The sequence below is a fragment of the Haliotis asinina genome, chromosome 9 (genome assembly GCF_037392515.1).
Source record: "Haliotis asinina isolate JCU_RB_2024 chromosome 9, JCU_Hal_asi_v2, whole genome shotgun sequence".
In the NCBI taxonomy this organism is placed as follows: domain Eukaryota; kingdom Metazoa; phylum Mollusca; class Gastropoda; order Lepetellida; family Haliotidae; genus Haliotis; species Haliotis asinina.
Genome location: NC_090288.1, coordinates 15,452,095 through 15,563,845, shown reverse-complemented (window position 1 = coordinate 15,563,845; position 111,751 = coordinate 15,452,095). Strand labels below are relative to the sequence as shown.

At 40.4% G+C, this 111,751-nt stretch overlaps 2 protein-coding genes across 3 annotated transcripts; one reads left to right on the top strand and one right to left on the bottom strand.

Annotated features, from left to right (window-relative positions):
* The first annotated feature begins 35,207 nt into the window (after positions 1 to 35,207).
* On the top strand, positions 35,208 to 100,693 carry LOC137296727 (uncharacterized). 2 transcript variants are annotated; one of them, XM_067828560.1, is made up of 6 exons: positions 35,223 to 35,547; positions 91,422 to 91,433; positions 93,493 to 93,672; positions 95,117 to 95,224; positions 96,086 to 96,181; positions 96,826 to 100,693. In XM_067828560.1, exons 1-6 carry the CDS (start codon positions 35,271 to 35,273, stop codon positions 96,960 to 96,962), a joined length of 810 nt encoding a protein of 269 aa, XP_067684661.1. In that variant the 5' UTR covers positions 35,223 to 35,270; the 3' UTR covers positions 96,963 to 100,693. The 2 variants fall into 2 exon arrangements, with proteins under 2 accessions (XP_067684662.1, XP_067684661.1); XM_067828561.1 differs by lacking the exon at positions 91,422 to 91,433 and having other exon boundaries at positions 35,208 to 35,547.
* Positions 100,694 to 104,591: 3,898 nt separating this feature from the next.
* LOC137296344 (protein rolling stone-like) lies at positions 104,592 to 109,512 on the bottom strand. The gene is made up of 3 exons (XM_067828119.1): positions 109,284 to 109,512; positions 107,557 to 107,667; positions 104,592 to 106,211 (listed from the first exon to the last, which is right to left on the bottom strand). The coding sequence occupies exons 1-3, from the start codon at positions 109,456 to 109,458 to the stop codon at positions 105,808 to 105,810; spliced, it is 690 nt and encodes a 229-aa protein (XP_067684220.1). The 5' UTR covers positions 109,459 to 109,512; the 3' UTR covers positions 104,592 to 105,807.
* Positions 109,513 to 111,751: the final 2,239 nt, after the last annotated feature.

The window sequence follows — 111,751 nt, the reverse complement described above, 5'->3', positions numbered from 1 at the left end:
CTTTCAAGATGGGCAGGCAACATTTATGCGCCACCAGCCCGGCTGTCAGTTTGAGTTGAAAAATTATTTCAATCACTGAGTGAAACTTTTACAACCATAGAAACAGGGTTGTGGCAATGACATACTCTGGGCCCAATATTTTATAGGTTAGGTCTGAAAAAAGCAGCGATCTGTGTTTTGTTGGTTCCCCTTCTTCACTTGTTAACTGTACCAGCCGATTTTCAAATAAAATACATCTCTACATACCAGAGGTTGTTTCTGCATAAGGCCAGATGATGATAATATTTGTTTTTCATGACATGTTCAAAACATGCTGCTTTGGTATGGACAAAAGCTGAAAAGCTTTATATGACTCAGCTTATATTGTAACATGTCTATTTTGTGCCTGTGAAGACCGGGATTAGAATTTGTCCTTGGCAACACTTCAGGTTATCAAGCTTGCTGACATGGTTCATGTATGTCATCCCATACCATTTGCGTTGAGTGGTGCTCATGCTGTTGATCACTGGAATGTTTGGTCCAGACTACAGCTGGAATATGTCTGTGTGCAATGTTAAACAACAAACTAACAAAATGTTTGTCTAGCACACAGGACCAATAGAGCTGAAACTTGTTCTAATCAGTGATGTTATCCTCAATCGCTCAAGGGGTTAAAATCCTATTTCTGTTTTGCCCCGTATTGAAAATCTCTGTTTTGCCATTACTAAGACAGTCAGTTTAGTTCAAAATGTCAAGACACTTGGTACTTCCCTACTGGAGGGGATCAAGTTACGTTATGGTTTCTTTGTACTATTTCATATGTTTTGTGTGAGATCACCTTTTGGTCTGAACCACACTGAAAGGGATTTCAGAACAGTCAGTATTCTTTTTTACTACCCAAATGCATAAAATTTGACAGTGTGTAGTAAGCAGCTACTGGGGCCAATGCAGCTTTTTGAGAAAATTGGTGGTGATCAGGGTGCACACTTCATTTTCACCAAAATTTCACAAAATTACAGGACAAAAGGGAGTGGGATGGGATGTGCACCCCTGCACACACACCTTTGGATCCGCCTATGCAGCTATATTGGTGCATGTATTTCTAAACAGTTCCAGTTTTGACCAATATTTTATGTTGTATCTGGGCCATTCTCTAAAAGTTCCAGTAAAACTTCTTACATGAATTTCATCCCAATATTAATTACCTCTTTAACCACCGTGAAAAGAGAGGCAAAATGACATGACGTATCAAATTAGTCAGGGGAACTTATCAACCATTTTCCTGCCCAAAACGAACTGATCCAGACTCGATCATATAAAAGAGTTGCGTCCCTTGGGCACACTAGGAACCCGTGATCGTGTTGGAATTGTGGTTTGCCTCGATTATGGGATTTATCAGCACCACACACTTTATCGCGGATTTCACCAAAGTGGAAAACGCTCATGGCTTACATCAATTCAAACGTTCCTACCGAAGTAGATCTAAGCAGAGTGTTGACTGCGGCGTTAAATAACATTCACCCACGTGACGCAACTGATTGGCTTTTGTTCCAGCTTCTGAATCAACTGTCACGTGATTTATGTCCTACGGGGTCAACATAGAAGCATCTGTTAATGAGGGGCCTGACATTTGTGACAACACGGCTCAATAAGGTCGGGGACACACCAATCAAATTACTCACTACCCTCAAGCTTATTACCCCATCCCCCTCCACGGACATCTCCTCCCCTCAAGACTAACTACCGTCCTCTCTTGTGTTCAGTCAGTACGATAAAACTTCAACTTCCGGTGATTTGGGAAACATTCAGCGGCCCAGAGAGTCGTCTGCTCCCTGAGGTCACGTGTTCAATGGATGTCGAGTTAAGAGCATTGTTTGATATGACAGTGCGTGTCAGCCGAGTGACTGTGATCAACGATGTGACGGTAATACGAACATCTGTGTGACAGAGTCTTTAAAAAATGATATTACAAAAACTGATGCGAGAGAGGGCTTTTCTAAGTTGGATAACTTGTGCCCAATCCTTTTCTTTGAAATATCACATTTCAGAAAGGTGTTCTTTTTATGGTGCACGTTTGATTCTTCTCTGTTGTGTAGTAAAATTTCATTAAATAGGTCTAACCATGATGTGTCATTGTTTCGAGAAATACGTTTTTTCTCGGACTGGAGCGAACGAAATATTGTTTCGCTTATTGTCTCATCCAGCATGACTAACGTGTAATATCAAAGGGCAAAATATCTTTTTCTTTAATTTTATGGAGCCAAAAGGTCTTATTTTATTTATTTATTTATTTATTTTATATATAAAAATATTAATACTTTGGTTAGTTGGTTATTTAACGCCACACTCAGCAACATTACAACTATATGGAGGCGGTATGTAAATAATAGAGGCCGGACTAAACAATCCAGAGATCTAACGCAGGAGCAGCGGGGTGTTGCTGGATAATCAAAGATTCGAACCACAATGGGTACAATGTGGGAAGACCATTCTCTGAGTCATACGCCATGATATTGCTGGAATATTGCCAAAGCGGCGTAAAAACATATACTTCCTCTACCAATCTGAATTTTGAACTACCACAAAAACTGTTACATGACGGGTACTATTTACCACAACCCTTTCATAAGCGAAACACATTGTATGAGCGCTTCAACGGGTATATAACATCGGAGAGCACAGCTCCAGGCAAAACATACGTCAATTTCTAGAAAAAAAAATATATGGTGGTTGTTACCAGTAGGCCAGGACGTGCTTTCTCTTCTCGCGAACACCAGGTGTCATTACTGATTTTAAGTGGTCCATTTGTATGCTTTTCACAGCAATGTTTTACTTATACCAATCGAAACTTGTTTCATACGATAGTCAATACTAGGACCTGGTATTCTTGTGATAGACAATTCTTCGTCATGGCTGTTACTTACACTATCAACCAATGGTTTATCAGGTCCAGGGGCCCTATTCTCGAAACGTTCAAACCCCTAAGAATTCTTAACTTTTATCGTAGTCAATATGTTAAGAATGGACTTAAGAAGTTCGTAGAGCTACGAACGTTTTGAGAATAGCTCGCCAGATTCGACCATTAGCTGAAATATTGCTGCTTGCATCGGATTAGTCCTTCCTGCGTATACTGAGTTACTGAAATGCAAAGATGTATGTGTTTTTCTCCTTGCCAGAACTGCTGGCGGACAGGAAAACAAGATTTTGAAATCCCTAAAATATTTCATTTTTCAAAAAGATGATGAGCAAATTCTACACATTCTGTCAATTTCGAACATTATCGCGCAGCAAATGACATTTCCAAAATGTTGTTGATAAGTTCTATTACATAAGTAATGATTCCATGAACATGTATGTTAATTACATTTCAGTAATAAGTCCCGGCTACGTCGCTAAAACAGTAGTTTACTTTAAGGACTGAACATAATTTAGTAGTTTACTTTGAAGACTGAACATAATTTAACATTGCATGTTAAGATCAATGCTCATGCTATCGCCCACTTGTGAATTAGGTGAATAATAATATTTTGCACGCCACTGTTAATAAACTTTATATCGTTATGATGCCACATTTATCCACTCACAGGCCAGGTATTCATTTGTATGTCTCACGTAATTCCTGTTTGTAATAGCCAAAGACAGGAGAATACAATTACACAAGGACTCTGTTGATTATGGGATTTGCCTGTTATTCTCTCCCGTTCCGTGTTTCCATATTTGCTCTGTGTTAGTCACGCGGGCGAACCAAACAAAAAATAATTGGCACGTTAATCAATTCATTGCAGTGGTCAGCCCGCCTCACGACTTATAACGGTTTGTAAAGCAGGGGAGGGGGATATGGGAGTGAGGGAGGGGGAGAAAGGACCACAGCAAACAATAGCGTCTGTCTGTGAGATCATGAGAAATGGGTGGAGACAGAATGATATTGTAATCATACTTAATATGTCGCAGGGTCAGTTTACAGTTAATCACAAACAGAATATAGAGATAATTGGTAAATCACCTTTCAGGATATTATTTATATAACAGTGAAATACAATAATTATTCAATCCTATTTCGTGTGGTCATTGTGCATTTGTCTTGCATAAGAAGTGAGTCAATACAAAAAGAAGGAATGCAGGCTTCGAAACGTCTTTGAAGTGTTTTTAGACAAACTGAAGAATGCCGTAATACGTGGTTAGTTATATTCATTTTCAACACTTCAGTTATTATTCAGCAAATACGTATTTTGCTAAACAACGAAGGAAAAATAACGATCAAACGCCTCTTTGTTAGGATATGTCGTCAGAAGAAACCATGTGTCGATATTTCAACACGGCCGCTAGAGACAAAAAAATTATACTTTGACCGTATTTTCGATTCAGCGCTTTTGTATGAAATATTAAGCCCAATATTTCGGGAATATCTGTTAACATATGTATTATTTAGTAATTTAACTGATTATTAACGTTTTTGTCTAAGTTTTTTTCCCATCTGTATTACTCCAGGCTCTCATAGGACGATTATTTCTTTATTCCACATTCGTTATTCCATGTCTCTTACCCTGTGTTAAATCAATATATTTTATGGGCATCATTTCCAGCAACTCCGAATAACTAAAATACGAGCCAGCGCATTATATTAACATGATTCATACTATTATAATGAATCTACGCAAGCGATGATAATAGTAACAGCTATTTTTTGTTTGTTGTGGTACCTGATGCATTAATAATAATTCGTGAAAATTAGAACACTATTAAATTATTATTCGCGTTATAATTTACAGCCTTTCTCCAGAAAATATCATTATCGGAAAGAACCGTATCTTTGAACAGAGGTGAGAAGCAAGGCTGTCGTTTTGGCCCTTTGTTTTGCACACATGGTGCTGGGATTTGACTCAGGCCGCACGGTCGAACCTGTCGAGCATTTGAAACTGCTAACTCTTTGATACATGATGTTGATATCTGATTGATTTGTGTGCTACACGCTCTACAGTGTATGAATACACATTGTGTCTGTTAACGTGAGCAAACGTTGTGTATGATGCATGATGTTCAGGTGATAGAGGGGATGAATACTCAAAATGTAAATCCCTCATATCCATTTTGATTTATTGATTTGTGTACATTTCTGCATGTCTAAAATATTATTATGCTAAGTTGGTTATGGAAGGATTGTTTTAGAAACCGTACATTAAACTAAGCCTTTACTTCTATATATCTTATATGGCTTCTATATATTTCATTCGGCATTTTTAAACATTTCTTAAGTAAAATAGTTAATTAAGATTGATGAATATATTGGAATTGTGCAAAAGCTGACAACTCCAAACCCCAAGCAACAAATCCTTGATTGTGGCGAAATATGCAAGTCGATCCTGCTATATGTGACCATAGAATGATCCCAAAGCGCATCTTCAGAGTTTTATCTGTCTGGTACGAGAGCCTAGGTTGATATAATGAAATTCACCCCTTCACCGTGTGTACATACAATCAGTTACTGAAACTATGGTGTTGTCCATGTCAACACTACCCCCTTTTGTGGTAAACTTAGTGCAGTGACTAATATTTGTTTATGCTTTGAGGATTCACTTGCAATTGTCAATGAGAAAACATGATTTTCATCTTAGTCCCTTAATTGGAAATACCCTTAATGAACAACCGATGGTACCGTATTCAATTAGTGTTTCATGAATAATCATTTGAGTCATGCATTAATTTAGTAATTCTGCTACTGTATGAAATTATTGTGTGCGATAATTAATCTCGTTGAAGTTTGTTGATGGAATTAAAGTATGAAAAACAAATAAGACAGCTGTATTTGAATTGTATTTGTTAAAATGTACCAGAAATTAGCATAGCGCTTATTCTACAATTATATTTGACTGCAACTGCAAAAACATCATCAACATCGTCATCACCATCAACTTGGGTTACCACTCTTATCACCACCATCACCACCACCGCCATCATCATCATCATCATCATCATCATCATCATCATCATCATCATCCAACGTTGGCATTATCGTCGTTGTCTTTGTTGAGTTTTTACAGCATCATCTTGAATATAGGAAAACAAGACATCGTCCCTGTGTGTTCAATATTTATTACCACAGCATTAAGGTGTAAATAAACAAATTGTATTCGTGGGTGAGCTTTTGACAATTACTCGCTTAACACCCAAGTAAATCTTACTCGGGTGATGGTCACGCGCAGTTCCAATTATATCCGAGTTTTGTACACCCGCCCGTGTCGATGATTCATCACAGACAATGGCCGGTTGCTGGACTGGCATCTGTCCTGTAGTGCGGGTGCTCCACCCAACATGCGCAGCGTAAGTGTTCCCGTCGATAATTGGCGTTTCACGTAGAGGGTCGTGTGCTCACTGTTTTATGACGGAGCATTGTTCGTGAAATGTACAGAATGGCTCCAGTTCCTCCGAAAGCAGATTTTTTGTTGAGCAAATGAATAAAATTCTGAAATGCTGGAACAAATTTAGAACGATTTAACTACTTTTTATCACTTTACAGATATATTTCCTAATTAATAGGAATATATATATATATTTACTCACGAACGTGAATTGGTATATTAACAATAATATTTGATAATTCTTCTTTTCTGCCTTTATAAAAGAAACTAAGTTGGAAGAATTATCTTTTAGTTTTAATTTGTGATTTTAAAAAATGCTCAGCCCTTGGTACTGGTCAATGTTTACAATAAGCATGTGTCCATGCATTAGTTCCAAATAATGATCATACTAGGGGGAAATATCTTGACAAACAGAGAGCTTCCGTCACAAACACATGCAAAGACAAGCCAACTGTTCACCTAAAATACTGGGGACGAACATGGATCTGCATCGGACTTCATTTTTGACACTGATGCCTGAATGTTTTCCAGCAGTTGGATACCTAGGATGTATTTTTCGAATTTCTTAATTTAATCCGTTGAACATTTTAATATGGTAGTTGGGAATGAATTGTCTTTTATGCCGCTATTCATTCTATCACGGCGTGCCAACTTAAATGAGTCACTGCCTTAACACAGGTTAAACCTGAAGGGAACAGATTCTCTGCTCACACAAGGAAACGGTCAGGACGAATCTGGATTTCATCCACCATGATAGTAGAGCGCGCACGGCGAAGTTACTCGCCTCAGATGACCTGGCCACCGCCCTAAGGGTCTGAGGCCTCCACTTCAGAATCTGCACGGACTAGAAGCAGTTTTTAATCAGGAGTGATTGCAACTGCATCTTCCACAGATCTTATGTCGGACTGGATGCGTGAGGTTCAGGGTGAGGGTCGAGGTTGCCCTGCATTAACGCGATTACAATTTAACCTCAGCTAACAACGATTGCGTTTTCTTATTATCGGAGGATTCATATTTCTTCTGATTCCGTATTATCGGACTGATTTTCCGGGCCTTTTATTATCTGTAATTCTACCCCAGCAGATGTCCCGTTAGCCAACTGTTCGGGGTGATTCTTTGTCGAGGAAGCAGCGGTCTAGCATCTGTAACGAGGTATAGTCGAATCTCGGTGTCTCCAACTCCTGATGACCAAAGTTTCTTATTGTTTTACGCTTAAACGTGTTTCGTAATGTGATTAAGTTGTGTTCCTTGAAACAATTCTGCTGTACGAAAGGTTCTTTTCTCAGAAATATTTGGAAAACAATCGACTGTGCGTAATGCCACCTCCTTGACATTATCTGACTGAAACTGTTATCATTGTAATATATCAGTTAAGTGATTTCCAAATAACCCAGGGAAATAACATATTTAATATATAGATTATATATGACAACAATCAACGCCACTCGACCTATCATTCTAACACACGTGCTGCACATGTTTGACCTGCGTCTGAGACAGATTATCTTCCTGTCCAAACAACATCTGGAAAAATATATCATATTGACCAAGGCACTAACTGGAGAGAAGGAAGATGCGCACGCATCTGGCGCATGGTTGCAATGACAACACGCTTATCTAAACATTTGTCCGAAAATATGGTCTAGATCCGTCATACAACTATTTACATTTCCTAATGAAAACAATCAGGGTGACTATAACTCTCGCAAAGTTCTTTACTTATTGTTGATGGACAGTATTAAGGGGATGGTCTTGTTATATATACCCAATACCAATTAGCTCGTATAACTTATTTTTAATCCGAATTCAAATGGATCGAAGGAATAATTAACCATTCACACACATAACTCTCATAAGATAAAACGTATCTTAAGGTCGTGATAGGATATATATGAGCTCTAGAGGTAGTCTGTCGCACAGACCCTGAAGTATATATATCCAAGAAAGCCCACGCAAGTCTAGAAAATGTGGCAAGTCTAGATTTCCTTAGCTTCGGGTTCCATTTCATTATATTATTTTTTTTCACTATGGACGTTTTTTTCAGTAATATATGTTCATTTCAGAGACTATCTGTTAGTCTACTCTAGAGGCAAATGGGTATTTATCCATGATATTGAAAAAAATAAAATGGAGACATTATTGTACCGCCTGATAATCATGGGTGTTATCAGTATTAACATATCGCACATAAACTGAATGAAAAAAGAAAAGTACATACTCATATTTGTTGTAGCTAATAACGAAACAAACAAATTAGCCCTGTATCGATGGTGCTGTAACGCAATTAAAGCAATTATGGCTCTTTTGAACCTTCGGTCTGCAGTGTTTCGTTTATGACCTAGTAACTGTTTAATATTTAAAATCAAACTTTCAACGTTCTCCATCCCACCAGAGCGGACGTAAAACTAAATTCACTAAATTTATTTCGTATTTAGATATTGTACAGAATAAGGATTTATTAATCACTATAAAAAATAGAACAACATCAGTGTCTATGTTTTTCGTCCTTAGAAAAGAGTGTTCAGTTTTAGAGAATGCTGGTGAATGGACTAGTGCATATGCTACAATGTTTGAACCTTCTAACACGGATATCCTGATCAAAGATTAAAATATTTGTTTCATCACGAGAGTCAGCAAACGGATAAGAACTGACGGACCTTGCATACCGACCAAAAAGTTCACACCTTTTGCAGTAGACATTTGTCAAAGACTGGCGACTAGTCCGCTTCCTGTCGCGTTCCCCACAATGGAAGTGACGCGTGTTTAAACCAGTCTATTAAAGTTTGTTATCTCATAACAGTGAGATCCCTATAAGAAACAAATGATATAATTGTATCCACAACATATCCTTATAATGGGTCTAAATTGTGCATTTTCAATGATTAAGAAAATAATTATACATAAACGCTGCTTCCGTCCTATTTAATATTTGATTATAAACAATCAGATGCATAATGTGTATCAATATTATACATCCCTGTTGTTCTTTATCGGAATTATCAACACTCAGGCCTCTACACTCGGGTCCTCTAGTTACCTTGAACAACTCCCGACGACTGATTAAATATTGCTTTGTTATAAGACTTGGTCAATGTATTTGTAAACCGGCTGATGTTTTATTTTTTTAATTGGCGATGCAGATTTCAAAGTGGCCTCGATGGAATACTGCCAAATTGTCTGTCTGTCTCTGTCTCAATCCATCTGACCAGTCTGTCTTTAGTTAGTCTGTCTCGCAATCCTTAAACCACATTATTCTCTCTACTGCCCATAGCCCTCTCTGCAATGCTAAAGCAAGTCTAGATCTCCTCACGTTCAAGATCGCTGGTCTCCCTGGGTCTCCTTTTCAATTTAAATGGGTCTATTTGTTACTATCAAAATTATCTATATTCAGAGACTAAGTGTTATTCTAGTCTTTAGGTCTCATCATCTGTCTCTCACAGGTCCACTTAAATACGCTTGTCTCATATATCCATTGTCTATCCGTCCCTGTTTGTACACCTGTGACTGTGCGTCCATCGGTCTCAGTCTGTCTCCCCATATCTGTCTATATGTCTGTATTACTGTCCGTTAATCGCTGCCTTCTGTCTGTCGATCTGTCTACCTCATTATCCGTTTGTCTCCGCCAGCTGCCTGTCTTCTGTCTCACTACCTATCCTACTATTCATTAGTCTTTTGTTTTCTGTTATTCTCACTACCCACAGTCAGTCTCACTGTCTATCTGTCTGCTGTTAGTTTCTCTCCCGGTCTTATGTCCACAGTATCGTTTCCAGTCCGTCTACGTGTCTGTCTTACCTGCTATCCGTTTATGTCTTTTGTTAGTCATACTGTTTATCTTACATATTGTTAACCTTAGTATATACAACAACAACAACAACAAAAAAACAAAAACAAAACCCAAACAATAAAAAACAAAAAGCAAAAAACTATTATTTTGTCAAGTTTATAAATAGAAGACATAAACTTGCGTTTCTTTTGCTGTTTAGTATATGACAATCTGTGACTCCTGTCGGTATCGCTGTCTATCTGTCTCTATTTGTTAGCCCGGGAAAGTGACCTTATCACTTCAAAACGGCAAAACAACACGGATAAGCAAATGCTTATAGTTTCAAATTTTACCCTCAAATAAAAAAATACTAGAAATGGAACAGTTTTTCTGAATCCTATTCTGTACTTTTGAAACTCCCATTACCAGATTACATACAACACATCGTTATCTTGCGTGCTAGCAGTCTCGATGACAATAACCTGACTGAAAGATAGATTGCTCCCTTGACAGGTCTGGAGACCGCGGAGAGTCTATTAAGTTTGTGTTTTAATACAACGCATGATTATTCACGTCACGTTGCCTCTGGGCTATTTATACTTTCAGAACACCTCATTATATATAATGTGTTCTTAAATTATTCATGTTATATATTGAGCAATACGAGAACCCATTTAAAACACAGCTCAACAAGTCTGGTTTTTTCTCGACTACATGATTCTCTCGACAATAATGATTCATGTTTAAACTATGTTAAAAGTATGGTTAAAACTCTGTTGCGAGCCAACCAAAAATAACAAACTAAGAAATACGCGAAAAATGGATACCAGAGTCATTCATGAAATCCGGTATGTAGGTCAACGTGACCTCAGTTACTAATCGTCTCCAGCTGTTGTAATTGTGATGACGACGTTCTGTACCGTTATAGCCACATGGGCGACGGTAGTGTACGACAACGACATCAACACCGTTTTTCTGTATTACGTAATTCTTATTAAATGAGTAATCCCCCGTGGGCGGTGCCCCATATATAGACTAGAGTGCGTTATGCTGTGTAGAACGTCTACAAAGGCGGTGAACGCTGTCGTTCTGAGTTTAATTATGTCCCTTGCGAAAATATCTTCTTGGAGCCTTTCTGTTTTCGTGATTGGTTGTTGGTTGCTTGTAATTTAACTCCGCACTCAGCAATGTTCCAGATCAGGATTCGAACCCCAGTTTTAGGTTTAAACATAAATGTCACCTCGCATTACTTCGTCTTTGAGGACAGGGCCACCTGTTTCTATGGTAGTCGAGGGTGCGATGGGGTAGCCTAGTGGTTAAAGCGTTCACTCGTCAAGGTGAAGACACGGGTTCGAATCCCAACATGGATACAATGTGGGAAGCCCATTTTTAGTGTCCAAGACGCGAATTTGTAGATAAATACTTTAAGTCTCTGAATATATATCATATGACAGAGACAAATAATTCCATTTGACAGGAGACCCAGTGTGTCGGGAGATTCAGAACCTGGGGAAACGGGCTGACAGGGCTAGGCGGGAGGGAAAATCACGCAATTCAGGGGCTGTGAGACAGACAAACCCGATCTGATCATACAGTAATGTGGATGCCAATCCCATATCGACTTGCAACATCATCAGATAGATGAGAACGTAATTTTGGAGATGCAAGTAAAATGTTTCTGCCACTAGACCGGGAGCGGAGATAAAATATAGTTTCCAGCTGCACTACCTAGTCATGCAAAGCTAGCAGTTTACCCATCTCACTTAGTCGATGCTATATGGTGCCCGTGGTGAAAAAAGAAATATTGGTCTTCAGAGACCATGCCTATTGTAAGAGGCGACTAACGGGATTAGGTTTGTCAGACTTGCAGACTTGGTTGACATATGTCATCTTATCCCATTTGCGTACATCGATGCTCATGCTATTGATCACTGGAATGTCTGGTCCAGATTTGATCATATTATTTAGAGACCACCGCTATAAGCCTGGAATATTACGTAAAAAGACAAACTCAAATTTTTATTAAATAAATCTGTAAACACTCTCTACCTTGCATAAAATAGACATTTATCGCACATGCAAGGCACATACGTGCAACTCCCACTTGGTGGTATATCTAATCCTACCACGTGATCAAATGAAGCGGTTTCATTGGACAAGTCGTTAACAAAATGTATACCATACGATATCATAAAAACATCGGACACCAAAAATGTTTGCACACAATTCACATGAATGCAGAATCAACATTGTGTGCATGACGACAAGCACACGTTCCACTTCCTCCCTTCATGAGCGTTCTGTATGACATCAGTTGGACTATTCTATAACCAAAATAGCTCGTATCTATTAAAACTCCCCATTACCAGATGTGCGTATTATATTTACGTTAATACCCTTCAGCACTCACGAAATCTCGTTCACATAGAGAAGGTCACGCATCCGGTGTTACATACGTATCATTCATTATATTTCCATGGTTGCGTATTTTCAAAATATACAAGCAGAGCTAGGTACTCCGCTGTGTTTTCGTATCCAGGGGTGGAATGAAATACCACTCGGTTTCCACATACTGAGGGTACAGGAAGACGAATAAAAACGAATTGTGAATGTGTTGAGATTAGCTTTAGGCTCTGAGGAGAAATACTTCCTCTCGGTATGGAGAACACGTGTTCTTGATTGTCTTGCACCATTTCTCTTCACTTCCTAATAGAAAGCTTACTCGTTACCAAGGTTATGCGCAAATATGTAAAACTCAGCTGTAAGTGTTATCCACCCACCACTGCCTTAATGCCTTATTTTCGTGATAAATATGCGTGAAATTATGAATGCAGAAATTGGTCGTGTGTAGGTGGGTTTTATCAAACGTCATGACATCATCACGTTGAATTATTCGGTGTATTCAGTGTATAAAATATGTTAGGAGGCAGTTTTGTTTTGTGCACGAGTTAGTTCCACGTGACAAAATATGTTCTGTGGTATAAACCGTCCGCTGTGAGATAACAAATGTCTGAAGCATCACGAATGTGTTTGACGAAAATTACACTCGTAAGGACGCCAGGTGATAGTAAAAGCACATTTTACCCCATACCTATCCCCAACTGCTAACCACCCCAACCCCTAACCCCACTATTCTCTCAGTGACTCTTTCACGAACAAACCAGGGCCGCGACCACCCTTTACCACCCTACCCGCTCACACAGCGGCCCTACCCCGCATGCTAGCACGCACGCACGCACGCACGCACGCACGCACGCACGCACGCACGCACGCACGCACGCACGCACGCACGCACGCACGCACGCACACACACACATATACACTCACGTAAACCTACAGTGAACATTGTATAATTTCTTGCCAATGAAATCACGATGCCAGATTCCTAAACTCTTTAACACGATAGACAGGCTTAAAATGTAATTAGATTATCAGAGCAATTAGCTGGGATGTCAGTGTGACCGGGGAAAAACAAATAACGCGAGACTAAATACATTAACACCTGCATTCGATCAGAACATGTCGGTATACAGGAGTATTGTCTAGGTAGGGCAGAATGCCTATTACCGAGTACAAAAAGGTTTAGGTAAGGACGGTAGCGTCAGTTCCACGATGTCCCTTTCCCCATCCTTCTAGTCTGTCTCACAGTCCCTGGACCACATTATTTTCCAAGCCTTCTCTGCAGTGCTAAAGTCTTAAATGAAGGAAGTCTAGATTTCCTCAGGTTCTGAATCTCTGGTCTCCCTGGGGCTCCTTTTCAAATAAAATGGGTTTGTTTGTTACAATCAAAATTATATATACTCATAAACTAAGCCTTAGTGTACCTTCCTTCTTGAAAAAACCGTTTCATTGCCTTCACAACTGGCGCAGAAAAAAGATCAAACTGACTTTTATGGAGTCCGGATGCTTGGTACGTGGAAGCTCAGTAAGAGTATGCCAGCCGAGCAGGGCCACAGCTTCATCGCCTTAATATAGGGGCGAGGGAAAGTGAGATAATTAAGGGTTGGTACGTATGTTCCCTTTATCAAGGAACATTATTTAGATGTACAGAGCTAAGTGACCTTAGACACCCTAGAAAACTGTGATAAAATGTTTGAATCTCATTTCGGGGTGGTTTTGTAGGTTTGTAAGCTACATTTTCATAACATGTTACTGGTGAGTTTAGTTTTACGCCGCTTTTAGCGGTTTTAAACATGCTCGATATCGCTCGTATACGGCCACAAAGTCAGTTTACACGTTTTGATAAGTGTGCTTGGTTTTAAAGGGCGGTGGGGTAGCCTAGTGGTTTGGGAGTTCGCTCGTCACACCGACGACTCGAGTTCGAATCCCCACATGGGTGCAATGTGCGAAACCCATTTCTGGTGTCCCCCGTCGTGAGCTTCACTCACTTGACTGTGAAATTGATTTGTGCGAATTAGACAAAGTGGTATATCTACAACTGAAACTGATGACACGTAAATGATTTGTGTTATGATTGATCATGCACATCAGACTCTCTTTACAAAATTACACTCAAAGTTATTCAAAACAGTATATATGGGTGATAAAAAAGTAAAAGATTAAGATAAACAGAAACAATAAAAAAGGCTTACGTTTCTTTTACTTTCAATATGCATGCAATATCTCTCTGTAGAATTAAAGATTATGAACTAAAAATTAAGTCAGAATGTCTCATATGTTGCGTTTCTTTTACGTTGAGTATAATGTAATTTCTCACTATAGAATTGAAGATTACGAATTATATATTAAATCAAAATGTCTAATGTGTTGCGTTTGTTTTACGTTCAGTATAATGTAATATCTTTCTGTAGAATTGAAGATTATGAATTCAACATTAAATCAGAATGTCCGATATGTCAGTGTGCCTTGTTTAATTCCATAGCGAATTCTACATGTACAGCAAGATTTATTTACCCATTATTTTCAACAGCCTCAGGCTCCTTCGAATTAATAGGACCTCACCACAAATCATCTTACATCAGAAATCAATGAACTGATTGTGTCATCCAGATACCGACATCACTCTGGCTTTGCGTGGAGTTGCCTCATACAGGGTCAGCATTGTACCATGTCTGGAACGTTATTTATATTAATGCACGTTTGACATGTTTGATATAGCCTTCAGATTGCAGTTATGACGCAGGCAGACAGCGCTGAAACAGGGCCCCCTTCACAAAGCGACATTATACGTAGGATGTCGATGTGATGAATGGGGACATGGGTCAGGAAGTTAGAGGGAATTTTGAGTGAATGAATTAGGCTTAATTGTAATACCCTGACGCGTCAGATGAAAGCTTAGAATCCCAGTGTCAGGCCGAAGACATTTTGGCTACATATTTATTTATTTATTTATTTATTTATTTATTTATTTATTTATTTATTTATTTATTTATTTATTTATTTATTTATTTATTTATTTATTTATTTATTTATTTATTTATTTATTTATTTATTTATTTATTTATTTATTTATTTATTTAAAAAATCTTTTGTAAAACTTATACAAAATATATCCAAGATTTGTTTTCAAACTAGAATGGTGAACTGGAGTGGGAAACTTAAATTGAGTCGCATATCAATATATTTTGAGTCTACTAAAACCCGAACCGGCTATACAGAACTAGAAAAGGCTATACCGGCTATACGTAAACATTGGACAGAATCTAAAAAAATACCATGCGGGATGTTGAGTGAACTGCAGTTATAGTCCTTTGTAAGGATTGTATGTAAGCATTATTCGCTTTTACATTTATTGTTTTAGCGGTATGAAAAAGACAAAAACATAATTAACTCCCTCTATTTTTTAACGGAAGTGATGGTGCATGTATTTTTCATGCTTCAGTTTGAGGGTTGCCGTCAACCGGTGTGGAGGGTTTAAATGAAACTTTTAAACTCAACGTGCATTCTCTGTCATTCAAGAATAACAAGCAAGATGTCAACACCTGAAATGAGTGATGGATAAAAGTTGGCCCTGAGCGCAGATTATAAAGCGATGTATCATTGTACGAAAAACAAAAACAAAACATCAACCAACCACACTGTCCCGTGATTCATGGCCAATAGAACTTCCGACAAATTTCCAAATTAAACACTCATACAAATTTGATTATACAACCCTAAAGCCCCACTGCAGCTTGCCATCTTTGGTCAAAATCCAACATTAGAGCGTCACGAGAAGGGCTCGCGTAACCCCCCTCCCAACGCACGCACGCACGCACGCACGCACGCACGCACGCACGCACGCACGCACGCACGCACGCACGCACACACGCACGCACGCACACACACACACACACATGGGTACAATGTGTGAAGCTCATTCTGGTTCCCCCGTCGTGATGTTGCCGGTAATTGTTAAAAGCTGAGTCAAACTATATATAATCCCAAATTCTCCAAACTTTGCAAATTGTCCCAAATTATGAAACATTTGACAGTGTTATGGCTCTATCCAATTTTAGAATAAACCATGATGAATTTTAGAATAAACCATGACATCGAAATTTATTCAAAAAGATATGATAAAAAGATTCATTTACCTGTCCCCAAACCTTGTGTGCGACACGCTCGTGTCATTGTGCTCTTTGGATCTTTTCATCTTTACAACACATGGTTGAGAGCCCCAAAGAACTAAAATTTGTCAACACCTCAGCCCTGCTCAAGGACATATATTCTGTTCTCTTTAGTTAAATCCAATCGTTAATTAGTTTTATAACAGTACATCCCATATCTTTACCACAACATTATGCTTAGTCTTTCCAAGGTTTTAAAGTATTACGGAAATATCTAAACATATTTTTTTGCCAGTTTCTCGCCGTTCTGTCATATGTCACCGCTGTCTAGACGTACAGAACAGAGTAGCTATGAAGACCGTGAAGATCCGGGTTAGAATTGATCTTCATTAACCCATGCTTGTCGTAAGAGGCAACTAACGGGTTCGGGTGGTCAGGATCGCTGATTTGGTTGACACATGTCACTATATCCCAGTTGCGTAGATGGTCTTGATCACTGGATTGTCTGGTCCAGATTCGATTATTTACAGACCGCTGCCGTACAGCTGGAATATTGCCGAGTGCGGCGTAAAACTAAACTCACTCACTCATCAGCTTAGATCGATATTCGTGCTGTTGATTACAGGATTGTCTGGCAGTGCGTCGATTATGTATAAACAGCCGCAATAAAGCTCGATTACTTCTGTGGGTGGAGTACACAACAACCAAACCATCATATTTGTGGATCATATGACACATCGTGATGACCTCGTTGGTGAGGCGTATTCAAAGGCGCAATCATTCATTTGATAGTCAAGATAAAATATAGTTCTGTCGACTTCAAATGCTCACAGTGTAATATGGTAGGATTTCTGTATAATATATCACACAGAACATAATGTAATCAGTAACTAGAATGACAAGCAAATAGTTAATTCGTTATCTTGCTAGATTGTCTAACAAATACATTGATGTCACAGATGTGTTATTTAAAGAATATTCAACAAGAATATTCAACAATGCGCACAAACATCCCAGTTTCTGACACTTTTCATCTCATATCCAATTTCCTGTATATTGTCCAAATATTGACGTCATAATGTAGTAATAAAATCTAACTCCCGAGTTCGCAATGGACACGTCCCTGCACAAAATAGCGATATTTTTGTCCATGGATAAAACCGATATATTATTTCAATGTCGGAACACAAGACTACATACGTCTACGCAGGAGAATGAAAAAGGCTATATGATTTCACAATGGTAGAAAATCTGCTGTCGTTTGATAAGAGAGCCATTTTAACCGATTGAACGAACCGTTGAAGAAACGCCATTGCGACGCCTCTGACGTGTTGGTGCGATTTGATTCCTGGGTCGAGTAGCCCTTCGCAGACAGATCGATATTTCTCTGTGAAAATGTAAGCATTACACAAACAGATGCAACAAGTGATGGGGTAAGCCCGATTGATTTCGCCATCTGAGATAGCGGGACGGTAAAGCTGATGCTCTACCCAGCAACAAGTGAATTGCGTGATATCAATATGTATGTATGAATATTGATGGAGAATTGCGTAATCTGTCTGATACAGTTGTTATTATAGAACGTCTATTTTAATATTTGCTTATTGGAGACTGCTTTCATGTTCAATTTTATACTCATGGTTTATGTTTTAAAGGTCTTCAGCAACCATGCTTGCTACAAAAGTCGACTACGCTTGTCGTGAGAGGCTACTAACGGGATCGGGTGATCAACCTGACTGACGTGGCTGACACATGTCATCGGTTCCCAGTTGCACAGACCGATGCTCATGCTGTTGATCACTCAATTGTCTTGTCCAAACTCGATTATTTACAGACCGCTGCCATATACCTGGGATATTGCTGAGTGCTGTGCAAAACAAATTCCACTCACTCTGTATTGCTATTGTTTGTGAGTGAGTGAGTTTTGTTTTACGTAGTTTTAAGCAATATTCTAGCAATATCACAGCTGTGTATTCCAGAAATGGGGGTCACGCATTTTACCCGTGTGGGGAATCGAAACATGTGGGGAATCGAACTTTTCAACAAGGCTCTTGTAATGATAAATACTACAGATATGAGTGAATTAGAGTGGCCAGATCTCTTAGCAGCTGGAACACACGCACGCACGCACGCACGCACGCACGCACGCACGCACGCACGCACGCACGCACGCACGCACGCACGCACGCACGCACTCACGTGTATAGTTGAACCAAACAATCCAGTGACCAACAACGAATCGACTGGGATACAATGGCATGCGTCAGCAAGCTTAAAATTTACCACCCTATCCCGTTAGTCGCCTCTTACGACAAGCATGGGTTACTACAGACTTATCCTTATTTTCACAGGTAGAGCGAATGTGAAAATAGTCGTGAGAATGGACATGAGAATAGTTGTGAGATTGGATGTGATAATTTTTATGAGAATATTTGTGGTAGTTAATGTAAGAATGCTTTTAAGAATGAACTTAAGAGCCATTAAGGAAGAAACAACATGTAAGGAGGAGAAAATATAATATTACATATTTTCATACTCGTCTTCTCATGCTAAATTTTAAAACTAAATAAAAAATTTACAAAAAAACCCCAAAAAACAAAACAATTAAAACACGTCACTGGGCCTTTAAAATTCATATAACAAACACAAATGAATAACACATTTTAAAAAAAAAATATGATTACTCAGCCAAACACGTATGCAGACGCTTGGTTATCTTATAGTTATTTCATGTGAAAAAGACCTACTGGCAACCGGAACTCGTTAAAAAAGCAGAAATTATCTGCTTCATTTACGTTTAAACATCATTCATTACGTGAAACTGTGAGTGGTAAATGTTGATACGAAAGGCAAGAAATAAATAACCAACAATGGAGAAAATCGATCACGAACATTAAAGTTGATTTATAATTTCTATGTAATGCTGAAACATGCATAAATAAAAATGAAAATGCAAACCATGATCAGGGCCCGTAAATTAATATATATAACCCGAATCAAATCTAATTGTCCATCAGTCACCAAGCCCGTTTTTAGAACAGGAACCTCATTAACAGTGCACCGGTGGATCTGGTGGTAGGTACAACGCTATCAGTGGAATTGCCAAGTGGCAGTACACTGTCAGTATACGCCTGATGAATTATCCCGGTGCTAACCCATCAGAGGATGTGAGTCATTGTCCCTTGCAATGACCTAATTGAGGCCCTGAATGACCTGTTGATCTGACCTGCTTGTAAAACACAAACATTACACGGAAAGGTGGTGTTAGTACCCCTCATACACTAACATAGTTTGGTAGGATGCTCACGGACCGTTTGGACACGTTGTCAAAGTCGTTGACTTGCAGTTGCCAATCAGGTTAATGTTCTAAGGGTTGTACTATAAAGGATTAACCGGCCGAACAGTTTGCCTACAGGATGAAAGAATGGCTGTCAGCGCCATTATCCTTTCGTTATTGCCTATACTTATTAATCACGCCTTTGGGAATCAATGGATTCGGTTCCTGGTATCTAATAAATGACATAAAGTAAAGTGGAGCCTGAACTGAATGGTTGTGAGGATGGCTGTGTGGAAGGTTGTGATTCTGCCAGATGCTTTGGAGAATGGTTGTAAGAGTGACTCCAATCCTTCCTGACACTTTCAGTCACCGGTTTGGATCTATGGAGTTTCAAGTGACACGTTCTTGGTATTCCTAAAACAGTCAAAACATTGTTGTATTACGTACCAAATGACCATATTGAATAAAAAAGACTTATGAACTATTTTTAAGAAGAAATGATAAGTGAAGATCCGATTTAGAATGGACCACCTGAAGATCTAGGTTAGAACTGATCTTCATTAACCCATGGTTGCCGTAAGAGGTGACTAACAGGATCGAGTGGCTCGCTGATCTGGTTGGCACATGTCATCGTATCTAAATCATTGATCGATGCTCATGATGTTGATCACTTGTTGTCTGGTCCTTCATCGATTATTTACAGACCACAGCAATAAAGCTGGAATATTTCTGAGTTGAACATCAGACCAACCAACTAACAACATTTATGTCCTTTTCTTGAAACTGTTGATGACATAGACAAAGAAATAGGCAAGCAAACAATCATGACAAAAGTTTGTATGACACATTTGCATGGTAGTTATTAAAAAACCTGCAATTTTGTATCCTCCGCCTCCACATGAGTTAGTCACGGTCGGTGTTCACACTATCAATCACTAGTTTGCCTGACACAAAATTGCCACAGCTCGACCAGCAGATAACGTTGGATCAGTTTGGTTAACGCCGTTTCAACATAACTTCCCCATTAATCTTCCGACTTATTCACAACATTAAATGACAACACGCTGGGAACAGACATTGTCAGATTAAAAACATTGAGATAAAAACTAAAAGCAGACTTACAGGCAGTGAAAGAGAAGAACACACTGGCATTTGTCCATATGTGTGCATGTGTATAACGGTTGTTGTAAAGTTCTGCGACACAAACAGGCCCGTGAAGTTGTTAAAGCAATTATTCTCCCTTTGATGTACCTCCTCGTGAAGATCCTTGTCAGAATTGATCTGCTGCAACCCATGCCTGTCGTAAAAGGTAACTAACGGTACAGGGTGGTCAGGCTGGCTGACTAGGTCGATGAGTATTTATTTTCTTCTAAAGATGTGGATCGATGCTCATGATGTCGTTCACTGGTATTTCTGACATAGACTCAAGCATTTTACAGGCCGCATTCACTCATATGTAATATGCTCGATACTGTAAAACTGTAAACACATTTGTGTACAGAGATATGAGTGTGTGAATGAGCGAGTCATTATTAATTCCCAGTTCAGTCAAATTCCAAGCTAAGAACTTAGCTTCATGTATTGCACCCATAAGAAGAATTAAACCTTTGTCTGTGACATGATGAGCTTGCAAGCGTTTTAATCAGAAAGTCAGGGCCCTATTTCACAAAACTCTCGTAAGCGTAAGATTTCGTAACTTTTCTCTTAGCATCGTGCCTCTTGTAGGGTCACATAGGAGGTACGAATGCTACGAGAACAGTTACGAGATCTTAGGCTTACGAGAGTTTTGTGAAACGGGCCCTAGGTCCCCTACTAAACAGATAAGTGAGTGACTTAGCTGTGCTCTTGAACTGGGCGTCCTGTCAGTAAGCACTAAGGAGGTCATAAATCACTAAGGTAACCTTAGTGCAATGCTAAAGAATGAGAGTTACGTTTAAGCTTAGTAAAGATTGCCTCGCGAAATGGGCTCCAGGACTTCAGTTGTTGCGTGACCTAAATGTTCTAGATAATACGGAGACATATACCGCTCAGATGACACGTACTAACATTTACGTGCACGTGCTGTCGACACGCCAAAACATGAGCTGTCGTTGGATTCGAACCTAAGATTAATGCGTCGTTACAGCACTGGTGCACACTTCAGCACAAGTTCAGTGCCACATGAACTCTGTTGCTAAGGTAACAAGATTGGTAGGTGATCATATAGACCTGTGTATCAAGCGTCCGTTCGCCACACTGAAAAGTTTGGAAACGGTTGTTTGAAATATATTCTAGGTGCTTCCATCGTGATATTGTTGAAAGTTTGACGAAATCGTTGTAATACTATACCCCCTACCGTTTGCCCACAATTGCCAACATCCTATGCTTGTCGTAAAAGCAGAGTATAACGGGATCGGGTGGTCAGACACTCTGATTTCAATAACACATGTCCTCGTATACCAGTTGTGTAGATAGATGCTCATGCCGCTTACCACTGGGTTGTCAGGTTCAAACTCGATTATTTGTAGACTTCCAACCCTATACCAAACCCAGACCACAACCACAACCCCAGCCACTCTTGAAAATCTTACGTTAGCCTGTAAATAATAACACCACTTCCTACTTGTTGGTTTTCGGAGCGCACACAGACCATCCCTGGAATGCATAGAGCGTAACCGTTCCCCCTTCTCTGACAAGCCCTGCTCTAGTGGTTAAATCGAGGTTCAGATCTGTAAACAGGAACCTTACGTCAGTCACGTCATGACCTTGGCGAGGTTGTCAGTCCTTTTCGGCGCGTTGGGTGGCATAGTGGTCAACGCGCCTGCTTGTCACGTAGGAAGCCTAGATTCGATTTCTTCATAGATACAGTATGAGAAGCCGTGATGTTGCGAGACTATTGCTACAAGCGACCTAAAATTGTACTCACTCACGAAAGCATATACTCAGTATACCCTATTTCCGATGTTGACAGTGCAGGGATATTTTTAGAAATGGCGTAAAACGAAAGTGAGTAAACATGTGATGTTTACTCATACACGCAAACTATTGTCATAACATCATCAGCATTATTGAGTTGTCAACAGTGGTGTTTACATGCAGTGTGCTAAATAGTTTCCAAATTATACGAGCCAGACAGGCTAGCTATCCCCGTAAATTACCAGCCCACAAAAGAATTCACTAGTCCGAAAATTAAATGTAGGCAATGGTTTCAACATTGAGCTGCTGAAAATTGTTATCAGGTCATAACCTTGCATGACTCAAAATGTATTATAACGTGACAAGTGAGATAGAGAGTGATCTGTTTGCAAAATTACCCCATGAAAATTCACTAGCTAGTCGGAGCAGTGACTGTTTCCATTTACTGACTAGTGGGCAAATTTCTATTTCGCACACTGTTTACATGTATATGTTAAAGTTGAAAGTATTTTTACACACACACACACACGCACACACACACACACACACACACACACACACACATATATATATATATAGAGAGAGAGAGAGACATAAATGTATATATCTATATCTATATCTATCTATCTATCTATCTATCTATCATCTATCTATCTATATATATATCTATATATCTATATCTATATCTATATATCTATATATCTATATATCTATATCTATATCTATATCTATATCTATATCTATATCTATCTATCTATCTATCTAGATTCACAAACTAAAATTCACACAGTCACTCACTCCTCTCACTCTCACTCACACTCACTCGAGTGTGTCAGTCTTTTATTGACCATCGCACCGAGGAAACCCGACCCTGCACTGCTTGCCTCTATCCCACATTCATCTCCAAGACGTTGGCCCCACGTGATCTGCACCGAGTACTTCGTGTTATGATCTGTTCATATTGTTATCATGTAGGACAAGACAATGGCGTCCGCCCTCCCAACACGATAGAATCGCGTTCCTCACGGACACGTTACAGCCACTTACTGAGCTTTGTGTTCGTCAGATGTGTATACATTACTGCTGGATCTGTAAATAGCATTGTTGGAGTGATTAGCCGTTATTGTTTATTTCATGTCTAGCGCCCCTGTTATCAAGATGGGCGTGAAGCATCCTGCCACTGTAAGGGTAACCTATCCTGAGTGGTCTCCCCTTGTTGGCCGGCGATATCTGTTTTATCGCTTTGCTTTGTATGTTATGTTTATTGGTTGTCCGTTCTTGGCCTTAGTGGGTGATAAGTGATCTTATGAAGACGTAGGTGAGTTCAGGGTGGTTGGGTTAGTGTGTGAGTACGAGATTAGACGAGATTTAACACCATACTCCTCAACATTCCAACTATATGGTGGTGTCCGTAATTAATAGAGTCTCGACCAGACAATCCAGTTTCTAACAGCATTAGAATCGATCTACTGATTGTATTCTGATATAATGACATATGTCAACCAAGTCAGCGAGTCTGACCACCCGATCCTGCTAGTCGTCTCTAAAGCGTGGGCTACTGAGGACCAATTCTAGCCCTAAGCTAATGTGACAGATCAGATATTGGTCGGACAATCTTGCGAATGAGCAGGATTCCATACTTCATGTCAAATACCTGGTGTCGATTCCACTCATAGATACAATGCATGAAGCACATTTCCGGTGTTCCCCTCCGTGATATTGCTGGAATATTGCTAAAAGCGGCATAAAACCATACTAACTAACTCCCACACCCCTGCACCTTAGGTCCAGGATGTTGAAGACAAACATCACGTTTTGCTTTCCTCTCACATCAGGCTGCCACGCCTTGATCGGAAACACTTGTCAAAGCACAGATAACCCAAATTCCCTCACTCCCTTTTACTTATTCTGTTGCCCCCAGTCTGCTGTCATCCACAACAAACTCCCTCAATTCATCCTTCTCTACCCTTCCCTTGCTCTCAATTCGCCCTTCACTACCCCACACCCCCTTTCACTCTGTCCCCCTCCACCCCCTCACATTATCCCTCAGAACCTGTTGAAGTCCAGTTCAAATACATTGACATGATTACATATGGCACCTGTTCCCATGTTCTAAACACAATGTTTATCCCAAATTATAAATAATGGAAGCTGGTTTCCATTTATGAAGTTACAAAGCAATCTCTCTACAGTTACATGTGCAGTGCTAGAATCAGCGTTCATCGCTGTGCCATAATATCAGCTTCTGCTGGCTTCTTAATCACCACGTACTGAAGGTAATGGCTGCATTCAGACCCCCAAGTGGTTAAAGGTAATCAGTGTTCCCATTACGCTCTATCATCAGTGTTTGCGATTTGGACAACGGAAAAATATACTACTTTCCAGAAACTTTTGCCTCTTACTGATGCTAGTTTGCCGAGATGTTTTTTTCGGTTGGTAAGACATGAATAGCTTTGCATTTATCATTCTATAAGCTGATGCAGCGTGCCAGGCTAAACTGAAATCTTTATTGCTGCAGTTCGTTTTAACAGGAATAGATATTTTGTATGCATACATACATTATATTGTGGGGTAATGTTCTGTAGGGTCAGGCCTGTGGGATAGCCTAGTGGTTAGAGCGTTCGGTCTTCAAGCCAAAGACCCGGGTTCGATCTCCTACATGGGCACAATGTGTGAAGCCCATTTCTGGTGTGTGGTATTGCTGTAAAATTGCTAAACTCGATGTAAAAACATATTCACTCAGTCACTATTATGAAAAACAAAAGAGGTTTACGTCGACTGTGTGTTGACATTTCCTCGTTACATTCTGCTGTAGACGTCGAAGGGACGACAGGCACATTCCTGGGACTGTCTGAATTAAGATGACATAAGAGGTATGCAGCGGCTGTGACATGGCGGTGAGCATCGTCTATAGTGCCTGATGTGGTGGGAGTGGCTGTCGTTCACTGAACATACAGCTGAAGTACTTGTCAGTGACGCGTTCAGACGCATAGCATAATCTGTTTCACCCTGGACTGCACTGACCGGAATGGATGGATAATAATGATGATGGCAACGACAACGACGACGAGTGAGTGAGATTCGTTTTATGCCGCTTTAAGTAATATTCCAGCAATATCACGGATATATCATGGCGAGGGACATAAGTGAGTGAGTGAGTTTAGTTTTACGCCACACTCTGCAATATTCCAGCTATATGGCGGCGGTCTGGAAATAATCGAGTCTGGACCAGACAATCCAGTGATCATCAAAATGAGCATCGATCTGGAAACCGATGACATGTAGTCATCCAAGTCAGTGAGTCTGACTACCCGATGCCCTTAGTCGCCTCTTACGACAAGCACAGTCGCCTTTTATGGCAAGCATGGGTTGCTGATGGCCTATTCTACACGGGGACCTTCACGGGTCTCGAGGGAAATAAGGAATGGGTTTCACACACTGTACTCACGTGGGGAATTGAACCCGAGTGTTCGGAGAGACAGTGGACGCTGTATCTACTAAACCACCCAACGATCCACAGAGCGGTGAAGAAGATAAAGAAGATGAAGAAGAAGAAGAAGATGATGATGACGACGACGACGACGACGATGATGATGGTTGATGATGATGATGATGATGATGATGATGATGATGATGATGATAGAATGGAATTTCTCATTTGCCCAGTGGCTGATGCTGACTGATGATATAATAATGATGATGATGATGATGATGATGATGATGATGATGATGATGAAGTTGCTGCTGATGGTGGTAGTAATGGTGTAATAGTTCAACAGCGATAACAATAATAAAATGATACACATAATGATGATAATAATATACCGCACAAAAACCCTAAAAAACACCACACATGGACAGTTATTACGATTTAAACGCATCAATACTTCTATATGTATAACTAATATGCTATCAAACAAAGCGCTGCCTCAACAATTATATAACCATACATTACATCCAACAAGACATAGTTACGCTTGCCTGTAGCTGAATCAACAGATTTTATACAATTAGCCGACATACCACTGATGAATCAGCTAAGTGTAAATAGACTGTAATCATTCACAAGTATTTCATATCTTCACCAGTATGTCATAATTATCATTCCTTTCAGGTCGAAGATAATATTAGGAACAGTACACAACGCGGTGATGTCTCCGTGTGAGTGAGTGAGTGAGTGAGTATGGTTTTACTCATGTGTGTATACATACACCTCAATGACCCGCTGTGCTGTAAGGCGGTCTTCAGGCAAAGGCCAGTCAGCAATATCGTTCGGTTTAATATTTCTTTTTAATATTTATTTATTTATTTATTTATTTATTTATTTATTTATTTATTTATTTATTTATTTATTTATTTATTTATTTATTTATTTTGCATTATAGTCAGATTTTTCTTTGAATCTGTGATTTTTCAAATGAATCTGTTGTCGATGGGTGAGTGAGCATGGTTTTATGCCTCTTTTATAAATACTCCAGCAACATCACGGCGGACAAATCGGTTTCACACGTCGTACCAATGTTGGGAATCGAACCGGGTCTTCAGTGTCACGAGCGAATGCTTTAACCATTACGCCACCCCACCACCGCTTAAGTGTTAGATAGGTTTAAGTGTTAGAGTTGTGCGCCCTGCAGATTTCCTGGCTTTGATTTACAATCTGAGTGAATGTTGTTTTTTTTCGTCAGTTGTGTCCAGGCGATCCGTAAACACAATCAACAATTTTAGGTATCAGATAAACCAGTCTTCTACTCTCTTTTTTCATCAGTAGGGTGTGCTGAGATGGTCATTGCATGTTTCAGTCGTTGACTATTTGAAGTGATTTCAGAGAGTCTCACAGTTTAGTATTATTTTTGGGGGATAGGTGAAGTACAGGGTGTATTGCTATAGACAACTCAATATCAGGCGGCAGTGCGCACCATTGTACTTCACACATTGCACCCATGTGGGGAATCGAACCCGTGCCTTCGGTGTGACGAGCGAACACTTGAACCACTCGGCTACCCAACCGCTCCAGAGTTGGTACGAACGTATATCTTGATACACTCACATTCACGCCTACAGCATCTTTCGACCTTTGAAGATTCGGGTTACATTTGTTTTTTTTTTCAACATACCGTGCTCGCTGGCTTGATTAAAACATATTATCGTATCCCAGCTGCATGGATAGATTCTTATGATGCTGATCACTTGATTGTCTGGTCCACACGAGATAATTACAGACCCCGGAATATACTCTGAATATTACTGAGTGCTGGGTAAAACTACAAGCAAATTAAGCAAAGCAAACAACATCAGTCACCTCGAGGGCCTCAATGAATCCCTGGATCTTTAGCCAAGTTTTAATTTAAGTTTAGATTTAAAAGCAAAGGAAATATATATTGGTTCAACGGATATAAACACAGGTGTGCCGACTGTTGTCACTGATTCCGCTTGGACAAGATCCAGATGCTTGTGTTAAGGGTTAAAATAAGGTAAGGAATGCGAACAGGCATTGTGCACGCGTAAAACATCGAAAAAATGTGGAAATGTTTATTTGTACGTTCTTGGGACAAATACCAGCAAATTGTTGTCTGTGCAGTTTCACGTTTCACATCGGATTCAACGATTTCGGTTAAATGCATGTGATACGTTGAACTTCTTTATCTCAGAGACGCAGCATTTGCCGCGATCTACGATATAAAGAGCAGGTTTGTTTATAACAAATTAAAGAGTGACTGAGTGAGTTTAGTTTTACGCAGCACTCAGCAATATTTCAGCTATATAGTGGCGGATTGTAAATAATCAAGTCTGGACAAGTGATCGACAACATGAGCATCGATCTACACAACTGGGATATGATGACATGTGTTAACCAAGTCAGCGAGCCTAGCTGCTCGATTCCGTTAGTTACCTCTCAGGACAAATATGGGTTTTAACCTGGAACTTCACCGGTTTCAACGAAGATGTTGCTGTGTCTGTTTCACGAAGATGTTGCTGGGTCTGTTAAGCTTCTTAAAGAATTTCGAATACAATTCTGATGCAAATTGATCCATTGACCGGGACAATATTATTGTAGCTCATTGTGAATTGTGAATTCATTTGTGAATTCCATCGCTTTCTTTTATTATAACATCATCATGTTTATTATCATTACAATTATGATGATGACAATGGCGATGGTGACGACGATGACATCGAAGAAGAAGAAGAAGAAGAAGAAGAAGAAGAAGAAGAAGAAGAAGGAGGAGGAGAGGACGGTGAAGGTGAAGGTGAAGGTGAAGGTGAAGGTGAAGGTGAAGGTTTAACAGAGTTTCCACATTAACAACGGTACCGATACGACACATGCTTATCACATGTCAGGAACATTTGTAGACAAGATACCATGGGCACTGATGCCCCAGTAATTCTCTTCGCTGCACCGGTGCCAATCTGCCACGGGCCCCACTGACAGACGGCCGACTTGCTGTAGGTAATCTGTCAGTTTACATTGAAATATACATGTCAAGTACATACAGGTCAGTACGTACAGTATAAGCCTGTATCTTCACGTGTGTATATACACACCTTACTGACCCGCTGCGATGAAAGGTGGTCTTCTGACAACGACCAGTCAGCAGTATTGTTCGGTGTAATAATTTCTTTTTAAAATTCATTTTGTTTTTTTACATTTTACTGAGATTTTCAAATGAATCTGTTATCGATGGGTGAGTGAGTGAGCATGTTTTATGCCGCTTATAAACATTCCAGTAATATTACGGTGGAGGATACCAGAATTGGGCTATACGCATTGTATCCATGTGGGGAGTCGAACTCGGGTCTTCGGTGTGAGCGAACGCTTGAGCCACTTCGCTATCCCACTGCCCCGAAGTGTCCCAGGTGCCAATATATAATGTCATCATGATTCATATCTGTGTTGACGATTGAGTCACGTACAAACACATATGCAATGTACATGAGATATTTACTCATACGAGGAAACCATTGTCATGACACCATCAGCATAATTGTGCTGATATTGTACATACCAAATTACTTTACATCAAGATATAAATTCACTCTCTCACACTCTCTCTTTTCCCACTCACTCACACTCACATATTTTTCACTCCTTTGGAGCCGTGGGGTAGTCTTATGGTTAAAGCGACCGCTCGTCACACAGAAGATCCGGGTTTATTTCCCACATGGGTGCAATGTGTCAAGCCTGTTTTGGTTTGTTCCGGTCCTGATACTGGTGGAATATTGCTAAATGCGTCGTAAAACTAAAGTCACTCACACTAAACCTGCACCGTCTCCTCTTTCGTAGTTTCACTCTCTCTACCCTCCCCCCACCACCAACACACACACACACCCAAAATCCCTTCGTAACTTTTGCAAGATTAGCTCTTGCTCTGTTGTTTCGTCCGTACTTTTTAAAAGTTACATGGCACTCAATATCAACCCATTATCACAGATGAATAATTAAGACAGAAGCATCCTGCCTCAACTGTTAACCTTGAACGTAGCCAGAAAACATGTTTTATCAATTTAAGGTCAAGGTGCTAATCAAATTGAGCTGTTTTCTATTTTAGAAGTTTGGGTTAGCCGAGTACAACAGGCTAATATGGCTACAAGATCTTCACAGATACAGCTCATGTGGATGACCTAAAACATGGGCTGACATCAAGTCATAGAAATGTAAATCTAGGATTTGTTTCGTCATATATTTGTGGTTAAATTTTAAAATGTGGACTTGTCAAAGTGTAGTAGACTTGCATATGAAATATGTTATATTTTGTGTGCTCTATCTGTCTGTTTAAGAGATCCAATTTGTGCAGTCACTTCTCGAATGGCAGTATTTTTCCTGTTTGGCTAGGATTGTCATCACTTCTTTGTGGTTTTTGCAAAGCGATAAATCTCTGCTGAGATCAAGCTGACCTTTTCGTGTTTTAGCTGGGAAACTGTGGTTTTAAACCTAACTCATTACGTTACACAAAAAATCAAACTGACTACGGCACACGAAAACGCAGCAAGGTGACTCATGCAGTACCTTGTCGATGACAGGCAGGTTTGAAACATACACGACATGACAGGATGGTGTTGATTGCAGTCAGCTGACCGATGTGTCACGAAGTGACAGGCGCGTTCTAGTATACTCAAATCACACCTCATTGTTCCGCTTTGCAGTGACGTAACTGCGACATGCAAAAATGAAAAATTTTTTACAGGTTGAAATCTTTCTCTCATTTTTTCCAGACGGTCTGGGAATCTGGAAATGCCGGACCAGACAATACAGTGATCAACACCTAAACGCATAGTCACACACATAGTCGTATCTGGCGACGTTCTCTCGCTCAGTGTAGTTAACTGAATTATATAGTTTTAAGTAATACTCTCTCTCTCTCTCTTTCTCTCTCTCTCGCTCTCTCTGCGTCTGTGTGTTAATACGAGTAACAGCTGACAAAATATTTGTGGTATAGCGGTCAAAGTTGAGTATTTGATCACATAAATAATACGTCGCGTCAACAACAAGATATACCGAGACGTCGTGGATCAATTGGGTATTTAAACACAGGTCACCACTCGCTCCTTAAACCATGCATGGAGTTCTTCCAAATATCTGTCCAGGGGGATATAATTATAGACCATGTTATCATTAACACCTTGGTTCCACTGCCAAAATTCACCATCACCATCTTCACATCATAATAAACATTCTTACACGTCATCTCCTGTCTGGAGCATCCACCCCTGACGAATTCAGGTTGTGGATAAATAAGAGTTCCAAGGAACGGCGCGTTTACAACAGACTATTATTTTGCAGCGTCCGACAACCTTATCATTCCTGAGATGAAGAAGAGCGCAGTGATTCATCCACCCACACAACTTCAAACACATTCACGTGGAATGATGAATATGTCTTAATGCGAACAGACATACACAACATGTTCACTTAGCACTGGTTGTGCGGTTTATACAGGTGGTCGATTACTGAGAGTAAAGTTTACATAGAGGGTGTCATCAGGTCTTGGGATAGGGTTGGAACATGTTCAATGCCGCATCACATTGACACATCATCATCATCATCATCATCATCATCATTTTGAAATGTTAAGTGTTATTATTATATCATCTGTAGCATAAGTTACTGGGCAAATGACAAATTCCATTATTTAATGGAATAATTACAAATATTTTCAAAACAAGTCGAGACTTTATAAACTCTCATTACGAGTGACAGAGTTGGGGTTTAGCAGCTTTTAGCAATATTCCAGCAATATCACGTCACCAGAAATGGGCTTCACACACTGTACCCATGTGGGAACCTGGGTCTTCGCCGGGTCTGCCTACTATAGGCCCTATAAACAACGGTGACACCTGCCATCGAAATCTCGTTTCTTGTTTGTTTCGGTTTTTAAACGTTCAGGTACTCCACGGGTCAAACCGCTCATTCGGTTCGACTCTCATAAGATGTAAAGGCATGTCCTCAATATCTCGGGGGTGATCCTGACTGGTTTTGATAAACTGGAATGTGGCTGAAAATGGGACCGGTCGGACAAATTATCTGTAGAGAATAATGTATCCGTTGATACATGTGTGCATCCACCATTTCACAGCCGTTACAATTACCAGTTGTACATGCCAACAACCACTATCTCATGACTGGAGTCATCTTCGACTCCAAACAACCCGCAACTAAAGTGCGATGAGACATTGCTCGTCATTACGTTAACAACATTAAAAACAGACAAACATTCTAACACTGTCTCTAGCCCTGACATTGTTTGGCAATATGATTCATGTTTGATGCTGTCAGACACATCTTTAAGTCTGATGGTGTTTGACAATATGCTTTATGTCTGATATTTTCTTCTATAGGCTGCATTTTGACATTGTTTGTCAATATACCTCATGTCTGACATAGTGTGACAGTATGCTTCATGTCTGATGATGTTTGACAGTATGCTTCATGTCTGATGATGTTTGACAATATGCTTCATGTCTGACGTTGTTTGACAATATGCTTTTTATGGAATTTTTTACTGTACGTTCAGAGCCTGATTATAGCGAGAGACCATCTGTTTCCAATACTGTCAGTGAGCGAGGGCCTACATTTTATCATTCAAGTATCTAACAGAGACTAAAGCGTTTCACACTAAGTGCAACCATGCAAGTTATAGATCAGTCCTCTAGACAAACCGAACAGCTTACACCCGAAAACAACTTGCCACTGGAACTTGGGACTATTTGGTGCTTCAAGAAATGTGTTTCGCGCAACAGAGCGAGATGCCTGCCTGATTTCCTCAATGCAGTTATACCACACTTTGACGAGCAACCATATTCGGGCGTTGTTGAGAAGAGGATCTTCATTGAAGTAACATGTTTCGTATACTTCAAATCCTGTTATGCTCGGAATGTTGATTTTTTTCGTCGCTTCTGAAACATTTCCTGAAATGAAATCAACTGTTTTATTATATAACCTTGTGCCAAATGTTAAAGCAGAGACCTCAAATACGTTTTGTGTCTATGTGTTCCTATTAACATATTACATTATAACAGTGATAAGCAATTTGCCTTTTTGTCTCAATCTAGAGACAAAAGAGTCTTTGATGAATCAAGGCGGCGGGTAGCCAAGTGGTTAAAGCCTCCCTTCATCACGCAGACGACCCGAGTTCGATACCCTACATGGGTACAATGTGTGAAGCCCATTTCTGGTGGACCCTGGACTATTCCCGAAAACCATACACAGACTCACTCACTTTGATATATCGAGCGCTGAAAATGTTTTTAGAAATCGCAAACAGCTGCCTCTCTGCAGGAAAGAAGCATTTCTCAATTTACTTCAAAGCGATATTTCTGATTTCAAAGCTTGTCTTTCGACGAAAGTTTTCTGAAGATATATCACTTTTATTAATACGTGGAACGTAAATAGCACAAGGTAAATACCTGTCAATTAACTCAGCTGACAGGTAATTCCATGTGCGTGCAGGTAGAGGGGAACAATGTCAGGTCACCTGCCCCCAGGTGGACTGGCCGTCTGTTAAAGACAGGTAACCGACAGGTAACATAAGGCTTTGTTTGATGTTGGTGATATACAATCAAGATTAAAAGAGGCGATGCGATCATATTAATATACTGACTGGCTCCTTTGTAGAGAGACAGACACACCGTATGTTTACATTGTTAAATAATTACGTGTAATAGTTTATTGTTGTCGTGCAGTGGAGTGAGTGAGTGAGTGAGTGGATTTTGGACGTTTTCACAACTTCATCACAGTGGTTTACCGTTATACTGAATGTTATTTTCCTACTTTCTGAACCCACGTGTTTCCTTTTGGTATATATTCGTAAAAATGCTGTTGAGGCGACGTAGAGTGAGTGAGTGAGTGAGTGAGTGAATTGGGTTTTATATCGTTTTGGCAATATTCCAGCAACATCACGACAGGGGACACCAGAGGAAATTGGCTCCAAGCTCGTGTGTGGAATCGAACCCGGGTCTAGCGATTGACGAGCCAACACTTTGACCGCTAGGCTAACCTACTCTCCCGATGAAAGCGAAAGAAACAGTAGGTCTCGAAGATGAAGTAAACTCGGGACGGCCTTTAAGTGTTACCACGAGAAAATCGAATTAAATAGCTTCCATTGACGTTAACATCTCTGTTTTTGACCTTCATTTTGAATCCTTTGCAGCATTTCTTATTGATTTCGAAAACGTAGTTTAATTTGAAAAATAGCTCTTAACTGTAAAATATATTTCATGGTTTCTTTTGATGTGTGTGTGTGTGTGTGTGTGTGTGTGTGCGCGCACGTACGTGTGTGTGTGTGTTCACACCAAATTGTTATATGCACAGAATTACTGTTAACTGATTGTCTCAACTTAGAAATTTATCTCTCGCATGTTGATTGGACAAATCCACAAGGATCGTGTTTTTGTAAACATTCATTTGAATACTATTAATCAAGATGAATATATTTCATTTTTGTTTGTTACATTTCAATGATGTGTTGTTATGTGTGTGTATACAAATTATTAACTCAACCATCACTCAATGCGACACTGAAGCACCCTTTGAAGCGCCGTACAATCAACATTCACCAATTCCATCTGGAGAACGCTGACGCCAAGCACCAATTAAATACACATAACTCAGCCACGGTTAAAAATCTGTTTACAACAAAACATCTCCTCAAATAAAAAAGAAAACGGTTTCGAAAAAAATACGACGCAAAATGAAAACAATTATGTCATACATGTGACATTTAAGCACATATTTAATGATTATAAACACGATATGGTTTCACACGATCACAGTCATTTTTAACAACTTCGACACAAATCGCAGATCGGCGCGGCCGTCCCAATCTCCGCACAGATGCGCTCGGCTGAAATATGATTCAGGCCGCTGGCCTTCTAAAAATAGACCAAGCGTTCTCTCCTCCAGTGCAGCCGAAGACCGACCGGCCTTCAGATCAAGCAAGTATCTCGACGGCATCGGAGGTGAAAGCGCGCGTTTGTGGAAACCACAGAAAGAAAGCATGGCTAGCCTTTGGAATAACGCACGTTACTGGAGTGTATCTCTACTATTGTTCGCATATGTATATCTGTGTTTAGGGTGTTCGCCCCCGGAAGGGAACTATACCGAAGCTTCTATCGAGGAGAAAATGTATTATTCGGATTCGTTCGTTTATGGAAAAGTTAGAGCAATTTACAAGGGCGGGTACATGTATGATACGTTGTATACTGTCGACGTCGAGGTTTACTGCACGTTTAAAGGGTCACCTCTTCCGCAACGCATCAACATTACCGAAGCAGGTAAGCTCTTTACTTATCCTACACTTCATGTAATTTTTTTCAGAAATATGTATGTTTCAATGGAGTATTTTAATATTGGAAATATTTAGAAATGATACTGTATTATTTATATTTTTCGTATTAGATCAGAGTGAGATTAGTCACCGTAATGAATTAAGTAGTGGTGAAAATTAGGTTTGATAAACGCTGAAACGGGTAATTATTGATTTGTAACGGTTCGCGACTCGCATTGTTTTTTATCCTCCGGTAGTCTCCCTCCACCGGCACCAGACGCCGGTCGACGGTAGCCTTCCTCCCCCTCCCCGACCCCCTTTGATGGTGGCACGAGCCAGCGTTTCATCGATTGGAAACTGAACGGAGAAAACAGCAACTTTCTAGTGCTCTCACAAATTGATTCCTTGGCTGAAAGTTAGGTACACAATTGCAGACATTTGACATATGATTTGAAGAGTGTGTATTGACTGTCGATTATGTTTTCATAGATATCAGCGTTGATTTTTGTACTGTTTAATAAACGAATTAATTTCGCGATATATAACTACAAATTATGCACTTGTAGGCTGTGAGCATTTCCTTGTTCATAAGTGTCTTGTAACTACAATTGAAGGGACGTGAAACACGAAACAGCTCTTAATGACATCAAGTAGATACATTATATTCAATTTTACACATATCATGTAATATATACATTCCGTCCTGCCCAGTGTTAAAATCGCGTGTATAGTAATGTTCATGAATATAGTTCTAAAGTCGGCTTTGTTATAACGGAGTGTGTAAGGTATCACAAAAGAACAAAGGTTCATAAGTTTGTTAATTATTCATAAAATGAAATCTGATTGGAAAAATTTGGTGGACATCTTTGTTCGGTGTTGTGCAACGGAGCTGAACAAAATGGCTGATGCCGGCTATCAAGGATGCTGTTACGAGGAATATGGTATCATCTCAACGTGCTTGCTTGCAGCGGGTTGAAGCAGACGGGCCCATTCAGTGTGCAGGCAGACTCGCCGCTGCTTCCTTGACGCTTCCGCATCCTTTTCACTGTCTGCATCTTTCTATGATCTCTCGCGATAAATTTTTTTCTCGAAGAAAAGTCACGTACACGTAGCTTTATGGTTGGGAGTGAGTGAGTGAGTTTAGTTTTACGCCGCTTATAGCAATATGCCAGCAATATCACGGAGGTGCACATCGGAACATGTCTTCATAGTACTAGTTAATTGTAACTGACGTATAACGTGCGTCACTTGCGATGTGGAATTGTACATTCCCCAGGGAGCTGAGAACGAAATTTAAATGGATTGTGGTCCGTTGACTAGGATAATACTGCCATACACTTTGAAATGGCTATGGGGTAAATGTATGCCCTTTGTGAGATGACCATATCCGTATATGACATGTGCATTGTGCAACTTTTCGCTTTGTCTGTTATCAGGTGATACAATTACTAAATATCATGAGGATTACGATCGATGACCTTGACCTCCCCTAACCTCTCGTCATGTAAACGATGAAAAGTGTGTGCGTTTTCGTTTACAAGAATCCGTGTTAAACTGATGACTTTTGTTTCTCATTACAACATGTGCTCGTTACAAAATCTGCAACATTGCTGATGCGGCGTTCGCAATATTCACTCATTATATCAAATATACGTCCAACGTTACGACAATGAATCGCTGTCCAAAGGAGACAGTTCAATATTCAGCTTTCATTTAAATGTATATTTGCAATAAGTATTTGTATTCATAATTACACTACAAATACAAAGTTACACTTATGTATATCCTAATAAGGAAGCAACATTTCTGAGAATGTGGTAGGCGTTGCGTTAAATGTTGGCAGTAAGTATGTCAGTGGCTCGGTGTTTAGTGTATACATCTGTCAGACTGCTGTAGGCGGCAGGGGACGCCCGGGGGCAATTGCAGTTCTCATTCACCTAAGCATGGCAAAATCAGACAGGAGGTTTACCACGGCAGATGGAGCTGGCTCCATACCATGTTGTACAGTCGGGGATGAAAATTGATGTTCAGAAGACTTTACCTTAAGATGGGAAGATTTGATGACGCTCAGGGAAGTCTCCAAACCTACGTGCCTTTAGACAATGGTGTCATAAAACTTGTTTTATCTGTTCACAACCGTCGTTCAAAGAAATGTTTCACGATTCTTCCACCTGTCCAATACATGTCACCACATGTTACTTTTACGCTTTATGACGATATTGGTAGGATCTGAAGACAACTCGAAACTAGTTGTAAGAATTTAGAGACATCAATTTAAACCGTATTCGATTAATAGAATATTCGAACTGTTTTTTCCAAATATAGTGCCATTTCCTTGTGTAAGTAAATATCACTTATTCACCTGATTTATGTAAATTTGGCAGGAAGAATGAAGGCACTCTTCAAAACGTTCTCGTGAGTTCACACGCATCAACAATCTATTCCCTACCTAGCGTGCAAAGCGGTACAGTAGCATAGTGCTTGACGCGTTCGCTGGTCACACCTAAGATGCATGTTCGATTCTCCACATGGGTGCAATGTGTGAAACCCATTTCTTGTGTTCTTCACGGAATATTGCTATAGAAAAGCGTAAAACACGCCTCACTGACTCACTCACTCACTATACACTATAAGAAATACAGTCGGACAATAAAATTAGGCGTCAGATATTTTCTCACACCACATGATAAAGTAATCAGTTAACAAATTTAGATTTGGTTACGGGTATATTTATTCACTCACAAGTATCATTAACTAGTAACACCGCGTAAGTCCAAATTATATTACCAGTCACTTTGCTGGCTATGTAAACATACGTAATCAATTTAACCTCTTACCCCCTAAGTTGGCGTCATCCACTGACTCCTATTGACCCGTCCTAAGAGTTACTCAATCAACCTCTTATGATATGCTAATCTACAACCTGATAAATCAAGGGATTATAATACATTCTTAACGTACACACATCAAGATAACCACCTGAACAATACCATCTAAAGCCATACAAATATGATAAGCCAGCATCCTCGATCACATCATGCGATGTACATCCTTGTTCTCAAACCATTCCGCTACTAATATTACTGAAATATATATTTTGGGGCGTAGCCTCAAATTGCTACTGTTATTTGATTGTATGGATGTTTCTGACAGTAGAGAACTGTTCTATCTAACGTTAGCCGTCGGCGAACATCATATATACGCTGCGCCCCCTTTATAAATAAGCTCGATGTATAAGGCTTGAGGCAGTTGAAGTTATGGGTGATAATGTCTAACTTGTTGCTCTGTATTGTACTATCTCCCTAAACACAGGCTATATATATGGTCTGTAACCTAAACAGATTTAGTGGCTCTTGGTTTATGTTTGATGTATTTGAATTTTATATCCTGGTGGGCCAGATGTCAAACATGCGTGTTCCTGTTCGACATGTATCGATCATGTAAACATGCACTGGGCATATAATGTGAAACCCTGTCAATCCGGAAACCGCGCAATTCAGACAATTGCTGTTTTCCAACATTAAGGACAATTCTTCTTAACAATAAGAAATCTGACAGTTTGTTAATCTGAACATCTCATTTCGAGCACCACTGTTCGGATAACCGAGGTTGCCCTGTATTATTGTTTCGTCCATTTTAACAAGAATTTGTATTTTTATATGTTTCCATTTAAACCTCCATTAAACCAGGTTTGACTCGGTTAGTGTCACTATCATGGTAAATAAAATCGACCACGTGTTCACGTGCATTAGGCTAATATTTCAACATTAGTCTTAAGTCGATTTAGGGTTGAAGGAAATCATTAGAATGGACCCTACCACGAAGGCACTGTTATCCGAGTCACGAAGAGTCATTTACATTCTTGTAGGGCTAAAGTAAGAAAGATATAAACATGACCTTACTCTCATTAATTACCATGCATGTCAATGTCGGAATCTGACTACAGTGCTAGTCTTCACGAACGATATTGTTAGAGGCTCTTAAATACAGACCAGCACTGTGTCATCTATTGCAAAGCTATAGCCGGAGGGAGCATGCCTCATCGTGACAATAGCGTGTCTCGTGGCAAGAGACTGACAAGTGACATGTGGATGACATGAGAAATATACAATGATTTATGGCCTGCGAAGACAATGAAATGTACGACATATCTATTTTGATGTGCGGAGGTTACGACAATGGTTGAGATTGCTTCTTGGGAAGCAGCTCATAAATGGTACAGTCATAAATGAATTTACAATGATCACATTTTATTTTATTTTTTTGTTTGTTTGTTTGTTTCGGATAACTTTATAACTGACAGACATTGACACACGGGTACTGTCGTGCCCATCTTACTGTGACAGTCGTAGTACTAAGCCGAAGTCTCTGGTTATGCGGAATGGCGCGAAGGCATAAAGCGATCTTAGTACAAAGTCAGCTCTTATGAATAACATATAGCATCGGCTTGCACAAGTCTCTATGGTAAAAATTAATAGGTTAAATGATAATTTCAAATAACATACCAGAGTTGTTAGACTTGCCTCTTAGAAGGATAGAATTACTCTACATCCATGAGCAAGCATTCAGTACAGCCTTGGCGCATGGCAATGTTGAGGTAACCAATTTCCACAAACCGATCTTAGTATTTCGGTTAAGTACTTAAACGGGAATTATTCGAACGAAATTTTAAAATTTGTACTAGTAACGGCATTCACAAAGAAAAATAACTGTTTGAAGGAAAGCCCACTGGATACCTGGTACAAGAAACGACGTAAGATCAAATAATATTTTAAGACCATGTATAGGTTTTTAAGCACACTTTGGATCTTACTTCATTTGATATATAAATGTAGGAATTAAATCTAATCCTGATCTTCTGAATGAAACGAAACATGCATCGCTCCACCCAAGGACGTGACGGCAGATGGCAACGCAGGCGGATCATTCAGAGGACCCCACTACTCATTCATGAAGTCTCCACTTTATGTCCTTTGTATTCGGTATTTCGTAATGACATCCGACTTAAATGTGTCGACTAAACCAACAGCAAGCTGAGCACTTGACCTGAAACATGTTATTACTTGTTTAATGGGGGCTCTCTACTCCCCGCACTGCTTGTTGTGTAAACTTAATGGGTTTGCGTCACAACACTGTTGGGAGCTAGTCACAGATCTCCGACAAAAGAGCAGAACAGAAGAACATGGAGGGCAGCCTGAAAGCCGAACAGAGCCAACCTGCCAGATTGTTACTGAAGACTGGAGAGATTACCCTGTTTGTTTTCTTAGACAATCAGACAGTCTAAATGCCTTAGTTCCAGTATTACATGACTTGTCTCGAGTATAGTTCATACCATATGGCGATGATAGTCTGTATGGACATGACTTGGCTTCAATAGTTCTTCAACCGACATTGCGATATTAACTATATTTGTAATGCAACGGATGAAGCGTTAATGGGTGGTGATGTAGCCTAGTGGTTAAAGTGTTCGCTCGTCACGTCGAAAACCCGGTTCGAATCTCACATTGTGGTGACGCTATCATCAACATCGTTGATAGGTGCTCATGCCATCAACCACTGGTGTTCCTGGCCTACACATGGTTATATACAAACATGAGTGATGATACTGAAACATAGGATATTTCCTAGAGTCCTTAGTTGTGCCAGGATCATCTACTATTATACTTATGATTCGCTTTCAGAAAAGGGTTACCTATTGCTATTTATTCCCTTCTGTTGATCACAGGATTGTCTGGTCCAGTCTCGATTATTTACAAAACCCCGCCAAATGGCTGGAATGTTGCTGAGTGCGGCGTTAAACAACAACCAACCAACCGACCAATCTCCCAAATTAAGCATACAAATCGTTAAAAAGTTAAAATATGGTTCAAAAGCCGCCTAAGAACCAATTCACTCACACTAGTTACCACGCTTCTGGTTCGTTTCCTGGAAATCCACTTCCGTGTACAAAATATACTCAGCTGTCAAACCATGACTGTAAACACCGTTGTTTAATTGACTTATCTGTTTGTTTATTCCAAATACTCACACAATTCCCGAAAACCTAACGCAACAGCCAGCGTGATCCCGACCAGACTGGATGAGTCTATTGGTGTAATTAGACATTGGAACTCGCACCCCCCGCCGAGCGGTAACGGGATTATTGGCTGCATACCGCAGGTGCCATGTGGCAGGCAAGGTGCACCACTCTCTCCCCTTGTTTTCCGACTCTTGCTGGAGTGATAGACTCAATCGGAGCTGAACGTATTGAATCGTGCTGGATGGTATTCTGCGATAACCGTTGGTGCCAATCCATTGGTTGATACCATGCAGAGGAGGGCGCGTCGCCCTTTAGCTTCGGTGTATAAGGTCTTGGGTAGTTTGTGTCTTTTTGGAATGAAGTAATGTTGCTTTGTATCACATGATACAAGGTCAGTGATAAGATATCCCCATAGCACCATTGACATAGTGTCTTGTGTCAAGGTGGGGTTGTCATGGTATCTTGTGTCGAGAGTTCCTGCTCTCGTTGAGTCTTGTAGCCACGTTGTGGATCTTGTCCAAATGGCCATGTACTCTGGTGGTCATGTTAGCATTGTGTCCGGAGGGGCGGTAGGGTAGCCCTGTGGTTGAAGCGTTCTCTCGTCACGCCGAAGACACCGGTTCGATTCTCCACATGGGTAAACTGTGAAGCCCATGTCTGCGGTCCCCTGCCGCGATATTGCTGGAATATTGCTAAAGGCGACCATACTCACTCACTCACTCACTTACACACTCTTATGTCCGGAAGGGCATGTTCCCGGGTTATCTTATGTGTATGGAGTCTTCCTATTCTGTTCAGGAGGTCATGCCATGATAACTGTGTCCAGGGGACTTCTTTATCATGCTATATTGTGCCCAGGAGGACATGCATGATGTCATGGTATCTTTTTTACTGGAGGTCACGCCGCCATTACTTGTGTCATCAGTTACGTTTTCATGCTGACTATTTGCAAAGGATATGCTTTGGCTGTATAACCTTCTGGTAAATAAAATCACCTCCAAACAATGTGTTTATAGATAGTTCAGGACAAAGTCCTACGTGAGCAATTGATTTCCAGAAGAGCAATTCGATTTCCGTATGCAAAGAAATCCGTATGGAATACTTGTAAACCGAATCACACAGTACATTCGCGGTCTTTACCTCTGCTACAAGCATCTGATAACAGGTAACAGGATCACACATCTTCTTCCACCTCCTTGATAAAGCAGCGACCTGAGACCCAGATTGGTCGGATGTCAGGAATAGCGTTCTACTTCATCCGGCAAATGGATGATCTGTTGAACACATTCCGCATCCTCATCCACATGTACACAGGCTGCCGAGGTAGATGGCCCGATATCGGACACCGTCGAACACACCCAGTCAATTCAGTAGGTGGGAATGGCTGCTTCTTCTGAAAACAACTTCATGACAACGGTTCTCGGAAATGATGTTTGAAGTAGCTTCTGAACCAGGTACATGTGTAGTTTCGTCTGGAGGTAGTGAAGGCGTGGCACTGTTTTACAGCATCTGTTCCACGGCAGCATCAAGATGCGGATCCGAGAATGGGTTATCTTTAATGATGACATACAGGAAATGAAAGTAATTCTTTTCTATTCAGTCTTTTAGGGTCTGCGTGTCTGTTCCCCTTCAATGCTTTTCCGGTTTGGGCTGTGCGTGGATTTTCAAATAAACAACACTCCCAAGCACATTTTCCCCCGAGTTTTGTTTTAGTGATAAGTTAAATATACGCAATTTGGAAATCAGTCATGTTGTAAGGTTGGGTTTCGTGAATAATTTGGTGCTGTTTGATGCCTTGAGGTATAAGCAATGATTCATCGATGACCCAATTGCATTCCCAGCATTGATGCCATTAATGAATTTGATATTTTCTGTCAAAATTGTTAAAGACAGCCTCAAAACAAAACTCAGTTATTCTCTCGCTTCTTCGTTCATTCTCTCACTCACTCATGTACGTCTCGGCTCCTCGCGTAATACAGTTCAGAAGGAACCCAGTCACTGCACTGGTCTTTTTGTCTCAACGTACAACCGCTGACATCAAGTCATCCACTATCCACAAATTCACAGCGACCTCTGATGGCATTGGCACCATCTGGCGGCAGTTATTCCCGGGAGCCACAGAAGTTTGCTATCACTTTCCTGATTTATCCTGCAGTTATTTACCACTCTTGACAAAATATACACCTCTTATGTTGTGGATCACGATAGTGCACGTGTTGCGTTTTGCGCATCACGCAAGCTAAACCAACTTAATTGAATGGCATCGCCGCTAGGAGTAGTCTATATATAGATACAGTATTCCTCTAAAAGCTACATGATACATCTACATTTCCGTGGCTTGGAATTTCTCCGCAGTCTATATGTCTTACCTTCTTGCGTGTTTGTAGAAATTAGTGTTCACAGACTCCAGTCCTTCCCCGCAAGTGTTACAAAGATGATCTGATTCACAAAAGATAACATGTCTCTTTCATTTTTTAAAATGTCTGTCCGGAAATTACTCCCCCTTTGTTTGCTCTGTTCATGGTGTCCTCCTCGGAAAGTAACCCAGTATTACATTTAACGATGAATCAATCAAGAGAAGTAGAAGTCATGCTGCACTTTTAAAAGCACTTGTAAATATGCTTGTTATGCTTGCTATGCTTCTTAATCTGTTGATAGGTTTGCAAGGTGCTCATTTGAACGTTGGCCATTGATTCATGTACCGGAGAGAAAGCACGAACAGACACGGACGTGTACTTGTGCTGCAAGAATTTTTATCTCTTTAACATGAGTGCATTGCCATGCAACTGGACACTCATTACAGTGGCTGTAACCAAATGCCGTATATTATGCCCTCAGAATGTTCTTGCTTTGTGCCGAACCTCTTCACGTCTCTGAGGATAGCATTTTGACGGATATTTGAACTAGACACATTGTTATATAATATTTCTTATTACCACGGTTATCCATGATTTCCAAACCCCATTATAACGCTGTTTTAAATGTATACACTCAGTACAGTCTAGGTTATGATAAAAAGACGTTTCGTACACGTTTGGAAGAGCAGCGTTATAACGAGGGGTTCATATATGGCACGGGAATATGCCGGAAAATGAGAACGAGACAGTTGTTTGGAGACATGTCGTTTAGCATCTATTTGTACATAAACGTATGATAAAAAGAATGAAAAATATAGCATGGTGCAGTGCGGTGTTTTGTAGCCGAAATATGTAATACCAATGTTGTACAGATTGAAAAGATTAAGTCGCACCGAAAGATCACGCCAGATAATCTAGCTGGGTTTACGAAACTCACAGTCCAGGGAAAACACAGTGTTCGGGGCTTTATGAGACACACATCTCGCGTGGCGAGGTTGAGAAAATGTTTATAACAGTTACCATACCGTCCTTTAACCCAGCTGCGTACCGTTACCTAGGTCGCAGCGCCCTCTTGCCGCCTCCACAGCAAGAGTACTGTAAATACATTCATGGTAAACTGAAATGCATACTTCAGTTCACCAGCAGAACCTAGCCTCTCGCAAGCGGAATTTCGTTTATCAATGCTAGCAGTCAAGAGCATCTTCTACATAGAGTGATGATGATGATGATGATGATGATGACGATTGCGAGGACGATGGTTATGATGATGCTTGTGAAAATGATGATGATGATGATGATGACAACAGATACGGAAATGAATTCTAAAGACGCGTAAATACCAGTACATACCTCGCCATCCAAGGATTGGTCATTCAGAACTATATCAACGGGGAGAGAACTCCCATTCCGACGGGTAGAAGAAGTGCGTGGTATTTTGTGCGTTCCTGTTACACACTGACAGATGCAGAAGCGCTCCCGTAATGGGAGTACCAGATTCGCGTTCCTTATCAACAAAGAAATGCATAATTATACTAGTACACTGGTACTGTACCATCTCGCCGAACACACGCCAAACATTCTACGCACAGATATGAAATCTCCATTGTCAAATTCCTATCATCATATATTCACCTTTAGCCCATCGGGGAATATTTAGAATTATTACGTTCTAAAACCGCAGCGAATTTGAAAGTATATTTCATCAGTGTGAAACTCCCTGTAGTAAATCAATGATTTGGATAATCTGATTTATTGAATAAAGAACGAAATACATCACATCAAAGCTATTGTGGCGAAACATTTCAATATAATAATGTTGGTAGGGCAGAGCGTTCGCCCAGTAGTTCAGTCATACGTTCGACATAGAGCTGAAATGTGTTGATTGTAATTATGTAAATTATGCTTTCAAAGTATATTGTTTATTGATTTATGGCAATTTGTTAAAGTGAGGACCATTACATGAGAATGCACGCAACTTTGCAATCTATTGAAACCGTTTCTAGGAAGTAAAGTAAAATTGAATAAATATGCATTATATGTCATAATGTACAAAAACAGGTATACATTGTCACCTCCCTTTAACGGATTGTTGTAGAAACCGGAATGGATACATTCCTAGTTCTGACGTTATACGAAGGTTACGGTTTCAGGAGGTTTTGCTCACGTGGCCAGTATTACCAACATTGTTGATCAGGAACAGAGGGTATATTTCTGTGCCTTGTATGACCTGAGACCTGTATCAAGTCTAGGTGTATTTTCAGCGTGTCACAGAGACCGATTCAACCATCTTCTCGTTCCATCTTAAAGTTACTTGTTTATTACGCCTGGAAAAGCAAAGCGCGTTGTGTTACCCTCTTCCATGGCAAAAATACATCAAGATTCCTCGAGCTGAGTCGTAAATGTCACTCCAGACTGAACACCCGTTGTGTATCTTATATGTCAATCATTAACTGTACATTTCCAGTGGGGATATGTCAAGCGTTACGCTTCACATAGAGAAGCACAGAGCTACCGGTAGCGTTAGCTGTCAATCATACTGCTCATTGCTCTTTCTTTGCACTAACATTTGGACATGCTTCCAAACAACAACACGAAACATTTCTGTGACCTTTGTTTTCATGGTTACGGAAACAGGGGACGGTCGAAATGATACATCAGAGCTTTTTAGCATCAATTAGGACAACAGCATACACCGTATCCAAATAGGATTTCCAGTCCAGACTCGATTATACATACAGACGCTATAAAGCTGAAATATTGCTGAGTGCGGCGTAAAACTCACTCATGCGCTCTTGTTTACAGTCTACCGTTCATTTTGTTAATTCAAATGAATTAGGATATATTAACAAAGCGAAATGTTTGGACAGAAAAAGATGATATACAATGAGGTGAGTGAGTTTAGTTTTACGCCGTACTTAACGATATTCCAGTTATATGGCGTTTGACTCTGTATACAGATGATACTGTTCTAGAGTCGACATCGGGTAAGAGGAATAGCACAATGTGTTTGTTACATCCGAAGTTCGATTTATCCGATTTTCGTTTGTTGTTATTCACGTGGATAATGATAAGGATATTAAACGACTGTTCGGTATATCAGAGTTCGTAATATCAAGGGTGTGTTACCGTAAGAATATTTATCGGACAATACTGAGAAAGGTGTTTCTCCTTTCGATGTACAAAAGTACAAAGGTGTTTCAATGTTTTGAATTTCGCGACAAACATTTATCAACTGAAGATCAAAGTAGTTACTCCATCACACAACACATCTAAAGTTACAAGTCATGCATTCAAACCAAGTACCTGCTCTTTGTACCTATTTGTGCAAACACAAATACTCTTCCGTTTGACATCGAGTCAGTTTGTCCAAAACATTTAAAAGTTTGACCCATGACCTTAATGCCATTTGAAGCCGACCCTTGGCTATCAGAGAAGTGACATGAAGCCTTGAAGGGTCAACTTTAGAGATTTATCCCCCGTGTAAAAGAACAGCCATTGTCTGAAGTGAATGATTCTGGAGGCCAGATGCTGTTACCCCTCCCCTCCCCCTCCCCGCAGGACGGCCAATACACGTGTGGGGGTGGGGACAATGAAAGAACAAAGCGGCAATTTCGTCCGCCTGTTGGTGCCCCAGGCGACCGTTTATTGTGGCGATTTCTGGATTTCTAAGTGCGATGACAAATCATTGTCAAGTATGGTGTCCTTGTGCCATTATTAGTATCGTGATCTGAAGCTTTGTTCTGGGGATGATAGCGGACTGGTTACAGGTAGTTTAGTTGAACACCAAAAGCGTGTGTCTTCGTTTTCCTCAAAGATGCGCTAAACGTTTTCTTCATCATTCACGCAAATTTACTAACCATATCACCAACCATTCAACATTATCGTATATTTGAGCTTACAAGACGAAATGCTTTAACAAATATATTTCCCTTTTGAAATTACTGAAATAATCTCATTAAATAAGATGAGAATTCGTTCCAGTGGACGATCTGATTAAGATAAAATATCAAAATAATAGTTGTTAGGATTATAGTCTTAAATACGCGTTATGGCCAGCTGCGGTACTAGTCGTCTCCCGCTTTGTTCCCGATGTGTGAGTCACAGTCGGGCTTATACTGATAAAGAAGGTCTTAACACTTCAGCCAGATTTGTTTTCTCAAATTATCGATGAATCAGCCAGGCTTAATATTAACTCGGGCGATGGTGACGCTCGGGATCTGAGAGAGGACCCTGTTGTTTAGATGATATCGGGTGCACAACTAATCATAGTTTTTCATGCTGAATTGGCTTGGGGATTATTTCATCTCACTGCGGGTTGTGCAACTGATAAAAGTGCCCCCCTGGTGTTGAAATTGCGCGGTATAATGAGGGTCGAGGGTGATTTAGAGCTCATGGGACTGATATTAACCGGCCGAGTGCTCTGGAGTTTAAACCTGTCAAACATACACCACATTCATTCGAAATTACTCAGCTGATTTTAACAAATTTCCAATATTTACATTAAACACTTGATGCTCTCGACATTAAAATATCCTTCACAGAGAATTATTAAATAAAACTAATACTGTATAAATTTAGATATTTCTTACAAATGATGAATGTTTCTCTGTATTTTTTTCGGTAGAATATTGAGTGAATGAGTGAGTACAATTTGAAAATTGTTCCTTTAAAGTTATGATTTTTCACTCAAAACACGGCGCGTCAGCATGAAGTCTGATTGACACCTGAAGTGTAGTCTGTTTCACTGGCCCAGAACTGCATTACTTCGCTGCCGCATAAATCTCACAGGTAATACCTGATAATTTAAATAAAACGTTTCTTTAAAAAGTATACGTAACAGACAGGCATCCATACCGTCCACTTATTTAGACTTGTCTTTAATTTGAAGGACAGAATTACTATACATGCATGAGCTTAGCGTACAGCTTAGTCTTGAAGCAAAAGTTCCACCAGCCCTTTCTGCACTGCCAAGGCCTTAAACGAAGCCCATATATTTCCTGATTCTTAATCTCCCATCTCTTGGTTGCTCCTTATCAATTAAAAGGAATTTCTTTCTCTCAGATTTATATATATTCAGAGATTGGGCGTTTTCGCGAAGTGGCGCATGTCTCAGACGTCACCTCAGTGGAACCGTGGTATCGTGTTGACTTTATTAGATGCACAACCAGGTCGAATATGGGATTTGATTTTTTTTCTGTTAGTTGTTTAAAACACACTCCGCAATATTCCAGTTCTGTGACAATGGTGTGTAAATAATCGAGTCTGGACCATCACTCCAGTGATCAACCGCAATATTGCGATCCAGTTGTTATACGATGACACTCGTCAACCAAGTCAGCGTGTCTGACCCCCCGATCCTTATGACAAGCATGGGTTGCTGAAGACTAGTTCTAGTACGAATCTTCACCCTTATTGCATGCGAACTGACAGACATATACTTGACGCACAAGGTGACGCAAATGAACAGCGCCTGCTACCGCTGACCCACATTGCCTTCCCGACATGCAGTTTATACCTGCGTGTGTGGATGTCATTACATCGACTACGCATCACGTGATCGACTGAGTTCCAATCAACTTAACAGAAACCCTGCCGGCCGTGATACCGTCCACTGGTACATTTACATCAGTTGAAAGGAAAATAGTGTCTACAGAACCGCATCCCCTCGTTAATCAATTGTGATGCATTGTGCACGTAACAGTTTGCGGTATGCATCGCATCAACAATTCCGGCCCTGATCAATACACTCAGTGATCTCTCTGGCAGAACCTCTTTACTCCGCACACCCTGTTTCCCGGACATTTTTTTGAATAAATATTCATTTACATGATTTATAGAAATTTAATTCTTTATATTAATCATAAGATCTCCTTTTTGAACAAAAAAACAAAACAAACAAAAACAAAAAAGACAACCCCCCCCCCCTCCAAAAAAAACAAACAACAACAACAAACCCCCAAAAATCCTCCAAAAAACAAAAAAACCGGAGTCTAGTTAACCCATCAAGCAAATGCTATAGTTAATTTGTTATATCGTCATGCTGTTTTCATAAATACCCGAAACCTATAGATTCGTTTCAGAAGTGTTGCCATTAGTCCGCACAGACTTTTTTTTACGCTCGTGAGAGTAATTTGATTGGACGGGTCCTGAACGAGGCAATTAATATTTAGTTCATTTTTCATACAGTATTAGAGATGTCATACACAGGAGAATCGAGGGTGTCCTTCACCTCAACCGACGTGACTTTTTTTTGGATGCGACGTCCATACACAATGTATACGTTGGGAATGAGTTTTTCCATCAGTTGTCCGAATACTCCACTAACATCACGGTGTGACCCAGGCCATCGAGGGTGATGAGTAATTATAGATAGCTGTGATTGAGTGCATCACGATAGTTAAATATTTGAAACGCCCCGATGAATATCTTCAATAATTATTCATTTCCGGTTTACTTTGAAGATGACGTTGGCAATAATAATGTCGTTGTCTTTGAAGTTTAAAATATACCATCTGAAAATGATTAATATCATTCCGCACTTTCAGTGCAACGAAAACAGATATGTTCGAACGTTACGTCCGGTCAATTGCACAAAGGTACGATATTTAATTCTTTAGACTTATACTAAGGCCATAAACTAGGGTTCGATGGATCGACACCACCAGAAAGCCAAGTGCCTAGCACTTAGTCATTTACTTATTCACTCACAGACATTGAACTGAGTATACGCGAAACTTCAAAGCATATGCACATCTGTTTTTTGTTGGAAAAAAATCATCAAACTCTAAGCATCACTCTTCACTAACATGGTGAAACTTGCATCCTTCGCGCTATGGTTTTCTAATAGGGCGGTGTCTGGTGTCGTCTGTTAGTTCCTGGTTCACATTTAGACATAACCGCCGCTACATGGCGCTGCGAATGCACGTGGCGCGTGCTCACGTGGGACCGGCGGAATTCAGTCTGAGGCAGTAATTTTTTATGCAGTTAGTCTGCCTGCCGCTTCAGATACGATCTAGGAAACAAGTTCTTTCATACTTCTCTTAAGAAAGATCACAGTTGGTTTACAGCAAAGAACAAAATGGACGGATGAGGATTTACTGCTTGTCATTTTGGTCAAGTTTTGGGTCCATCATTCTGACAAAATTGAAGGGTCCCCATTTGTGTATTATTCCCGAGAGTTGCCATTCCTGGGGGGTACCGCTTCCTGGATTTAAACACGCGCCAGATATTCAGAAATATTATGCTATTTTGAAGCCACATGCTTATTTATGCGCCTCTGATCGCCCGGTTCTTGAGACATTGCATAATGGAACATAGAAAGATGCTCAATGGCTACTGAGAACGGCACAGAACTAATCTAGGGAGATGGATGTTTTGAGAAATATCTTCAGTGAATATGCTTGAAGCAGATTTGCTGTTGTATAGAGACCGGAGTTTGAGAGCAGCATTTGGTGCTGGGTCTGTGACTGTTCATTGAGGAAACTCTGAATGGAAATGAAACGTGAGAGATCTCAAGACCTCCAAACTTGTACTTGGCAGATAGATGAACTATTTTCAAAACATACCAGACCTCCGTGCAATTCTGGTGCCGCCCATTACATGGGTAAAAATGAGAAGAGTGTAATTGAATCCCGAACTGAGCCTCCTCGACAGAGCAGTGTTACGGAACCCTGGGAATTTTTGACAAGCCATGCTAGGCCGTGGGACCATTTTAGGGGAAACGGCTTTGCTCTCAACGCGCTGCACGTGCCTTGCCGGGCATGACCTTAAGTGATCTTCCCCTAAAGGACCCCTGTCTGAGACAAGTGGGTCATTGTCACGTCATAGCACAGCGGCAGTCATGGGGTTCCAGATTAGGAGCATAAACCATCTTAGCATGCTATTAAAACCAGATCACTTTCCCTTCATGTTATTTTGGTAATACTCTCTCTCTCTTTCTCTCTTTCTGTTTCTCTATCTCCAGAAGAAGTTTATACACTACTGACACTACGTCAGTGGAATGTGTGAATGAAGGAGTATTGTTTTACACCGCTTTTACAGTAATGTAACCAATATTTAGAGATTTCCATTAATTTGGTTTAGTTATATTGATCCAGGCCTTCGGCAACCCATGCTTGCCATAAAAGACGACTTTGTTTATCGAAAGAGGCGACTAACGGGATCGGGTGGTCAGACTGGCTGACTTTGATGACACATGTCATCGGTTCCCAGTTGTGCAGATCGATGCTCACGCTGTTGATTGCTGGACTGTCTGGTTCTGACGCGATTATTTCAGAGCGCTGCCATATAGCTGGGATAATGCTGTGTGCGGCGTAAAACTAAACTCACTCACGGTATTAATCCACACCAGCACACGCGACTTTTTCACCAGGCCCAGTCTAGTGACCTTGTTCCCAGGGTCCTGTTATAGTATGCCTTTGTGGAATAGGAATACGCTATTCCAAGTGTTTACAGAAAGACTGGCGTTCTCGTCACTGATTCCATTCACACACAGAACCGAGATATGAACAAGGGGTATCTGTGACGATAAGAAAACTTCCCTTCTTCTTTTGAAAGACATTACAACTTATGTGACCTTGGAAGACAGACTCAGAGTTCAGTTTCTAAAAATATACCATTTTGATGAAAACAAATATTTCTTATTTCATTATAAGAATTCTTTATGAATTAGACTCAGAGCCTGAATCCGAGGTACGTACGGAATCTCACATGTCCTTAGCATTGTTCCAAAGCTGTGGAGAAGGCATGGATGTGCAGTACTTGTGTACTTTAAGAGGCAAGTCTTGATAGGCGGGCAGTACATTATCACTCAATTATATTACTTATTACCTTGAAGACTCGGACAAGTCTAACAGTCCCTGAACCACATCATTTCCAATCCGCCCAGCACTTTCCACTAAGACGAACCCAACACGAAGCAAGTCTAGTTTGAATTTAATCTCTCAGCTCACAGGACACCATTTCAAGATAAATCATATAATTTTATCTTTCGATCATATTACCATCAGGCTATCACTTTTCGAATGGCTGTACTGAATGTTAAGCCCATATGTTTAGTAATTCTGTCCTTCTAAAAGAAAAGTCTAGACAGGATCCCAGTCTGTTATTTAATACTTTTAGGAATTATCATTTAAACTATCACTATTTGGAGACTTGTGAAGTCTATCAACAGGTCAACGGTTATCACAGACTAATGCTTAGTCTCTGAATATATAATTTTGATTGTAACAAAATTTTTAAAACTAAAAAGACCCCAAGGCCGACCAGAGATTCAGAACCTGATGAAGTCTGAACTTGCTTTATTTAGAGCCTTAGCACTGCAGTGAGTGCTAGGCTTTTGGGAAAATAATGTGCTTCAGGGACTGTATTGGTACTGCCTTTGATATATGTATAAGTGAGATGTATACACATTTTATAAAATTATGGTGGGATATATATGTTGTTCATATTGCTAATATTCCTGGAAGTTCGGAACTTCAGAACATAAAGACGGAGTGGTGTATTGATCAATCGTGGCCTTACAAAGCAATAACTGTTTGCACAGACACACTTGGGAACATCTGAATGGATATTGACTTACTTATTTATATATGCACACATATGGGGTCACATGCGCTATCAGACATTTTGGATATCTTGTCCGATATCTTAATTAACATATGTCTGGCTTCCAATAAAGTTTCACGAGTACAAGTGATTCTTACACACTTCACGTTCGTTCATGTACTTCAACAAACTCCGTTCATATTGAAAAGCTCAAAATATGAAAAAAATGTGTTATGCATAAATGAGGGTACTTTGGCACGGGCTACTCTGGTTACTTAATGGCTACTGTGGCAGGCAGATATGGGTTTGCCAAGGCTCGATGTTCCATTGTCCACTTTGGAAATTGAGCGTAACAAGTCCCTACCAACTGGGAAATATATCCGCCATAACCGACCTGGACCAAGCAGTGCATGCAATCAATATACTTGTCCCAATCTCCTATTGGTTCGTTTCAGAATCAATAACGCTGATACGTGCTCCCATACTTTTGTCCCATCTACAAGTAAAAGTCCATATTTGGTATGAAATCGCCTCAGGCCGTCATACCCCGCCTACCACTGTTATCTTCGGAGCTTCTCCGTGCAACCTTTGGCACCTCGTAATAATTCTCGTGTATCGTCCATGAGGAAACATTTGTTATTTTCTCAGCTCCACGTCCCAACTTCGCCCTCTTTGCTTCAACACTATCAACCGCACCAGTACTTCACGTCTTCATCTACAGACATAATATCGTTATTGATTTCCTCTTTTGGGGTTCAGCTATATGTATTTATCGGACGCGATGCTCTTTCACAATTGCCGGTGTTTATCCGAGCTTTTCAACTTTACTCCGTTGGTTTCGGTTGTGCATGGCGTCTTCACAGAATGAGCAGATCATGGCGTCTGCCTCTTTAGACCCCTGTTGAAAGCATTTCTGTCAGGCCTTCCGAATTATGACAGATAACGGTCTTTATGTGAATAATGTATACATTCTAGGTGTCATTATATCTTCCACTGCGTTATTCAACAAAACGATAATGGAGGCTATTTACTTCTGCTTGATGTACGGAATTGGTATGACCCTACTATTTAGGTCAGCTTTGATGATGGATTGTATCATACAAATTTTGTTGTTTGTTTGTCTCTTGTTTAACCCTATCCATGTAATGCCACGTCTCTGTGACGCCAGACTGTAAATAATCGAGTCTGGACCAGGCAATCCAGTGATTGCTAGTAACAACCGACGTCGTTGGGGGCACCTTGACATGCTCTCAACACCGTCACCCATCCTAACCCCGAAGTGTTATTCGTACGACAGCAATACGTTTTTTTTGAACAGATCTGATGCCATTCTGATTCTGAATCTCAAGTTCCAACAAGACTACATCATTTCACAGAGAACTGTTTATTTCATTTTTTTAAAAATGTTTAAGGCTAAAGCCTGTTGATATGTCAAGAAATTCAAGGAAGGTTTGATATGATCTTTCCTTGCGTCGCACTATCATCGAATCACAGTTTGCCGTATAAAACGATCGGCAAAAAGGAAGAACGCTGTATAAATGTCTCGTTTGTGGTGCCTCGACATGCCCAGAGAAACTTCTTACTTGTTATCGCCGCTTGCCCTCTTTTCCTCAAATCAGTCCCCAGTAACCCTTAGTGATTACATTATGCGTAGGAAAAATGGGAAAAGGTCACTTCCGTTTATTCAAGATGGCCTTGACCTTATACTGTTATGTCTGCAACAATTTCCTGCCAAACAAGTACGTCATTTATCAGCGAAAAGTAACACATGTTCTGATTGGTTTATTGATAACCGTGAAAGTATTTTCACATGGTGTGTGCTTTCTGGAATTTGATTTGAGGTCGGATCTGCGAGCCATTTGCTTCAGTTTTCCATCAAGGTCGTTTTTACATTGTGGGCGTTTTTTCTACAAAGTCGACTTCTGAATATATGAAGTTTTACTGGCTTTTGTCTGTGAAACCCTACGGCCATTGTGTAAACATGCTCACTGGATTATGACGTTGATATTTCTTAGTTTCAAAGATTTAATGTTTGATCTGCTAACATGTACAAGCACACGAACACAATATTATTACCCGTTAAAAGTTTGGCGTATTAGGGTGAAATGTCAGCTTCGCAACATCTGTGTTTCTTAGAAACTGCGCTGTCTTTTTCAGGAAATGGTTAGGGGCGGTGTTCGTTGAGACAAGATTAGCACGTGTAATTAGAAAAGCGTTGTGCATGTATTCCCCTTCCTTGTAGAGAGGATGGTCTCTATGCAATGAGTTTGAGTCGAAGACTGAATGTTAAACCATTATTCCACCCTACCCCGAGCCTGTACTGTATTCTATCCCTACACCGGTCACCCCCTCATAACAACCCATAACCATGACCCATGCTCATTAACAAAAACATTCCCTACCCACCCCCCACCCCCCCACCCCCACCACCAGTCCTATTCATCACATCACTTCCCTCAAACCGATCACCCCTTCAGTCACCCAGCCGTATCAACACACCCACCATTCCCAACCCACCCTATACAGACCAATTAATCCGGAATAACAGTTAAGTCTGTGAAATGAACATATTTTACAACAAACAAAATTTTTAAATTCAAATAAAATACAGTAAAAGGGAGTCTAGACTAAGGTTTAGTCTCTGAATATATATAATTTTGATAAAAACAAACAAACCCATTTTAATTTGAAAGGAGCCCAAGGGAGACCAGAGACTGAAATCTACACTTGCCTCATTCAAGACTTTATTACTGCAGAGAAAGCTTGACATTAGGCAAAATAATGTGGTTCAGGGACTGTGAGACAGACTAAAGCGAGTCCAGAGATTTTCTTCATTTTCAGAGACTTTGGAAACAAGACTTTCCACATATTCTAGACTTGCATGGGCTACATTGGAAACAATTGTTTCAGGATCGGTACGACAGACTACAACTGATCGTACAATTCAGGTTATCGGAAGAATGTTTAAATGCCCTTCCTAGTTTTCCAAACAAAAGAACTATTACGTTCTCATTAACACTACCTCACGTCGTGTAGGTGGGTGGTATATGTGTACTATTAGCCAAACACCGTCCACATACACATCAGCATTTACTACCCACCTTGAGTACAAAGCCTCGCCGGAAGATGTGAGAGCGGGGCCATTAACCGAGGCGCCCCGTGTTGATGTGTACAGTTCCTTGCATCCAATAATGCTCTGTGAGCTCCATAAAGATAGTGCTGGTCTTGGAGTAAATTAAAATCCAGTACTTGTCCTTTAAGGAGAAATAACGTATCTTATGGTTATCTGGAACCTCTTTCGGCCATATTGTCTCCGGTGGGCTTGCTTTTCATTCAGACTCGGTAAAACAGCTAGTTCTTTGAATGGCATCATTGATAGCATCACGATGAACTAGATGACACCGTTTTCAGGAGATGGCGTTTTAAGGGCACTTAATCTGAGCAAGCAATTCGGTGTTTAAACATTTAAAGTGGAATAAGTCTTGAACATGCTTTTCATCCGCGTTGGGATAGATGGCCCTGTTGATAATTGGGCCTTCATCAGCGTCGTGAAACCTGTTTTGGATATTTATAAGAAATGTACGTCGTTACGTTTTGGCACTTGTGAGATGTCGTTACTGATTACGGTGGTGATGGTGCTACTGATGTTGAAGATGATGATGATTATGATGAAGGAGAGTGATGCATTAACATAACGATGTTTGTCAAAGATTACCCCTAACAATGTACATCATTTGTGTAAAATATGATCAACGAGCGAGTGAATGAATGGGTGAGTGAGTGAGTGAGTGAGTGAGTGAGTGAGTGAGTGAGTGAGTGAGTATGTGATTGAATAGACTCTCGTGTCACATTTAGCAATGTTCAAAGGGACGGACCCTATGATTGGGTTAACCACTCTGCTCCCGTTAACCCAGGTTAACGGGTTAATACTTGAACAATTGTACTGACTCGTCAATATTAGGCATTTGTTCATCAGTGTACGTTTATGATTCTACCACAAAACGTTTGCATTATGTTTAGAAGGATGTTACACTTTAGGGTCTACTTTAGACCGTTAGATTCCTGTCTGAGACTGTATATAATACCCGCGTCAGTAAGTACCCGTCATCAAGCGAGACCCTTGTTCATATTATCGCCCACTAGTTGGTGTTTTCGTGTCATCGAGGTTCTCCGAGGTTACGTAAATAAACAATGTGTTGACTTTTAGTATTGTAGTGCGAACTGTAACAGCCGTTATCCCAACACAACCGAGGTCCCTACGTCCGTCAGTGCACCACCTGTTGTGTTGCCAGCGGCCATCACGTTCTGTTTGACTTGAGACACTGACATGAAATTAACAAGAGAAGAGGTCATCAGCTAATTGTAATAGACGCACTGACCCCTTCGAGGATTGGGGTTAACAGAGGATGCTAGAAAACTGTCTCCGTCGGTCTTAACTAAAGACAGGTGATTTTTAGCAATGAATTAGACCGGCACAACGACTGTGGAAATTCTAGAAGGGAAATAATATGTTTTTAAATCCAGTGTACATGGTATCGAGAGTTTCTTTTGCAGTTCAGTATATATTAATGCGCGTTGGCTTGATGTGGGAGGAAAACCCGAAGTAATGCTGATAAACCTGGAAACATAATCGGGGGGATCCTGGATTCGAAACCACAATCACAAGTTCCTTGCGCCAAAAGGACGCAACTCTACATACGAATGTGAACTTCACGTTAGCTGGACGTCAACCTGTGTGTATTCCGTGAAGATCTTATTATTAAACAAGTTGAGACTGAATCACAAAATCCACCATTACCATCAACTGTCATTTATCCTAAAAAAAATCACGAACCGTTCCACTGAAGAGCTCTACTAGCCACGTACGATAGACGCTCTCGATCTATATGACGTTTGTTTCTAGCGTTCCCTCGAGACTTCGAGCCGATTGCTCCTGTTTAACTGGGTGATTGGTCGTAATTTGATTATTGATGTCACTCAGAAGATAATGCTTGCATTGCAATCACGCATAGGCGACGCAAGAATTTAGATGCCGTGGGTAAATATCACATTATAAGTCACAGTGACTTTTGTTGCTCTATTTGGGAATCTCAGTCATTGCAAGGTTTGGGCATGTATATAGGGGCGGTGGGGTAGCCTAGTGGTTAAAGCGTTCGCTCGTGACGTCGAAGAGCTGCAGCTGGGTTTCCTATCGTGGGTGCATGAGTGAAGGTCAACCCTGGTGTATTACTGCCGTAGTCTGTCTCGCAGTCCCTGAACCACATTATTTTCCCTACAGCTTTGCCTCACTTGCAATGCTAAAGCCATAAATGAAGCAGGTATAGATTTCCCTCTGAATCTCTGGTCTCCCTGGGGCCCCTTTACAACTGAAATGGGTTTATTTGTTACAATCAAAATTATACATATTCAGAGAAGAGTTTGTTTATAATTGCTAGAATGTTGCTAAAACGGTATTAAACCCAACTCACGACCGTGTGTAACTCTCAGTTTATGCATGAATATTTCATTTGGCCGACTTTTATAACGAAAGTAATAACAGTAATTGACGCTATAAGCTACTTCGAGAATCAAAATATTACATTTCGTTGTTTGTATTTTGGTACTTTGTATGTAAACAGATTTGAAACTACTTTTATTTTGAGTTTCAATCTTTAATTTTCAACAATTATGCGAAATGAAAGGAATGGCGAAAATCGTTGGCTGATGCGCAAAGTAACGAACGACATTGACGGTATTGGGCAAGGGTTACATAAAAACTGCAACATCAGAATGGAAAATAACTCCAAAAATGCGGAATCACAACCGAATTTGGCATGCAAACATAGTGAAAAAGATCGAGTCTGTCTTCAAGGTCTGTCTGCAATGAGACATAGTCTTCCATGTGGCCGAACTCTGCCCAGTTCAACCGAATTCACACTGGCATCTTGTGCGTTTTTGTAAACAAACCCAGCGTTCACTGTCAATTCCATAGATTATCGCCGAATCACCGTATAGCCGTCGAAGCGAATCACCGATACTTCCGTTGCCATAGTAACACAAACGTTGCCGAGCACGTTCAGTCCGTGCTGAATCTACAAGGTTCTGTTGACCAGAGCCACAGAGCACTGCCAGTTCTCTGCTGGACACTAGAACGCCGTGCTCCCGTCTCTAATCACGGGTTTACAAACACCGCCATGTTTAGCGTACACATCGCATCTCTCAGCAAGATGCCCCGTGGGTGTATATACTGTTTGTTGTCTGTGACTCGTATGTCAACAGTTTAACACTCGTCAGCAATTGTCAGTGAGGAGATGAATTGAACCAACACAACCTGTTTGTTTAACGCCGAGTAGTTCTGAGATTAACTCTGGTTAAAACGACTAAATGCCTCAAAGTGGGTAGAAACTTTGGACATATGATTTACTCGAATTCCACTGACTTGGTATATCGTTGTACATGAGTTAATGTTCCAGGATGAATTCTTTTGTTTGTATGTTGTTTGTGTCTAACAACGGATACGTCGACGCATAACTATGTTATCAAGCCTTCGAATTAACGAGGTTTTTCTCATTTAGGTTGTCTCGAACAAAGGATAAATCGATGAATTAACGATGTATCGAGACTTCGGATTAAATAGGTTTTCCCCATTTAATTAGTGAATTGTCTCGAACAACGGATAAGTCGACATATAACGATGGTCTCGATGGTGACGCGTAACAAAACATTATTCTTGATGGCCATATTTCCAAGATCTATTCATACAACATTTTATCCACATTTGTAACTAACGCTATTAAAGTGAAGACGGTGTTTTTGTTTTCACCGTACACGATAGTACCGTCAGGCTTTGCTTAATTATCCCTGAGTGTAATTAGGCCCAGCGGGGAAGGTATTGACTTTAGATACTATACACTCGACGCCTGGGAAATCAGTGATGTTGATAGCACGAGATGGGCGTAGGTGGTCATTGGCCGGATAGGTGTGCATGCATGTAGATTTCATCCAGAATGAAATTCATTGAAATTCGTTTCTACATTAACGAGTGTGGGGTTAAACAGAACTCACAGTAAGGTCATCGACATCTGATAATTTACCCACTGAATCTTGGTGTCCCCACTTTAATGACATGATATTGTCATTGAAATAAGCATTCGGAAAGTGACGCATGGGGGTGACATAAAGTCACGTTATTCCAGGACACCCCCCCCCCCCGCCCGCCGCTTTCCGATCCCCCCATAACCCACCCCCTCCCGGGTTAAAGGTTCCTGGAGGATACTTTGAGTTAGCCAAGACGAATGACTGTTCCTGTGCCAATATTCTTGCTTGTACGAATTACCATTATAAATAGTCATACAACTTTACCATTCGTTACGGCTCCTAGTCTCGTTACTTATCTGTCTGTTATCATGGAAGAAATGTACATCACGTCCCGCGCTTCCTTTGTGTCCACTAAACGCTCTTTGATGAATAATTGCATACTAATGATAACAAATCATCGCCACGCATCTGAAAGGTCACTCCGTCTTCGGCACGGCCTTACAATGCCACCACAATACCAACGTCCTCGACTTCTTCACAACGACAGCGCTGAGTGCTTCTTGGATTCTTGAGTTGATATTCATACATGTTTGGTAACTGATACCTTGGAATGCTGGGGATGCCGGGGATGCCGGTATGTTTCATGCATATACACGCCGTGTTGACCTTGGGAGCTGACGCTGTCTGAACTGGTACAGTTATCTCGCTGAACATGTTAAAGGATTGCTCTATAATGTTGCCGTTTTGCGTTATGCATTTCTGTTTGGTCTGATTGAGTGAACTGGCTTTGTTTCTGTCTTGAAGGTAACGCTTGTACTAATTTGGAGACAAGTTAGTTTGGGTAGCTTCGGGTTTTTTTCCGGGTATCTGATAACTTCAGGTGGCTTTCTACCGTCATGCAGATTTTGAATGCTTCATTTCTGCTTCTGTTTCTAGACAAATATTTACACCAAGAACATAATTCTTATCTAAAATGTATACTTTCAAAATATTTAAACGAAACTCAAATGGAACCTAGTGTAATATCGCATCTGAAGCTTCGCAGAGATTACGTAATCAAGACTTGCCAAATCATTCTGAACTTGAGCTGGATTCCTTTCTTGATTTGTTCTCTTGGGTCTGTGAAGAATACTCAGCTGTCTGAAGTAGACTATGGTAGCATCGAGTTGCCTGAAGCCTCTGTTAGTAGATTCTTAAAACAGGGTTTAGAATATGATCCAGTTACGCTGTACGCGAAACTAAATGAGAATAATTAGGTTCTGACTAATGTTTGAACGTTTGGCTCCTTGGGACCTAACTGGATCAACGATCAAGAACGTGCTTGTTGCTTTGGACAACACGAGTGAGGTAGTTAAGAATTTTAACTCTTAATCCAGATCCTTTGGATCACAATATCCTAGCAAGGATCAGACTGAAAGCACCAATCAAAGTTTTGGGATGATTTGGTTCATTGACACGATGGCTCTGAGAGAAGATTGTCATGGCGCACGCCTTGGTCTGGTGAAGAGGAAAACGCCTTGTTTTCCGTACAAACCTTCCACTCTCTGCACCACACTGATGACTCTGAAAAGCTCGATACATCATCCACATTAAGTGGCCTCTTAACTCCGTTATCGACCATCTCCTTAAACTCGGTAGAGAATGCGCAAAGTGTCTCATTTTCATATTCCACGACCCCCATATAATCCATACATACTTTGATAACAATAGCAATTAGGGTATTTTCCAAATCCTGCACGCGTGTATCTCACGGTGTTTCAAAGAGACCAAGATATCCTGCCGAGCAACAATTCAAAAGCACCACCTCCCCATATCTTAATTGTAGTTTGGCGTGATCTCCAATTTGTTCCCCACTCTTGAGATACTGGTCTACGAGCAAGCATGGTCTGCTCTTCATTAACAGACCCATATATCTGCTGGTGTCAGTTGAGGCGTCCCTACCCACAACCCTAGTGTTTTACGTCCATGCCCAGACAGCATGGGGGTTCCGGGACTGTCTGCTGGTCTATGTCCCTTTGAAGTTCTTTTACACCTGGACAATGAAATGGAAGCAGCCATATGGCAGGTGCCATCTTGGAACCTTTAGTGGAACCGCTAAAGTGTGAATTGCGTGCTTTGTTTCAGTCGTTTGTTTGGTGTGTTTTTTAAATCTCTCGTATGCGAGAAATCCAAGAATTTAAGTTTCAGTATCTCATGTACTTCTTCATCTATCGATCTTCTTGCTATGTCCAATGCCATTTCAAATAGAACCAGTTTTCCAAGCCCTTCATACCTACTAAATGTCAATTCATTATAGTTAATGTCTTGATCTGTCGACCCAAAGGCGTCTTACTATTGTGCTAATTCATTTCTAATAGAACTTGTCTTGATTAGTTTTAGATTTGATGCATGCAGACATATATATTCAATCTCGCTCAAACCAACAACAAAAAGCGTCCCATCGGACATGTAGACACACGCTGAGACTTGATTGCCAGGAACCGCAAAAAATGCTCCAAGCCCATGAAAGTGGCATTGATCTTTTTTGACTTCATCAAACAAAGTGATGGGCTTTCTTATTTAAAAAATCACAGTTTTGTTCATTGAATAAATGTTTTCCATTCAATCAAACCATCTATATTTATGACTGTTATAGAAGACGACCGAGTTTCGTCTTGAAGGTTCTTCTGAGTTGGTTTGTGAGGTGAACAATTTTGAAAACAGGGGGCCCTCCCTTTATCGCATACTATATTCCCTGCGTGGCATGCTTTATCAATAAACAATTCTAATAATGTTTGTATAGCCCCTTGGGGTATTATATAATCTCTGTTAGAACAGGGGGGTCCTGACACGAGGCCTGTCGATGACGGAGGGGTAGTGATCATGGGAACATCAGGAATATTCTGTTGAAACGAGGACATCTTGCTTCCTGGTCCAGATGGATTATTTGATAAGGTGTGGGTATCTCAATTTATGACTAAAAATCAATAAATCAATAGATAGGAGACGACTTTATTTGATTATATGATTTGGAGGTCAAGGTCAATAGTTTTGTCACAATCTCATGGAAAGTTGGGAATGAATGTAACTCTGCATCAATCCATGTCGCGCTTGATGGCATATCGTCATAGCTCAGTAGATGATGCTCATGATGTCAATCACTGGATTTACCATTAACGATTAACCAGCAATTTAAGATCTGTTAATAACTGACTTTTGTTGAAATCAGACAACACTTATTGAAACATAATAAAGTGAGACGTATTTTTCTGAAATGCTGAAATTGACACATTCAAGTAATTCTCCTGGTAATAGTGTTAACCTCGACGTATACAGTATGCCGTTAACCAGCGGTAGACCCTTCATGCAGATGTTAGTCAAGGGACATGTCACTGTCCGTATGTTGGAGATGTTACATGATAACGGTAATAGAGAATGGCCCCAATATGCCCCGCCCAATCTCTTGTCTGCCGTTATGATATAAGCCAGTTTCGCAAAATTGTGTCAGCCATTGTTTTTTTCTCATCGCTGTCGGGCGACGCCAAGGAAAGATGATCCCGGGCGTTCTTGTTCCATGACTGCCCCCTCCCTTATATCAACAACCAGAACGCTAAATTGCCTCATAGCCAAGTGGTAGTGACGACTAGCTATTAATATAATGCTTGTAAAAGTACCCCTCACACTCACCCCTCACCTCCCCCGAGACCCGGCGAAGTCAGGGTTGTCCCAGTCTCTGAAATAAACATATTTTTCAGAAAATGTTTCCTAAATAATCATTATAAAACATAAGAAAAAGAAGCGCACAAATTTCCTGTGGAAGTCTAGACTTGTCACATGATCTGGACTTGCGTTAGTCTGTTGTGCAGACCCTGAAGTAAATATATCCAAGAAAGCCCACGCAAGTCTAGAAAATGTGGCAAGTCTAGATTTCCATAGCTTCAGAAAATGAAGAAAGCCTCAGGGCTCCATTTCATTATATCATTTTTTTTTCACTATGAACGTTTTTTTCAGTAAAATATGTTCATTACAGGGACTAGCTGTTAGTCTAGACTTGCCACATGAGAAGGGTTTGCGTGGTCTTATTGGTTGTACTTGTTTCAGGGGCTGTATGAAAAGTGTTGTCCGACATGATTGTGATCCATCACAGCTGCACGATATCTAAGTGCTTATTTGCCGGAATATATTGATATCGGTTTAAAGTAAACCTGCTTCAAACAAAAGCTGATTAATCTAAATCCTCGTAATCCTTGGCTTAAGCTGTGGGGCTCCATCTCTCCCCCAACACGCTGTATACTGAAGTACGGCGTTACACCGAACTGGCTGACTTCATCCATTGCAAGTATGCGGATTACAGTGAGAGTATGTTTCACTAACGAGGTCCCCACTAACAAAGTTATCTGAAATGGATGTGTATTTGACACTGGGCCAAACATGTTCTTCAGGCGTGTTTACTCAGTATGTTTCGGAATTATGCCAGCTTCCTTCCTGCAAATCTGCATCAATCACAGCATCAAAGTCTTCCACCCAACGATACCAAATTGAAGAATCCCCTTCGTCTTGGAGACGCATGAGTGATCGTCTTCAAAGAGGCATATTTCTGGCACCCATAACTGGTCTGTCATACGGATCCATAAACAAATAAATCCAATTTGATAACCTAATCTAATCTGTTACAGGTCTGCAGTCAATGTTAAGTCTCCTAGTTCCTTTTCATAATATTCCATTGAATATTTAACTTCTTTTTTTTTTTTTAAAAAAAGATTCTTTGTAAAAAAGAACAGCAAAAGAAACACAAGTTTGGTTCTGTGAAGGTTTTTGATAGAAGACACATACGTTAACTCTTACTTTTATGAGATTTTAGCGTTTCTTTTGCTGTTCATTGTATATTTCTCCGAATGCCACTTCGACTGTTCTCTATGGTAGTTCATTCAGCGGCGTAACCGGGTTCGTGGGCTTCACGGATGTAGTACAGAGATATGTGCCCCTCTGACAAGCCGTGATATAAGTGAAATATTGTTGAAAGGATCATGAAACTGAACACAGCAATTCGCTCTTCACCTGGGCAAACTGCCAAACTTTGCCGACCATGCATGTAAAACCATCAACTTCCATGTTCCCACTGGAAGGTGTAAACCATGCACTCCAAATGACGAATGGTAAGTTTCATCGGTTCTGGTCAACAGACACCTGATAGAAGACACCTGACACCTATTGGTGTCTGATACCATGTTCTCGTGGCGATGATAGCCCTGTCAATTAAAAACCTGTCTCAGCAGCATGAGGTCTTGGGCGTATGAGTCGAGCCGCCATGTTGATACCATGGTCTTCACTAATTGACTCAGACAAATTGCACATCCTTATCAATGTGAGTATCAGAACATCCAATGCATGTTCCTGTACCGGTGTGGACGGATATAAGAGCCCATATCGCACCGTTAGAATCGGACACCCCCTACATATTAGACTTGGTGCGGAGTAATTGCTAATTTGTCCCGCGCCATTTCATGGCGCTGGACAAAATATAAGCCTCTAACGTGTTGTGGCTTGTTCAAGTTTACCATAATTAGACGAGTCAGGTTTGATGCCGCTATTTGAAATATTCTGTCCACATCACGGCTGGCGGTAGGGAGACGAAAAAAAGATGTACCTCATATATAGGAATCGAACCCGCTTTTCGACTTGACTAATGAACGCTTAACCACTTGGCAATCCCAAATGTCTTTGTTAACTCCAAGAGAAAGACATTCTGTGCTATTACCCTAGCACCATGCCGCGACGGACAGCCTTATGCGCTATGGCTATACCTCCAATGATGTTTCTCGCTTGCGGGATATTCTGATAGCTGTGTTATATATATATATATATATATATATATATATATATATATATATATATATATATATATATATATATATATATATATATATATATATATATATATTATTTATATGTTTTGGAAAGGTCGCTCTGTTGTTATTTGATATTTGATATTTATTTATTGCGTATCATTCCGTCAAGAAACAGTAGCAATACACTATAAACTACAAATATGAACATTACAGTAGTTACAGACATAGAAATGCAGATACATAAATGATATACATTACTACTGTTTATCACATGCAGTATAGTCAAATGGAAGCAATATGAGGTAATATACAGAATTCATTTGAAATTGTAAATATCATGGCATATTTCAGAAATAATTTCAGGATTTCTGTTTGAAACAATTGTTAAATATTGCTCTTTTCTTGAAAGTGTAGCAAAGTTTTGATTATGAAAAAACAATTTTGTAGAAGTGACTCCCTTTCTTTCCTACACTTAGAACGGGATATTATATGGTGTTATTCATCGTTGTTATACTGTGAGATTAGTAAAATGAGTTTTAATATTCTAGAATCTCATTTATCACTGAGTGACAGGTCATACAGATGTCACGTGACGTATAACGGTAGAGCTTTAATTACCGACTTTGATCGATATTACAACGGGAACACTCACAACAAGCAGCATCAATTGAGTACATACATCTTCATCCCAGCCTGACTGATCCCAAATTGTTGCGGCGGTCTGCATGAATATTGATAAATGTCAGAGATGAAATTATAGATGAAATTACAGATATTATAACGACTTTGGGCGATATAGGGCTACGTGAATATGTATCAGGGTTTACAACGATATATTTTATCTGAACATCAAAAACTTTTGCCTTTGATATTGATTTTACTGTTAAACGTATGTACAGGTCAATGCCCTTGAAAATTATTACAGTTATAAAGATGCTGATTAAGTCCATGTGTTTTTTCTCTGTGTTGTTAATGTTCATGAAATGTAGGAATAGAAAATGTCATTTTCGGAATGGGTGTTTTTAAGACAACATAATCTTCTTAAAATATTTACAGTAGTGTACGTAGTGTAGAAGAGTACGTTACGAAAATATTTCAAATATGAAAGGGTGTAAATCCTTTACAATGACTTGTTTATCTTGAATAATATTTTTTTTGAATAATATACGAATTAAGGTTGTCCAGATTAAGGACTTTCTACTGTATAGGTCTGTATAGCTTTGTATGTGTGTGTTACGACAGCTTCGAAATTGACAACAATATTATTCATGACAGATACTGATACACGCAATGTACCAGTCCATGTGATATTAAACTTATGGATTGTAGTGTCGTGTCACCAACTTTTCCAATTATCTGTTTCCGCTCGTTATATAAACTGGAACTCTTTTGGGGTATTTATTCCCCAATAAATCCTTTCACTGTTTACCCGGCTGTAAGTTGCACGAAGGATGTGTTAATATGGTGTGTACCGTAAAGCACACAGAGCACTAAAACTATGTCTCTCTAGATAACGGTACACAGAACGGCCAAGCCTCCTGTTGGCACTCCGGATCCACCGTGAAGAATGCCAGGAATCACAACAGACCAGATAGACAGGAGTAACAGACAGTCTGACACAGGTTTTACTCCTCTTCAGCAACCACATCCATTAGATGCTGTTTCCGTCAACACCGCTTTAAAGATCTTCATCTTGTACAGGCAAGGTGTTAAGTTGTGAGGCGGGTTAATATACTTCCCATGGATACGACACACTAGTTGGCTGTTTTCATATGAACTTGGCACACTTGTTGGATGAAAGGAAAGGCTGGGTACGGTATAAAACAGTTATTTTCAGCCAATGGGATTAAGGATGTGTTTAGTAGCTTAACGAGTGGCGATGTTGTAAACATTTGGGGTGAGTCTGATTGGTTCGGTTGATGGACGTTGTATAGTGCCTAAACACATGTCCGATGAAAGAAGTTGCTTTTTGGAATACAAGCAGTTACTTCTGTTAAATTAACACATTGATTCAGTTGAAGAGTCGCCATGATGTAAACAGTAAGAACGGAACGAGGAATGTTTTTGCACGTTTTGAGGATAATATTAACAAGCTGCATTGAAAAAAATATATCTATTTTGATTTTTCTCTTGCAGTTGTCAATCCAGAATTGATTTCGAAATATGTGTGAGTGTCTGCTGTAGTTGTAGTCCGAAATTTAAACTCCTTGCTAAAAGGTAAACATCAGAGGGGACAATTACCGAAATGTCTCCTGGCCAGTCGATCCATTAACTTGCTTCTTACATAAGATGCTGAGGACTATTCTATTCCATCCTCGCACAGGGGTGCTTCCAGAAAGTACCGCTTCATCACTTGCATAATGCACTATAAATGTCTTACCCACTTCGTGACCTTGTAAATAACCCTATCAAGGAGTGATGTTGCCATTACAAGAATAATCCCAGGAGTGGATGCTAGACGGCGTCTATAGCATCTTGCATCAGGAATTATGGAACTGAGTCTGATTATAAACTTCTGACCGTCACCAATGACGACCTGGACATAACACGTCAATTGTTGACCAGAGACGTGCTTGACCCTTACATCACCAGATCTCGTTGATTGATATTATCAAGATGCTGACAACTGTGGGATTCCCATCTCATTACACGCTGTCCTTACACTGTTTTCATTATGGACGCATATTGCTGGTGACAGCCATCTTTGTTCCGCACTTTGGTGTTACGAAGGGTTGAAACACGGGCTTTGACTTTCATGAGGGCACACCTATTAGGACTGGCTTTCAATCTGGGGTCGACTTCAGGGTAATTGTATAGGACAGCTGTCGTCAGGGATTTCAGCAGACGACACAAGTAACTGCAGATGATATGGGCAAGTCCGGAAGTGAAGGTCAAGGCTGGCAGTTGGCACAATAGCATGGACGCGGAGATGGCTGCTTAATGATGTTTTGACGAGCTGACCTCGAGTTTAGGGCAACATTGGCAGAACCAGAAAATAGAAAGCAGGGATTTTATAGTAATTGATTAATTTGAATAGTTTCCTTTCCCCGCTTCCGAAATCATAATGACGGACTCACGTCGTCCTTGACAGCACGAGGCCGCATTTGGCAGCAATGGTCTGGTCGTAAGTGAGAATATCGCGAATTTATGTCAGTCACTGGTCTGACCACATACACTGAGATGAAAATAAATTATCTAATAAATAGTTCTTAAAATACCTAAATTATTCGCTGTGTTGGATATATTTGTTTCAGTGACTGTCAGACTAAGAATTCACTTCAAAACAATTATTTACCAATACGCCAGCTACACACATCAACATTTTATGAATTCACGTTACAAAGGGATGGAGGTGTAGCCATGTGGTTGAAACGTTCGCTCGTCACGCCGATTGGCGAGTTCGATTCCCAACATGAGTACAGTATGAGAGGCCCATTTCTGATGTGCCCTGCCGTGGTATTTCTGAAATGTTACTAAAAGCGGCGTAAAACCAAACTCAATCACTCGCTCAACAAAGACCTTCAAACATGCATATATGTTTGCTTGGTGCTTTGGAGTAATTTTCAGGAACACCCACGTAAGAACGTTTCAGGACATCTCCTCATTGTATGATCTAAAAAAGATATTCATTATATGATCGATCTATGAAAGAAATCTATTATTAAAACCCCAATCGCCATAACAAGGCCACGGCCACACTTCATGCAGCCACCAGATGGCGACAGAAGAGGTCAAAGTGCACTAAGATGTAGAACTCGCTCCGGGTGAAGAATCGTCCAAATGCTATCAATCTTGACATTTTGTTAGTGTTGCCGCTCTTCCTTCATTCCAACACATCTGAATGTACTTAATGGATTGACAGTAGGTGAGAAAATAAATATTTAGGATTCCTTTGTCTTTATGGCCAAGTAACTTCCGTAGGATGGTAAACTTTCAGAAATGTCAGCGTTTGAGGAATAAAGGTGTCGCGGATGAGTTGAGTGCATGTACCACAAAAGTGCTGAGTCAGCAGTGCATCTCAATACGCTTGCTACCTCAGCTTGTATGCACAGTAGTCCGTTTAGGCATTTCATGACTTTGCAGTCTGTGCATCCATGCACTTATGAATATATTCGGGATATTTACCATGATTATGGGGTGGTGTTGATAGAGGATACTAAACGACCATCCGTGTAATACCAAACGAGTTAAAGCGAGCGAAAGCGAGTTTGATACTAAATATTTAACGAGTTTAACAAAAATGATATTTCACGGAAGCGAGTTTAGTATTCTGTTTATTACTCGCCAACATAAACTGACAGAAACTGCCGCGAAATTCCCTACAGCGTGAGGACTCTCAGCTTTCTGGGAGTCAAGCATGTTCTAGTAAAATTGCGACATCGGCATTAGCACTGTGACGTCACAGCTTTGAACCATTTTGACGTCATACGTCAGGCGGTATTACACTAGTGTAATATTGCCGTAAAATATTACACTGCAGTATCTTCAACGGGCGAGTAATAATCTGGAATATTCCATGTGATATTTCCATGGTAATAAACATGATGCAATTTCCCATGGAGTGAAAATATTTGGTAAGAATTAGTCATCAGGGCCTAGATTTTCAAAACTCTCTTAGTGCTAAGATGGTCGTAAGTTAGTGTTAATGTATGGCACTTTCAACTATTATTAACGCTGCGAGAGTTTCTAAATTCTAGGCCCTGCAACTCATGCCTGCCACAAGAGACGGTTCGCTGACTTATCATCGTATGCTCACTGCTAGGATCGATGGTCATTGATCACTGGATTATCCGGTCAAGATTGTTTACAGACTGTCACCATTTAGCTAGGATATTGCAGAGTTTGACAAACAAAAGAGCAAACAAACAAAAGCTATATGCTTTCGGTTTTCCCCGATAATTTTCGATATGTGTTTGTACCCGAGGTGGGCGGGTACAGTTAGGTTCATATTTACTGTTAACTTTCCCGTTGCAGTGTAGTTCCGGTGAACCTATTTCATAACGTGTTATGTGTCTTCAGTGATTATACCTGGTTGCTTATGGTAAATACACCAGACAGTCTTTCCCCATGAATCATCGGTGGATGCAATTAAAATATTTACCGTGAACCCTTGATAGTCGGATGCAATTGGGATATGTACCGCGAATGTACTGTTGTAGATTGATATGCCTCTTCATCGGTGATGGCAGATGTTACATTAATTATTCCATGAAATATATTTTCAAGTCATCCTCTTCCCATGCAGAATCAGATCATCCTGGGCTAAGGCTTAGTCTCTAAATATATAGTATAATTGATAGTAACAAGCAAGCCCATATAAATTGAAAAGGCGCCCCAGTGCGTTGGGTGATTCAGAAGAAAGATTCATTTATGGCTTCAGTATTGAAGGGTGGGCTAGGCAGTATGGAAATTTATGTGGTGCAGGGAATGCCATTCAGACTACCCGATTTTTTGAAATAAAAATTTAAATAGAGCCCAACTCAAGTCTTGCAGGAATTGCATACCTACAAACCCCGACAAATTATATCCTTGCAGATACAGTTAATCACGACATTGAGAACTGCTCTTGGCTCATTTAGGATTCGATTTCGTTGTAGATAAATATTTTTAGATAACTTCATTCTGGGAGTAAACCCCAGTCTCAGTACCAGAATGGCATCATCAGTTTACGTTGTGTGTGGAGATGACTGACGACCTTAGGCGACGGTCAGTGTTAAAGATAAGGATGACTGACAGTAGCTACACACGGAGCCATGTTTCTTATGTTATTATGGTATCTGTAATCCTTTTAACTTGCCATGAGATGAAAGTCCCACTTGACGTCTCGGTATCGCGTATCCACATCACGCAGGGGAGATAATAGCTGCTGTCATGGTGTAAGGGGTAAGTGGTAACCTGATCTGGATCATGATTGTTCAAATCTGACAATGCTGACAGTCATGATTTATGATGGTATCAACACACTGTGTGACTTATACACAATGTGACTTGTACACAGTGTGACTTACATACTGTGTGACTTGTACAGTATGTGACTTGTACACTATCTGATTTATATACTGTGTGAATTGTACACTATGTGACTTGTACATATAGTCTGTCTCACAGTCCCCGAACCACATTATTTCCTTGAATGAAGTTAGTCTAGATTTCCTCAGGTTCTGAACCTCTAGTCTCCCAGGGGCTCCTTTTCAGTTAAAACGGGTTTGTTACTATCAACATTATATATTTTCAGACTAAGCATTAGTCTATTGTGCATAGCGCGGTCAGAGAAACTAGAGTCAAACTGGGGTTTGAGCATTCGATGTTTTCGTGTTTGTCAGTGTTGGATGAAGCTTAAACTAACGCTCAGTGTCTGAAAATATTAAATTTTTGTAGAACCGAATACGTACATTTAAACTGAAAAGGAGCCCCAATAATCTGGTAGAACATTAAGTCTAGACTCGGAATAGTCCACAATGATGAAAGAGCATGTGTTGTATTGACGGACTAGGAGTCGTAGGTTGGCGTGAATTTAGACTTTAAACCCAATCACACTATCCAGATATTGCGACAAACGTCAGTTCAGTATTTCACATTTTTTAAAATCAGCCCGTGAAGAACCTTGTTAATGGTCTTCAGCAAAATAGATAGCCGCAATATTGCTGGAATCGTACTGACTGCGATGTTAAACAAAAGACAGTTTGAGAAATTCAATACATTCAGAATTAAATATTCGGTTTTGATATCGTAGCATTGTTCAGAGGAATTTGGTGTTTCTCTAAATGAAACAAATAACTTTCATGCCGACATGCAAACCAATAGACAACTGAAATAACAGTTAATAGATATATTTGCAACATTTGCACTGAAGTTCTCTCAACAGCAGATGAGTACACGTGTTAGGCTAAGTATACAACGGATTCCGCTTCGATGCCGACATGATTGGATATTAACGTTCAAGGGTTAGTGATTCAAGTGGCGCGCGCCATAACGGGTTTCATAAATACTCTTCCTTCACGCTACATCAGTGTTGAACCTTTGGTGTGTTCCCGACCTCTCACCCTCCTGCTGCTAATGATTATTGATATAGCTTGATGCCCACTCTCACCGCGGGGATAACTGATGCAATAATTCCACGTCAAAACACAGATTTACTTGGGAACATTTTTTGGCCATTCAAGACATTTAAATCCTCATGTGGTGTTCTGATGTCGCCGAAATAACCCATTTTCTAAAAAACATGTGCTTCAGCTTCGAGCTACCATTTAAGATAGAAATCTAAACACAAGTTTATGGAAATTCAACCCTTGTTTTAACGTGATGGTTAGATGAAGAGGAGATAACTCTCGTGAAAGTATTATTTTACCACCAGGGGGCCGTTACGAGACGATGTCTGAACTTGACTAGTTCCGCACTTAATACACACAGGTATAAATCCTCTTTACGCAAACACATACGTATTATATAGACAGGAGCCCATCGAAGAATGTTTACACGTTATTTGAGATGCTCGGTGGCTGAAATGTTTGCCCGGGGGATTTAGAAACTGCAACATCGGCAACTCCTCGACATGCAGGAATCCGGTCAATGGGTTAGAGTTCAGCTGCTACATCTCCATGACATCTGACCCCGATATATCTGGAACACACAGCGTTTCATAGAAGTGACCTATATTTTACAGGAAAGCCAAAGTTGATTGCATGAAATCATGGGAATGAAAGTGAGTATAAACTATGTTCCGAACAAACGGCTTCACACAGTTCACTTGGTAATGACAATTTGAGGTGGACTGATACCTGAAATATTTATCATGATGTGATGTAACGCAGTGATAACACCAGTTTAATAATACCGAAACGAAGCAGCGAAAACTATGTTAGTTCTGGGACCGTCGAAACGCATGCACTTATACAAATATGAAATGATGAGTCCACACAATGCAATCCGCAAACTGTCACCCTGACGATTCCTCAATGCCAAAACTGTTAGATTCGTCCAGAAAAACGGGATGAAAATGATGTTACCAAAAGGTCCCTAGACAGTTTACGAAACATGTGTTTCAGTTATCCCAGTTAAATACATTAAGGTGCCAAACTAACATATCTTAAATATCCAAAAGCAATTTCGTTACCAAAAGTGCGAAACAAATGCAAACATTTCTGTTAGTAAAAGTCATCAAATTGCTTTCGAAACCCCAGTTTAATATCAGCAGACTGAAGACATATCAACTCCAACATATCTGCTTATTTATTGGGAGAAATAGCCGACATGAAACTCAAGATTCCTCTGATGTCCGAAGACATCTGTTTAAGAGATACGATGTCCACCGTTGTTGCTTCCGTGTTTCACTGTGATTATCAAAGCAGAATATATAACCTTCATTTGATGTGGACTGCTAAAGCCATTCCCAAGCACCTGACTTGAATTGTCGACTATGTTCGAACCTAACTGCCTGTCCATGCAATAAATCGGAAACCCCGAAGTTCAGCAAAGTGGTATGGGTAACCAACGTGGCAGCCATCTTGAAGTGTACAACTTCTTGGCCTCCATTCTGAAGATCGCGCCTCGTGTTGCCATGGACTGGTGAAGCACTTGCTTCCTATTTTACATGGGTTGTTGTGATACCAGTCGGTCAATGGGCCGAAGACCCCTCATGAAAGGTGTGAGGAGATACTTGTTTTCCAATGGTAGAGCATGAGGAACTTTCTCGGGTTCGTACAGTGTTGTGACAAGTGGGAACACAATACTGCAGCTGAACACCTGGGAGCCCCATGGGATTTACGTTACTCCATTGAATTACCGTTCATGTTTAGTCTTGAATCCGTGAGTTGTGATGAATTGGGCGCATAGGAACAGATTTCACGAAATACATTAAACATGTGTTGTTTTATAAACATTTTTAAACAGTAGGCTAGTCTTTGTGGGTTTTAAAATAAAATGTATGAGTTGTGATTCTTTCTCAAACTCGTCACTCCCTGAATTATGAGATTTGTAAGCAGTATCCTTCAGGAACAAAATACTTTACCGAATTTATATGTATTAATATGAATGAGCTCGTGAGTTGTGGGTAGGGTATGAAACTATCCAGCCACAGGGCTGGTTAGATGTAAAACTTGCTAGTCCTGACCAAAACGTACCTGCCCACAACCTGTCTTCATTTCATGTCTGAAGTTTAACTCAGTCGTCGGGCAAGTGAGCTTGAAACTGAGGCAGTCCATCTTGAAAGTAACCCGTCCGGTCAGGCAGGTAGGCATTTCGAACGCTGTTATTGGGTAGTATAATGTTATTTACGGCGTAGTGTCACTTTGGACTTGCAACCTTTGCAACTAAGCTGACACAATGACACAAACTGATCACAGCCATTGTGTAACTTTACCGTCGATCAGTAAGACTAAGAGTCCGCTCTTCTTCCAGGATAAAACACTTTCTCTTCCCGTGGTCCAAAAAATGATCCCTCAAGTGCTTTTATGCTCTATACTTTTTCAAACTCTTTGCTGCAGGCTGATGACTCCTCACTGAGCTATTAGATGCTCCTCAAAGAACAAATGCTGTGAATACTCATTTGGCGAAGATATTCCTCAAAGAACAATTGTTTGGCTGAGGAATTCCTTAAAGAGCAATTATGAACCTAGACACTGTAAATAAGCTGATAAGACGATTGTATCATTGGTTAATATTATTTTGGAAAGATAATTACCATAATTGATACGCAGCGCTTGAGTCATTGTAAATAATTGAATTTTGTGATATTACTTTGGCACGCATCTCTGGAAATGGCACACTTAAACACGGAAGCCGTATCTGTTGCAGAAAAGATCGAAACTGGGCCTGGTCTATATAACTGTGTTAACATTTACAGCACGTGGGTTTGTTGCACACCATAAATCCTTGAATTAGCCCGTGATAATGTCTATTTCGGAGGTCCTTAAAGAGATGGCTGACTTAGAACATAACATGAATCCTTGAATAAGGCCATGGCAAGGTCTATTTCGGAGGTCCTTAAAGGGGTTCGTTGACGTGAAATATAAAGTGAATCCTGAAAAAAGGCCATGGCAAGGTTAATCTCGGATGTCCATACAGGGTCGGCTGACTGGTAACACAATGCGAATCTTTTCATTAGCCAGTGACAAGGTCCAGTACGGAGTTCCTGAAGCACTGCATTCACCTGGAACACAACGTGAATGTTGGGAGAAGCCTGTGACAATATAGCGCTGGAAGTATTTGAATGCATACCAGGCAGGGAAAGTCTGTATTCAAGGATTCAAGGAATTATGGTGAAAATGCACAGCCTCTTTACCAAGGTGCCGATGAAAGTCATCTGGATCAAAATTAAAACATGCTGGCAAGGATAATTCATTTTAAGGAGACACGTCAATGAGCGTGACCTTCTTCCAAGGGAGATAAATCACACCACATTCCTGGGATGTACCAATCACAAGGTACGCATAACCAGTTTATCATTTGCGATAGAAAACAAGAACATTGCCAGGTGTTATGGTGATATCAGTTAAAGGGAACGATAAGGTCGTACCACCCCTGTGGCGTCGTGGTCACGTTAGCTCATCTTGAACGTGCAACGCGTGTTTTGGAACAAACACGTGTGTTTTTGCGCGATAAGGAAAGTGATTATTTTTAATGGCAAGATAAAGAAGTATTTGAACGGTCTCCTATGTGACTTGGGATGACTGAGATAATTATTTTATTTCTGTATAGAAAACTGTACAACTATGCAAAGAATGCACTTATCAATGGAGCGATTTAATATGGCTTTATGATGTCGTTGATTATACAAAATGACACGGGTTTTCAGAATTGTGGCGTCCGTTTTAGGATTGTTGATATAATTGAAGATTTGCGCGATAAGAAACCGGATGATGATTTGAAACGTTTGAATAGGTTGGTGATTTGCGAATAGAATTGCACAAGTCTCCAAAGTAAAAACTGACAATTTAAATGATTTTTTTTCTGAAAAAACAAACATAACAGACTGGGATACTGTCCGTGTATCTAGACTTACCTCTTCGAAGGATACAATTACTATAAATCCACGGGCTTGGCATTCAGTACAGCAAAGCTAATTTACAAGTAACCGTTCATTGATATAGCTATTGGTTTTCGAAACGAGGTTTTAAATTTCTTGCAGAGTTAAAAGGGCAGAATGAAGCACATTTTTGTAGGAGCCACTCTTTGTCGATCGGTTTGCTATAATGACTGGTTGTATGTCATGGAGCTCCAATTTCATAAATCGATGCCCACTTTGTCAACCTCTAGGGTTTTTTTGTCAACAGTTTAGTATTATCTAGTCGCTCTGGTGTGTTATATAATGTAGCAACAACGCCTCAAAACAACATACGCTTAGTGGCAAGGCGTGTTTGTCTTGTCAAGAGGGGCGGTGGGGTAGCCCAGCGTTTAAAGCGTTGGTTTGTTACGCCAGAGACCTGGGTTCGACTCCCCACATGGACACATTACCAAGCCTATTTCTGGTGTCCCCCGCAGTGCTATTGCTGGAATACTACTATACGTGGCTTAAAATCATATTCACTCACTCTTACGAAGATTTTACTATTATCTGGCTGTGTTGATATAACCTATTATATGACAGAGTCGTAAAACCGCACCGTTAAACAACAGACTATCTGTCTGGTAAATCGGTCGTAAAATCGACAGGTGAAATAACACCGCAGCTTGCTTACCCATTTACCAACACGCCTCGTTGACGTGTGTGGCCACAACACAAGTATACCCCCCTAGTTTTTGCTCTGGTGCCGGACAAGCCACCTTTGACATTTTCGGGAAAATAAATGAAACCTGTCTAATCACAAGGTCGCCAAATTACAGAGACAACAATTATGCTCTACATACCGACTGGGAACATCGCCCGTATCAGGATTGTTACACCGGAAGTGCCGCCAGCGTGGAGTGAAATTGATTATTTACAACTGTCGTTAGCTGAACAAAGGACGCGTGACATTTTTCAGAAACATGACCGTCCAAACCAAATATATTCTAGGAACCATCCATATGATAATAATGAATATCACGGGTTGATGACCGCCATATTCAAATATCTGCTAAATAATAGCGTTTAAGATGACTGCAGTTAGTGTATTTTTCAAGTGAGTGAATTTAGTTGTACACCCTTTTTAAAGCAATGTAATTACGGCAATACCATGGCAATGGGATCCACTAGAAATGGGCTCCACTCACTGCACCCTAGCGGGAATCGAACACGTCTTCAGCGTGACTAGCGAAGTTTGTATCTACTAAGCTCCCCAGCTGCATCGCATTTTGAGAATTTATGTTGACAATATTATTTACATTCACCAATAAATCCCATTAATATGTTAGGTTATAGCGGATTAGAGGTTCAGGGTTTGACCAGTTTGTTTCGGGTGAAAAACTCAAGCCCTTAACCTGTGTAGTGAGTGAGTTTAGTTTTACGCCGCACGTAGCAATATTTCAGTTATATGGCGGTGGTGTGTAAATAATCGAGTCTGGACCAGACGATCCAGTATAAACATCGATCTGCGCAGTTAGGAATCGATGACGTGTCAACCAAATCAGCGAGCATGACCACCCGATCCCGTGAGTCGCCTTTTGCAGCAAGCATGGGTTGCTGAAGACCTCTTTTACCCCGACCTTCACGGGTCCTTAAAGTGTGTAGACTGTCAGCGACAAACATGACACATGTCTTCGTGACTAAGTTCTGAATGATTTCAACCTTTCAAGATATCCCTTTCCCGCCTACCACCATTTTTGTTTAATTCTGAAATAGTTTTAGGTGAATGTTTATTCGTGATTTTCATTTAAATGTGTCCTTGAGTCGAGATTTAACATAAAACATATTTCACTACGCCTTGACAACCAAATTATGAGTAATTACACCAGGGAAGTATCCGCCTTTAATTGCCATAATAGCCGAGTTATCTGCCCTTAATTGATATAATGGCCGAGTTATCTATCTTGATATTTATGAACTAGGTATGTACCACACGCTGGTAATTGTCACACGCTACTGAAGGATGTCGCCCAACAGCGCCTTATATCGAGGCAGTCATGTTCAATATGGGACCTTTGATATTTGAAAAGTTAAGTTGCACTGAGAAATTATAAAGGCGGATGATGAGCAAGCTTTAGCAATTACGTTTGTAATTAGGAAACTTTAAGTGCATGGCGTCGCCGGGAGCGGGAAGGGTAGGGGTGAAGTTATTGCTCTGCCAAATGACGATGACGCAATCCCATAGAAGCTTTTTGTCGTTGGGGCCATGCAGGGGGGCTTATCAACATTATATGTTTTTGAGCATGAATGGCGTTTTGCTTTTTATGCCGGTTATACGACGGTTGTAGTAAATTACATAATCAACCGAGAGGGATGTGTACAGTGTAATGTTTATAGTAACGCCCCTCTCCCGCTGTAGTAGGTGATGTACTCATGTGTGTTGCGCGCGAAGACGTTTCCAGATGTTGCTTTGTTGCTTCTTGACCCCCGAGAATAGGCATATTCATTCATTATAACAAACTGAAACAACTCCAAAGTATTTTAGATGTTAGTAGTGAGTGATCAAATGATCTTCAGGTCAGGCTGAGAGACACGGTTAGCCTAACTTCGGGGCTCGATGCTCATAATATCAGTCACTGCATTGTCTTGTCTGACTCGATGATGTATTGACCGAGTGAGTGAATGAGGTTTGTTCTAGTTATATGGCGTCTGTCTGTAAATAATTGGTTCTGGGCCAGACAATTCAGTGATCAACGGCATGAACATCGACCTACGCAAATGACGTGTCAATCTGACCACCCGATCCTGTTAGCTGTACGGGCAACTTGAATATGATGTGGCGTTGAACAACAAACACACACGAAAGAAAGAAAGAACAGACAGACAGACAGACAAACAGGTACCTGGTGTTCAAGCTGTACAACTTTAGTGTTTGCATGTTCACTTTTACCGGCGACAGGAGTAGTGTCTGTAAACACTATGGCAAATCAAGTCCATGCCTCAGCTCTAAAATCAGGTAAGAGACAAATGTCTATCACTCAAATCCTGACTGACTGAAGTATCAGCATAATTTCCCGATTTATCAGCATCGGAACAGGTGTTGATATGCTCTTCCTGACAACCTATTTCCCTCTGGGGCCACGCCTTGGCATACCGTGCACGTGCATCATCAGGAAATGACGTCACGAGACCTTCTGAATGAAGTCATGACATCAAAGGCTTCTATGTAGTGTAGCATCCTGTGAGGTTTGCCCTGACAAGATCAACAAGCACATGTGTAAACAAGAAACAACAAATTCCATTAATGGCGGATGCTGGACAGAAATGCATTTGACATGGTCATTGATATATACTTAGGTCGATATCAGGTCACGCCCTCGTGACGCATTACACAGAAGTGAGTTGCTCTCAGTGATGTCTATTTCATGTTAGGCGGAGTTAAATTCAGAGTACATTCGTTTAGTCTGGATATTAGGACATATTCATTATTTGACAATGCGTATGTCCTTACCTTTATATTCAAATAACCAGTGGAAGTATGCATGCCCTCCGTTTATGCACCAGCATATTAGAAGATAAAAACCTGGTGTAAGTGTTGAAATGCTGATGAAATATATTAATTATCTCATAGAGATATGCAGAAAACACATGTTAACACCATCCTCGATATCTCCAGGTTATACGTTCCGAAAAGTCTCCACTACACCCTGGATGCATCTACGGCTCTGCCCGATTAATTTATTACCTCTCTTGACTGGCTTTTTATCCAATCAGGTGTCTACGCTGGGAAGTTGAGAGAACCAATCACAACTCACTCTCGCTTTTTAAATTATCTGACCGATTAAACGTGGCAAACAAACCATGCAGAGGTTCTCTGAAAGAGGCAGATGGGGTTCTTTTATATATAGTTAAAAAGTTTCGGACCTATAAATTTGTCTGTATGATTTCCCCAAATCGTGAGTCTCACGGCGAGCAAACCTTGCAAGTGCTGCTTTTGTTGACACTGGCAAGCTCGGTTATAACGGCGGCCCAGCTGACTGGCTACTATGAGAATGCGGAGCCAGCAAAGGTAGGTAATAAAATTATCGGGCCGACCCGTAGATGCCTCCAGGGTATAGTGGAGACATATCGGAACGTATACCCTGGAGATATCGAGGATGCGTTAACACCAGCCCTACCCCAAACTAAACCTAACCCGAGCCTCAACCCTAATCAAAACCCAGACCCCAAAACACACCAAACCTTACTCAAACCTCAGCCCCAGTTCAAACTAACCCAAAGTCCTGCTTCAACTCAACCACGAATCGGCATCAAACACAAGCCCGACCCACATCCAAGCCCCAACCCTAACAACAACCCTAACCCCAGCCAACCCCCTCTTTCCGACCCCAGCTCCGGACCCAGACCCAAACCAACCCCAACTTCTCCCCCGGAAGATGTACGTTGCTAAACAGCTGCTTCTGCCCAAGACGTTGTCGGGAAGATACCAGCATGCACTGCGTAATCTAGCACTCATGGAACAAACAATCTGGACAAAATATAGACACTTTTTCGGGCTAGAACCACCTAAAGAAAAGGCAAGATTTGCAGGTATTTGGAAATGACAAGACAAACAGCGATGCCGAAATGACACGCATGGGCAACAATGACATGGGTTATGTTGGAAACAGCCGTGCCAATGTACAACCTTGACTTGAGTCCCGCTTGTGTGTAAACGCTTGTGTGTATAGACACAGCACACGCATGTGTAGAAAACCAGATGGCACCGGTCTCCTCGTCAGCTGCTGCTAGGGAGGATGTGTACTCTGTGAGAATTCTGTCAATAACGAACGTGATCCCAAATATGATAACAATAAGACTTAATAAGAATCTGCTTAACATATTAAGGCGACGTACTGAATCTATAGATGTGGAAGGGGGCGTGTGCCAGTCTAGTGGTTAACGCGTTTGCTCGTAACGCCGTAGACCCGAGTTCGATTCCCCTCATGGGTACAATATGAAGGGTTTCTAGTATGTCGCGCCGTGATAAAGCTGGGAAATTGCTAAAAGCGGCGTCAAACCAAACTCACTCACTATAATTGTTGAGATACTATTTAAAATGATGTTACTCTCAACTCCCTCGTTTAATTCAATCACTTAACGTATTATTTCGTACATGGCGTTTCCTTCTACGTATTATAACTGCTTATGAAATTGTAGGATTTTATCGTTACATTCGATAGTGAGTGGGTATTGTTTTACGCCACATTCGCTCCGTGTACTTATAAACAGAATAATGCATGAAATGGAGGCTGGGTGTGTACTTAAGATCTTATAGTTTTGTTAATCATAGTTACAGTTTGTGAAAAAAACAGTCATAAATCTTTCCAGTTTACCCGCCCAGCATCATACGTTTTTGTTTCAGTAGATGTGCACCAAAAAATTATGATATTCATATTTGTTTTCATATGAGTCGCTTAAACCATCACGAACAGGAGTGACATTCTCCATTAGCGCGTACACACGTGCCGCATCTTATGCACGCTGCATGGAGTTAATCAGGGTCGTCTTGGCTCCTTGTTTTGATGATCATAACAGATTTTGCTCCTCCTGACATAACTTATCCCATGATATAATATGACGAACTCTGAACACCGTTTCCAGTATGCTTTTTGCCTCGCTGTTAAAATACAGTACAGAGTATCCTTGGAACAAGAATGCACAACTCTTGACATAAATCTATGAGAAATTTGAACTGACTTTTCTTGAAATCCTTCTCCGTGTAAAATAAACTGAAAACTGACTTGCGGGTAATACAGTCAATTTCATCTGAGGAGGCGAAAAACATGGATGTGTTTCACCACGCGTTCCTGCGCATTTGTCTAAGAGACTGTGTTAATAAGGTATTTCTGCTCATCTATTTTTGTGAATGTTCGTGATGCAAAGCGTTTTTTCCACAAAAAACCTCCAGAAATGTCAGAGTAACTTCAAGAGCTTCCCTGGCTGTTGCCAGGATATCGCTCCAACCGAAGCCAAACCAATTTTCCGATTGCCGTCTCGGCCTCGCTTTGAACTCACAAGTGGCATCGAGGCTACTCTCGTAAATCATATTGCTAGGTAATTGATATGTATTGCTATTGATCAGGATTTGGCGGGAGGTGATAGTAATGGCTGATATAATCTTGGACATTACATCAAATACAACATGAAACTGTTTACATTTATTTTTATCGGAATGCCGCGTGGTTTCGCACAACTTCTTGTGCTGACTGTTCACGTTGCTTAAAATGATTGCTTCACATGATCTCAGGGATATCAATAAGTTGACATTTTTAATTTGGATATTCTGCTTCTGTAAGCAAGTTTCCGTATTGTCTCTGTGTAGCTGACCTCCAGTTGTAGCACTGCACGTTAGTAGTTCAATGTGCTTTCAGTTTATCATGATGCAGATGATGATGATGATGGTGAGGAGGAAGAGGAGGAAGAAGTATCACATGGATAGATATATGACGCATCTCAAGCGCCACGGCTGATGGTGTTTTATCGTAATTGACTTTCAGTTCGTTCTCCGTTGCAGACTTTACCCATAAAGGTCATACGCTCGAGACACTAAAGATGACTCACACACGTCCACAGGAACACGGGGCGTCTGGAACATCACAAAACCCCAACCTCCAAACTCCCAACGTCCCACACCAAGACCCCATTTTGGCCACCCCAAAACAAGAGAATTCACTCAAGACCTCAGATTGTAACCTTTCATTCATCACACTTGAACCTCCAACCTCCTAACCCCGAATCCGAAATCCAAATCTTGGTTTCCAATCAACTTTCGTATCTTCCCAATACATATCCAAAATAAGTAATTCTGCACTTCCGCCCTCATATATAAAATCTGATCTTCACTGTCTCTGCCATGCAGCTGCATCATCCGAAACTCGAACACCGAAATGGATCTTTCCTACATGCGTTCAGAGCGGGATCCTCCAAACTTTCACCTGGCAAAACCGGATCTTATCATCCTGCAACTAGCAATATGAGCGTCCTACGTATTAACAGGTGATGGAACGTTGCTGCCTTGAATCCGACCCAGGACGGTCTAATATTTGATCTGCTTCTGGGCAATGATGAAAGTGTCGATCCTGTGAGTGATTTTAAATTGATGACAACACTGTTGTTTGCTCGAGAAACAAACAGGGGAGATTCATCAGCGAAAACCTCCGTGCATGTCTCCATTGTCAAACCTCATACCATATCTAGCATCTCTATTTTTCATAACCATTCACGAACTACAATAGCTTTACAATACATTTTAATGGAATTCAGCTAAAAATGGAAACGACAATCTCGTCATGTTTACTTTATTATCAAATTAATGACAAATTCGAATTTAACCAGTGATACACCGCGGCTCTTCATATGAAACAGTGAAAAGCTATTAGGAGTTCATCAGAACTATGAATGAAATATTTAATTAAATAAGCCCCGAAATCAGTGATGACAGTTTACAATTTGAAAAAAAAACACGTTTCCAATGAGAGGATCAGAAATAGATTTTTGACCAGAACCGTTTGTCTGTACGGGCTGACCTTCAGGTCATTTCATATTACATCCTAACAATAACCATGGTACCTAATATCTTTTACGAGACATTGTATGGTTAATTGATAATACAGACATAGGGAGATGAACCATCATTAAGCTCAGTATCGATACGGTCCCCGATGCGTGATTCACTCGAACATAAAAGCAGCCAATCAGAGACACGGTGTTACAACACAACGATGAATCAACCAATCAGAAATCAGATGACATAGCACTCTAAAGGTGAAGTCTAGAAAATAATTTTACTACTTAGTTATTACCCAAGAGTTTGCTATACGTACATAAGGAAACACCAGAAAATTGAGGAGATCAGAATTAATTTTCTTTCATAAAATAGAAGATGTCTCGGTGTTTTAGCCATGTAACGAGGGTGTACTGGAGGTATTATCTACCCTGCTCTTGTTATATAGTATGTTTGTGAATTGTTCCAGATTTACAACATTCAAGGCCTCAGTAAAGATTTCTAAATGTTAAATGACAGGCATTTCCAAAATCGATATAGTGAAAAAAATGATGTCTGACACATCCCCATACTGAATTCTACCGTGTTAATCGATTATTGATCAAGAACTGACCAGCCGTTGTATTCGTACATGATGGTGCATGATGCGATTCCCTTTTGCGAGTCTCTGGCACTGATTATAAACACAAGCCCATGATAAAGTTGGAAATGTACAAAAGATTCTGTTTGATTTAAATTTCTTATGGATATGGAAAGGCACTTTGAATCAGAGTTTGGCATGCCAAGACTGTCTTTCTACCTACCGGTAGAAGTTTTAATTATGATTGTTGCCTCCAATTCCGTATAGGTTTTCATTGGTTTACATGGAATGATTCCATTTCCTAGTATAATCCCAGCAGTGACGACTTTAACCACCGTACCACTTCATCGCCATGACTGATTATCCAAAGTTTAAGTTGTGGACGTGGAACATGAAATTTTTAAGATTCCTTTTAAATATAATCCCAACAATCTTACTATGGGCAACATAAGAAAGGGGTTTTACAAAAGTAGGGAATCGAACCCGCCGTCGAGCGAACACTTTAACCGTTAAGTCTCCTTATTGTTACATGTGGTTATCACAGGCTGAAGTTCAGGAGTTGAAGCGTAAAATTTCACACATAGTATAGTTTGGGTATATTAGAAAAACGTATTTGCATATACCCATCCGTCAGAGTAATGAACACTCTATCTACGCGGTTCTCTACATCACGTCTACAGCGGGAGCAGCCGTGTCTCCTAAGGGAATCCATAGTCCGTGTGATCTTTACAGATATGAATTAAATTTATTTTATTATGAATGATGCAATCTCGCACGATTATGACTGATCATATGCATTCCACATATATGCCTAGAGAATATTCACAATATTTGGCTATCGATCCGAGGCTACAGATTTTCATATATGGCAATTCTGACAAAATGAAGAGTCGTTAGAGTCATGATGAAGAGAACGATGGGTTTTATCTGAGACCATTGTCTGCCTCTGTGTATCCCCCTCCCCTCCCCCTCCCTCCCATCTCGTTCCTCCGCCCTCCAACTAAATGACTCACGAATATGGATGGATGGCTCCAGCGAATGTATATACCGCCCTAACTTGGGCTTAATCAGATCAACTACCATCCCCAGACGTTCTGTTTCGAATATGAAGGGTTTTCAAGTGACATGTATGTTGGTAAGTGCCACTGACGCGGTCATAAACCCTCCCACAAGTATTTAATTCTTTTGTTTAAAGATGAAACACCAATAAATCAGCGTAACAGTGTTAAACACACCCCACTCTCAAATGCCACTTATTACAAACAAACGCATAGGTTACTCCAGTCGAATACGCCAAACACAACCAGAACTTGAAATTGTTCAAGTTCAAACGCAAATGACCCGTGAAATAGGGTGATAAAACACTGAAAGGTATACACGGCAGAGGGTCCTTGTCACTGTACGAAGACAATATCGCTAACAAATTGAACGATTTACAACCAAGAAACGATATTATGTGAACCACCATGTATAATAGCCCGGTGTTCATGTCCAACTGGTGATTGTCTTACGGTAATTTATAACCCGTATGAGAGTCCATTCCTTACAGTGGTGTCTGGCTGCCAGATGGACTTTTCGATTGGAGAACTGCTTTCAGTAATTGTCATTCTTGTATACACAATTTCACGGCTGAAGAAGGGCACCGATGTCTGATTTTGGTTGGGTCCTCTCTAGAAGCCCCGACCTCGTCTGTTGCAAATGACAGTAAAATGTCCTGTTCGAACCGAAATTTTTCCAATGCCTTAAAATGTACAAAATTTACCAAAATATCGAATTCTGAAGAATATCACGAGTTCTTATCACGGCACTTCAGAATTCTGAATAAAATCCAGGAAAAATGTAGGAAAGAACGAAATGCTGTGTTTGACGGGGAATGACATTTTTAAACCTTACGTTTGCAGTTTGTTTATGACGGGGAAGGATAGTTCCGTTTTCAGAAAATCAACTCTGGAAACTAAAGCTGGAATTCTTGAAAATTCCGGTCGGTCGATAATTGGAAAGAGAATCCTAGGAAACAGAATTTTGAGGATTTTTAAACACACAGTTGATTAGCTGCATTTATACAATTATATGTGCATTCTAATTTGTGTTTCTAAAAACACAAGCATTAACTTGTGGAATTGTGGAAAAATTTGTTACTTATAATTGTGAAAACACAGCAATGATTACGTTTTGCAAGACGTTTCTAAGAAGTAGAATTACATTTTAACACACTATGAGACAGTTTTAATAGTCTGTATGCTTTTGGCAATATAATTACTTTGCGAAACAGTTTGCGAAGATAATTAGATTACGTTGTAAACTGCAGATGTGGTCCTAAAACTTCACCCAAGACCTCTACAACGCCTCGAGTCTGTTTCTGGCAGAGAACGAGTCAACGGTGCCAGCTATTGTAAACCTGGAACAATTCTTGTTAGTTTGCTTGTTGTTTTGGTACGTGTCCAAATACTTCGCATACATTGTGCACTGTACCTAACGCTGAGTTGACGTTAAAACTAACAACTGCGGATATAACGAAGTTATAACGAATGGTAAGCATAAGAAAAAGTCGGTTATAACCCACAGTCGCTAAGAACGAACAGTTCCTTATAATGACCAGTAGTCACTAGCGAAGTGGCATAACGAACAGACGGTGATAACCACTACCTTGTTTTAATAGAGGCACATTTGACGAATAGTTGGTTAAGACGATTATCTGAGATAGGTAGGTGAAAGCTACATGACTTTAATTTCGGATGTAACGAATTTCGGATGTGTGACTGAGTTTAGTTTTACGCCGCACTCGACAATATTCCAGCTATATGGCAGCGGTCTGTAAATAATCGAGTCCGGACCAGACATTCCAGTGATCAACAGCATTAGCATCGATCTGCACAACTGGGAACCGGTGACATGTGTCCACCAGGTCAGCGAGCCGGACCACCCGATCCCGTTAGTCGCCTCTTACGACAAGCATAGTGGCCCTTTATGGCAAGCATGGGTTGCCGAAGGCCTATTCTAACCCGGTCTTTCAGGGGTCGAATTTCGGATGTAAAACTCGGCATTCAGGGGGGTAAGAGGGATCAGGCTTGCCGACCTGGTTGACACATACCATCGTAGCACTATTTCGCAAATCGATGTTCATGCTGTTGATCACTGGATTGTCTGATCCAGGCTCGATTATTTACTGACCGTAAATGTTGCTTGAATATTGCTGAGAGTGGCTTATAAATAATACTTAAAACAAACCAACCAACAAGCAAAATACAAACCCAACCAACCAAACAAAAAACAACTTTACTCACACACTGAGTTAATGTACTTCAGTATGTTAAAGTATAAACTGAGAAAAATAGTTTTATTCTCTTTACTTAACAGCTTTGTTCTGTAGTATGGCTTATTCTTTTGAAAGGTGTTTCATATTACTGCTTGACCTTGTTTATTCTTTTGCCAGATTTAGAGTATGTATTAGTTTATCAGTTCCCCTACGCGGAATTATATCGATTAATGATTACCTGTACGGTTGTACAATTCCTTTAGCTCGTAAATCTACAATCACCCCATAGAACTGCGTTGTCAAGGCTGCTGGCGGTGTAACAGGATCGGGTTCTTTCTTTTAAAAGTAACTACAAGGGGAAAAAAGGGTTACATTCCGTATTTTTATGTCACAGTTATTGATCTCGTTCAAATGTCACACTGCCCAGTAAATCATAATCATTCGTATTGCTCCAGTGGCCTTGAAGAACGGAAACATAATCATCCTAACTTCGAAAGAGCACGATTTACACACATCAGTCCGGTCCGCCATTGTGATCACCCAATTCCTACTACTGCCATGGCCACAAAGTGATCAGCGTTGACATAGCCACCCAATTCCCACCGTTAACTCGGCCATCACGTCCTCAGCGCTGACACAGCTACCCATCATCTTCAGGTTTAAAAGTATTCAAACAGGGAGCCCCTTTCAGGACAAGTCTGGTTTAGCAAACATGTTCTTGAATAAGCATTTTCACTTAGGTCTCATTCAAGAAGAAATACCAAGATTCCTTTTGGCGTGCTGAACAGATACGGTGCAACTCTTATAACAAACTACTATTAGTGATGCTTATAACATATGATCAGCAAAAGGAACTGGGGTCACTCGGTGCAATTGCGGCAAACTAAATTGCCCAATACTAGTATGTTGGAACAGGCCTCTTTCACGTTGGTTCCTATTCTGTCAATATTGATTTCTTCTAACCCATCCATCCAAGAATCTTCTCTCCAAACATTTATCATATATTCTTCACAGTTCGGTCATATCTTACGCCACGTGACACGAAACCGGCGTGGCGTATTGACCAACAGTGGGCACTTTATAACTTCCGGTTACTGGTTTACAGTTTCAGAGAAATTGACCAATCAGCCTTGCCTTCTCGATACCAATCAGTTTGTATTGATTGACATCGATTCCCTCTCCAAATACCCTCCCGCCAGTATGTGTGTCATGTAACGGAGAAGTCCTAGTGGAAATGAAAGTAACCAGTGACCATGCTGTTATAACAAGCTAGTCACTATCGTTTATTTGATCAACGTTTGCTCCTTTCGACAAAATGGCCTTATCACAGGAGCTTGCAATTCAAAAGCTGGCATCAAGGTATACGCTGTCATTGACAAAGTCTATCACTCTATAAAAGTATCTTTTTGCACAGTGTCAGCATATGCCTTTTTGCCAGTGTTTCAGTGTCATAAGCCCAATGTGAGTCATACGTCTTATTTTAACGGGATTTCCCCGAGGGAATTCCATTTGTTCATATAAAGTGTATTTTATGAGCAAATGCTTTTTGGGACAAGAAATCCTTTCAGCGTTTATCAAATGTTGATATGCTTATTATCATAATCTCATGAATTTTTATGTTTAATAGTCATCATGTAACGTCTTCTGGTGTATTTTTCTATGACGTTTTTCGGCAAAGAGAATTTTCTATGTAATGTTTGCCTTCCTTGCTTTTCATTGTAAAGTTTTGACGCTGTAGGCTTTAAAACGTTCTCAAAGAATGACTTAAGGAGGAGAAATCAAGAAACAGCATGGTTTGATGTATGTGATCTGGTTTGATGATATAGTATTCTAACGAGGAAAGAAAGTACACAGGTTGTGTTTCTTCTCATAAAATAAACATAAAAAAAATTGATGAAATGGAAAATATATGTTGACGCTCGCCACAATACACGTGTTTTATCAGGAGAATGACATTGTAACAATGAACAGCGGTGTAGTGATAACCGCTGCAGATGGTTCCTGGATATGCTGGAAGGTCAAGGGCATTACACACGCCGGAAGGCCCGTATGCCAGCAGCACGAAGTAGTCTTGTCATTGTGAATCGGCTCACACGATGACCCAAAAATCCGGTTGCGTATGTAAATAACCCGCAGATCGCAATCCTCTTGGGGTGCTGAGACTCTGGGAGGTCCACTTCTGGGTCGATAACATTGCTGGCCTGTCATATTTTAACTGCTGAACAGCCGCATTATGGTTTGTCTCGTGCAACCCAATGTCCTTGCAATGTGACTGTTGGAGGCACACATTTGTGACATCCCTGTGGTCCGAACTCTTTGCGCCGACGTCAGTCTTGGTATTTTCTCGTGACATTTTCGTCAAATGATTGCTCAGTCTTCACGACAGATAGGTTTTATACCATCTGTACGAAAAGTTCTCGCATATGAGACAATAATCACAGTTTTGCGAAAATTCGTACAAAACAAATGATTAGGGTTGCATTTAGGCAACCGAAACAAGATTGTTGCAATCAATGTTTTTCTATAATTACACTAGCTAGAACGCAAATTTGAGATTGCAGCAACAGTTACACCTGTGTACTTTCTTATTGCTCGTCAGTTTATATATTCATGTACAGTGTATTCAAGAAAGTTGCGTTTGACGTTTAATTATGAATCAATGCGAATATGAGATAATGTATATTGTAATTGTTCATTATATTTAACGCTTATTTATCTATTGTTCACTTTTTTTCATCTATCACGTGCCAGGAATAACGGAAAGTGAGTCTTACAGATAATGAGATTTGCATGATAATTCCCGGGTCAACATTTTAGATGCTGTTTGTTTAAAGGCTTCAACTTTTTCCAAACTTACGAGTGGTTTATATTTATTTTCTTCCTTTCTGTTTCTAAATCACTTTGCTTTATATGTATGACGCGATTCAAGTACATTTGGCATTTTTCTCGCTTTTAGTAATCAGTAACATCTGAACACTTTTTTGTATGACGTTGTTTAGTCATCCTCAGATTTATTTCCTACTGACCTTTTCTTTCTTATTAATATACAGAAAACTTAGTTTTCTTTTTGCACGTTTTGTACCATGCATCGCGGAGTAAAAACGAATGCATGTCTATGATCAAGGGGAGATAACTATCATCAATCTTCCTTTCGAATTGTTTGGTATGAAATTCTTACTTACTACCTGTTTACATGCTAGTGTTTTATTCCTAACTCCTAAATCCCTATTCCGTTTTTGTTTTCCTGAAGTATGGTTTCCGTAAAATCAATAACGGAGCATGTGTTGTTGTTCGTAGTTACAGATATGTAATTATAACATCTGAGTACATTGCGACAATTGGTATTCAATAAAGCGTCAGTAAAATGACTTGGAACGGACAGTTCAGTGATTACCACCGTGAGGATCGATCTACACAATTGGGATACAATGACATGTGTCCACCAAGTCAGCCTGCCTGACCACCGGATCCCTTTAGTTGTCTCTTATGGCAAGCATGGGTTACTCAACATCAGTTCTAATCCAGCTCTTCACGGGTAGTGTCAACAGAGACAACACCTAGTCAATGTGCATGTGTCATTTTTCACAGTTCATATGCATGTGTTGTCAATACAATGCCATTCAACAAACATGTTATTTCAATATATAGAGCATATATGGTAATACTATCGTGCATCGTAATACTATCATGTATGGTAATACTACCGTCCATGGTAATACTATCATGTAAGGCAATACTATCATGTATGGTAATACTATCATGTATGGTAATACTATCATGCATGGCAATGCTATCATGTAAGGCAATACTACCATGTATGGTAATACTATCATGTATGGTAATGCTATGATGTAAGGCAATGCTATCATGTATGGTAATACTATCATGTATGGTAATACTATCATGTATGGTAATACTATCGTGCATGGTAATACTATCATGTATGGTAATGCTATCATGTAAGGCAATACTATCATGTATGGTAATACTATCATGTATGGTAATACTATCATGTAAGGCAATGCTATCATGTATGGTAATACTATCATGTATGGTAATGCTATCATGTAAGGCAATGCTATCATGTATGGTAATGCTATCATGTATGGTAATACTATCATGTATGGTAATGCTATCATGTAAGGCAATACTATTATGTATGGTAATACTATCATGTATGGTAATGCTATGATGTAAGGCAATGCTATCATGTATGGTAATACTATCATGTATGGTAATACTATCGTGCATGGTAATACTATCATGTATGGTAATGCTATCATGTAAGGCAATACTATCATGTATGGTAATACTATCATGTATGGTAATACTATCATGTATGGTAATGCTATCATGTAAGGCAATGCTATCATGTATGGTAATACTATCATGTATGGTAATACTATCATGTATGGTAATGCTATCATGTAAGGCAATGCTATCATGTATGGTAATGCTATCATGTAAGGCAATACTATCATGTATGGTAATACTATCATGTATGGTAATACTACCGTGCATGGTAATACTATCATGTAAGGCAATGCTATCATGTATGGTAATACTATCATGTATGGTAATACTATCATGTATGGTAATGCTATGATGTAAGGCAATGCTATCATGTATGGTAATAATATCATGTATGGTAATGCTGTCATGTATGGTAATACTATCGTGTATGGTAATGCTATTATGTATGGTAATACTATCGTGCATGGTAATACTATCGTGTTCAGTCCTTGTGTGTACGAGTATAACAAAGTGTGTAATGTAATATTTACCACCATACATCCTGTAAACCATGACATTAATCTTTCAGGTTACGAGCCTGGTCTGTGCATTTCGAACAACTTCACAGTTGGAGGAGTATATTTCATATTCTTGGATAAAGTCGGCGACAAGCTTCGACCTTCGCAGAACGAGTTCCTCTTGAGCGAGGAAGCACCGTTGGTCGACGATATCCCGATATACTGCGAACATGATATCAACTACCCCAGCGGTAAATGATGATGATGTTGTTAGCGATGATGCTACTTATATCATGACACTATCATTAAAACAGCTTTTTGGAGTTCATAAATGTCATTCTGAGGGAATCAAAACTACTGTATTTCTCTTTCTCAGTTGAAACAACTTAGAACCTTTAGCCATCACATAGCGTTTGTTAAGTGATGTCACGGTAGTATCTTCATGCACAGAATGTCTCTCGCTCATGAGAGAGATATGATTGGATGGCTATATTTAGTCTCTATACGCCTGGCAAAGAAGGCATGTCAGCAAGTGAATGTATATTTACCAGAAAAGGTATAGAGCTATAATTAACTGAATGATATGAAGACACTGGCCATCAAACACTGATTCCCTGTATTCCTTTAAAAAAAAACCTATGTTATTGGTCAAGTAAGGGTCAAGGATGACTCAGATATGGTCATCTTTACAGTGTAGCGTCTCTGAGCTCGTTAAATCAGCTGATAAGACATGGGTGTGAATTAATCGACCCGACTTATCGAATTCACCACAGTTAGCTGTGCATTGTTGTGTCCCTTGACTGTCAGGATCTGCTTATTTTGATTCCACTATTTTTTATCCTTGGTCTATAATATCATTAGTAACGGGTAGTACACCACGGTACCGGTTAACTGTGTACTTCTTGGTTATCAGGACCCTCTGATTGTGATTCCCTGGTGTTGATACTTGGTCTGTACTTACCAAATCAGTATTCATGGAATTTTCGAAATATATTTTCGGAATCCCCCACCGCGCGTTTTGTGCGAAGCACTTGAAACAGCATTAGGATCCGCCTGTACGTCCGTACTTCTGTACGAATTGGAATATCTTAAGAACCGTTGACGAGATTCTTTTCATATTTTGTACATAGGTTCATCAGAATATAAAAAAAGTCCCATTCAGATTTCGTGACCTTGACCTTCATTTCAAGGTCACAAGGGGACGTTAAACGTTGGACTGGATTTTCTTCATATTCAACGCTAAGCTTTATCAAGGGAAGACGTAGGATACTTTGAAGATTTCAGCATTGTAAACTGCATGTTAAGATTGTTAGTAAGATATCTCAAACCGTTCACTGGATTTTCTTCATAGACTTTCAACACTTGCTTCGTCATTTCCTACACTACGACATTCAGGTCAAGGTCAAGTTGTGTGTTGAAAATGTGTGTGGGAACAACTACCGAGCAAGATATCAAGAAAGGTTGACGGGTCATGCTTTTGTTGGGATTTACTTCATCTTAAATTACGACCTTCACTTTCATTACTTTTAACAAGATTTATGGTTGTCAACGTCTTTAGTGTGAAAGACACGGCGTTTCGGATAGTATGCTTGCTCCTACATCAAGAAGGTTGATTTGATAATTTGCGACAGGTCGTGATGTGTTTGAAAGAATTGTGAATGTTTGAAAACCAACTGAATCTCAACTGTATTTCAGGCGTCACTGAGGAGGATGCAGTCATAAGGTGTCCCGATCCCTATCCCGATTACCCTGAATGTATCAAATACGTGGAACCAGTCCCTGAAACTCCCATGCCACCAAAAGGTTAGTAAAAGAATCAGGATTCTTTCTGTAGGTAGTTGTCTCATTTTCTATATTCCTAACACCTCCGTGGGAGCTCATCCTGTATGCTAGTCTCCCTCTGATTCTGAATCTACCACTCAGTCCGGAAACTCGTAATGTCGGAGATATACAGAATCTAACGGACCAACTGAACCTTCCAAAGGCTCTTACATTAATTTCTCCTGTACAAAGAGTCAACACAGATTGATTTTGTCGCACATACACTTGAGATATACAGAATCTAACGGACCAACTGAACCTTCCAAAGGTTTTTACATTAATTTCTCCTGTACAAAGAGTCAACATAGATTGATTTTGTCGCACCTACACTTTTCCCGGAGTAAACCCTTTGTCCCTATGCATTACTAATCAAACATCAATTTTGCATTTGTGTCGAATATCGGACATCTCCAAATATATGTCCGTAGGTCCCTTCAAATTTGACACAACTTAGGGGGCGATAGGGTAATCATTGAGTTAATGGGTCCTCTCGGCAAGCTGAAGTTCTGGGTTCGATTCCCCACACGGGTACAATGTTGGAAGCCCATTTCTGTTATTTTCCCCGCCATGATATTGCTGGACGTTTTTTAGAAGATGTGTAAAATTCTTTCACTTTTACTTTTAACAAGATTTATGGTTGTCAACGTCTTTATTGTGAAAGACACGGCGTTTCGGATCGGATGCTTGCTCTTACATCAAGAAGGTTGATTTGATAATTTGCGGCAGGGATCATGTCGCCAAGCGACAATGCTTTTTTTCTTCACTAATCGCGCAAGCAGGTCGTGATGTGTTTGAAAGAATTGTGAATGTTTGAAAACCAACTGAATCTCAACTGTATTTCAGGCGTCACTGAGGAGGATGGAGTCAAAAAGTGTCGGGATTACCCTGAATGTATCAAACACGTGGAACCAGTCCCTGAAACTCCCATGCCACCAAAAGGTTAGTAAAAGAATCAGGATTCTTTCTGTAGGTAGTTGTCTCATTTTCTATATTTCTAACACCTCCGTGGGAGCTCATCCTGCATGCTAGTCTCCCTCTGATTCTGAATCTACCACTCAGTCCGGAAACTCGCAATGTCGGAGATATACAGAATCTAACGGACCAACTGAACCTTCCAAAGGCTCTTACATTAATTTCTCCTGTACAAAGAGTCAACACAGATTGATTTTGTCGCACATACACTTGAGATATACAGAATCTAACGGACCAACTGAACCTTCCAAAGGCTTTTACATTAATTTCTCCTGTACAAAGAGTCAACATAGATTGATTTTGTCGCACCTACACTTTTCCCGAAGTAAACCCTTTGTCCCTATGCATTACTAATCAAACATCAATTTTGCATTTGTGTCGAATATCGGACATCTCCAAATATATGTCCGTAGGTCCCTTCAAATTTGACACAACTTAGGGGGCGATAGGGTAATCATTGAGTTAATGGGTCCTCACGGCAAACTGAACTTCTGGGTTCGATTCCCCACACGGATGCAATGTTGGAAGCCCATTTCTGTTATTTTCTCCGCCGTGATATTGCTGGACGTTTTTTTAAAAGATGTGTAAAACTCTTTCACTTCTGTTTCCAGATTCTACTAGCCTGCCAATTGACAGGGTGAAGTCGGGGACGGGTGAGGTGGTATCCATTGATGAGGAGAACTCCGGAGCACAGGTTCTGCTGTCCGTCGGGACCATGGTGCTTTGTGTCCTGGTTTCTGTGCTTTAGATTCCATCATGCTATGTTCGACTGCAATACGATTATATCATTACTGATGATGTGGTACTTTTAAGCATTCCTGTCAAGCGATGTTCTACAAGTGAGTGGGTGCCACTCAAAATATCACTTAATGGTTATTACTGCTTCCTAGCAGTTCCTGTAAAATACCCATAACTACCTACCCATGTACACGTAAAGCCCCGGTCATTCTGTGTGGAGGTGTAGACTAGTGGTTAAAGCGTTCTTTCGTCATGCCGCGTTCGAGTACCCAAGGAGTCAAATTTGAACTCGTTCACTCACTCATTTCGACTTATATTCGACGACATCGTTTCGATTTGGGTATTGGAAAGACCGGTCCTAGAAATAAGAAATTTTCGGCCTTTGGTTCATCACCATCGACATCGAACTATATTTTTTGTTTGTGTTAAATATCAACAGTTTTTTTCTGAAACATGTTTTTAATATATCGCAGGTCTACTCAGGAATGTCAAAGGTCGGTCTCTGTACAAGCAGAATTATTGTTACAAACAGATGTTATGGGTGCTGTTTTACAGGAAATGTTTGTGGAAACATTCGGCAACACCAATATACCATATTACGTCAACAAACCCCGCGACACTTAGAACCGTGTAGATCAAGAACAAAAGTCATCAGAGAGTGTTTCTGTTTAAGAATACTACCTTATAGAAAATGTTGCTAGTACCTGTTATCTTGAAATTGATACCCGTTTGTGTTCTTTAAGGGTATATTGTCAAATTATGATTCTTTAAAGCTGAGAGGTAATAAGAGTAGACCGCACCCAGTCCAGACGGGTTATCTTCAAGCGGGGCGCGGAATGACGGGACGGGAGTATTGCGTGTGGACTACATTTAGCGCCTGTCCGTCCGTTTGCGCTGTTCTGATTGGTTGCATTGAAACAGTGCCGGCAGGGTTTCTCAGGGATTCTTCCCCTAGAATCTTTAGGTAGATCAGTCTTTCTGAACAGGCGCAACTTAAAGCAGCTGTTCTTTGCCCCTTACATCTCGAACTCCCATATAAATTGTAGTTGAAATTCTGACTAAACAAACAGCCCTGTACTCATTATTATTACGGACGAAATGATCATTTGATATTAATTATTAATGCGTATCCGTATGTTTTCGGTAATACTGGTTTTATGACGAGGCACACCGTTGGTCAGATTCATCCACGTGACCCATACACTCTCGATACCCATGTAAATGACTTATCAGTCGGTTTGCTTATTGAGACAAATATCTCAAATATTTGTTTACATGCGGCCTGCAACAGTTAGTAATCAAATAGTCAAAACAATACTACAGAATACAAGTGCGTCATTTTTATTGTACTTGTTGATTATAGTTGAAATTACGAATTTCCACTTTCTAATTCATCGTTTGTATTGTGCACATACCCCTTTAACTACCCATCTAAACCTGATACTTTCCTCTTTGATAGTATGACGTAAGCAATAGTACATTATCCCCAAAGTCTACGGCTTCACTATTGAAAGTTGTGTCGCAAGAGTCTTATTGTGTATTTCCGCTTCCAATGTTTGTAAATACTAACAATATTGTGAACATTATGGAATATCCGCAATGGTGCTTAAAAGGTTCTTCATTCTGTCTGATGTGCAAGCTAGGGAATTAGCGTTTTTCTGTTATTTTTTTTAAAAAAAACATGTCAAATAACTATCACAAAGCTGACCTAGATTTTAAGTGTGATTAGCTAGGAGTTGGGATTCTGATAGCGACAAATAAACCTATTTATACTGAAAAGGAGTCCTTGGTTCGTTCATGAGAGAAACTTATGTGGTTCAGGCACTGTGAGACTGACAAAATTACAAAACGAACGCTTTTGGTATTAAAGGAGAGGTAACCCATGGCCGCGGAACAACAGGACACAAAAAGGTCTGCTGCTTTTCAAGCTTTAACGAATGACTCTATAATTTTATTTGGCGGGTGCAGATCTTCCCGTGATTCAGCTGGTTTTCAACATTCACAACTACAGATGAGATCGGTTTGAGCAGGTAGGGAAGGTTGGTGTATTCCAAAAGGCAGCTCGACTCGACCTAAGCGGCAGCCAGTGGCATTTTGTCGTCTATGGCATCAGTCGTCTATTGTCCAGCGCTTATTATCAAAACCAGAGCCAAGTTATCTTGGACCCCCAATCACATCGGCGCCAAGGGTTCAAACTCTCGTACCAGTGTAACAAGGTTTTCTCCAGTGTTCCTTGAAGTCATATTAGTTCCATCGGGTACCATATGTACACCCTACTTCTGAGATCACTCATCCAGGCCATTGCTAAATGCGGCCTAATACTATGTTCACTCGCTCACTCAATATTTCTAGTTTTAAGTTCTTCTTTCAGTGTTGTGAGTCGGTATATTTTGAATAATAAGTTCTGCCGTTTGCAGTGCTGTATTTCATATTAAAAAAATCAAGAAAGGATCCGGTGAATTTCGGGTAATGTAAATGGATAAAGTGTAGCAGCAGAAAACGCATCACTAATCGCCTTCAAATATTATTCTTATTTCATTCAAATGCCGTGTGTAATAGTCCAATAGTTTCCCTTGTCTAGTCATTCAAAAAACGTTGCTCGATTGTGTGTACTACGTCACTTCCTGCTGCGATGAACTCACGGTTGAGATGCACTCTTCCCGACTTTCTGTAACACATGTGTACATATATCGCAATAGAAAATATTTTTGCTTTTGCTGTGTGTATTTATAAGACATGTAGGTGTACCCAGTAGTTTTGGTGTGAAAGTGCACAAATCTACGCATAACTGGGGTTTCTGTATGTAAATCTTTGTCACGTGGTCGTATTCGCCTGTTTTGTATGTTTTTGTGTATTAATATATGTATCAAATATAGCTACAATGTTGTTTATCATCTAATTTAAGTTTCCACGTTATGAACCCTAATGAACTTTTATGAATTCAGTCATAACTCACTGTTATATGTTTTCTTGCAAAACCGTTAATATTTAGGTAGTCCAATTTTCAATCACCAGCTCAGTTTGCGAACAGTTCAAACGCAGTTTGAGCAAGTGTCTATATAAGAAAAAATGGAAGGGCTTTTTTATGATATCGTGTGACTTGTTAAAGAAGGTTGTTCAACCGTATATCTCAAAGAACACTGAATTCTATCCATTCTGCTAACATTGATGCTGATTTTAAAGTATGTCATGATTCATATGAATAGGTGCGTGTTACACGGTTGTCACATGTGTAATCACGCGCTGGTTTTATGACCTGTGTAATTTGTGTAGTTCGTTTTGAATTAATTACTTCATTCATGTTGGTGCCTTTCTTAACCAAATGCAACTTATTTCGATTCCATTTTCCATTGTAAATATCGTTTGACCATTGCTTTTTAAAAATAATTTCGAAAGACATTTCTTGTTGATCTAAACTTTACGTATCTCTGTCACACCCCAGTGATCTTATACATACCAGTTTGACGGGTTGTAACATCGTAGTAATTGGACTCAATATTAAACACATATTCTTCTTTTAAAGATGTGTTTGCAATGGCTTTCGATGGGGGTGTTTAGCGTTAACGGCAAATAGAATATCTGATGCCAGATAAGTTATTTATTTATCGATGCACTGATAGAGCGCGGTGTTCCCATTGTGTGTACTTATGTCTGTACAGTACTGCATTTCGTTGCTGTGGCATCACCCTATGCCGATTATCTCATCCTAGAGCTAGTCGGTAAATAAATGTAAACAAAATCTTTTGTGTTTGTGCTTTGTTGTTTTTCTTTGGATTTATTTTATGTTAAAGAGCATTTTTTTCCATTTAGTAAGAGAGTGAGTATAGTCATACGCCGCTCTCAGCAGTGTTCCAGTTATATGGCGACGGTCTGTAAATAATCAGGTCTGGACCAGACAATCAAGTGATCAACATTATGAGCATATATCTATATGGGATACTATGACATGTTACAATGAATTCAACTCTGACAACCCGATCCCGCTAGTCGCCTATTACGACAAGCATGGGTTACTGAAGATCATTTCTCCAGTAACCCATGCTTGTCGTAAGAGGCAACTGCGTCACACAAAAATAATCAATTCTGTAGCAGACAAATCATTGGTTCTTGAATAAAAACGAAAATGTTGAATAAAATTGTTAAAGAGGGAAAAGGGTATTTCCATAGTCGCTGAAAGGTCCTACTATTGTCTTACTACTATATGCTTTCATCTGTATCACGAGTACTCTAAAATCATGATATCACTGAGAAAAAGGACTTAAGAAGATCCGGGCTAGAACTGATCTTCAGTAACTCGTTTTTGTCTTACGAGGCGACAGACAGGGTTGGTGGTCAGGCTTGATCACGTGGTTGACACGTCATCGTATCCCATTTGCGTAGATTGATGCTCATGTTGTTGATCACTGGATTATCTGGTCCAGACCCCAGATTCGCTGCCATATAGCTGGAATATTGCCGAATATTAGGCGTTACATAACAAACAAAAACAATCTCCGCCATGATACTATTCGTGTTGAGTGTTGCTGTCGATCCGACAAATTGGAGGGACATCTCAGGGTGATATGGTGAGTTCCTAAACAGCCACCATACACTTTTAGAGACACGTGCATCCCATTATTGTACCACGTCTGGGTGTCGGTTCCTTTGATCTCACCCGCGGTGTATAGGCTGGAAGACAACAGTTTTGTCTTGAAGGCAGATTTCGTCTGCCATTGGCTCCTAAAAGCCACGCCCCACGGCAGGAGGACTGAACTCAACATTGTTCAACATTGCACACAATCTATGTCAGTCAAGGTTTGCAACAAGGGAATGAAATGGTTTCAGATGAATTTACAAGCTGAAATTGAAGAGTTGTTTATGTTGTCAACAGTGAAATCCATCAGTTCTGGAATGTTTTCGGCTACTCGTTGTCTCCAGATTTCGAAAACCCAATATGCCCACTTCGTGTTCTATGAGTATTCTTACACTCAGTTTCAGACAGTAATTTCTGAATGTCCTCACCATTCACTGGCTTGCCAAATCTTGAAGATGCGTCTTCGCTTTTGGCGGAAAATGAACCACAGGCAAACTGTGGCGCAAATGGGCTGCGCATCATAGAGAAAATGACTAGTCTTCGTTACATGCGAGCGAAGCGAGCAAAGGTTGGCAACGTACTTTCCTCGCTTCAGTTTGGCAAATATTTTCATGTCAAAATAAAATATCGCCACCATCAAATGTATACGCACATTTCTTCACTGGGTTGTGCTCTCATTTTAAGCGCAACTCGTGGTAGATCAGACCGTTCTTCGCTTCCATTCCCCCTTCCAGCTGCCGGGTCAGCGGGGTGAAGGAACTGGAGGGTATTATTCTATATAGATACTTACAGTTACCTCCCCTGCATCATTCACCCATTGCGCCAGTAGTGTTTTTATGTAGAATAAATGTTACGAAAATTCTAACAATAGCGACGACAGATAAGACAAATAAACTTCAACAGGTTCACGATAAAATTAGGCAATATAGTAATTCTTTTAAATTTCTGCTTATTCATGTTCAGTCACTCCCTTCAACTGGAAGCTGGCAGGGTTAATGGAGGCGAAGAACGGTCTGAGCGGCTCTTAAAATGTGGAATAAAACATATTTCACGTGAGTGATTACTAAACATGGGGTAAGAAATGTGAAAGCACAGCCAAGTGAGTGTACCTTTGATGGAGGCGATATTTTATTTGGACATGAAAAATATTTTTCGAACCGAAGCGAGCAAAGTACGTTGCCAACCTTTGCTCGTTTCGCTTGCATGTAAGAAGACTTTGGCTGTGAATGAACACATGTCATCGAATATATCCGATTTCACCCGAAAGTCCCCCACCATGAGAGTGTCTACATCGTCCTCATTCTCCGTTTGTGAAAGCGTGAGCTGGGAAAGTCCCTGAAATGCATGAAATTCATTTTCCATGACTGACGCGATCTGTGACAGTGTTAAGTCGTATATGTCCTCGTCCCACACTACAAGTGCACTCATTTTGGCAACTAGACTGAGAATGAAACGGTCGTTAGAACTTTTAAATCTTCCCGCTTCCCATACATAATAGGCGTGGTACAAGTCAGTTAGCTCATCCAATCCTCGATCTGTGCTCGTATACACCACAGTTTTGCCGGAGTTGATTGACAGGTGTTGAGGAAGCTCGAGCAAAACTCTCTCGTCTCCCACCTGTCAATCAACTCCGGAAAAACTGTGGTGTATACGAGCATACATCTCGGTTTGAAATGATCTAACTAATACTTCACCCATGACGACCGGTCTGGAATTGGTCACCGGACTCCTGTTTCCTGTGTGACGATAAGAGCACGTGGAATTCGAGATTTTATGTGCGCTTTCCGACAAAATTCCAGTTCAGCACACACACTTTCTACCAGCGTGGGTGGTGAGTAACCGAGTGGTTAAAGCGTTCCCTCCTTACGCTGAAGGCCAAGGTTAGAATCCCAAGATTACAATATGTAGAGCCGATTTCCGGTGTCCGCCTACGTGATATTGCTGGAATATTGCTAAAACTAAAAGCGGCATAAAACCATACTCAATCAGTCATTCACTCACACCTTCGGGGTCATGTGGTCACATCTCAGTCTAAACATATCGGCGAATCTTAACTGCACAGATCGATGCCAGATTACTGGATGGTTGATCCAGGCTCAACAATGCCGTCACACAGACCGAACAGTGCAGAATGCGGAGTTTAACAACAAACAAAACAGAAATGGTTTTGTCGTAGTCCAGTACATGAATTAACGGTTAACTTTTCAAATCTCCCATCAGTACTGCACCTAGGATTCACATTGACTGGGGAATAACTGGACCATCACCCTATGATAACTGCACCACGGTGCCGTTTCTATACAAATTATTCACAATGTTAATATTTCAACACTGACATCTAGACACAGTGAGTGAATTTAGTTTTACACCGCTTATAGCAATATTCCAGCAATATCACGCAGTGGGACACTAGAAATAGGCTCCCTATATTGTACCCATGTGGGGAATCGAACCTGGGTATTCGGCGGGACGAGCGAACCCTTTATCCACTAGGCTACCCAAAGGCCCATATATACAAACAGAAACTTTTCGAAATAAACGAGCATGACTATACTAGCCTTCACAAAACAAAAATTAATTCATAAACACGTCCAAACAAACAAGCCAGTGAGTGAGTGAGTTTTGTTTCACGCCATTTTGGGCACTATTCCAGCAATGATACGGCTTGGATCACCAGATATGGGCTTCACACATTGTACCAATGTTAGGAATCGCACCCGGGTCTTTGGCGAGACGAGCAATGGCTTTAACCACTCGGCTTCCTCACCGTCCCTTTTAAAAAGCAAACACAGGATGTATATCGCTTAAGCTAAATCTGGCCATATATTAGATAGTTCTTGTGCTGTTCAAAGGTTTTGAATTTAACTCGGAAGATGTAGTAACGAGCATCTCTGGGGAAACGACATGGCATTGTCCAATGGAACATACATGTATATGCATCTGTGTACTTTTAGTTTGTACAATAAAACTATCAAGACTTACAGATAGAATCAAGCTTTTTGTCCCGTGTTTGGGAACATGATTATAATGATTATATAATAATTATAATAAGAAGAAGAGGAACGATAACAGTCATGCAGTTTATTGTCAGTGGTGTTGTGTGCAATACAATGCATATCGAATAAAATTATAAAACAATTGTTTTGTATACACACTTCAATTCAAATCATAAACAGCAACATATGACAAATAGATTGACGATAATAAAAGTGAGTGAGTATGGCTTTACGCGACTTTTAGCAATATTCCATCAACATCACGGGGGACACCAGTAATGGGCCTCACACTATGTACCCATGTGAGGAATCAATTTCGGGTCTTCAGCGTGATGGGCGAAAGCGTTAACCACCAGGCCATCGCTCCGCTAGTCAACGCGGCGGTAACCACCAGGCTACGCCATCGCTCCGCTAGTCAACGCAGCGTTAACCACCAGGCTACGCCATCGCTCCGCTGGTCAACGCGGCGTTAACCCAGATAACTCAAGATACGAGATGTACATGAAAGACGTTAAACAACAAAATGGAGATTAGAATCCCATCAATTAAACATCGACTCTTCAATGGTCATTTAGAGTGAGTTTGCGTGTTTAATTTAACGCCGCACTCAAGAATACTCCATCTATATGGCGGCGGCTGAAATAATTAAGTGTCAGCCAGACATTCCTGTGATCAACAATCGATCTTCGCCATTGGGATACAGTGACATGTGTCAACTAAGTCACCGAGCCTGACCACCCCGTTAGTCGCCTCTTACGACAAGCATGTGTTACTAATGACCAGTAACCCGGATCTTCACACAATAAACATGAACACAATAGTAAGAAATGAACTTGAAAATAATTATTTCGTTTGGAATTCAATAATTCATCCACACCAAAAGTTATACACCTGTTCGTATTATCACCTGTTTCCTCACAAACCTTTTGCCTTCGAATTCTCGTCTTAGAGGACTAAGACTTATTTTCGATACGTTCGTATTCTTAACTGGGAATTCTTAACTTTGTTCGTAGTCAATGTCTTAATAATGGGCTTTAGAAGTTCGTAGGGCTACGAATGTTTCCAGAACTATTCTCGAAACGTTCGTAGCCCTACGAACTTCTTAAGCCCATTCTTAACACATTGGCTACGATCAAAGTTAGGAATTCTTAGGGCTACGAACGCTTCGAGAATAAGGGCCCTAGGTCTACATTTACGGAGCTCGTAAGTCGTAAGTTAATGCTTATGTATGGTACTTACGACTACCTTAGAGCTAAGGGAACTTCGAATCTTGACTCTGGCCTTACTTAGGTAAGATTCATCACGTTATCAACTCCAACCGTATGTGCACTAGAATGCTTATGCCTTCCAAGACAAGACTCAAATAAAGTCACCCTGAGCATGGCGATGAGCATGATCACAAACTGAATCAAAGGCACTCCGATGCAACAACAGACGAAGGCATAGAGAGTCGCACTTCCAGGATTACCCTGCCAGTCCAACACAGGGTATATGGAGCTGTAGCCTAGGCCATTAGTTCCACCCGCAGCCTGAAACACCGCTGAGAATATGGCGTAGACGATAGCCACGATAAAGGGATGGAAGAAGTGGAGCCATCTAACTGGCGATGCTGTGATACAGAGGTTGACGATGACGTATATTGTGTTGCCGGCGTGGGTGATGTAGCTGACATCTGAGATGACTTTTCCCGCTGGAAAAGTAGGGATGTTGTCTTTTAACAGGGCGGATATTTCCCATACATGTTTGGCATACTGATTCCACCCCCGTGGTAACACACGTCTTTACATTACGATGATTTAAGTTGTTTGTTTGTTTGTTTGTTGTTTAACGCCACACTCAGCAATATTCCAGTCATATGGAGGCGGTGTGTAATAATCAAGTCAGGACCAGACAATCCAGTGACCATCATCAAGGGCTCCGATTTACTCAGTTGGTACACGCTGACATATGTTAACCAAGTCAGCGAGTCTGACCACCCGATCCCGTTAGACGCCACTTACGACAAGCGTGGATCATATCTAATCCAGATCTTCACAGGTCGACATTAGGGTGAGCATTGCTGTGTTTATGTTGATATTCCGGATAAGGTATGCAGTGTTCAAAGATATCAACATGTGTACGGAACTAACGAGCAAAAGAAAGTACAGACTTGAAAGTAGCATTTGAAAAAATATTATAATATATATAAATAACACAATTACAAACGTGATCCAGCCACGACACGTCCTAGCTGTTTTGGAGTCCACATCACGCATGGGACTTGTCTTCGGGTGACTTTGAGGGTGGGAAAACGTAACGACATCCCCACAAGTCACACGTGACGTGAAGGTAAAGACACAGGGCTTTCAGTCTACAGTAACCACAGAACACTGTGGCCGATTGTACGAAACATGAGAAGTACACGTAGCGTGAAGACTGTCGTAAACCTGGCCAATTCACGCTACTAAGCGCCACGGCATCGACCCTGTTAAAGGCAGGTCACTTCTGATGATACTGCCAGTTACCCCGGGGTACCTGTTTTACGTCGATGTGAATCATGTGCAACACCCAACATGTCTAGCCAATGTAAGAAAACTAGCAACAGTAGTGTCGTCACAAAGAGAAGGTACACTCACGCGACTTGAACACATTGAAGGTAAATATACATGACTATAACACACTGAAGGTAAATATACATGACTATAACACATTGAAGGTGTATGCACGTAAATATGACATGCAGAATGTGAACTTAAATAAACATAATTCACTGAATGTAAACTTAGACAAATGTAACAAACTGAATGTTATCTGAAGTACATATAACATACTGAATGTAAACTTACATAAACATAACACACTGAATGTATACTTACATAAATATTACACACTGAATATAAACTTACATACATATAACACACTGAATGTATACTTACATACATATTATACACTGAATGTAAACTTACATAAATATAACACCCCAAATGTAAACTTAGATAAATGTACCACACTGAATGTTAATTTACATATATATAACATACTGAAGGTGTACTTACGTGAATACAATAGAACCCAGAACAAAACTGTCACTAGCACACTGACGGTGTTGCTCAGGTTTTGCCAAACCCAAGTCACTTTGAGAAACGTGGGCATTCGGTTGACGTCACCTGCGCCATGAAACTATGAGTTAGTTCTCAACCTCAACTGCAACCAGTAGCAAAACAGGGTAGTTTATTGTTATACAAAGCAACCTTAGTGCTGACACTGTGATATGTCTGTGTTAAGGTAGGGATTTACGATCACCATTGCGCTAAGACTGTGGTAAGTCTATGGTAAGGTGTGGGAGTTACGATCACCTTAGCGCTAAGACTGTGGTAAGTCTGTGTTAAGGTGTGGGAGTTACGATCACCTCAGCGCTAAGACTGTGGTATGTCTGTATTAAGGTGTCGGAGTTACGATCACCATAGCGCTAAGACTGTGGTATGTCTGTGTTAAGGTAGGGATTTACGATCACCATAGCGCTAAGACTGTGGTATGTCTGTGTTAAGGTGTGGGAGTTACGATCACCTTAGCGCTAACACTGTGGTAAGTCTGTGTTAAGGTGTCGGAGTTACGATCACCTCAGCGCTAAGACTGTGGTAAGTCTGTGTTAAGGTGTGGGAGTTACGATCACCATAGCGCTAAGACTGTGGTATGTTTGTGTTAAGGTGTGGGAGTTACGATCACAATAGCGCTTACACTGTGGTATGTCTGTGTTAAGGTGTGGGAGTTACGATCACCATAGCGCTAAGACTGTGATATGTCTGTGTTAAGGTGTGGGAGTTACGATCATCATAGGGCTAAGACTGTGGTATGTCTGTGTTAAGGTGTGGGAGTTACGATCACCATAGGGCTAAGACTGTGGTATGTCTGTGTTAAGGTGTGGGAGTTACGATCACCATAGCGCTAAGACTGTGGTATGTCTGTGTTAAGGTGGGGGAGTTACGATCACCATAGCGCTAACACTGTTGTATGTCTATGTTAAGGTGTCGGAGTTACGATCACAATAGCGCTAAGACTGTGGTAAGTCTGTGTTAAGGTGTGGGAGTTACGATCACCATAGCGCTAAGACTGTGGTATGTCTGTGTTAAGGTGTGGGAGTTACGATCACAATAGGGCTAAGACTGTGGTATGTCTGTGTTAAGGTGTGGGAGTTACGATCACCATAGCGCTAAGACTGTGGTATGTCTGTGTTAAGGTGGGGGAGCACTCACTATATGATTACACGATGCCATTTAGAAAGTGGTCAAGTGCAACATATGTCATATTTGGGATTTCACTTTCTCAGTAAAGTGCAAAGTCTAGTACTTTTTGGTTGAGTCCCATCCGGGATATATGTTATGCATAATTTATATAATACATGATTACATAAAAAATTACTTTCTCCACTAAGTTGGGGGCACCAACTGCAGACCCTGTGCAGATGAACTGCACGAAGATCATAAATGAAATTGCAGAAAAACGTTCAAACATTGTGCATGTGAACAGGTACTATTGGGTGTAAAGTGTTGTTAAGAATTCTCAGTTTCATAATTTATTAAATTAATGACAATAATCCTTTCAAAGTTATGAATGTGTTAATGCATCGGTTCACGTGTAAACAGTACTTTTAAACAGTATGGATCATTCTGCAAAATTTGGTTTAGAACAGTTGACTGAGGTGAGTGGCTTCATTTACACTAGTGAGTCTAAACGTGTCATGGTTAGGATCCATATAGACATGTTTATGATTCACCATGCGTACCATTTATTATGTCTTTCCTTTTCAGGTGGCAATAACCCACAGCGATGAACTCAATGATGGTGCCCAAGGTTAAGATGAAGAACATCCAGTTGGTGAGATACACAAACCATTTTATGTTGTCCTGGTCAGTTCTCGTCCAGGTGTGTCGGTCAGTCAGTCCCGACAGGATGATCATGGCGACGTGATAGACTGCAATAACACCGCGCCAACACAGGTACACATTTGGCCAACCCCACTGTAAAGGTAACAGTGAGAAATGTACGGGTAACATCAAATCTGGTACTGTTATGAAAAGGTAATATTATGATGGCGATTGGTAACATAAAGATAGGTATTGGCATCCCAGATTCAACGGGTAACATTAGATGTAGAGGTCAACATATAAACAGGTACTGTCATACCAAACAGTAGCTGTACGGGTTCAGAAATAAACAGGTACTGTCAACCCAGATTTAACGGGTAATATTAGTTGTAGAGGTTAACATATAAACAGACACTGTCATCCCAGATTTAACAGGTAACGTTAGCTGTTGAGGGCTGCATAAATAAACGTATTATCAGCCAAAAAAGGACGGATAACATTAGGAACTGCATAAGGTAATCTAAGTATAGGTACTGTCACCCCAAATTGAAAGGGCTCCCTTACGCTTAGTCCTTTTTGCAATGCTGAAACGGTAAATGAAGAAAGTGTAAATTTTCCCCAGGTTTGTCTCTTCCCTATTCACTGGGACTACATTTCAAAACAAAAGAAATTATTTACTTCAATCTTCAGCATATATATTCCGAGACTAAGCATTTGTCAAGGTCGGACAACGCACGCAACAACCAGTGTTCCTCTATTTACGTTCTTTCTTTTAGAATATTACGGGTGTCAAATAAAAACAGTAATTTGCCTCGGGGTTAGTGGGTTTGGGAAGAAAAACCCAAGAAAGTGTTTTAATATTAACTGTCATCATATACTACCGCAAACAAAATGTAATCCAGGAAATAATCAGCGACCCTTAACACGTATGTTTAGTCTTTTGTAGAAACACATTACAGGCAGTAGAGGAGACTCCAAGAATCACGCTTTCAAAGCCAGTGTGTTGAGAGCGGTTCAATAAGATTTTTATTGATTTATAAAGTTTATCCTGTACAGAAGATAAATAAAGTAACAATGTCATGTGGTTTTCCTTTTAAATGAACCGGAGTCGCCACAGGGTATCTACTTTCGGGGCGGTTTTCAAATACGCACTAAGTACTCACAGCATTGTCATCATTTCCTGTTGTCTTTCTTATAGAGGATTTAACTATTAACCATGGTAAGTGCTTTCCCCGGTTCAACGAAAGATAATGCCTATCAGTTTTATAGAGAACATTGTCATCTGATTTTCCGTTGTGCTCACAATGTAATGTATCGTTGACATACGGTGTTAGGCAAAACGTTGTGCCATTTTTTGGTAAATAACGTGAATGGCGGGTGCTCAGGGTGATGTTGGCTCGCGAACATCTGGCGTCATCACTGATTCTCCGTGATACATTAATGTAATTTTCACAGAATTGACAGAATTCGTTTCAGGGATAGGCACGACTGGGCGTATTCTACGATGCTTCGGTAACAGATCAAAAGCGCCGTCAATACTTTACTATAAAGGTAACGTTAGATAAGGACAAAACCTTTTTGGATGAGCAACTTCTTTAATCAGTTGGAGCGACGTTTCGATACAGCCTCTTGTATCGTTGTCAAGCAAGTAAGAGCAACGATACAAAAAGCTGTATCGAAACATCGCTCCACCTGATTAAAGAAGTTGCTCATCCAAACAATTTTGTCCTTACCTGATTCACCAACTTCTAAACATGAAGTTAAACAAAGAAGTTAAACGTAACGCTATTTTTCAGGGCATTATCATTTGCAGAAGCCCGAGGTCTTTCATTAACTGCCCGACGAAGGAGAAAATGGTAATGCTTTGAAAATTAGCGTTACCTTTTTAAGTGACCCGCTCATGAGGGAGTTTTAATGAAGATTCTATTCATTATAGCTCTTACAGCCGATAGATCACACATTTTTGCAATACGTCACACTTAATCGACGTCACTTCTCCATTCTCGTCTGCCCCCTCGTTATCAAACGTAACTATGGTAACTGATGCGCATGTGCATGTCGCCTCATACAAACTCCTACAGTTGAACTATGCCGTTGTTGCCTGTAGAAACGTTACCTTTAATTGTTTAAAATATATATGTCTCAGCTCAAATCGTAATTCACTGAGTGACTTACGCCACAGTTCACAGTCCCACAATGCATCGGTGGAATGTCGTGGTCATCTGGTCAACACTATCTTAACGCGTCTGCCCTAGCGACCATAGCGCTAAGGTGATCGTAACTCCCATACTTTAACACAGACTTACGACAGTCGTAGAGCTATGACTGCTTTGAGGAACGAGACACAGGGCCTACAATTTCGAAGCTTTCTTAGCGCTGAGATTGT

What these genes read in the sequence shown, in the direction of transcription:
- LOC137296727 (XM_067828560.1), top strand. Translation starts at nt 35,271, where the DNA reads ATGGCTAGCCTTTGGAATAACGCACGTTACTGGAGTGTATCTCTACTA. An exon ending in TGATATCAACTACCCCAGCG is followed by an intron (nt 93,673 to 95,116) that starts GTAAATGATGAT and finishes ACTGTATTTCAG; the next exon opens with GCGTCACTGAGGAGGATGCA. An exon ending in AACTCCCATGCCACCAAAAG is followed by an intron (nt 96,182 to 96,825) that starts GTTAGTAAAAGA and finishes TTCTGTTTCCAG; the next exon opens with ATTCTACTAGCCTGCCAATT.
- LOC137296344 (XM_067828119.1), bottom strand. Translation starts at nt 109,458, where the DNA reads ATGATCATCCTGTCGGGACTGACTGACCGACACACCTGGACGAGAACT. An exon ending in AAGGAAAGACATAATAAATG is followed by an intron (nt 107,668 to 109,283) that starts GTACGCATGGTG and finishes TTCATGGCGCAG; the next exon opens with GTGACGTCAACCGAATGCCC. An exon ending in CTGGGTTCTATTGTATTCAC is followed by an intron (nt 106,212 to 107,556) that starts GTAAGTACACCT and finishes CTACTTTTCCAG; the next exon opens with CGGGAAAAGTCATCTCAGAT.